General features: G+C 41.4%; 7 protein-coding genes across 7 annotated transcripts in view; 5 read left to right on the top strand and 2 right to left on the bottom strand.

The window, feature by feature from the left end:
• The window catches only part of LOC116222765 (fibronectin-like), a 14,983-nt gene extending 12,353 nt beyond the window's left edge, over positions 1–2,630 (top strand). Inside the window, exons 3-7 of the mRNA XM_031577328.2 lie at positions 630–809; positions 984–1,023; positions 1,289–1,552; positions 1,782–2,036; positions 2,344–2,630. Of these exons, the coding sequence (XP_031433188.2) occupies positions 630–809; positions 984–1,023; positions 1,289–1,552; positions 1,782–2,036; positions 2,344–2,630 (1,026 nt within the window). The remainder of the gene's footprint in view (positions 1–629; positions 810–983; positions 1,024–1,288; positions 1,553–1,781; positions 2,037–2,343) is intronic.
• Positions 2,631–12,939: 10,309 nt separating this feature from the next.
• LOC116222762 (structural maintenance of chromosomes protein 1B-like) lies at positions 12,940–19,786 on the bottom strand. The gene is made up of 5 exons (XM_042703271.1): positions 19,721–19,786; positions 14,549–14,704; positions 13,922–13,987; positions 13,397–13,507; positions 12,940–13,127 (listed from the first exon to the last, which is right to left on the bottom strand). Exons 1-5 carry the CDS (start codon positions 19,784–19,786, stop codon positions 13,032–13,034), a joined length of 495 nt encoding a protein of 164 aa, XP_042559205.1. The 3' UTR covers positions 12,940–13,031.
• A 35,949-nt stretch (positions 19,787–55,735) lies between these two features.
• LOC116222761 (GTPase IMAP family member 5-like) lies at positions 55,736–57,269 on the top strand. Its single transcript, XM_042703270.1, has 3 exons — positions 55,736–56,219; positions 56,326–57,083; positions 57,249–57,269. Exons 1-3 carry the CDS (start codon positions 55,916–55,918, stop codon positions 57,267–57,269), a joined length of 1,083 nt encoding a protein of 360 aa, XP_042559204.1. The 5' UTR covers positions 55,736–55,915.
• Positions 57,270–59,107: 1,838 nt separating this feature from the next.
• Positions 59,108–117,366, bottom strand: LOC116222760. The gene is made up of 10 exons (XM_042703269.1): positions 116,915–117,366; positions 116,635–116,708; positions 113,887–113,915; positions 113,312–113,488; positions 94,992–95,148; positions 93,873–94,027; positions 93,351–93,502; positions 62,789–62,858; positions 62,258–62,368; positions 59,108–59,999 (listed from the first exon to the last, which is right to left on the bottom strand). The coding sequence occupies exons 1-10, from the start codon at positions 117,364–117,366 to the stop codon at positions 59,904–59,906; spliced, it is 1,473 nt and encodes a 490-aa protein (XP_042559203.1). The 3' UTR covers positions 59,108–59,903.
• On the top strand, positions 71,898–90,702 carry LOC105891057 (fibronectin-like). The gene is made up of 14 exons (XM_031581234.2): positions 71,898–72,263; positions 74,562–74,806; positions 75,015–75,104; positions 75,224–75,313; positions 75,746–76,043; positions 76,482–76,521; positions 76,777–77,040; positions 77,268–77,522; positions 78,071–78,340; positions 79,132–79,395; positions 79,631–79,885; positions 80,478–80,747; positions 88,131–88,415; positions 88,522–90,702. The coding sequence occupies exons 2-14, from the start codon at positions 74,589–74,591 to the stop codon at positions 89,439–89,441; spliced, it is 3,519 nt and encodes a 1,172-aa protein (XP_031437094.1). The 5' UTR covers positions 71,898–72,263; positions 74,562–74,588; the 3' UTR covers positions 89,442–90,702.
• A 12,638-nt stretch (positions 117,367–130,004) lies between the features above and the next one.
• Positions 130,005–142,722, top strand: LOC116218769 (fibronectin-like). The gene is made up of 9 exons (XM_031561519.2): positions 130,005–132,411; positions 139,050–139,318; positions 139,561–139,650; positions 139,766–139,855; positions 140,407–140,704; positions 140,814–140,853; positions 141,117–141,380; positions 141,592–141,846; positions 142,442–142,722. The coding sequence occupies exons 2-9, from the start codon at positions 139,077–139,079 to the stop codon at positions 142,720–142,722; spliced, it is 1,560 nt and encodes a 519-aa protein (XP_031417379.1). The 5' UTR covers positions 130,005–132,411; positions 139,050–139,076.
• Positions 142,723–144,158: 1,436 nt separating this feature from the next.
• Positions 144,159–144,179, top strand: part of LOC116218764 (fibronectin-like) — a 2,852-nt gene continuing 2,831 nt past the window's right edge. The window contains exon 1 of the mRNA XM_031561512.1: positions 144,159–144,165. Within this exon, the coding sequence (XP_031417372.1) occupies positions 144,159–144,165 (7 nt within the window). The remainder of the gene's footprint in view (positions 144,166–144,179) is intronic.

Raw genomic sequence — 144,179 nt, 5'->3', positions numbered from 1 at the left:
CACATACCATTCATTCTAATTAATGTAATCTTCATCTTGTCACAAGGGTTGATTTGGACAAACCAGACTCTCTGAGTAGTAGGTCTTCATCATGTAAGCTCTCAGATGATTCCACTCCTGTTGACGAGGCTTCTAGGTATGTGTGGAAAAACATCTAAATGTGAATAATGAATGGTTTCCCTTTCCTATCTAAATTCACCAAACAAAGGCTGACGTTGTGTTTTCTGACAATAATAGTATGATGGTTCAGATGAAATGCAATTTCTGTCATTAAAAACCTTGTAAATGTTTTGTCCGTTATCAGTGTGATTTTATCGGTAACCCATGGCGATATCCATGTCCCATTTCAGTGTGACCGTGTGACGTTGATCATACTTTTTTTTCTTCTTCTTGAGAACATTTTTCATACCCATGTCTAGACCGCATCCGAGAAGCCTATTAACCACAGGGCTGCAGACATTTTACAAAGTCAATGTGTTTAATTACGCTCAGGAAATTACGTTATAGCTTTTGTATGTGATCTTTGGTACTTACATGTGGTTAGGTAAATATATGCTTTAATATATTCTATCTCTTACAGTCAACACATAACTGAACCCACGGGTGTTCCCTGTGATGTTTGCCCAAAGGGGGCTTACAAGTCCTGCTTGACCTGCGCTGCCTCCTTCTGTGAGGTCCATGTGAAGCAGCACTACACAGCTCCAGCACTGCAGAGACACACGCTGGTGGACGCCACTGAAGATCTGGAGCAGAGGCTGTGCCAACGACACAACAGAGATCGGGAGATATATTGCAAGACTGACCAGACTGCAATATGTTTATCATGCTTGATAACCGAACACAATGGACATGACATAATATCCCAGGCAGAACATCAGGTAGATACTGCTGCCATAAATATATATATATGCATGACATCACTACAAATATTAAATGAAAGGAAATGTTCAATGTAACATTCTTATGCTCTTTCTTATACTCAGCGTCTGCAAATAAATAAACCAGAGATGGAAAATAAGACAGGTAAACAAAGTTGCATTTACTAAGTACACTTTACACATCTATTGTAATTTATGATCAAGAATGACTGAAATGATTTAAAAGCACTTTAAAATGTCGCTGGTCATTACACTGATTTTAATTAATTCAATTAAAGGATAATTATAGTTTATGTGTGACATGTATTGTGATTTCCTGTGGCTCAACATGTAGAACAGGGTAATAACAACATTAATGAGTTTAAATCCGATAAAAGGTTCCTGACCATTGCACTGATCTTCATTCCCAGCTGTTCCTCCTCCTGGGCCCATTGAGTTCACCTCAGTGAAGCCAGACTCCGTGTGTCTGAGCTGGGGACCTCCTGAGGGGCTGGCTGGACCCCACAGATTCAGGGTCACATGGTCGGGTGAAGGCAGCCAGGAGCACCTTCAAGTGCAAGACCTGAAACTAGATGTTCAGGGACTCACTCCAGGAGAGGAGTACCTGTTTACTGTGGCCACCCTCAGTGATGATGGCAGACTGAGTTCATGTGTGTCTGCAACTGTCTGCACAGGTTTGGTTCTGGAACTTTATTCATACAGTAGATACTGTATAGAGATAGCTGTCAGAGTAGGATAAGGAGTCATTGAAATTAAATTAATATGTGATGCAAAACCTGGTGTCTGATTAAAGTTATTGTGATAACTCCAAAGAACTAATAACCCTACCAGCTGTTTTGGAACATTGTTTAAATCTAAAGATACCTCAGTTAAATACTGAAATATTTTATTTTCTATGTCTAGATATTCCTCCACCCGGGTGTCTTACTGTGGCTGTGGATCTCACATCAGTGTCCGTGACGTGGAGCAAACCGGAGGGAGTTGTTCAGGCCTCTTACCTACTGACCCTCTACAGAGATGGAGAATGTCTAAACACCGTTTCCATCAGATCTCTTCAACACCGTTATGAGTTTGAAATGAAGGCAGAATACACCATCAGTGTTTCCACAGTACTAAAAGGAGGCCAAAGCAAGCCCATCTCTAAAACCATCACAACAAGTATGGCACTCTTGGCTTGGAGTTTCTCCATTCCTGAACATCTGATTGTTTTAGTTCAGATACTTATCCATTTTCAATGATCAAAAGTACAGTCAGAGATGAGAGCAAGATATTATGCACCTCCATTCAATCCAAACAAGCCTGTGCTGTTCGCCCCAGAAGCATATGCATGCATACACACATGTACACATAAAAGTCATCTTTCCTGAAAACAATGGCTCAATATCAGACACCTGAGACATATTTCAGAATGTGTTGTGAGATTAAATTGTGTTCATCACTCATGCATGTTGTGTTGTCATCACAGGTTATCCAGTCCCAGAGAAGTTGACTGTGAGCTCCGTGACTCCAACATCTGCTAATCTTAGCTGGAGCCTTCATCAGGGGATGGAGCAGTTTCCACACAGCTTCCCGATCTCCTACCACAGTGAAGAGACTGAACTACAGACCACCTCTACAGAGTCATGCAGCACAACTCTTACAGGCCTGACGCCAGGCACTAAATATACTGTCACTGTCTGCTGTGAGCTCAGAGATGGGGGGAGGAGTCAGGCTGCTACACTCGTCATCAAAACAGGTGAGAAATTAGACTAAATGATCTATGTGAAATAACTACAAGTTATATGATTTCCCACTTTTTCCTTGTATTTATTTAAAAAGCATGACATTCTTATCGTCGACATGTATCTTTCCCTTGCTTCTGGCTGCTTTCATTACCCGTACCTTGTCGGCGTAGTTCAGAAACTTCATTACCACCAACGGTGCCATGTTAGAAAAGGGAAATGGTTAGTGGTGCATGCAAGACCCTGTGTGTCTGTTAAGCAATCCTAACGATAACCCTTAGATGGTGTGGCGAAGCCAACTACCAACTAACCATGAAAATATATGAACAGTTACGTTCGGTAAACAAAACAGATGAAACACATGAACAATGACATATGTAAACAGTCTTATGCTTAGCCAGGTTGTGAGTAAGCTACGATAGCTAAATGCCCAGTTAATGTCGAATTTACCAGTCCTTTGGAAAAAGGGGTCGTGCTGGCGAATTCGATGTTGATGAGGCAGAGAAGAGATGAAGATGTCCCTACATGGAGAAAGTTGTCCTTGCTGTGATGTCTTTGTTTCAGTGCAGTTTAGCTCGGAGGATTTAATCGCTCGGAACGTTGCAGGTCTCAGCGGATTATGTTGTCGTGCTTCGTTCCCGTTGCAGAGTTAGCTAGTAGGTCTATTGTTAGCTGCTTTCGCTAAACTTACTTTGTCTCAATTAGCAGTTTGTTGACTAATGAGAAATCTTAGGCGTTTGTTGGCCATAAGACAGAAGTGAAAGTGTTCTCTTTGTTGCGAGAGAACAAAGAGAGAAGGTCTTCACCGGTTGACAGTGGAAGGAGAGAAATGCTGCAGGCGATGCCTGAGTTGAGAGGAAAGGTGTGTTCCTGGGGATGCCAGCGGAGAGAGAGATCAAAAAGACGCAACTGGTGGTCTCGTAGTACAGTTCAGAGGGCGTGCTTTAGAATGGCATCCGGTTACAGTTACAGTCATGGCTGACTGTTGACGTAGGTTCCTGATTAAACCATATGCACGTTACTGATTAAAGTCAAACACAATGGACGAATTCCAGGTGTACCTACAACAGAATGTGTTCTGAGATTAAATTGTATTCATCACTAATGCATGTTTTGTTGTCATGACAGGTTATCCAGTCCCAGAGAAGTTGACTGTGAGCTCCGTGACTCCAACATCTGCTAATCTTAGCTGGAGCCTTCATCAGGGGACGAAGCGGTTTCCACACAGCTTCCTGATCTCCTACCACAGTGAAGAGACTGAACTACAGACCACCTCTACAGAGTCATGCAGCACAACTCTTACAGGCCTGACGCCAGACACTAATTATACTGTCACTGTCTGCTGTGAGCTCAGAGATGGGGGAAGTAGTCAGGCTGCTACACTCCTCATCCAAACAGGTGAGAAATGAGACAAAAATGATCTATGTGAAATAAATACTAGTTATCATAATACTATGATTATTTCCTACTTCTTTCCTTGTATTTATTCTATAAAAAATAGGCATTAAAGGTTGTCCCTGGTTCAGTAAATTCAGTTGTCCCTGGTTGAGTAAATGTGTGTAAATGGCAAAAGTTGAATAGTGCTCAATTGAAGACCTTTTGGGTAGGGATGCACCGATACCAGTATCGGTATCGGTGCCGATACTTCGTTAAAATACTCGTACTCGTTGTTGAATTGCCGATACCAAGCACCGATACCACTCATCAGTATTTCACTGCATCAAACTGGCGGGCTATGCTGACACAAAATGTGATTTATTGTCCTACCTGTCCTACCATTCTCTGCCAGACTAGTAAGTAGCTTATTTGCCGTCTTGTGTTGCATTTGCTTGATGTTTGACTGTGTTAGGAAAGTTTGTCATAGTGTCAAAGTATTTCAGTATACAGGTTTCGCTAAATTTAGCTGCTAGCATCTCGTTAGCGATTAGCAATTCCGTTGTGCTGCCTTAACGGCGATTTGGGCTCATTTTAAGATAAATGACGACGACAGGAGTAAGGCACAGTGTAAGATCTGCACTGCTACGGTGTCGAGGGGCGGAAAGGAAAGTACTCTGTTTAACACAAGCAATTTGATTAAACATCTGAAGACGCACCATAGTGCTAAGTACACAGAGTTCACTGATGCTAGTGGCGCAAGACCGAAGCAAACAATCTTAACTGACGTCTTGCAAAAGAAAAACCGCGCACGCACACACAGAGAGAGAGAGGTAGAGAGAAAGACTGTGCCACATAGGTTAAGTGATTGTTTGTGTACTTGAGCAGGAGATTCTTCTGATCAGGGGCGTCGTAAGGCCTATTTTAGGGGGGCTGAAGCCCCCCTAAAATGTTCTTCAGACCCCCCCAAATCATTTGGCATTATTGGCTTAAAAAATAAATAAATAATTAATTAAACTATTGTTTCTGACACGGACAAGTTATTTATAACTCTAACATGCTACTTCGGTGCGTGCGTTCTGGTTTGTATGTTTACTCCCCCTTCAAATTATAATCCAATAGCCTTTCATCATACTTTACGATATAAACCCCGGGCACTAGTACCGTCTCTCGTCAACGACAGCCAGTATTATAGACAAGGAGTTCAAAGTAAATGATGCACGGAGTGAAATTGTAAGTACAAGAAGTTACAGAATGTGGCTATCTGTAGTTGTTAACGAGTGTTACCTGCTTTAGGTTTACCTGATATGAGGCAAATGAAAGCGAATATTGTAGTGGGCTATGTTAAAACTAAGCTAGCTTGCTACTTTGTTAGAAACTGTCACCAGTTAGCAAGAGTGTGAACGAGTGAATTCGAAATACAAGAAATAACTATCGACATCTCTGTATTCTTTGCATTGATATATCTCTCTAGTATTTCAAAACAATATTATCAGTCCCTATAGAATGTTTTTTATTTATAATCAGTTAATGCTAGTGAAAACTAAGTGTCATAGTGTCCCTCATAATGCTATTGTACCAGTATATCATCCAATTCATTGACCAGATGGATATAAGAACATTCTTTAGGAGAGGTGGCAGCTCCGCCCAGTCAGATGAGAGAGAGAAGCAGGAGATTGACAGGGCTGAAAGAGCCGGTGTGATGGAGGTTAGTGGTCTACAGGTCTAGAAGGAAATGAGTGGAGTTTTTTTATTTTCTTCTACTGTGGTATTGTTGTCAGGCCTAGGCTACTCCAAGGGTTAGCCTAAACTAGATTATTACATGATATTTTTATGCCAAGTCATAAAATTGGCTTCTGGATTTCGATCAGTTAATGTTTCATTGTTTGAACTTATCTTAAAGGGTCATGCAGAAGGAGAGGCTGAGGCAGAGAGTCAGAGAGAGGAAGAGACAGACCAAGCAGCTGCAGCAACTAATGATTTAGGTGAAAAAGACACAGGGCCCAGACAGGTTAAGCTGAAGAGCTACCCACAGGACAGCTTTGGTGCTCAGAACAGGTCATTTCACCACAGCTGGTATATTTGTGTTGTCAAATTTCACTATGACCCTGTCATTCTGTCTCTTGTGTTATCATATACTGAATGCAAGCAAAACTACAGAGCAAAATCACACTCTTTCTGATTAAACCAATCTATGAACGGTCTGAAACAATGGATATCCGCGGCCCCAAATGGGCCTTAAAAAAAAAAAATTGCCGCGCGCAAACATGCCACTCCCCTTGGGGCTAAGCCCCCCCTTTCTTTGAATCCTAGAAACGCCCCTGCTTCTGATCCTTTTGTAACTGAAATGTGCTCTTGTGCTAATCCAGTAATAGTTCTGTTCACTTTTTGTTAAGCAGACTGTGTTGTTAACTATGCAGCAAATTGAATTGCCTTTATCTGATTATATTTGCATTTTGTCTAATGTGATGATATTGTCTGTTTGAAGGCTTTTTTTGTGTGTTAAAACCAGAAAGCTCTGTTTATTTTTGGCTTGGGATAGCCTTCTGTTAATTTTGTACTATAGGCTTGACATAATCTGCAGAGGATAAAATAAAATCTGCCTCCAAATTAATTGCACTTTCATGGAGACCAAATCTAAGAAGTATCGGTATCGGTACTCGGTATCGGCAAGTACACAAATAAAAATACTCGTACTCGTATCGGTTTGTAAAAAAGTGGTATCGTGCATCCCTACTTTTGGGTACTGACAGTGAAATTGATGAAACGCCAAATCCTTGATGAAACGCCAAATTTGTTTCCTTGGTACATGTTAGCTTGTAGGAAGTAAGAGACTTGGGAAGACGGCTTTTCGAAAGAATCAGTATATTCACTTGCGTAGCCCGGTAAACTTGGATGTTACAATCACATAAGATTACTCTTCAACATTCTTACAGAAATACCTAGTTTATACTATAGGGTAGAATTAACATATCAACACATTTCAGTTATCCACATGTATCTGTCTGGAGATAAGCTTTGGCCCTTTGGTAGGAGGGGGATTAATGAAGTGTTTGGGGTCTCTGATGTGGGTGAACTTGAAGTCTTTCCATGGGGGGGGGGGTCTGGGACTCTAGTTCAGGATGAGGTCTATCTAGTTTATGCTAGATAAAGGTGTGAATGCTAGGCAGAGGGGTCTAGTTGACCATGGACTATCTAAATGCTAATATGCCTGGCTCCAACCATCTGGTCATGGCTGTTAGATAAAGACTAGGAATCAAGTGTAAATGCCCTGGCTCCAGACCCCTGGTGATTACTTAAACTAAGAGTGGGGGTCTATTTGACATGGCCTGGTACAACGCTTAAATAGTTATACTTTCAATATCATGTAAACCATATGGACATGGTTTAAATGTATTTTCTGTAGCTCAACCGGTACCGGTACTACCCAGAGACATTATAAGAGGAGATGGATAACTTGTAACTGGAAGCCCCACCCTGTATTACAAAGAGCAAATCACATTGTCAGAAAAGGATAACTGGCGTTTCGCCTCACCTGAATGTTCTGTTTACATCCACCGTTACCATAGCAATATCTGCCCTGTGAGATTTGGGGTATGCTCAGTGAGCAAATCAACCCAAACAAGTATTTCTAAAACCTTGAACTTGAGTGGTTGAAGAAAAAATGTTAATGCCATTTGTGTCAGATTTAAACGCAGTGATGTACTCTAAATGTCTGTTTCACCATCCTATGTGGAGTTTTGGATCTCCCCCCATTAATTTAGATAGGAGCCTGGTCTCTCCCATTAATTTAAATAGGAGCCTGATCTCTCCCATTAATTTAGATGGGAGCCTGATCTCTCCCATTCATTTAGATAGGAGCCTGATCTCTCCCATTAATTTAAATAGGAGCCTGATCTCTCCCATTAATTTAGATGGGAGCCTGATCTTGTTTGTCCTAAATAGCTGCCTGGCGGCATTGCCAAGATGGCTGCCAAGTGGTGAAACTTGCCTCTTTGTAATAGGACTTTGTAATAGAAACACCAAGGTCATGGGTTGAATTCCCAGAAACTCTAATCTGATATACCCAATATCAAATCTCTGCTGTAAGACATTTTGGCAAGTAGCATATGAATGAATCCAAATGTCAATTTTTTTTTTGTCGTTCCTGCATTACAGGTATTTCTGTGCCTGAGGGGTTGTCTGTGGATGAGCTGAATGAAGAATCTGATGTCTGGAGTGCAGATCTCCGCTGGAGCCCAGGGCCTGGGACTGACCAGACTCCACACAGCTTTGAGATCTCCTACCACAGTGAAGGGAACGAGCCAAAGACCATCAGTACAGAGTCCTTCAGCACAACTCTTCCAGGCTTGCACTCAGACACGTGGTACACTGTCAGTATCTGTACTGTGCTTCAAGGCGGAAAGAAGAGCGAGTCTGTATCCACCACTTTCCACACAAGTGAGTTTGTTTAACGTACAAAGGCAATAATATAATACACTCTTGAATTTAACTAAACTTTCAGTGGCCATCTCAGTGACGCATACTCTTCTGTTCTCTTGTCAGGTGAAAGGAGGATTGTGCTGCTTGGGAAATCGGGTGATGGTAAAAGCAGTACTGGAAACACCATCCTGGGGGATGAGGTTTTCAAAGTGAGTGCGTCTCAGTACTCGGAAACAAGACGGTGTGAAACACACAGTAGGATAATCAACGGGAGAAAATACACAGTCATTGACACACCTGGATTCTTTGACAATATCTGTTCAGAGGAGGAGTTGACACCTCAGCTAGTAAAATGCATCTTTGACAGTTCCCCAGGTCCGCATGCTTTTCTCATCGTAATGGAAGTAGGTAAGTTCACAGACCTCGAGGAACAAGTTGTAAAGAAGATTAAAGAATTATTTGCAGAGGAAACCTATAAGCATGCAGTGGTTGTTTTCACACATGGTAGAAAGCTGAAGGGTCAGACTATTGAACAGTTTGTAGGGGAAAGCAGGAACAATCAGGGTACTGTGCGTAGAAAAGCTACACTAAAGGACCTTGCAGACAAATGTAATGGCCGCTATCATGTCATAGATAATGAGAACTGGAATCAGGAAGAGGGGGACGACAGCAACAGAATTCAGTTAGCAAAGCTGTTTGACACCATAGAAGAGATGGTGGAAAAGAATGAAGGCTGTTACATTAATGACATTTCGTTGTTAGTAGAGCAAGCCATACAACGAGAAATCAATAACATGAGGGAGCATGAGAGGGGCCTAACTGACAGGGACATCAGAGCAAAAGCCAAGAGCAGAGTTAAAAAAAGATTTTTGTTAAATACATTTGTGGCTTTATATTCAGTGCTGCTCTATGCAGCTTTCAGTTTCAAAATGCTTCCAGAGGGATTCGTCAAGTACATTAGCCAAGCAGCAGCTAGGGCGAGAAATCCTACTGAAGCTGCAAGTGAAGCGTGTCAACGGTTGCGTCTCTTATTGCTGAAGTAGTCTGAAGCGTGTCGACGGTTGCTGGAGTAGTCAACATTCAACATTCTTATTCAAACTAGTGTTGGTACATCTGGAATTTGTCCATTGTGTTTTAATTAGGAACTTGCATATGGTTTAATCCGGAACCTACGTAAACAGTCTGCCTCTCCTCTAATCAATCTGTAACTGTAGCCTGATGTCACCTTAACTATGCCCCCTTGACCAAGTGGACAACCAGTCATGTACGCATGGTCTCTCTCTCTCTCTTTTTGCCCGCCGCATTGATGGGAAAACATGTCTCTTTGGTCCCTGTACTCTAACACAGCACATCTCTCTTCATTCTGAAGAGCAGGCCCTTTCCCTCTCACCTGCAGATGCAACAAACTTTGTCTCACGGCAATAACTGCCTAAGATTCCTCGGTAGCCAGGAACGCACTGCTAACTGAGAGTAAGCTAATTACAAAGACGACCCGGATGAGGGGAACCTAACTGACAGGGACATCAGAGCAAAAGCCAAGAAAATAGTTGCACAAAGAGTAATGTTACATAAATGTGTGGCTACATTTTCAGTTCTGCTCTATGCATTTTTCAGTTTAAAAAGGGTTCCAGTAGGATTCCGCGGTTGCATTGACCGAGCAGCAGCTAAGGCGGGAAATTCTATTGCAGATGTAAAATAAGTGTTTTGACTGTTGCAGCTCTTATCGCGGGAGTAGTCTGAAGCGTGTCGACTGTTGCGTTTCTTATTTCTGGAGTAGTCTGAAGTGTTTGGACTGTTGCGTCTCGTATTTCTGGAGTAGTCTGAAGCGTGTGGACTGTTGCATCTCTTATTGCTGGAGTAGTCTGAAGCGTGTCGACTGTTGCGTTTCTTATTGTTAAAGTAGTCAACATTCAACATTCTTATTCAAACTAGTGTTGGTACTAGTGCTGTCAAACGATTAAAATATTTAATCGCGATTAATCGCATTTATGTCATAGTTAACTCAAAATGAATCGCGATTAATCGCAATTTTTTATCTATTCTAAATGTCCCTTCGTTTATGTATTTTTTCCATCATTTTATTTTAATGCCCTTATCAACATGGAAAAGTGGATTGGCTTGCTTTATGCAAATGTTTTATTTTATTGAAAACCAACATTGCCAAACAGGGCGGTACAAAATAAAATTATAAAGTGCACATTTCAGGTAAACAAGGCCTATAGTGCAGTTAAACCATGGCTTAATATTTTCTTTTTTCCAAGTTTGCTGGGAACATAGCAGTCAGGCCTCTTATTTCAGAAACAATGAACTGTAACAGTTAGGTTACCAATAAAAGGTAAGCCTACTACTTCTTTGCTTTCAGCCAGCTCAGCTGCCTGTTGACATTTTCAGACAACAGTGAAGCTCGCTTCTTTTGCACAACACAACTTTTAAAAGTAAACTTTCCATTCAGAAGCTTTTTATCATCCATTTCGCCGTATCGCGCTCACCATTCACTCAAACCGTAACGTTAGCCTACTACACAGTTTGCGAGGCCAAAAAGAATGTTAATCTATAAAAAAAAAGCAATAAATAAATAAATCGCGTTAATCTCGCGATAAAAAAATTAACGGCGTTAAAATGGGTTTGCGTTAAAAACGCGTTAAACTGACAGCACTAGTTGGTACATCTGGAATTCGTCCATTGTGTTTGTGTGTATGGTTTAATCCGGAACCTACGTAAACAGTCTGCCTTTCTTCTAATCAATCTGTAACTGAAGCCTGATGTCACCTTAACTATGCCTCCTTGACCAAGTGGACAACCAGTCATGTACCCAGACTGTTTTACCTTTGCCATCTGTACATGTATTTGATTTGTTTTGTTCACCGAACATGACTGTTGAGATATATATATATATATATATATATGTATATATCAGGGTTATCTGGTAGTTGGCTTCGCCACGCCATACAAGAGTTATAGTGAGTTATGCTTCCCAGAGACATAGGGTCTTGCATGCATCATTAACTATTTCCCTCCTCTAACTTGACACCATAATCATACAGATAACACATACATTGGCCTCAACATAGCCACACACGCGAAGGGAACACTTAAACGCCACGCTTCACATGGACTCGTTCTTTGTTCATATCACATGTATATTCACGAACGGGCACACACATGCAGCGGAACTACGGTGACTGAACAAAGGAACACACACACATTCTCTCTGGTGTGCAACTGACGGCGGGTCACTGAGTCTGTGTTCTCTGTGTACCAGTGATTCACCTCTGGGGTTACCTTTTGGTCTCGCCTGTGAGTTTATGGACATTCTTGGTTTTCATTTGCCTTGTTAGCTGCTTGAACAGTTTTTTGACTTGTTTTGTGTTTAGAATTCTCTGTAATTAGCTGCCCTGTTTTTGCCCATGAGATACCTTCTGTTTTTGTCTGGATCTTCTGAGCTTTTGGATGTATTCTCGATTATTAAAGGACATCTTTTTCACACTAATATCTGCCCTTGGGTCCTCCATTGTTATACACAGTGTATTAGCATTCCAGCAGCCCAGGTTCATCCCTGACTCCATCCTGACAATAACACGATTAAAGTCTCGCCCTAAGTTTAGGAGATGGGAATTGAGGTCTGGTAACGTACAGATCAGCTTTTGTACAAAATCTGCATCATCAGGGTGTATAGGGGTGGCAGAATAATGATTAACATTACAAATGTTAATTCTTGCCAATCGAACTGAACTCTGCATAATTGCTTAGTCGTACTAATAAACGCCTTAATACTGACATCAGTCCCAGTGTTATTGGACCTTAGTGCAGCCTTTGACACGGTTGATCATAAACCTTACTACACTGACTGGAACATTGGGTTGGGTTTTCAGGTACAGTAGTCTAGTGGCTCAGATCATACTTACAAGACGGGAGCTTCTTTGTTGCCATGGGAAACTATACCTCAACACCAACGTCCCTGACCTGTGCTGTCCTCCACACCAAGGTCACTTGGAAAACCCTCATTGGGAGGGAACACTTGTGCTTGATCCATGATGACCACGTAGACATTGAACAGTGAAACAACATGTCTGTAACGCCAATGACTGACAAGTTTGCAAAGCCACAATCATTTATTGATAACTGATTTTTACAGTTGACCATAAAAACTATATATAACAAATAAAATAGATAACATTGCAACATTACCACGAATAAACATCATCGTCAAAATATGACAAAGTCCAGATTTTGGGGAATTTAAAAACAACTTGAAGAGCTAGTTGAAAATCTGTAAAAATACAGAATACAGAATACATCTGTCAGTCAAGAAGTAATTTAGTAAAAGCTGGATAAAAAGCGTTTAGAAAAAATCCAGCGCAAACAGACAAACTCGGTCAACATAAACTCAACAAACCAACAAAGCTTCAAACCATAACATCTGTCTTCTCTGACGTCTGTCTCCTCTTTAACATCTGTCTTCTCTGACGTCTGTCTCCTCTTTAACATCTGTCTCCTCTTTAACGTCTGTCTCCTCTTTAACATCTGTCTTCTCTCATATCTCTCACATCTGTCTGAGATTCACCCCATCTCCTCTTCATCTCCTGCCATCTCCTTGTGTGTCTGCATGTCTTCATCTCCTTGTGTGTCTGCATGTCTACATCTCCTTGTCTCTCTGTGAGAGGGTGTCCTCAGTCAGGGGGTAGGGGGTGAGGTCTATGGAGAGCACACGACTGGAGATGGTGTCTCCAGACTGGGGTGGCAGAGGAAGAACAAACGTCAAGCAGAGAAGGACAGAGAGAAAAATACATATTGAAGTCGGAACTGGGTGTTTGCGTGTGGGTACAGTAGCCGTCTATGAGTTTGTCTCATGAGCATATGTACAGTATGTGTATTGCAATGAGTGTATATTTCTGAGTGTTTGCAGGTATGTCCTTGAGTGTGTGTGTGTGTGTGTGTGTGTGTGTGTGTGTGTGTGTGTGTGTGTGTGTGTGTGTGTGTGTGTGTGTGTGTGTGTCTTACCTCAGAGTACACACCCAGCAGTACGTCTGCTCTGGAGTAGAACTCCTCTTTGAGCGAGATGACGATCACCTGGAAGTTCTCCCTGCACTGCTCCCTTATGAACCCTGTCACCTACACACCACCAGGGGGCGATGCAACACAGTCCACACACTTCAATATCAAACAGTCTCACATAGCCTGACGTACAGTGCAACACAGTTCTCTTTACGGAGCCCAGTGCCTGACGACCCCCCCCCCCCAAACCACTAGCCTCTTGAAGGGATAGTGAAGATCTTTGGGAAACAGAGAAGAGGTGGGTCTTGGGAGGGAAAGCCCACAGACATATAGACATGGCCTTATTAGATTTATTTTTCTCCAAGTACACTTCTATTCCACAACATCAACTCCTGAATGTGGACTCAAGTGTGAATGAATGAAAAATATCAACTAATGAATGAATGAATGGATGAATGAATGAATGAATGAATGAATGAATGAATGAATGAATGGATGGTTGGATGGATGAATGAAAGGGCCGGGCCTTGCCTTGCCGATGTTGGTGTTGTCAAGAGCGGCGTCCACCTCGTCCAGCACGAAGAATGGAGCGGGACGGAAACTGGCAGAGAAGAGAGAAGGTGAAGAGTCAGGCCTTAGTCATACACCTCACCTTTGACCTCAGACAGCCCAATATGCAGGCCTTAGTCATACACCTGACCTTTGACCTCAGACAGCCCAATATGCAGGCCTTGGTCATACTCATCACTCACTTTAAAAAACTCTGATATTATGTGTTCATTCCCATTATGAGGTTGAATCCATGGAGTACAGAGACTGCTTACTGTCAAACATGTGTCTTTCCAAATTTTGTATCAGACATTTCTTGCTTATAAACTAAAAAAATCTATGTTAAACATTCAGGTGTTAAATCTATGTTAAACATTCAACTCAATTTTAGGCCCATATATAACCAGGGCTTCTACCTCCATCTTAAACCCTAAATCCACCTGTCAATGGCGAGGCATCAGGTGTGAATCCTATACTCACCTGTGTACCCTAAATTTACCTGTAAACCCTAAACTCACCTGTGAACCCTAAACTCACCTGTGAACCCTAAACTCACCTGTGAACCCTAAACTTACCTGTGAACCCTAAACTCACCTGTGAACCCTAAACTCTCCTGTGAATGGCAAAGACGAGAGCGAGGGCGGCGATGGCCTTCTCCCCCCCGGACAGGTTGTCCATGGCCATGAAGTGTTTGCCTGGGGCCACACAGTTGTAGCTGATGTCGTCCAGGTAAGGCTCGTCAGGGTTCTCTGCACTGAGGATAGCCTGACGGGAGAGGAGTAGACACACGCACACATGCACACATGCACACACACAGACGAACCACACACACATACAAAATACATATATATATATATAAGACCACACACACACACACATACACGTGGACATGCACAGACACACACACCCTCACATACACACACAAACGTGGACACACACACACACACACACACACACACACACCCTCACATACGTGTGTGTGTACAGTTAAGACATTTTGTATCCTAATTATGTAACACCGTTGCATGTATTCGGTTACTCCCCAAGCCTGTGCATTTAAATGATGCACGCACACTGAAAGAGAGGCAAAAGCAGGGCATTTGACCTGGGTCCTGTTTTAAGAATTATTCTGAGCTAAGGCTGTCACAAGACTGACATGCCACCTGGACTCAACTTGCATGAGGACTATGACAGAAATTGAGGCTACTGATTTATAAATTCTCCCTGACTTCTCAGACAGCCTTCCTGAACAAGTAAACCATGAGAAGAGGGCTACACCTATGCAGTATGGAACCGTGTTTTACACTACAAGCGTAGAACTGGCTCCTCAAACAATTACACAGTGCTCTTAGCCAGTCCTGTCTTGTAGAACTGGCATAGACCATTCTGAGTGAATATGTCAGACAGCCTACATGGAGCGGTATTTTAGCATTATAATGATGAGGCAGGCTTTTCTTTGGCGTTTTTGCCGTTTATTGAAGACACGCATCAAATGAATATTGTCTCACGTAGACTACAACAGTACTTTTCACTTCCATTTATAAGCTTCTTATGAGAGGCTTCTTGGCCACTAAACCTTAGTGGAAAGTCTGGACACTATACATTAGGAACCTAGTGGAAAATCTGGACACATATACATTAGGAACCTAGTGGAAAATCTGGACACATATACATCAGGAACCTAGTGGAAAATCTGGACACATATACATTAGGAACCTAGTGGAAAATCTGGACACATATACATTAGTAACATATACATTAGGGACTTAGTGAGAACTCTGAACACATAGATTAGGGATCTATAGTAATTTAAACATTAGTAGGTGAGCACTGAAGCCTTCTTAAACCGTGATCATGAACTCTGATTGTTGATAAACAGCCTTGTTGATAATGTATTCGAAATTATGCAAATTGCAAGTGTTATTGTGTAAAACATGTCATGTGAAGTTGACGAGAACTGGGGTGATTGTTTTTTCTGTCCTTGAGAATATGGTGTGCTGGAACAGTGCTACTCCCTGTTCTTCTTATCTCTGTAACTATGTTAAACTGCCTGTGAGAGAATTCATCCGATTCTCACAGACTGCTTGCTGTTCACTCTCTGTGTTTCTGATCCTTCTGCAGAAGAAGAATAAACTTTATACTTTATACTCATATTATAAGACTGATCTCATTAGACTGGTTATTATCAGATTTCCATCACAATAAACAGCCTTGGTGATAAACAGCCTTGTTGATAAATAGCCTACTGAAACCAGTGCAGGTGTTTTGCCTCTTTTAGCATCACCAGCACACACAAGTGATGTGGCCTCTTTCTCTGTGTTAGTCATTTGGGTTGGGTTAGATAATAACATGTATGAATGTGTTTTCAATATTTATTGTTTCTAGTTCTATCTCTGGATTAGCACAATTCTTAAGTGACTCTGTATGCACCCATGTGTGATTATGCTGACAAAAGGGTTGAGAAGGGGTGTAATGACATGGAGAAGAGGGGTAATGATCTGGAGAAGAGGGGTACAGGTACCCTCACCTAACAAGGCAAGGGAACACAGCTGCACACATCATCATCTTTTTCATGTCTGGTTCATTCATCAATGAAGTCATAATTGATACTTCAGTTCTCCGTATTCTTATGGTACTTTTTATGCAGTGCTATTGCATGCCTTAAAGGCCTTATAATTGGTTCGCTTTCAAGGGTTGGGGCACAAAGTGTTACAAATCAGTGAGGGGAAGCCCTTTGTTTCGATTACAGCATTTAACCAACAGGGGGCATCTGTGTACACTATAACTGATGGGACTTTAGTCCCGCGTTCGACACAACTAGGAACACGTTGTTTCCTAGTTCCAACTTGGAGATGCGCACCAGAACGCAATGGAGTATTGGAGTCGACGGGAAGTTTGTAGGTTTTAGCGTTACCATTTTTTTTTCATCTCATCGGGATTTATTTTTGTATATTGACAGCCTTGTCTATACATGACTATACATGATCCCTTATAATGCTGTTTATGAGTCATGGTGACATCATTTGGCTGAAATGATATGCCTATACATTCAGAATTGAGCAATTTTAAGGAAAAAAACGAACTGAGTTGAATGTGCAGTGAAATCGAAAGTAAGAAAAATCCGAAAATCTGCGTCGCCATTTCTACACCTGAAATCACAACACCTGGTTGAGAAGTAAGTAGCGCTACAATTGGTTTGAAAAAAGGTAAGAGTTTTATGGTGTGTTTTACATTAGGTTGGTTGAATGAAACCTTACTGTGTCACAGCAGGATGGAAGCTACCCCCAAATAGACTATATGGTAATTGACCTACCGCGATATGCTTTTTAAATCTGCAGGTTACCCTTCATTTTAGAGAACACCAGGCCGGCTCGCAAACTTTACTCGGGCATCAACGAACACGCATTTTCCATCGCAGCCATGTCGGGTAATCGAATGTGGACTAAATTAATATTATATTGAGTAAAAAAATATCTCTTATTAGAGACACTGGACACTTGACCGGCCGGTTTTTACTTGGCCGTTATGGCGACCATATTGGCAGTGTGAGAGCGAATACGTTAAATGGTAGCGCAAAACTCGGGGGCCGAATGCGGTTCGATACGGCCGCCTGGCTCTGCCTAACTCTGGTGTTGAGTCTAGGTCCAGGTCCGGACAGAGTGTGGTGTGCTGCATGTTTATGAATCGGACCGCTTCCGTCGCAAACAATAAAACACTCTTTGCCACCCACTCTGCCCGATACCACAAACCCGAATGAGCAGGTGCTGCTTTCCTGCGGTTTGATCTGAAAACCTGCTCCCTACAAGTTAACTTTATAGGTTTACTGCCATTTCTGACTTCAAACAAAGTTCTTGATGATTGAGTTGCTACTACAGGCATTAATGTACGTATATAGGCTACATGATCAAATATTTTGGAAAATTATTTATATGTGTAGGCCTACAATTTGTCTGTTCTTTATTCTAGTCAGTTAACTACAAAAATCACCTGCGTTAGGCTAAGCCTTATTTAATATATTTTTTTACTAGAGATAATTTGTTCAGGTTACCTGCTGTGGTTATCAGTAAATATTCGGTTGGCTGCGGCACGCTGTCATTTTACAATAATTATAAAATAAACACAACGTGGAGCTGTCAATCAATAACTCATTTAATAGAATTACCGGTATGTGAATTCGGCCTTATTGAGCCACACATAGTTCCAGTATGGATAGTTCCATACTATTTTTCATCCGAATTCTGCAAGCTGGCCTGCTAGTTTGTCGAGATTTAAAAATTAAGCTTGTTGTTTTCCGTTCAGCTCTACCAGTTGAGTGACAGAAACACGTAGCCTATCTCATTTTATCATTTAAATGTATTCTTCTGTACTCGCTTTACAGTAGGCTATACTACTATGCACCCAAGAAAGCAAAACATGAAGGGTCAAGCCAGTTATAAGACAAACATATCTTTGAACATTTAATAGATCATTAAAAAGTTATGCGGATCAGCTGCCATCATCGAAAACTTAACAGTTTATTTCTGACTTTCACTGTGATTGAAGGAATTAGAGATACTTTTTTCTATCCTAACTATAGGCCTACATCCTACATAGCCAGTACTGCCTCGCTAGTTTCCCGCTGTCTAAAAATGGAGCTAGTTGTTTTCCATTCAGCTTGTGTGTAACCACTAGGAGACGAGTAGCATTCCAAGCCTCAGCGTGGGCGTTTGGCAGTCAGGTGTCTTGGCTGATCATCTCACCTTGACGCATAGCGTTAACATTTTGTTTTCATTTCGTCGGGATTTATTTTTGTATATTGACCGGCGGACTATACGTGATCCCTTATAATGCTGTTTATGAGTCATGGTAACATCATTTGGCTGAAATTATAGGCCTATACAGTCAGAATTGGGACATTTTAAGTAGGAAAAAAACCGAACTCAGTTGAATGCGGCATAAAACTACCGAAATCCGGAAATCTAAGAACTTCGTTGCCATTTCGACACCTGAAGTCACAATACTTGGTTGGGAGGTAAAAGTAGCCTATAATTGCTGTGAAAAAAAAGAAAAGAAAAAAAGAGCGAGGTAAGAGTTTTGCGGTGTGTTGTAGCCTACATTGGTTAAATTGGTTGGTTAAATTAAATCTTACTGTGTCAGTCTATATTGTCGATGTGAGAGAGAGAGCAGGTAGGCTACAGCAAATGGTAGCACAAAACCCGCGGGCCGAATGTGGTTTAAGTAGGGAAAAAACGAACTCAGAGTTGAATAAGCCTACGCCATAAGACTGCAGTGAAATCGAAAGTAAGAAAAATCCAGAAATCTATGAACTGCGTCGCCACTTCAACACCTGAAATCACAACACCTGGTTGAGAGGTAAGAGTACAATTGTTGTGTGAAAAGAAAAAAAGAGGGTTTTGCGGTGTATTTTACATTAGGTTGCTTAAATGAAATCATACTGTGTGAAAACTACCCCAAATAGGGTAATTGATCTGCCTTGATATGTTTTTTTTTTAATCTGCAGGTAGGATTAACCTTTATTTCAGAGAACACCAGGCCTTCTCGCAAACGTTACCTTGGCCTCAACGAACACGCATTTTCATTTGCAGTTGTGTAGGGTCATCGAATGTGGACTAATATTATATTGAGTAGAAAAATCTCTCTTATTAGACACTTGACGTTAGACTGGGCTGTTTTTACTTGGCCGTTATGGCGACCATATTGGCAGTGCGAGAAAGAGCAGGCACGGTAAATGGTAGCGCAAAAACCAGCGGGCCGAATGCGGTTCGATTACGGCCGCCTCACTCTGCCTAACTCTGGTGTTGAATCCAGGTCCAGGTCCCGGTCCGGACCGAGTGTGGTGTGCTGCATGTTTATGAATCGGACCGCTTCCGTCGCGGACAATAAAACACTCTTTGCCACCTACTCTGCTCGATACCACAAACCCGAGTGAGCAGGTGCTGCTTACCTTCGGTTTGATCTGAAAACCTGCTCCCTACATGTTAACTCTATAGGTTAACTGTCATTTCTGACTTCAAACAAAGTCCTTGATGATTGAGTTGCTACAGGCATCACTGTGCTTTTGAAAAATGATTACTAGTTATGTAAAACTGCAAATAACAATGCCCTCTAATGATAAGACACAACCAAGACACATTTGGCATATATGTTATATATTTTTCATATATAATAAAAACAGGTTCACTGGTTTTATAATTTATATAATAGGGTTATTTATATAATAAGTCACCAGTAGATATGTAAAAGTACGTATTTACATGATACAATATTTTGGAAAATAATTTCTATATTTACAATTTGGCTTTATTCTAGTGTCAGTTAAATAGACCTACAAAAATCACCACTGTTAGACTAAGCCTTTTTTTATATATATATTTTTTACTGAAGGTCATTTATTCAGGTTATGTGTTATGATAAATCTTCCGTTGGCTGCGGTACATTAGTGTCAATCTGGGCAGAGTAAACACTTATCGGTTCTACTGCATTCCTAGCATTCGGAGAACGAACAATGGAACAGTCTAGCGAGTCTGCAGGTCGGCGTCATTGAAAAGGTCCCGCCTTCAAATTCCATGCTTTTTTTAATGCTCACACACCTTGATATTAACTCGGCGCTCTGTCTTTCTCACTTTAATCCCACAACTAACATGTTTTTTTATAGTTCCAACTCTGAGAAGTGCACCAGAACACACAATATATAGATTAGGCCTATACATATTGTTATAATTGTTTTAGGCCAAGTGTGCAGTCTTTTACAGACACATTTCAGTTCAACAGCTATTCAATTACACCCCGTTCTCCTGAAACAACATGTTGATGGCTGGAGCAGTCCGAGGCACTTCCTTTGGTTTTCCCTTTACAGAACCAGGACTAATACTGGAGTTATTTTTGTGAGTGCACATAGCTAGTCATTTGTTCAGGTTACGTGCTGTGGTTATCAGTAAATCTTTGGTTGGCTGCGGCACATATGGGTTGATGTCAATCTGGGCAGAGTAAACACGCACGGCATCAGGGCTACTACATTCCTACCATTTGGAGAACACTGTAGATAACAATCCGGCGAGTGTGCGGGTCTGCCTCATTGAAAAGGTCCCGCCTTCAAATTCTACGCTTTTTTTCATGCTCACAAACATTGATATTAACTCGGCGCTCTGTTTTTCTCTTGGTTCAGTTTAGTCCAGTGAGCTTTGCGGGCATGACATCAATTAAAACTATAATTTATAGATGACAGGACTTTAATCCCGTGTTCGAGGCAACTAGGAACACGTTTTTTCCTAGTTCCAACTCTGAGAAGTGCACCGTTTGGCACAATATATAGATTAGGCCTATACATATCGTTAGAATTGTATTAGGCCGTGTCCAGTCTTTTACAGACACATTTCAGCTCAACAGCTAATCAGTTACACCCCGTTCTCCTGAATCAACATGTTGATGGCTGGAGTAGTTCATTACTCAGTCCGAGCCACTTCCTTTGGTTTTCTCTTTACAGAACAAAGACTAACACTGGAGGGGTTTTTGTGAGTACACATAGCCTACACAATAGACAGCAGCAGGATTGGGAAGAGTATTGCATTGTCATCAAGGACTGCATCTTTAATGTCAAGTTTAATGTAGGTCATAGATAGGCTTTATAACCTTGATAAGGGTATAGCAACACTAGCATTTTAGCTTTCCACACAGCCATTCCAAACAAAGTCATAATTGTATAATGCCACGTAACAGTCTACATCTACATAATAATTATTGTTAAAAAGGGCTGTCTCACCAGTTGCCTCCAGCTGTGCACCCCCGCTGTGCAGGCCACTCACGGGACCTGGGGTCCAGGCAGAGGTCAGCCTATCAGTTGATCCCAGGAGTCCGTGGGGCTCGTGCACAGTGGAATTTCACTGACCAGATGGTTAACCCCATGCTGGGTTTCTCAGAGCTAGCCTGGACTTGTTCTCACTCCCCCCCTCTGGCCTATATAAGCTTGGGCCACCACTGGCCAGTTGTGGGTCAAGTAAGCAGAGTTGGAGAGGAGCTTCAAGCAGTTCATCAGGTCAATTCACGATCAGAGACATTCGCGATCATTTGCCGTGCGTCAATGAAAGAGTGAGTGTTTCGTTGTTGTATGTGTAATGTAGCGGGTCTGTTTCATATCAGTGTATATAATATATGTATGTTTATGTAGGGTGGTAATTATACTGTCTTGTCATGTTTCACTCTGTTACCGTTAAGCAGGAGTTACCGTTGTTAACGGAGGAGTGGAATGTTCACTGTAACGCTGTGAAAGGGACAGATCCGTATATATATCATAGCCATCATAATCACCGTTTGTATATACTGTTTCATCTTTATCATATTTAATTGTTAATATTTGTATATATTTGTTATATATTATTTCCATAGAAACCACGGTTCATGGTTCTTCAACTCAATCACGGTCAATCAAGAATTCATGTGTAAATACGAGTCCTTTACGCGGATAATCGTATTCACCGTTCATCTTCAATCATTCATGTTCATCCTGCCATTCAAGGCTTGAGTGTGTGCAATAAATACTTCATTACATCTGTCATCATTGGGACATTGACATCATTCTAGTTCTAACCGGACAGACCTGTGGCGATTGTCACCTATTTCAAGTACACCAGCATACAGTCTTTGGGTTTCATTCAATTCACATATCACCCTATTTTATAATTATAATAATACAAACATTTTCAAAACAAAAGGAACATTTCCAAATATGCTCCAACATTAACCTTTACTGTTGCACCACCATTATTGCCTGAGTTTCTGAGCCATTTTTGCATCATTTATTTAGGACTTTTAAATAATTTAAACTTCACATCAAATGCCATTGTAGACAGTGACGGCTGGTGGTTTTTTTTTTTGGGGGGGGGGGGGGGGGCACAGTTGGGCGGCGCGGTTTACATAGCACTCCACAATGAGAAAATAACACACGAGAGGTTTTGAGTAGAATATATTAAAAAACAAAGATTTATGTCATGAAAACACAGTGCTCAACACTGTCCATTAACAACTGTCTACAAACTGTAACATTGGGCATGAGCGGTTTAGAGCAGAATGGTTTAAGAAACATTGGGTTGGGTTCCAGAGGTTTAAACATTGGGTAGTAGAGGTTTAGAGTAGACTAGATTCAGAAACATTGGATACTAGAGGTTTAGAGCAGAATAAATTCAGAAACATTGTGTACAAGAAGTTTAAAACAGAGTAGATTAAAAAAACACAGGGTGTTGAGGTTTAGAGCAGAATAGATTGAGAAAGACTGGATGATACTAGAGGTTTAGAGCAGAATAGATTCAGAAACACTGGATGATACTAGAGGTTTAGAGCAGAATAGATTCAGAAACACTACATGTTTTCGAATGTCAATTCGGTACCCTTCATCCAGCTGCTCTGCAATACTCAGTCTTCCAAAGAGGTTTAGCTTCAGGCTGTTATTTAGATGACCAAGGCCAGATTCAAGTTTCTTAAATTTTTCAGTTAAGTGCTTTAGATCCCTCATCCCCATTAGTCCAGAGTGTTTCAGTCCCAGGACTTTGGAACAACAGACAGGGGAAACAAAAAAACGCATTACTAACTGAACAACCAGCTAACCAACTCCGCTTAGCATAGCCTACAGGTTTGACGAGAAGCTCCGGGTGCTATCAGTGGTCTGCTGCTGAATGTTTAAATCCGAACGGTCGAGTCCCAAGTCTTTCACTCTCTTCTTGTCAACACACATAAAGATACAACCGAGTTTTCAGTCAGCGATGTCACCATATTCACAAAATCAATGTTTCTGCTAGCTATGCTGCTCTCGTAGATGCTTGTTGCGGTAAGGGAATGATAAAGGTCTTTGTGGAATGGAACTTTTAATCCGCCAATGAAAAGCTGTCCCTGCTGAAATGACAGCGAAAAGTTAGCTAGCTTCCATAGACTTTGCTGTGATGAACAAATCTTTTTTCGAGTCATTCGTTAATTTGGGGGGGGGGGGGGGGGGGTGGTAAGAGAAATTCCTGCATTAAAATAATGTATCATGACAGTCTGGATGATTTGAAGTGGTCATTTATTATCACACTAGCATTCAATTATCACGGCAAACTATTACGCTGAACTCTAAGTAAAGTACAAAAAAGTTAAAATAACGAAACCTGTAATTATTACTTGTGAAGGAATATCATTCACGTCTTACTAAACCTAGCCACGCGAAAGTGAACGAGGTAAACAAATCCTTTCTGTTTCCTCTGCAGGTCACGTGAAAAATTATCCTAATATCCTATTCCGAAGACCCAGTCAAAATGAACGAATCATTTCTGTTTTCTCTAGCTACCAGTGCTGAGCCTATGCAGGTCACGTGGAAAATGAACGATGAACGAGATCTGATCTGTATCCGGCAGATGAACGAGTCGTTCACCTCCCGACCGTGTCTTCAGGTCAATGAACGATCGGGAGGTGAACGATTCGTTCACCTCCCGACCGTGTCTTCGGGTCAATGTTTCGTTCTTCTGCCAACCGAGTCTTCGGATCAATGATTCGTTCATCTGCCGGATACGGATCTTTGGATAATTTTTCACGTGACCTGCATAGGCTCAGTACTGGTAGCTAGAGGAAACAGAAATGATTCGTTCATTTTCCGACTCGGTCTTCGGATACGGATCTTTGGATCATTTCCCACGTGACCTGCATTCAACGAATCATTTCTGTTTCCTTGGCTGAGCCTATGCAAGTCCCGATGCGTGGCCACGAGAAAATGAACAAATCTTTTTTTGAGAGGACTCGTTACTCTCGTCCTTATAAGGATTCGTTCAAAATGAACGAATCGTTCACGAACGACACATCACTACCGGCGCTCCTTGACCTGAAAGGGGGCCTTTTCTCAGTAATGACGAATGGCAATATATTATGTACGGACACATTTTAGTGGTTGATGATGACAGGGGCTTACGGTCTCCCACACACATTTAACGCGTAAACACGGTTAATTTCTTATTTTAATTATTTGGTATATAATGTCTTTTGACATGTCTTAAAATATTTTCATCTCAAAATTGTAAGGGGGGCGGCGCACTAGCGGCCACTATTCACGCACCGCCACTGATTGTAGGCCAAGTCTTTTTTTGACAGCAGCTTTTAAATCATTTACATTATGGACATTATCTTTCAATCAAGATTATCTTTTTTTGACAGCAGCTCTGGTATCCCTTCATCATCCTAAGAGCCCACATCTGTATGGGTTGATGGGGACTGAGAGAAACATAAACCTTGTTTTTCAAAGGCACAGTGTGTAGATTTTATTGGCATTTAGTCGTGAGGCTGCTGAATGGCAACCAGCTGAATACCCTTTCATTTACAAGTGTGTGCGAATACCTACGGTGGCCATAAAAATGTCTCCAGCCATTGTTTTGGTTTGTCCATTCTGGGCTACTGTAGACACATGGTGGTGCAACTTGGCCGACTCCGAGGAAGAGCACCAACTCCCTATGTAGATACAAAGGGCTCATTCTAACTAACAAAAACAGGATTCACAGTTACAGATAGTTATGCACCAATGAAAACATAATTATGAATACTATACTGTATTCCATTTCTACTAATAAATGCCATTTAAAACTACGCACCTTTAATGCCTTCTTAATGGCGCTATTTACGTAACTAAAATATAATAACTATTGACTACTATACTGTATGTGCTGTATTATGGGTTTCTGAGGCAGGCCACTTATCTAATGTATTTCATTGCTACGCTGTTATTTTATCCAAATGCCTTTTGATCGTAGCATACAGTGGCTAATGTAATGCAATGACTTTTACGGGACATACTTTTTTTTCACCCCAGAACTCTTGGTCTTGCCATGCCTCCAACATGAGTTACCCTAACCTGACGGACGTTGGTCACAGTATGGAGATGGAGGGAGAGGATCCCAACATAAGACCCCTGAGAGATTTCAAGAGTGGGGAAACCCAACCTGAAGAGAGTGATCGGGAGGTCCCCTCTACAGACCATCCTCTTGGTGAAGGTGTTGGTCCTGGTGGTCAAAGGTGAGTGTAACAGAAACCAAGAGAAATGCAAAGGATTCCGAAAGTGTCTGCTTTGTACATCACTATAGTAACCTAGCATTTTCAAAATGTACATATATATAGTCTAATGATGTGATTATGTATGTATAATGATACAGCCTCATTATTTTGGTACATTATCATTCATATTGACAGACTTTCACCAGTACCCAGTGTATGTTCCATGAAGAGTGACCAGTCAAAGGAGCATCCACCTGATTTTACAGGAGAAAGTAAACACAATAGGTATTCATATTACATCTCGTATAACAACTTGCTTATGTATTTAACAATTTGATCTTTTATAATCGTCTTCACATACCATTTATTCATTCTAATTAATTTATTCTCGTCACTAGGGTTGATTTGGACAGACCAGACTGTAAGCTGTCAGATGATTCCACTTCTGTTGACGAGGCTTCTAGGTATGTGTGGAGAAACATCTGGATGTGAATAATGAATGGTCTTCCCTATGACTATGTAGAAATACACAGCAGGATGTCTACTGTTCAGGTGTAGACATTTCAGAGCTCATTTCTCTGGGACTTATTTATCTTGTATTCATTAAAAAACAACCCTGAATATCAAGTCTGTAGACTGCAGTAGACATTTACCGCGCTTTCCCAACTGTTCATTAACCACACGACAGGATTTTATGTCATTGTATAAAACAAACCCATGTATTGACCGCACCCGTGTTTTAACCACATTGCGACATGGCCTCACAAAACTAAATGCTGATCATTTGGGCAAGAGCAAGGTAAAAGGGAATGAGAACTCAACTAATATCTCACAGTTTAAATTTGATCTCTTTATAGACCTATCTAAACCCCAATTTACCAAACAAAGGCTGACGTCGTGCTTTCTGACATTCAAATAGTATGATGGTTCACATGAAATGTGAATATAAAAACTTTGTAAATGTTTTCTCCGTTATGAATGTGATTTTATGGGTAACCCATGGCGATGTCTATATCCCATTTAAGTGTGACAGTGTGAACTCTAGGTAACCTTTGTCTTAAAGATATGTCTTGATCTTACTTTTTTTTCTTTTTGAGAAAGAAAATGCCTACCCCTGTATAGGTCATATCCGAGACGCCAATTCATTAAAATTAACTGGCTGTAGAAAGGTTACAAAAGAAAAAAAATCAATGAATACGACGCGGTTAATTACTCAAGAAATTATGGCATAGCACATAAAGGCTTTTGTATGTGATTTTTGGTACTTAAATGTGGTTAGAATATATTAATGCATATATTTATCTATCTCTTACAGTCAACACACAACTGAACCCACGAGTGTTCTCTGTGATGTTTGCCCAAAGAGGGCTTACAAGTCCTGCTTGACCTGCGCTGCCTCCTTCTGTGAGGTCCATGTGAGGCAGCACTACACAGATCCAGCACTGCAGAGACACACGCTGGTGGAGGCCACTGAAGACCTGGAGCAGCGGCTGTGCCAACGACACAACAGAGATCGGAAGCAGAGGCTGTGCCAACGACACAACAGAGATCGGGAGCTATATTGCAGGACTGACCAGACTGCAATATGTTTATCATGCTGGACAACGGAACACACTGGACATGACATAATACCCCAGGAAGAACATCAGGTAGATACTGCTGCCATATAAATATATATGCATGACATATATATATTTAATCAGTACAAATATTAAATGAAAGGAAATGTTAAATGTTATCTATATAATGTTATGTTTAACATTATCTTATGCTCTTTCTTTTACTCAGCGTCTGCAAAATAATACATCAGAGATGGAAAATAAGTCAGGTACACAAAGTTACATTTACTAAGTACACTTTACACATCTATCGTAAATTATGATCAAGAATTACTGAAATGATTGCATTTCTGCAGCAATTTAAAATGTCACTGGTCATTACACTGATTTGAAAATAATTTAATTCGAGGATAATTATGGTTTATGTGTTACATGTATTGTGATTTCCTGTGGCTCAACATGTAGAACAGGGTAATAACAACATCATCATCATGAGTTGGAATCCTGTAAAAGGTTCCTGACCATTACACTGATCTTCATTCCCAGCTGTTCCTCCTCCTGGGCCCATTGAGTTCACCTCAGTGAAGCCAGACTCCGTGTGTCTGAGCTGGGGACCTCCTGAGGGGCTGGCTGGACCCCACAGATTCAGGGTCACATGGTCGAGTGAAGGCAGCCTGGAGCATCTCCAAGTGAAAGGCCTGAAACTACATGTTCAGGGACTCATTCCAGGAGAGGAGTACCTGTTTAGTGTGGCCACCCTCAGTGATGATGGCAGACAGAGTTCATGTGTCTCTGCAACTGTCCACACAGGTTTGGTTCTGGGACTTTGTTCATACAGTAGATACTGATAGAGAGAGCTGTCAGAGTAGGATAAGGAGTTCTTGAAATTAAATGAATATGTGATGCAAAACCCGGTGTCTGATTAAAGTTATTGTGATTTAACACTCCACAGAACTAATAACCCTATATGCTGTTTTGGAACATTGTTTTAATCTAAAGATACCTCAGTTAAATACTAAAATATTTTCTTTTCTATGTCTAGATATTCCTCCACCTGGGTGTCTCACTGTGGCTGTGGATCTCACATCAGTGTCAGTGACGTGGAGCAAACCAGAGGGAGTTGATCAGGCCTCCTACCTACTGACCCTCCACAGAGATGGAGGATGTCTAAACACCGTTCCCACCAGATCCCTTCAACACCGTTATGAGTTGGAAATGGAGAGAGAATACACCATCAGTGTTTCCACAGTACTAAAAGGAGGCCAAAGCAAGCCCATCTCTAAACCCATCAGAACAAGTATGGGACGCTTGGCTTGGAGTTTCTCCATTCCTGAACATCTGATTTGTTTAGTTCAAATACCTATCTATTTTCAATGATCAAAAGTATAGTAAGAGATGAGAACAAGCTATTATTACACCTCCATAGAATCCAAACAAGCCTGTGCTTTTCCTTAAGTTTCACCCCAGAAGCATGTGCATGTATGCATGCATACGAGTTCGCATAAAAGTCATCTTTCCTGAAAACAGTGGCTCAATATCATACACCAGAGACATATAACAGAATGTGTTCTTGTTAGGTCAATATTCACCCTTGTTACCTCGGGACTCTGGAGTTTCATATAAGTATATTCATTAGACAAACAACAACAATTGCAATCGGGCTCACTCCCAGCACAAGGCTGAAAGTGAAGCCCTGATAAACACATCGCACAAGGTTTATATAGACAGAAGTTTAGCGTTTAGCAGGGATAACCACGTGGTGGATCTCTGACGTCCGAAGCTAGGATGGAAGTTTTGCACAAGGTCGGAAGAAGCTTATCACCTCTGGTCTAAACGTGCTCTTGTACAAATGCAGACTAAGTGGCACCTAATAATCTAAAAGTTACACACACGCAGAAACACAGAAAAGCCAGGTTCCTGCTTATATAAGTACATGATTCATATAAGGCAATTAATAATACAAGGCACTTGATAATTATATTCTTAAGTCATTTACAGTGTTTGGACATTATCTCCATCAGTTCTGAGATGAAATTGTGTTCATCACTAATGCATGTTTTGTTGTCCTCACAGGTTATCCAGTCCCAGAGAAGTTGACTGTGAGCTCTGTGACTCCAACATCTGCTAATCTTAGCTGGAGCCTTCATCAGGGGATGGAGCAGTTTCCACACAGCTTCCTGATCTCCTACCACAGTGAAGAGACTGAACTACATACCACCTCTACAGGGTCACGCAGCACCACTCTTAGAGGCCTGACGCCAGACACTAAATATACTGTCACTGTCTGCTGTGAGCTCAGAGATGGGGGAAGGAGTCAGGCTGCTACACTCGTCATCCAAACAGGTGAGAAATGAGAATTGAGACAAACAGTATGTGAAATAAATATTAGTTATATGATTGTTTCACACTTATTTCCATGTATTGATTCCATAAAAAATGAGGCAGTGTAAATCAGGTTAAATTAAGTTAAATTCAGTCCCTGGTTGAGTAAATGTTTGTAAATGGCGAAAGTTGAATAGTGCTCAAAAGAAGACCTTTGGGTTACTGACAGTGCAATTGTTGAATGTTATTTCACTTCCACTCTAAGTCATTATACATTCTAGTGATGCTCCGATTGATTGGCCGATATTGGAAAAAATTGCTTGATCGATCAAAAAAGCCGATCACGTGACGTAAATTAATTAATTAATTCCACCTGCATGCGCGGCAAACGGACACTCAACAGCAGAGCGGAGCTTGGCAGTGGCAAGCAACATGAGTTCTCCCATCTGGAAGTTTTAGTCAGTTTAATTTCTACAAATGGTGCATATAAAATAGGGGGATATTTAGCTGATTGAATCCCAAAAGGATCTGTATGAAGGTTATGAAATAGCTGCCAATCGCCACAGACTGTCCGGTAAGAACAGATAATGTCAAAGTTCCAATGATGAAGTAAGAACGGTATCTATAGGCTATTTATTTTCCACACACACGCAAGACATGAATTGGTAGGATGAATATGGATGACCGTGGTTTCTACAGAAATGATAAATAACAAGACATACAGATATGAACAATTATATATACAACAAATATTTACACACATGAAGAATATTACGGCTATAACATGAAGGTGGATCTGTCCCTTTAACTCCGTGCTGCGTTACGGTGAACATTACATTTACCCATTATCAAGGGTAACCATTTGAAATAGCGGAATAACTAAATGATGTAAACAATAATAATAATGAAACAGTGAATGATTAAAACCCCACATGACTTAATATCTATACTATATACTGTTGACATGAAACAGACTAACCGCTGGTTGATAGCGGCAGCCTTTTGAATAGTGCGAACTCTGCTAGATTATAGATAAAAGATTACCATTCCCCTGCCATTCTGTGATCGGCAGAGATCGGCAATAGGCCGATCATGATTTTGGTGATCGGTAATCGCCCCCAAAAATGCTGATCGGAGCATCTCTAATACACTCTATAACATCATGTAAACCATATGTAGATGGTTTAAACATATTTCTTGTAGATCAACTGGTCAGGTAATACCCAGAGACATTATAAGAGAAGATTGAACACTGAGGAGTCTCTAACACTGGCAGATTTGGAACTGGAAGCCCCGCCCTGTATTACAAAGAGCCAATCACATTGTCAGAAAAGTATAACTGCCGTTTCACCTCACCTGAATGTTCTGTTTACTACACCGTTACCATAGCAATACCTGCTCTGTACAGGTGTACACACACACAGCACAGGTGTACACACACACAGGCACAAACACACAGCCCACGTGTACACACACACACTATATAATAGTGGATCAGGAGGAAACGGAGGTCCACACTCAAAGACATGGGCAGCTACTTATTGACCCACTCCACATTCAAGTGACCAGGGGCGAACTGGGGGGGAAAAGTGGCCCGGGAGTTACTGTCAGACCTGCCCACTCTGTACAAGGCGCGCTGCCCACTCAACGCATCGCACGTATCGACCAGTCAGTGGCCTTCTTGGAAAAATACCCATCCATTATTTTGGATGATTAAAAAGAAATTCAATTTTTTTTTTATAACATTTGGATCCACCAATTTGCCTGGATGGACACATGGAATAAAATGATACTGGCTATTGTAACACTCCAAGGCAGGTATAGTTTGCTAGATGAATATGCTTAACTCTGGGCTAGTATCAGATGGTTATACGTATAACTACATAGCCTTAAGGAATGAATGTCCACACAATAAAGAAACTAGAAATCAGAGGGCAGAATTAGTATGAACTATATTGTAGAAATGAACAGAATAGAACATATGATGGGGTGTGAACATCAGTAGTATCAGTAGTGTTGCATGCTGGCTGTGTGATTGTGTGTGTGTGTAAGGGTGTTGAAGGTGCATAACAAAACAATAAGTTAAGTAACAGAACCTAAACTAACTCTGCCGGCCCGGGTGCATTATAGTCACATGGTAATTGTTATGTATTCGTGGTTTCCACTTTAGAGTACCTGGTTAATGCGAAGGATAAACGGACACGTCTTTATAGCTTGAACTGTAATAGTTTACTGAAGCATCAATTGAATGGGTGAGCTACATACAAGTCATTGGTACAGCGCCGACTAGTGGTGCAGGTACAACATAGTCAAGACATCACAGTAATAAAAAATAATATCAGTATACTCATGTGTTATTATTACCTCACTATCTAATCTAGATAACATATTAACATTGTTTATAATGTTAGTGTTGTGTGTAACACGGTGATTTTAGCATAACAAGCTAGCTGGTTAACTTATTTGGCATAAATTATCAGACATTATAAGATTGCCCTCTTTACAACTACCACCATGGATAGCTTGCTCATCGATTGTAAACAAGTGACTACGGCAAACGTCACGGCTTAAATTAGATAATCTCGATGATGACAACAACGGTCTCAATTTCGGACATTTATCTACCTAACGTTAGCTAGGCTAGCTTGTAGGGAACGTTACCTCATCTGTGAAATGCAAGCTTACATTGGCCAGGTCAAAGCCACAATTTACCTTTGTATCACTGTCACCAGTCGGTGGTTTCCCAAATAAATCAGAGATTTTTAAATATTTTGATGCACCTTCCTGCAGACATCCTTTTCTCTCTGAGCTTTTCAGCTCCACCTGGATAACATGCTCTCACTTTTAAAAACGACTTTGTCTGCAAGCGAGTGACGCAAGTGTTGAGTAGTGCGTTCAATTTAAGAATCCTCATCCTCAATCCGCATAGCTGAGAGTGTAAAAACCTTATTTTCAGGGGTTCATGAATCAGGTGGAGATCTTTTCTTACGTTGGTCTTCCGAAGTCCATAAAAATACATTTCAGAAGACACTTCAGATTTTTTTCGAAAAATTGCCACCATGAGTGTGAATACAGACCGCGAGCAGTAGTATACATTTCAGTCAGTAATTTCCAAAGACTAAAGATATGAGAGTAAATGATACGTGTTCTGTTAAGCATATAGTATTGTCTCTGCCGGCGCTGTGAGAGGGAGGGGGCCGGATGGTGATAGAAGTGGACCGGTGTTTTGGACCACCCAAACCCCGTTGGCCCACCGGGGATTCCCCCGGTATCCCCGATGGCCAGTCCGCCCCTGCAAGTGACTGTCTGTGTCCTTTGACTGCGGATCATAGGCGGAGATCCCGGGGGGGACGGGGGGACGACACAAGCGGTGCTAATTATAGATGTAAAACAATGTGTTTGAAAGTGTTGAAAAGTCATGTTCCCCCTATTCCTCAAAGTGGTTTGGTTCACATGCTGTTTCCAACGGGCGGGTCTACCGGCAGCTCAGTGTTTCAGTTAATCAGCCCAGTAGCCTACACGGTCAGATTGTGAGACTGTTTCCTCCTCTGTCCCCTGTCGCTGCCGCTATGATACACGATATGTAAAGAGATTTACCTCATTCTCGAACGCAGTAAGAACATGTAAAGAAGAAGTTTTTTCTAAACTCCATTTACGAAGTTCCAATCGATATGCACAAGTATACATACGTTTAATAATGGATTGGCATGACAACGTGAACGTTTGCCGATAATTAACACCGTTACGATAGCTAGCTAGACAGTCTAGGACACTGTCCTGTCAGGGGCAGGTTAATGCTAGTTAATAAACGTAGGTCTACATATCAGTGCCTCTCCAGATTAGTTATATTAACTGAAGGTAAATTAATGTCATCTTTTCCTGCGGTCCATGAACTATGCTGGTATTGTAACATGGGGAGACAGTGGTACAGGAGGTAGAGAAGTTGTATGGTAATCAAAGGGTTGCTAGTTCTATTCCCTGTCGAACCATCATTGAGCTGTTTTATAACTTATTTTGAGCAAGTTTTCTTGAACTTTGGACATTATTTGTCTGTGAATAGATATTTAATGCTGTTTAGAGAATTCTAAAATGACTTCGAATTTCTGTTTGTAAATGTGATAAGAGAATTCGGTATTTAGCAGTTTATGCTAGCTCTGGTGAAAGCAATTTTTTCATGTCCCCCCCCCCCCGGAATTACTCTCTGAAATTTTACCATGTATTGTCCCCCCCCCCTACAATTAAATGGGATCTCCGCCCCTGCTGCGGATCCCAACAAAATGATCCAAGTGCAAAGTAAAAAGTAATCTGTTACGACCCGGCTCTTGAGCCGCAACATAAATTGGAGACAGACCACAGAGTTGTACGAAAATGAAGTATTTATTTCCTATATACCAAAAATATGAGATAAAATGGTGACTGCAAAACACCAGCACCAAACGCATGGTGTTCACCAGCCTCCAAAGCATGGTGGGAATGCAAGCCTCCTCTGAGGGCAAACAGCATGGCTTTTATCCACACCTCCTCAGGTGTGGACAATCAAGCTAATTACGCCCATTCACCACCCAAAGACTGTTGCACTGCCACTGCAAAGCCAGTAGGGGTGTAGAGGGGCGTAACACCTCCCCCCTTAAAAGGGTTCCTCTAGGACATGGGTCGGCAACAGGCGGCCCGCAGGCAAATTGTGGCTCGCCAGTAATTTTTTTGGGTCCGTCAAATTATTTAGATCGTAGCCGAGTTTTTTTTAAAGAGACAGTTTTTATAGTAGGCTACAACATTATCTAATAAAAATAACCCGCTAATGGTTAGATTAACATTTTACTTTTATTTTGAAACCGGAAACTGGATTTCCCGTCATTGACTTTTCTGAAGTATTTCATCGCTACACCTCACTACTGACAGATCGCCTGAGGAGAAACAGTGTGTTTTACAGTTATGGCTAGTAATCCTAAACGCCCGGGTCTTCTCACTGGATGAGACAGTATTTATGTGCACCAACGATGACGAGCCACCACGTTTGGATGACAGTGACGACCATGTTGATGTCAAATTTCAAAAACTAGTAATATTATCTAGCATCCTCCTGTTTGTTCTGGCAAGGCAACCCTCTCGTAACGTCTTCGTATGGCTGTCACAGAGAAGTGTCGGTAGGTTTATAACTAGCATCTCTGAATTGACATCGCTAGATCAATGAAATTTAAATAGATTGTAAACCCATGACACATTTATTGTAGGACGTTCAATAAAGCTAATTTTAACGTTACCTCACTCATAGAAATAACAACTCACTTTGTTACTACAAAGCAAGCACCAGTGTCAGTCAGTAAGAGCTGTGTTTGTGCACCAATAATGACAACGTGGATAATCGGCTGTGTTTTCTGTTTGTGAAAGTCAGAAAAAACGTCTTTTAAAATGTGTATCGTCATCTCGTTTTGTAAGACTAGTTTGCCAGCTAACCTGCTAGCTAGCTACCTTGTCTGAGGTAATATTAGTCTGAGGAGTTAGTCGATAGCGAACTATTGAGTGCACCAGCCTCCACTCCTTAATTTGACGAGACATAGCTAGATCATTGACATTGTACCCTTTGCAAACGGCAACAACTTTGTTGCAGATGAGACACATGGGCTTTCCATTAGTGAAACCGGGTAAGATAAATTGTCTCTCCATTTCTCTTAATAGGCTCTGTTGTCATTGTCAAAAGGTCTGAAGAGGAAAGTTGACAAAGACATTGTATGCTAATTTCTCTCTGCACGCTATTTTTCCAAACAATAAACATTGTAACATTTTAAGGAGGTGCGTCAACCAACTATTTCGAAATAAAAGTAGTCTAAGATGGACTCTAAGTAGTAGCCTAGGTCTAATTAGGAGGCTCAATGTTGAAAAAACTTCATCATTGCTATTATTCACAATAGGCAAGGCTATATTGACAGAGGGGGATAAGAGAGAGTTCGTTCAAATAATTATCATTAGTTATTTGTAGTAGACCTATCCATTCTCCATGTAGGCCTAGTTGTTGCGAGTGCACGAATGGGACACCTATCGCAGCGTCTTAATATGCAGTAACCCAGACTCTGGCCCGCCACCTAGTGGCGAGGAAAAATACAAGTTACTTGCCGACCCCTGCTCTAGGAGCCTTAAAACAAAAGGTAAAGCCCCTATACTGCGTCCTCCAGTCTTCAGCCCTCCACACCTAGGACAAAGGAGAAAGAGGGAGAGAGGCAGAGACACAACTCATGCCTCAGATTCCATTGATTGCATCTCCTGCAACAGGCAACCCTGAGCCACTACAGTAGTGATGGGAAGTTTGGATCATTTTACTGACTCGAATCTTTGAATCTCGTTCAGTAAGACGAACAAATCTTTTTTCGAGTCATTCGTTCATTTCAACGGGGGGGGGGGGGGTTGCTCAACATTTTATAGCCAAGTCCCTGGCCTAAATACATCTACTGCAAACATTTACATTTAGTGATTTAGCAGACGCTTTTATCCAAAGCGACTTACATATGTGCGACTTACAATGTATACACATTTTACATTTTTACACTGATGGCACACTGCACATCAGGAGCAATTAGGGGTTCAGTGTCTTGCTCAAGGACGCTTCGACAGGGAATCTAACTAGCAACCTTCTGATTACTAAACGACTTCTCTACCTACTGTACCACTGTCGCCGTAACACGTATTCATATTCTCATGTTAGTGCATATAAACCAGCAGATACTAATTTAAAAGACATTCCTGCATTAAAATAATATATCATGAACGTTTGGATGAAATGGTCATTTATTATCACACTAGCATTTATTTATCATGGCAAACAAGTACGCTGCACTGAACTGTAAGTAAAGTACAAAAAAGTTCAAATAACGAAACCTGTAATTATTACTTGTGAACAAATATCATTCACGTCTTACTAAATCTAGTCACGCGAAAGTGAACCAGGTTAACAAATCCTTTCCGTTTCCTCTTCTGAGCCTATGCAGGTTACGCGGAAAATTATCCAAAGATCCGTATCCGAAGACCCAGTCAAAATGAACTAATAATTTCTGTTTTCTCTAGCTACCAGTGCTGAGCCTATGCAGGTCACGTGAAAAATTATCCAAAGATCCGTATCCAAAGACCCAGTCAAAATGAACAAATCATTTCTGTTTTCTCTAGCTACCAGTGCTGAGCCTATGCAGGTCACGTGAAAAAGGATCCAAAGACTCGTATCCGGCAGATGAACGAATCGTTCACCTCCCGACCGTGTCTTTGGATCAATGTTTCGTTCTTCTGACAACCGAGTCTTTGGATCAATGATTCGTTCATCTGCCGGATACGGGTCTTTGGATCCTTTTCCACGTGACCTGCATAGGCTCAGTACTGGTAGCTAGAGGAAACAGAAATGATTCGTTCATTTCCCGACTCGGTCTTTGTACGAGTCTTTTGGATCCTTTTTCACGTGACCTGCATTCAACGAATCATTTCTGTTTCCTTGGCTAAGCCTATGCAAGTCCCGATGCGCGGCCACGAGAAAATGAACAAATCTTTTTTTGAGAGGACTCGTTACTCTCGAGTCCTTGTAAGGATTTGAATCGTTCACGAACGACACATCACTACACTACAGTCACATAGACTTTTAAAAATTAACATCTTGCTTGGCCAAAACTCTCTCTAACCAAGCACACAACCATACCCACGGAACTAAATGCTCTCACCAAGTAGTTCTAAGTGGACTTTGCCCAACAACCATACATGGATTTCTTTACACATGAACATGCGCAAGAGGTTCAGACACAAAAATACTGCACTTGAACACACAAAACGTCTTGGTTACTTACGTAACCTCGGTTCCCTTAGCAGGGATCAGATATAACACATGGGACATGACGTAGTCATGGGACCAATCAAAGCACTTATTCACTCACGCGGGAAGGCTGAGATGCGTCCAATCACCGTCCTGAGCCCGCCTCCTCAGGAGTGCTTAAGTACTGGTGACGGACAAGCATCTCCCTCTTGGGAAATTGAGCGTAGAAACACAAACCCCCAAGAATAAAAACACTGTAAACGCCACGCTTGTTATATCTGGTCCCTGCTAAGGGAACCGAGGTTACGTAAGTAACCGAGACGTTCCCTATCGCAGTGGAACTGTGATATAACACATGGGACCGTATCCCATCACGCGTGAATTACAGTGCCAGCCAAACATACACCAACTCAACGTTCTTTTGCCCTCCTAAGAGGTTTATACGGCAGCTGGTGGTGAACATCACAGGGCATTTACTTTTCACATAGGCTACGGGGATCACCGATCACCTGCCTGCGGACTTGCCCATAGATCGGTTAATTTGCATCTAACATATAGAAGCTGATGAACACATACATCATTCATCTAACCTCAGGCTCTGGGGACTTAAGCCCAATTTATACTTATGTCGCCGACACTTTTGAAATGGTCGGCGACATAAATTACATCATGGTCGACACTTTTAACCGTCGCTTGGAAGTGTGGGCTACATGGAGAAATTTCTACTGGCGCTGATGTCGTCACAGTGGCGTAATGTAGTTACAACGGGCCCCGGTGCAGGCTATTATGACGGGCCCTTGTCAGTGGCGTAAGGTAGATATGATGGGTCCTATAGTGCAAGCTAGCTACTAGTCATGAGGCATGAGGCGCGCACACACACCATTGGCGAATATATATCAACAATGTGATGGATTTCACGGTCTAATTAGTTACTTCGGCTATTGTATTGGGAAAGTAGACAGGTCAACGAGAAATATTTTAAGTAACACAAAACACACGCAGCATTTAGTATGCGCAGCGGAGAGGAGACGCTCACCGGGCCTTTACGCATATAACTTTTCCTAGACAATATTTGTTAACTTAGCCTACTCTGGTTTTGAACATAGGGTACCACTCGTGCGAAGGAAATCACCGGCTGATTGTCGCAGGTCTCAAACGCGATTACAATCAAGGGTTCCGCACGCTGCCGTAATAGTGGACAGCAGTTCAGTTCTTGGTCCACAACTTTGTTTGAATTGTTTGACGTAGGCCTATTATTATTATTAACAACCTAGGCTATTTAGAATGATGCAAGTTTTTTGCTCTGAAAGTTGGCTATCATAAAACGTTTTTTTTTATCATCGCGATGTAAATGCCACGTGTGTATAATAATATTCTGAATTAAAGTTCATGGTTGTGCATTTATAGGTTTATAATTGTGTAATCAATTAATTGGGATGTGCATGTGGGCTATAGTGATTCACGTTGTTGTGCTCACAATTTCGGAACAGCAGGCTGTGTATGTTAGATAAGCATATACTTTTATTACAGATCGCTTCCTCCACAAATAATACCTACCATGATGGAGATAAGTTTGCCTGTTGAAGCGCATGTATACTATTAGACACTCTTTAATCACGCTAGTGTGATTAGCTAGATAGACGGCACGCGCCGTTGATTTTCAAAAAGTCAACAATGTAATGGCAGAAAAATGCCGTTGGTGCCACTCCATTTATGACGTAGGCGGCGACTGTTCGCCTGAAGTATAAACACAACAGCCTGAGCAACACTTTATTTTTTCTGTCACCGACCATTTCAAAAGTGTCGCGACATAAGTATAAACCAAGCCTTAGAGATCGCCTGCCTGTAGAACACCTTGTAAAAAACTAGGTTCAGCCACATCTAACATATGTTTGATGAAAGTGTGGTGAGAACTCCAGCTTGCAGCTTTACAAATTTCTTCCACTGAGACCCCTTTCAATAAGGCCCAGGAAGAAGAGACCCCCCGAGTAGAGTGCGCATGCAGCTTCTCTAGGGGTTCTAAGGACAAACTTGTATAAGACAATACGATAGCCTCCACTATCCAACGGGAGAGGCTCGGTTTCAACAGAGGTCTGCCCCTCGCTCGCCCCTCGCCAAAGCACACGAACAGCTGATCCGATTGTCTGAAAGCCCCAGTGCGCTCCACATAACACCGGAGAGCGCGCACCGGGCAAAGCTTGTTCAAACGCTCCTCCTCCGCTGACGCGAAAGGGGGAGGTGAAAATATTGCCAACTCAATCACCTGGTTGGGGTCACCTGAATGGGGTTGCCACCACCTTAGGTGTGTAAGCAGCATTCGGTCGCATAACCACTTTGTCCCCAGCGATCGAGAACTGAAGGCACGATGGGCTGACGGACAGGGCTTGCATGTCGCCCACGCGTTTTGCTGACACCAGTGCCAGTAACAGCGCGGTTTTCAATGAAACAAATTTTATGTCCACTGTCTCAGAACGGAGGCCCTGTGAGAGCACGTAACACTACCAGCAGATCCCATGAGGGTATGAGGTGCCTGTCAGGTACCCTGAGTCGCCTCACACCAGCCACAAAGAGTGACGCTAGAGGATGGTTGCCTGGGGTTTTACCATTGATACCTGCATGGCAGGCTGAGATGGCCGCCAGGTATACTTTGAGGATGGAAGCAGCCTTCCCCTTATCAAACAACTGCTGTAGGAATTCTAATATGACGCTCAGCGCCCAGTTGATGGGGTCGCACTGATGCGAGACAAACCATCGTTCAAAACTGCGCCACTTCAGCGTATAAAGAGATCGGGTCGACACTGCCCGAGCACTTTGTATCGTAGCCACTACTGAGTCTGACAGCCCTGAAGCTAGGAGCCTGCTTCTTTCAGGTGCCAGGCTCTGAGCTGCCACAGCTCCGGTCGGGAATGCCAGATCGTGCCGCGTGCCTGTGATAGGAGGTCTCTCCGAAGAGGCAGCTCCCAAGACGGTTGCACCGACATTCTGTTCAGATCTGCAAACCATGGCCGATTGGGCCAGTGGGGTGCCACTAATAGTTATTCCCTGCCCTCATCCATTATTCTGCTCAGCACCTGCTGGAGGAGAGGGACCAGGGGAAAAGCATACAGACGCATGTCTGGCCACTGGTGGCCTAACGCGTCCACATCCAACGAGAACCAGAGCGGGCAGCAGGTGTTCTGTCTGTTGGCAAACAGGTCTACCTGAGCTCTGTGAAAGCGTAGCCAAATCTGATCGACCACCTGAGGGTGGAGGCACCAGTCTGCGGCCAGGGGGTTGCCCCTCGACAACAGGTCCGCCCCCCAGTTGAGGTGGCCTAGAATATGGACTGCTCTGAGGGAACGGATGTGAACCGCTGCCCACAGGAGCAGGCGGGTTGCTAGGTGATGCAGTGGTTGAGACCGCACCCCCCCTTGGTGGTTTATGTACGCCAGGGCTGATGTGTTGTCTGTTCTGACTAGAAAGTGCTGCAGCGCCAGAAAAAAGGTTTTCAGTTCTAATACATTTATATGTGACTGCAGACCAGCGGCCATTCACAGATCGAGCCCCACCCCATTGTGGAAGCGTCTGTGGTTATGACTAAGTGGCGTGTTACTATGCCCATGGGGGCCGCCGCTGAGAAGAACTGCGGCGTCCTCCAGATTGCCAGGGCCTTCCTGCATCTGGAGTTCACATTCACTCTTTGGTGACTGTTCCTGGTGGAACTGAGTTTCAAAGAGAGATACCACATTTGAAAAGGCCGCATGCGCAGCATCCCTAGTGGCAGAGCTATTGCAGCAGATGCCATCATGCCCAGCAGTCTTTGGCAGAGAAGAGAAGAGACTTTTCTTTTCAGCTTGAACTGACTTACGCACAATCTGATGGCTTCTATTCTTTCTTGAGACAGACCGACCTTCATTGAGGTGGAGTTTAGTGTCATGCCCAGAAAATGCGCGGTTTGGCTCAAAACGCTTTTTTCTCTGTTCACCACAAAGCCTAGGCGATGTAAGTGTGACACCACCAGGTGACACTCTTGCATTGCCGCCTCCCTTACACGGGCATGTTACGACAGACCTGAAGAACCAAAGGTCTCGTAACATAAAATTGCCAGACTCTCAGTTGCGGGTAAATATAACTTGTTTGTTTTTGTAAATAACGGTGGTTGCCGTCAAAAGAGAAGAGAAAACAAAAATAACCTCCAAGAAGCCTCACAATAAATAAATAGTCGCTGCAGCTTACCTCACTCGCGAATAAAGAAAAAAGAATGTGAGTCTTCCGGGCAACTTCCTTGCCTGCACTATCTACCACTAAGCTAGAAAAGTGCAGGAAGCATAACCAAACAACCACCAGTGAACAACTAAGAGAAGGACAAACGAACAAGCGCGTAGGACGCGTAAGGGTCTTCAAAAAGGTAAAGTCTTGTGTTTTAGTCCAAGTGTTGCGATAGCCAGGGAACGCTCAAACAGGTCGGGATCCTGGGGAAAACATCGTACCATCCTGTTCTTGATAGCAAGCGCCGCCATCTTGGGGAAGGCCGGCTTAATAAAGGGAGAAGTCCCGCCCAGCAATCAGTAAGGTCCGAGACCACGCCCACTCCACCTGGTAGAGACAGGAAAAACGGCAGACACAGGAAAAAACCTCTACTATGCACATAACACCATAACAGGTCACAAAGTAACCAGGTAATTGAAAATTCTCAGACCTCGCTGCCATAACGGGCGATGGCTGCCTCTACGCACTTTGTGAAAACCCTCTGTGCCAGAGCTAGGCCGAAAGGGAGCGCTCAGAACTGGTACGCCTTTCCCCCGAATGCAAACCGCAGATATTTTTGATGTCTGGGGTGGATCGGAACATGGAAATAAGCGTCCTTTAAATCTATCGTTATAAACCAGTCTCCTGGCCTTATGAACTGAACTAGCAGGCGGGGAGTCAGCATTCTGAACTTCATTGTCATGAGCGCTCTGTTCAGTATACGTAGATCTAGGATTGGCCGATAGCTTCCGCCTTTTTTCGGGACTTGGAAGTATCGGCTGTAAAACCTATGAGGGGCCGTCGAGGACATAACTATTGAGACACTCTCACACTCACTACTGAGACACTCTCACACATACTAATGAAACACTCTTACATTCACTACTTAAACGCTCTCACACTCACTACTGAAACACTCACACATACATACATACTCTGTAAACCTATGCACGCTCATATATAAAACCTTATACATACTCGTCTGAAACACTTACACATACATATGAGAAACACACACAGACATATGAAATGCTTACATGCATACGTATTTGAAACACTCATGCATGCACATATGAAAATGCATATATATATATATATATATATATATATTGTTGAACACTTATACATTCATAACTGAATCTCTTGCATACGATTACAAAGATAGAAAAAGTTTAGATACATGTGCAAGTGTTTCACAAATATTTGTATAAATGTTTCAAATGTGTATGTATACGTTTTTCAGTTAAGGTGAGAAGGATATTACCCCTCTAGGGGGGTCCGGGGCAGTGTTAATTTCGTTGACGAAAACTATGACGAAAAATATTCGTTAACGACCTTTTTCCCGTGACTAAAACGAGACTAAGACGTGACGAAAACGGATCTTTAAAAATAAAAACTATGACTAAATCTATTTTAACTCTCGTTGACGAGACGAGACGAGACGAAAATGTTGGTGGTTGACTAAGTCACAATTGTTATTTTTTTCTAAACTTGTATGCACATCATTGGTTGAATGTTGCCCGGTCCTGTATCTATCCCTCCTCCACTCCCTGAGATGCCCAGACAGACATGCAAGTGACGCCCTAACAAACGTCATGATGGCTGAAGTTCAGGCACTCGGTAGGCTACTGGAAGAAAAATAAGAATAGATATCTGGACAGTCTTTAATTATAACTTGACAGAAAATAAAACACAATGCACCGCAATAACCGGCGAGAAACCTTGTGGCTTCAAAATAGGTGGGAATAACACAACAAGAGGCACCTGAAAGCGCACAATACAACCCTGCAATTTATGCCAAGGTAAATTAGCTAGTAACTGTCAATGATAATTAGCTAATGTTAACTAGTTATTAGAATATATTAGCCAACGTTAAGTTAATTTCAAAGGGGCAGTTGAGTGTATAGGTTGTGTCAGCTTGGATAACTAGCTAGTCATTTTCGATTGAAAACTCCCGTTTGGCTTGGCAAATGAGTTCCAAAACGTTTAGCTAGCTAACGTTAGCTAACTATGAGGTAGCATAGCTAAGTTATACTAGCTATCGATAACTAGCTAGTAAACGCATTGCATTTGTGAAATAGCGATTTTTTTCTAACAATCATATTCTACTCAACTGTAAGGAATATTATTTTGCATAATGATCAGCTAGATATCCCGATGTGTTATTTGCGAAGATATACTATTTTTGTAAACTTCTTTTTCTGCACTGGCAGCCATCTTTCTTCAAAATGTTTGGAGTCAGTCGGTTACCAAGGTGTTCGCAAGGCATCCTGGGAAATGTAATCTTTCCCTTCATTGCAGAATGGACTATAGGACAGGCCACACATGACATTAATCAAGAAAAAATAAATGAATATGTGATTTGTTTACATATCCTTGTCTATTTATGCGATTGTTATTATCATTGGCACTACTTTCAACTCTCAAACTATCCGTCTAGCTAAATATGTTGGTTATCAGATTGCACAGCAATTCATATGGAGGATATGTGGTTGATTTAACTAAGGCCAGGTAGGCATAGGAGTTGTATTGTGTTATCACATCATTTGAATCTTCAAAATCTAGACTTGATATTCTCTTATATTTTAATAATAATACTGTTAATTAAGTATTGCCTTAAAATTATTATTTACATTGAATTCATTGGAATTCAGCTGTAGGCATATACTAGGAGATCTGTATCTTAGAGACTGATTGCATCCACAGTTTAAGTACTGCAAGCTTGACTATTATGCAGTTGTAGACACTACACAAGGGGTCCCCGGGCCTGAGAAGGGAAGGAAAGGAGTTTAATGTGGCTATAAGATGGACTTTTAAATGTGACTAAAACTAGACTAAAATGTAATGAGACTTCGTCGACTAAAACTAGACTAAAATGTTCTGAGTTTTCGTCGACGAAAACTAGACTGAAACTAAGGAGGATAAAAATGACTAAAAGTGACTAAAACTAATATGCATTTTCATCTAAAGACTAAGACTAAGACTAAATCGAAAATAGCTGCCAAAATTAACACTGGTCCGGGGGCATGCTCCCCCGTAAGAAAAAAATTAATATTCCATATTTTAAAGCATCAATCTGATGCATTTTGAGAGGCTTTTTTTGCCAACCTGGGGAGAGCTGGAGAAACTTAACTTCAGGCTTGAGTCCAAAATTATTATGGCGTCCTTACTAAGTATTTTGCACTGATGTCACTGGGTCTAACATACAGTATAAGAGGCACAATGTGGTAAGGGCACCACAAATGGCTTAATGCATAGCCCCCACAAGAGATGGTGGACATGCTGTAACTTAACTTGTCTACTCTTCCATCTTGATTGACAGCCAATACAATGTTATGTAATTCAGATTTTAATTAGGGCTGTCAATAGATACAAAACAATTAACTAATTAATCTCACATTTTGAAATTCATTAATCTAAATGAATCGCGATTAAAAGTTTGTTTGACTTCTAAAGACTAAATCTTATAAATTAATGAGTAATCACTTTCAGACAGCGTGTATTTTAGACACTGTTGTTTAATTGTATTTTTTTTAACACAAAACTACACGCAGAACTGTGTTTTCAAAGAGGCTTAGGCCTATAACTCATACCTATAAAGTGCCAGCCAGGTACAGACTGTGTGTCGCGCAGGGTAGATGTTAAAATGGAAGTAGCCTAGCAGCTGCCAACATAATACGGGCTCTATCATTGCCTAAAGTGGTCAGTTTGCCACTTATCTCCCATCTGTTTGAGACGTCGATGAATTCCTCTGCACAGTCCTCCGCTGTATGTCGCGAATGTTTTTTTTTTTTTACTTCCAATGCAAAAGATCTCAATTTCCATACATTGTCAATAAAATGAACTGTGACACCCAGGTAATTGTCATTTCTGACTGACGTCCAGTTGTCACCAGTAAGGGCGACGCTGGCAGCTTGTTCGAGGAGCTGAATTTTTCGTGCTCTCTCGCCGTCATACAAGAATTGTCCCCTGAAGCAATTCGAATCACCTCAGACAGCCCACCGTCCTCAACTATGTTGATGGGCCGACAGTCACCAGCAACCTAAACTGCGTAAGCGTTGGTAACCTTTTCACGGACTGGTCTAGTTATTTTCCTAGTGAAGTCGTGGAGTGTGGGTTGGCGACCATCTAACCTGGGACTGCTTTCTGTCGGGTGCTTTGCATTAAGGTGATAACTTAAAGACGAGCTGCTTCTGTGATAGCTAAATTCAGCTTGACAAATGCTACATACAATGCTTTAGTTTTGTCGGATGTTCCGTCATTTTCACTCTTAAACAGAAACTTTCCGCCCAACAATCCCTCCGCTCTCTCCATCTTCAACTACCGTCTCGGTCTCTCCTATTCCTGACTGCAGGCACGCAGCGGTTCGTGTCATGCACATCGGAAGTAAACAAAGTTGCGTTAACTGCCTTAAAATATTTTATCGCATTAATCTCGGCCACAATAATCTCATAGATTAACGCGTTAACTTTGACAGCCCTAATTTTAATACATTTTATTGGCAAAGATAACAATTTAAATTACAGTTCGTAAAACTCTCAGAACCAGATCATGTTTTCTTCTTTGCCTGAACCACCAGTGTTTTCATGGCCCGCTTTCGCTGTTTTGCCACGTCTCAGCCTCGCCCTTTTCTCTTCTTCAGCAGGCGTGCTTTCAGCTTCTGATGGTGGTCTGCACTGGTGATGCAAGGCAACTTCGCGTTAATATTTCCATGCACTAGCGCTTCCTTCTGGCACGCGCACCTGTTCGCAATTCACTGAATCTCGTGCTCCCTTCTGGCACGCGCACCTGTTCGCAGTTCACTGAATATTAATACCCCCCCCCCCCCCGCCCCCAAAAACCAAATTCTCATAGAATCTACACGATTCACGTAGGTCACCTATTTTGGTTTCAAAACGGCGAATTTCGCCGTGCAGGGATTTTCATGCCTGATGAATGTTGCATGAGAGCAGCGGGCAATTTTCCCTGGTGGTGGGGGAGGATCCACCTCTCCCCCTCTTCTCTTGTGGCTGGAGGCTGGCCATGTCCCCCCCCACGCCTAGCGGCATGCTGGCGTGGGGCGCGTTCTGAGCCTGGCGTGGAGCAGGCAGCTGCGACTGGGGTTGCGCCGGGGGGCGGAAGGGGTGTCTCTGCCAGCCCCGACGCGCCTGGACATTGGGGGTGCTGGGGAGCGTAACCCGCTGCGCTTCACCCCGGTCGTGGGGGTCGTCTGGCCGGAGGATTCACTTTGAATGAGGTGACGTCATCCTTTGCCGAACTGAACAGAGCCACAATTAAGTTCAGCAAAGGATGACGACACCCTATTCAAAGTGAATGGGGATCCGTCGCCCTTAACGGATCAACGCATTCCGACGCTACCGTGTGAATGGGCCGTAAGTGCTTCGATTGGTCCCATGACTACATCATGTCCCATGTGTTATAGTGCCACTGCGATAGGGAACCAGTAACAAGTGACTCACCCATAATGGAGCACAACAGCCACAAACCGGATTATACACAGTTACTACTACCACAGTAGCAACACACAATCCCAACAAAACGTGCAGTGTTGTCACCACAACAAAAGGTCACTCACACAGTGGTCCCATACCACAACAAGTTACTGGAATTATCACTGAACACACAACTCACCTCATGAACTTTCACATCTAGGTAATCTAAAAGCACGAAGTGGGCAAGTCCACAAATACACACACACACAGCTGCAACTCTCAACACATCACAGGGTTGCTCACCAAAGATATATTTCCTAACTGCAATGAACACAAATACAATCAGAAGCCAATAGTTTCTTAAGCATGCAGGGGGGTATTCGTCGTAGCTCGCTAAGCGGTTTAGCGAGCTATTTTTCAGGCTAAGATAAAAAACGCCCCTCTTTTTGGTTCGTGGAAGCAACTTTTGATAAATCACCATAGTTACATATCGATTAGTACTAACCTGCTCCAGGGCAGGCTAACTTAAGTGTAGCTGGATAAACTTGCCACACCCCCGGAAAAAGGAGGGATCCCATTGACCAAGGACTGATATTAGAGTTAGATTAGCGGAGGGAGAGAGTTCTTTGCGATCGCCAAGATCCATTATTCTTGTATGAGCGCTACCGATTCAGCCGACAAGGAATCATTCATTTACAAGACCTTCTCGAGTCATTTATTGCAAACACCACAGTCGAACATTAACTGTCTTGCGCTTTTTTGCGAGTGGTACATTTTTGTAGTGTCGGTGATGCGGAGAACAAAGCACTCATAAATGAGAGAATTATATGAGTGTTATTAGTACACCATAGCATATAATTATTGTAGAAAATGATTAAGGTGGACTCATGATAAGAATAGAGAGAAATACAGACAATTTATTTTCACTGCTTCAATTTATTGCATTTGTTATTAATACATTTAGTCATTTAACAGACGCTTTTATTCAAAGCGACTTCCAAGGAAATGTAAAACTACATCGAGGAAGGAGGTGAAGGGATTCGAACTAGCAACCTTGCAGATTCAAACCGGTAGAGGAAACCTCTGTACCAGTTGACACTTGCCGTCGGGTATTCATACATAGATATCACCCTATAAACATCCCAACACACCTTGGTCTCACAGCGGTGGTGGTGTTGAATTTTGCCATGATTATGGTCTTGTATTCTTCATAAGCGTTCATGTTCATCTCCTAGAGCCCTTTTCTTAGAGTTTAGAACCATTATACCGTTAGAAAATCATGGTTTTGGTGATCGACCTTTCCTGCCTTTTGAAGTAGGACGTGCACGTGCAAATGCCATGATAACTTTAGCCTGGTTGAAATTAACCACATGATTTGGATGCGGATCAGCCGTTAACGAACCGATATTTGCTGTTCTCAATCAGCTCGCTAATCTTAACGGGCTAAAAGGCCAATTGATTAACTTAGCTTCAACCCTACGACGAACGGGCCCCAGGTCACATAAATATACCATTGAACAAAGCCAAACTCAAGAGTGTCACTGGTTTTAAAGTATTGAGCAACTCTCCATCTATAACTAAGAAAAACTAAACTATACCTCTCTAGCCTTCAGTGGTGTACCGAGCTCGAAGCGACTTTGAATGCTAAACTCGTGAGTAGACAGCAGACCACAGATAAAGCCCACTGCCTAACTCCGAAGCGTACCCCCACCCAGGATAACCACCCAAAACAATAAACAAAAACAACAAAGCAAAATAACTAGTGCTGTCAGTTTAACGCGTTAATAACGGCGTTAACGAAAACCCATTTTAACGCCGTAAATTTTTTTATCGCGAGATTAACGCAAATTTTTTTTTATTATTATTTATTTTATTTTTTTAGATTAACGTTCTTTTTGGCCTCGCAAACTGTGTAGTAGGCTAACGTTACGGTTTGAGTGAATGGTGAGCGCCATACGGCGAAATGGATGATAAAAAGCTTCTGAATGGAAAGTTTACTTTTAAAAGTTGTATTGTACAAAAGAAGCGAGCTTCACTGTTGTCTGAAAATGTCAACAGGCAGCTGGCTGAAAGCAAAGAAGTAGTAGGCTTACCTTTTATTGGTAACCTAACTGTTACGGTTCATTGTTTCTGAAATAAGAGGCCTGACTGCTATGTTCCCAGCAAACAAAACAAAAATACAATATTAAGCCATGGTTTAACTGCACTATAGGCTGAGTCCTTGAAATGTGCACTTTATACATTTATTTTGTACCGCCCTGTTTGGCAATGTTGGTTTTTCAATAAAATAAAACATTTGCATAAAGCAAGCCAATCCACTTTTCCATGTTGATAAGGGCATTAAAATAAAAATAAAATGAAAAAATAAATAAATGAATGGACATTTAGAATAGATACAATTTTTTGATTAATCGCGATTAATTTTGAGTTAACTATGACATCAATGCGATTAATCGCGATTAAATATTTTAATTGTTTGACAGCACTAAAAATAACAAACAAGTTCTTCGATGGAAGGGCAGCACAGCCACCCAGCTGTGGCATTCTAACTAGGAGAGTTTGCTCAACACAGTGCCTATTAACTTACCTTAAATCCTCAAATAAAGACCGGGATTCAATTAGAACCCGGGCTTCAGATAGTAGCCGGGGGCGTGGTCAGTGGCGGCGCTAGAGATTTTTTTTCTGCAGGTGCTGTAGGGGTGCTCGGCGTTTTACCGAGGGTGCTATGAAATTAGGATGATGGCATATGTGTCACATGGTTCTCTACTACAACACCTCCCCACCATATCGTCATATCTGTTTACATGATGTTTGCTCTCTGAAGCGTCTTTGTGGTCCATGAAAATCGCCATACAAATCGATCGTATTATTATTATTATCATTAGGCTGCTTCCTCTGCGACGGTCACTGACAAAATGCATGCAGCATTGATTCCGCAATCCCAAATACTTTACTTACTTCAGTGGGGGTTAAAGTTGGCGCCAGATGACCACCAGGTCACCACTACCATGTCTGACAAATTAAACTAAACATAAATAGTTCAATACATTCTAAACTAAAGAGGGGAAATTAGAATAGCAGATAGAATGAACTAAAACAGTCAAAGAGTCAGAAATGCTTTCAAAAAGTATATATTATTTCATGCCACAATCAATAAATACATAGAAGCTTATGTATACCTGGCTAGCACAGACAGGCTGCTCGTCCTAGGCTAGAATCTGATTTTTAAAGGTGGATCCAGAAAAATGCCAAAAAGAGACCGCATTCATTAATGTTACACAGCTAACAAGACCGTTCCACCTTAAATCTTAAACGGTGTAAAGATGCAGGCCCCTTTTAAAAGTGAATGAAACAAAACGGTAGGCACTAAAAACCACAATAATCAGAGCTAGATCATTGTATCATTGTACAATAAAACTCTTAAAGAACAGGAAAAAATGCAAACAAAACTATGCTGGAAAAGCCATAAGCAAAACCTCTATCCGGGCAAGCCAGCAGACCAGGTGTAGCATGGCTAGCACCCTCAGTAGAGGTGTAGGGTTGATCTCTTTGACCACGACGTTCCTCTTCTTCTAAATCAGATTCAGATACCCCTTGCATTTCTTCTTCTTCTTCAACGTCACATGATTCTTCTACACGTGGAATTTTGGGTATCAAAAACCGATCCATTACTGTGAATTTGTTGATACTACAACAATGACTTTGACAGTGCACTAGCTCTCTTTCTCCTTCAATCGTCAGGAAACGTCAACGTTCATGCATGCGACGTGTCTGTGTCGTACTACGTGAACAATCTGTTCATTTCAATCTGTTATTATTTTCTTTTGTGATTGAAATATTATTATCACACAATAAATTAAATTAAGAATGCAGAATTAAATTAAATAACAATAATAAATAATATGGGGGTGCTATGTGCTATGGTGCTATGGCTAATCCAGGGGGAGCTATAGCACCCCCTAGCCCCCCCCTGGCGCCGCCCCTGGGCGTGGTCGATACGGACAAATAAAGGCCGGGCCCCGAATACAAGCCGGGGGTAAAAAAAAGGTACCGGTAGCCTATTTTACTGTAGCCTACCAGCATCAGTCCATCAGCACAAAGCAGACATCACAATTTAATTGAATGCATTTCATAAATACATGTTCTCCTCATGTTTAATGTTGTTGGCTAATTTCATGGCTGTTTGCAATAAAAAAGAAATGTTTCAGCCTACAAGGCAAATTTGTTATTATAGAGTTACTTGCTTAAACGATAGAAGACATTCCTCCAAAATACCTCTTTTAAATGATTTTGTTGCCGTTTCATGATTTCCGCAAAAAAAAAAATTTCTTCAGGCTAATAGAACTTTAACGTTCCAGGTGTTGCGTAGCTACCCATTACTTGCTGACTTCAAGTTACAATGACTTTCCGCTACGTTAAATGACCGAACTTCTTGCGGAATGATATGAAAGGTGTGAATTAGTAGCACAAAACCCAGCACTAAACGCATGGTGTTCACCAGCCTCCAAAGCATGGTGGGAATACAAGCCTCCTCTGAGGGCAAACAGCATGGCTTTTATCCACACCTCGTCAGGTTTATTAAATTGTGTTAATCACTAATGCATGTTTTGTTGTCATCACAGGTTATCCAGTCCCAGAGAAGTTGACTGTGAGCTCCGTGACTCCAACATCTGCTAATCTTAGCTGGAGCCTTCATCGGGGGATGGAGCAGTTTCCACACAGCTTCCTGATCTCCTACCACAGTAAAGAGACTGAACTACATACCACCTCTACAGGGTCACGCAGCACCACTCTTAGAGGCCTGACGCCAGACACTAAATATAATGTCACTGTCTGCTGTGAGCTCAGAGATGGGGGAAGGAGTCAGGCTGCTACACTCGTCATCCAAACAGGTGAGAAATGAGAATTGAGACAAACAGTATGTGAAATAAATATTAGTTATATGATTGTTTCACACTTATTTCTATGTATTGATTCCATAAAAAAATTAGGCAGTGTAAATCAGGTTAAATTCAGTTGTCCCTGGTTGAGTAAATGTTTGTTAATGGCGAAAGTTGAATAGTGCTCAAAAGAAGACCTTTTGGTTACTGACAGTGAAATTGTTGAATGTTATTTCACTTCCACTCTAAGTCAATATACATTCTAGTGATGCTCCGATTGATCGGCCGATATTGGAAAAAATTGCTTGATCGATCAAAAAAGCCGATCACGTGACGTAAATTAATTAATTAATTCCACCTGCATGCGCGGCAAACGGACACTCAACAGCAGAGCGGAGCTTGGCAGTGGCAAGCAACATGAGTTCTCCCATCTGGAAGTTTTAGTCAGTTTAATTTCTACAAATGGTGCATATAAAATAGGGGGATATTTAGCTGATTGAATCCCAAAAGGATCTGTATGATATATCCGGGTAAGCCAGCAGACCAGGTGTAGCATGGCTAGCACCCTCAGTAGAGGTGTAGGGTTGATCTCTTTGACCACGACGTTCCTCTTCTTCTAAATCAGATTCAGATACCCCTTGCATTTCTTCTTCTTCTTCAACGTCACATGATTCTTCTACACGTGGAATTTTGGGTATCAAAAACCGATCCATTACTGTGAATTTGTTGATACTACAACAATGACTTTGACAGTGCACTAGCTCTCTTTCTCCTTCAATCGTCAGAAAACGTCAACGTTCATGCATGCGACGTGTCTGTGTCGTGCTACGTGAACAATCTGTTCATTTCAATCTGTTATTATTTTCTTTTGTGATTGAAATATTATTATCACACAATAAATTAAATTAAGAATGCAGAATTAAATTAAATAACAATAATAAATAATATGGGGGTGCTATGTGCTATGGTGCTATGGCTAATCCAGGGGGAGCTATAGCACCCCCTAGCCCCCCCCTGGCGCCGCCCCTGGGCGTGGTCGATACGGACAAATAAAGGCCGGGCCCCGAATACAAGCCGGGGGTAAAAAAAAGGTACCGGTAGCCTATTTTACTGTAGCCTACCAGCATCAGTCCATCAGCACAAAGCAGACATCACAATTTAATTGAATGCATTTCATAAATACATGTTCTCCTCATGTTTAATGTTGTTGGCTAATTTCATGGCTGTTTGCAATAAAAAAGAAATGTTTCAGCCTACAAGGCAAATTTGTTATTATACAGTTACTTGCTTAAACGATAGAAGACATTCCTCCAAAATACCTCTTTTAAATGATTTTGTTGCCGTTTCATGATTTCCGCAAAAAAAAAAATGTCTTCAGGCTAATAGAACTTTAACGTTCCAGGTGTTGCGTAGCTACCCATTACTTGCTGACTTCAAGTTACAATGACTTTCCGCTACGTTAAATGACCGAACTTCTTGCGGAATGATATGAAAGGTGTGAATTAGTAGCACAAAACCCAGCACTAAACGCATGGTGTTCACCAGCCTCCAAAGCATGGTGGGAATACAAGCCTCCTCTGAGGGCAAACAGCATGGCTTTTATCCACACCTCGTCAGGTTTATTAAATTGTGTTAATCACTAATGCATGTTTTGTTGTCATCACAGGTTATCCAGTCCCAGAGAAGTTGACTGTGAGCTCCGTGACTCCAACATCTGCTAATCTTAGCTGGAGCCTTCATCGGGGGATGGAGCAGTTTCCACACAGCTTCCTGATCTCCTACCACAGTAAAGAGACTGAACTACATACCACCTCTACAGGGTCACGCAGCACCACTCTTAGAGGCCTGACGCCAGACACTAAATATACTGTCACTGTCTGCTGTGAGCTCAGAGATGGGGGAAGGAGTCAGGCTGCTACACTCGTCATCCAAACAGGTGAGAAATGAGAATTGAGACAAACAGTATGTGAAATAAATATTAGTTATATGATTGTTTCACACTTATTTCTATGTATTGATTCCATAAAAAAATTAGGCAGTGTAAATCAGGTTAAATTCAGTTGTCCCTGGTTGAGTAAATGTTTGTTAATGGCGAAAGTTGAATAGTGCTCAAAAGAAGACCTTTTGGTTACTGACAGTGAAATTGTTGAATGTTATTTCACTTCCACTCTAAGTCAATATACATTCTAGTGATGCTCCGATTGATCGGCCGATATTGGAAAAAATTGCTTGATCGATCAAAAAAGCCGATCACGTGACGTAAATTAATTAATTAATTCCACCTGCATGCGCGGCAAACGGACACTCAACAGCAGAGCAGAGCTTGGCAGTGGCAAGCAACATGAGTTCTCCCATCTGGAAGTTTTAGTCAGTTTAATTTCTACAAATGGTGCATATAAAATAGGGGGATATTTAGCTGATTGAATCCCAAAAGGATCTGTATGAAGGTTATGAAATAGCTGCCAATCGCCACAGACTGTCCGGTAAGAACAAATAATATCAAAGTTCCAATGATGAAGTAAGAACGGTATCTATCTATTTATTTTCCACACACACACTCGCAAGACATGAATTGGTAGGATGAATATGAAAGACTGATGACCGTGGTTTCTACAGAAATGATAAATAACAAGACATACAGATATGAACAATTATATATACAACAAATATTTACACACATGAAGAATATTACGGCTATAACATGAAGGTGGATCTGTCCCTTTAACTCCGCGGTGCGTTACGGTGAACATTCCATTTACCCGTTATCAAGGGTAACCATTTGAAATAGCGGAATAACTAAATGATGTAAACAATAATAATAATGAAACAGTGAATGATTAAAACCCCACATGACTTAATATCTATACTATATACTGTTGACATGAAACAGACTAACCGCTGGTTGATAGCGGCAGCCTTTTGAACAGTGCGAACTCTGCTAGATTATAGATAAAAGATTACCATTCCCCTGCCATTCTGTGATCGGCAGAGATCGGCAATAGGCCGATCATGATTTTGGTGATCGGTAATCGCCCCCAAAAATGCTGATCGGAGCATCTCTAATACACTCTATAACATCATGTAAACCATATGTAGATGGTTTAAACATATTTCTTGTAGATCAACTGGTCAGGTAATACCCAGAGACATTATAAGAGAAGATTGAACACTGAGGAGTATCTAACACTGGCAGATTTGGACCTGGAAGCCCCGCCCTGTACTACAAAGAGCCAATCACATTGTCAGAAAAGTATAACTGCCATTTCGCCTCACCTGAATGTTTTCTTCCACTGTTACCATAGCAATACCTGCCCTGTGAGATTTGGTGCATGCTCAGTGAGCAAATCAACCCCAAAAAGTTTTCATAAAGCCTTGAACTGAAAGAAAAAAATGTTAATGCCATTTGTGTCAGATTTAAATGCAGTGATGTACTCTTAATGTCTATTTCAACATCCTATGTAGATTTTTGGATCTTTCCCCGTGCATTTAAATAGCCTGATCTCTCCCATTCATTTAAATAGCCTGATCTCTCCCCATTCATTTAAATAGCCTGATCTCTCCCATTCATTTAGATGGGAGCCTGATCTTGTTTGTCCTAAATAGTGGAGTGGTGAAACTTGCCACTTTGTAATAATACTTTGTAATGTCATGGGTTGAATTCCCAGGAACTCTAATCTAATGAAACCTATATCAAATATCTGCTGTAAGACACCTTGGAAAGTAGCATATGAATGAATCGAAATGTGCATTTGTAGTAGTAACAGTTCAATGTAATGTTGTGCATTACAGGTATTTCTGTGCCTGAGGGGTTGTCTGTGGATGCGCTGAATGAAGTATATGATGGAGTCAGATGGAGTGCAGATCTGAGCTGGAGCCCAGGGCATGGGACTGACCAGATTCCACACAGCTTTGAGATCTCCTACCACAGTGAAGGGAACAAGCCAAAGACCATCAGTACAGAGTCCTGCAGCACAACTCTTCCAGGCTTAAACTCAGACACGTGGTACACTGTCAGTATGTGTACTGTGCTTCGAGGTCGAAGGAAGAGCAAGTCTGTATCCACCACTTTCCACACAAGTGAGTTTGTTTAACGTACAAAGGCAATAATATAATGCCCTCTTTAAATTTAACTAAACTTTCAGTGGCGGTGTCAGTGACGCATACTCTTCTGTTCTTTTGTCAGGTGAAAGGAGGATTGTGCTGCTTGGGAAATCGGGTGATGGTAAAAGCAGTGCTGGAAACACCATCCTGGGGGGAAAGGATTTCGAAGTGAGTGCGTCTCAGTACTCAAAAACAAAAGAAAATGGAACACAGAGTAGGATCATCAACGGGAGAAAATACACAGTCATTGACACACCTGGATTATTTGACAATACCGGTCCAGAGGAGGGGTTGACAGCTGGAATAGTCAAATGCATCTTTGACAGTTCCCCAGGCCCACATGCGTTTCTCATCGTGATGAGGGTAGGGAGGTTCACAGACCTCGAGGAACAAGTTGTCACGAAGATTAAAGAATTATTTTCAGACGACACCTTTAAACATGCAGTGGTTCTTTTCACACATGGTACGGACCTGGGGGGTCAGACTATTGAACAGTTTGTAGAGGAAAGCAAAAGCAATCAGGGTACTAAGCAGAGGAAAGCTACACTGAAGGAACTTGCAGACAAATGTAATGGTCGCTATCATGTCATAGATAATGTGCACTGGAATCAGGAAGAGGGGGACGGCAAAAACAGAATTCAGTTAGCAAAGCTGTTTGACACCATAGAAAAGATGCAGGAGAATGAAGGCTGTTACACTAATGACTTTTCGTTGTTAGTAGAGCAAGCCATCCAACGAGAAATGGAAAAGATCAGGGAATGGAGGAGGGAGCATGGGGAGACCATACATGAGAGGGACATCAGAGCAAAAGCCAAGAGCATAGTTAAACACAGAGTTTTGGTAAATACATTTGTGGCTACATTTTCAGTGTGGCTCTATGCAGCTTTCAGTTTAAAAAAGGTTCCAAAGGGATTCTCTAGTTACATTGGCCGAGCAGCAGCTATGGCGAGAAATCCTCCTGAAGCTGTGAGAGAAGCTTATCGACTGTTGCGTCTCTTGTTGCAGGAGAAGTTTGACGCACGTTGACTGTTGAGTTTCCTATTGCTGGAGTAGTTTACATTCTTATTCAAACTAGTGTTGGTACATCTGGAATTCATCCATCGTGTTTTAATCAGGAACTTGCATATGGTTTAATCCAGAACCTACGTACATAGTCAACCAAGTGGACAACCACCCATGGTCTCTCTCTCTTTTTGCCTCCCACATTGACGGGAACACATGTCTCTTTCGTCCCTGTACTCTAACGGAGCACATCTCTCTTCATTCTGCCCATTCTGAAGAGCAGGCCCTTTCCCTCTCACCTGCAGATGCAAAAAAACTTTGTCTCACGGCAATGACTGCCAAAGATTCCTCAGTAGCCAGGAACGCACCGCTAACTGAGAGTAAGCAAATTTCATCTACAAACTTTCTTCAGCTTGGCATCGGATCCGCCCTGCGCAACCCTTTTCCCTAAGGACTGGTAACTCCAATATAACTGGGCATTTACAGCTACCCTAGCATAATCACAACCTGGCTAAGCATAAGACTGTTTTACCTTTGACATTTGTACATGTATTTGACTTGTTTTGTTCTCTGAACATGACTGTTGGGATATATATATTCAGGGTTACGGAGCGTCAGACGATGTTTTAATAATTAGTCGGAATATGGATGTTTATTAATTGATTGACGATGTGTGCAATGGTTAAGGTCGGCGAAATAAAATGCCGGCGCAGAACAGGTCTCGTGAGCAATGAGTCGGAGGGGAACAACTTCCCACCCCTTGACGAGGAAGTTAAAGTGTTTAGATTGGAGAGCGACAACGTGTGAAGTTTACTCACGGTTTTGGAGAGTTACTTGTGCAGTTGGAGCTGAATTGTTTAGGGAAATTTATTTGGTGAGAATTATTGTTTTTCGTTTTCTTTTTCTCCAAGCTGGCGTGTTTGCCTGCTGCAACAGGACATTTAACCTTTGCCATCCCGGCCATCCCGGCTACAATATCACATGTATGTTCACGATGTGCACACACATGCACATGGAACTACGGTGACTGAACAAAGGAACACACACACATTCTCTCTGGTGTGCAACCGACGGCGGGTCACTGAGTCTGTGTGTTCTGTGTACCAGTGATTCACCACTCTGGAGTTACCCTTTTGGTCTCGCCTGTGAGTTTATGGACATTCTTGGTTTTCATTTTCCTTTCCTTTCCTTTTTTTGACTTGTTTTGTGTTTAGGATTCTCTGTAATTATCTGCCCTGTTTTTTTTCCCCATGAGATACCTTCTGTTTTTGTCTGAATCTTCTGAGCTTTTGGATGTATTCTTGATTATTAAAGGACATTTTTTTCACACTAATATCTGCACTTGGGTCCTCCATTGTTCAGTGTCATACACAGTGTATTAGCATTCCAGCAGCCCAGGTTCATCCCTGACTCCAGCCTGACAATAACATAATTAAAGTCTCACCCTTAGATCAGGAGATGGGAATGGAGGTCTGGTAACTTAGATAAGCTTTTGTACAAAATCTGCATCAGGGTGTGTAGGGATGGCAGAATAATGATAAACATTTCAAATGTTAATTCTTGCCAATCGAAATGAACTCTGCATAATTGCTTAGTCGTATTAATAAACGCCTTAATACCGATATCAGTCCCAGTGTTATTGGACCTTAGTGCAGCCTTCGACACGGTTGATCAGAACATCATAACCCTTACTACACTGACTGGAACATTGGGTTGGGTTTTCAGGTACAGTAGTCTAGTGGCTCAGATCATACTTACAAGACAGGAGCTTCTTTGTTGCCATGGGAAACTATAACTCAACACCACTGTCCTTGAACTGTGCTGTCCTCCACACCAAGGTCACTTTTAAAACCCTCATTGGGAGGGAACACTTGTGCTTGATCCATGATGACCACGTAGACATTGAACAGTGAAACAACATGTCTGTAACGCCAACGACTGACAAGTTCACAAAGCCATAATAATTTATTGATAACTGCTTTTTACAGTTGACCATAAAAACTATATATAACAAATAAAATAGATAACGTTGCAACATTACCACGTATTAACATCATCGTCAAAACATGACAAAGTCAAGACAGTTAAGAAGTAATCTAATAAAAGTTTCGACAGACACACTCGGTCAACAAAAACTCCTCAACAAACCAACAAAGCTTCAAACCCTAACGTCTGTCTCCTCTTTAACATCTGTCTCCTCTCAAATATCTCCCCATCTCCTTGTGTCTCTCTGTAAAACTGCATGTCTACACGTATAAACAACATCATCGTCAAAACATGACTGAAAGTGCAGATTTGGGGGAATTTAAAAACAACTTGAAGAGCCATTTGAAAATTTGTCAAAAATACAGAATACAGAATAAATCTGTCAGTCAAGAAGTAATTTAGTAAAAGCTGGATAAAAAAGCGTTTTGATAAAATTTTGCGCAAACGGACAAACTCGGTCAACATAAAATCCTTAACAAACCAACAAAGCTTCAAACAAAACTCCTCTGACGTCTGTTTCCTCTTTAACATCTGTCTCCTCTCAAATATCTCTCACATCTGTCTGAGATCCACCACATCTCCACCCCATCTCCTCCCCATCCCCTTGTGTGTCTGCATGTCTTCATCTCCTTGTGTGTCTGCATGTCTACATCTCCTTGTGTGTTTGCATGTCTACATCTCCTTGTCTCTCTGTGAGAGGGTGTCCTCAGTCAGGGGGTAGGGGGTGAGGTCTATGGAGAGCACACGACTGGAGATGGTGTCTCCAGACTGGGGTGGCAGAGGAAGAACAAACGTCAAGCAGAGAAGGACAGAGAGAAAAAATACATATTAAAGTCTGAACTGGGTGTTTGCGTGTGGGTACAGTAGCCGTCTATGAGTTTGTCTCATGAGCTTATGTACAGTATGTGTATTGCAATGAGTGTATATTTCTGAGTGTTTGCAGGTATGTCCTTGAGTGTGTGTGTGTGTGTGTGTGTGTGTGTGTGTGTGTGTGTGTGTGTGTGTGTGTGTGTGTGTGTGTGTGTGTGTGTGTGTGAGTGTTCATGAGAGAGATGCACATTTCTGAGTGTTTGCATGTATCAGGCATGAAAACGGGTCAGGGGTGAAAAAGGTGAGAAGGATATTACCCCTCTAGGGGGGTCCGGGGGCATGCTCCCCCGTAAGAACATTTTTAATATTCCATATTTTAAAGCATCAATCTGATGCATTTAGAGATGCTTTTTTTGCCAACCTGGGGAGAGCTGGAGAAACTTAACTTCAGCCATGAGTCCAAAATTATTATGGCCTCCTTACTAAGTTTTATGCACTGATGTCACTGGGTCTAACATACAGTATAAGAGGCACAATGTGGTAAGGGCACCACAAATGGGCTAATGCATAGCCCCCACAAGAGATGGTGGACATGCTGTAACTTGTCTACTCTTCCATCATGATTGACAGCCAGTACAATGTTATGTAATTCAGATTTTAATTTGGGCTGTCAATAGATACAAAAAAATTAACTAATTAATCTCACATTTTGAAATGCATTAATCTAAATGAATCGTGATTAAAAGTTTGTTTGACTTCTAAAGACTAAATCTTATAAATTAACGAGTAATCACTTTCAGACAGCGTGTATTTTAGACACTGTTGTTTAATTGTATTTTTTTTTTTAACACAAAACTAAATGTTAAAACAATAGTATACGCAGAACTGTGTTTTCAAAGAGGCTCAGGCCTATAACTCATACCAATAAAGTGCCAGCCAGGTACAGACTGTGTGCCGCGCCGGGTAGATGTTAAAATGGAAGTAGCCTAGCAGCTGGCAGCATAATACGGGCACTATCAGTGCCTAAAGTGGTCAGTTTGCCACTTATCTCCCATCTGTTTGAGACGTCGATGAATTCCTCTGCACAGTCCTCCGATGTTTTTAATTTTTTACTTCCAATGCAAAATATCTCAATTTCCATACATTGTCAATAAAATGAGCTGTGACACCCAGGTAATTGTCATTTCTGACTGACGTCCAGTTGTCACCAGTAAGGGCGACGCTGGCAGCTTGTTCGAGGAGCTGAATTTTTCGTGCTCTCTCGCCGTCATACAAGGAATGTATGCGACGGTAAATCGTAAGAATTGTCCCCTGAAGCAATTCGAATCACCTCAGACAGCCCACCGTCCTCAAGTATGTTGATGGGCCGACAGTCACCAGCAACCTAAACTGCTTAAGCGTTGGTAACCTTTTTACGGACTGGTCTAGTTATTTTAGTGAAGTCGTGGAGTGTGGGTTGGCGACCATCTAGCCTGGGACTTTCTGTCGGGTGCTTTGCATTAAGGTGATAGCTAAATTCAGCTTGACAAATGCTACATACAACTTTAGTTTTGTCGGTTGTTCCGTCATTTTTACTCTTAAACAGAAACTTTCCGCCCAACAATCCCTCTGCTCTCTCCATCTTCAACTACCGTCTCGGTCTCTCCTATTCCTGACTGCAGGCACGCAGCGGTTTCGTGTCATGTGTCAATGCACATCGGAAGTAAACAAAGTTGCGTTAACTGCCTTAAAATATTTTAAAGATAACAATTTACATTACAGTTCGTAATACTCTCAGAACCAGATCATTTTTTCTTCTTTGCCTGAACCACCAGTGTCTTCATGGCCCGCTTTCGCTGTTTTGCCACGTCTCAGCCTCGCCCCTTTCTCTTCTTCAGCAGGCGTGCTTTTAGCTTCTGATGGTAGTCTGCACTGGTGATGCAAGGCAACTTCGCGTTAATATTTCAATGCACTCGCGCTCCCTTCCGGCACGCGCACCTGTTCGCAATTCACTGAATCTCGCGCTCCCTTCTGGCACGTGCACCTGTTCTCAGTTCACTGAATATGAATACCTACACCCCCCCCCCACCCCCAAAAAACATTTCTCATCGAATCTACACGATTCACGTAGGTCACCTATTTTGGTTTCAAAACGGCGAATTTCGCCGAAAGGTGAGGGATTTTCATGCCTGATGTATGTCCGTGTGTGTGTGTGTGTGTGTGTGTGTGTGTCTTACCTCAGAGTACACACCCAGCAGTACGTCTGCTCTGGAGTAGAACTCCTCCTTGAGCGAGATGACGATCACCTGGAAGTTCTCCCTGCACTGCTCCCTTATGAACCCTGTCACCTACACACCACCAGGGGGCGATGCAGCACAGTCCACACACTTCAATATCAAACAGTCTCGCATAGCCTGACGTACAGTGCAACACAGTCCACACACTTGAATATCATAATCTCACATAGCCTACAGTGCAACACAGTTTGCTTTACGGAGCCCAGTGCCTGACCCCCCCCCCCCCCCCCAAACCACTAGCCTCTAGAAGGGATAGTGAAGATCTTTGGGAAACAGAGAAGAGGTGGGTCTTGGGAGGGAAAGCCCACAGACATATAGACATGGCCTTATTAGATTTATTTTTTCCAAGTACACTTCTATTCCACAACATCAACTCCTGACTGTGGACTCAAATGTGAATGAATGAAAAATATCAACTAATGAATGAATGGATGAATGAATGAATGAATGAATGAATGGGCCGGGCCTTGCCTTGCCGATGTTGGTGTTGTCAAGAGCGGCATCCACCTCGTCCAGCACGAAGAAAGGAGCGGGACGGAAACTGGCAGAGAAGAGAGAAGGTGAAGAGTCAGGCTCATAGACCTCACCTTTGACCTCAGACGGCCCAATATGGAGGCCTTAGTCATACACCCGACCTTTGACCTCAGACAGCCCAATATGCAGGCCTTGGTCATACACCTGACCTTTGACCTCAGACAGCCCAATATGCAGGTTTTGTCATATACCTCACCTTTGACCTCAGACAGCCCAATATGCAGGCATTAGTCATACTCCTGACCTTTAACCTCAGACAGCCCAATATGCAGGCCTTAGCCATACACCTGACTCACTTTAAAAAACTCTGATATTATGCGTTCATTCACATTTTGAGGTTGAATCCATGGAGTACAGAGACTGCTTACTGTCAAACATGTGTCTTTCCAAATTTTTGATCAGGCATTTCTTGCTTATAAACTAAACAAATCTATGTTAAACATTCAGGTGTTAAATCTGTTAAACACATCAATTTTAGGTCCATATAACCAGGGCTTCTACCTCCATCTTAAACCCTAAACCCACCTGTCAATGAGGTCAGGTGTGAACCCTTAACCCACCTATGAACCCTAAACCCACCTGTTAACCCTAAACCCACCTGTTAACCCTAAACTCACCTGTGAATCCTAAACCCACCTGTGAACCCTCAACCCACCTGTGAACAGTGTTGGGGAGTAACGGAATACATGTACCGGCGTTACGTATTTAGAATACAAATTATGAGTAACTGTATTCCGTTACAGTTACAATTTAAATAGATGGTATTCAGAATACAGTTACATTGTTGAAATCAATGGATTACATGACGGTACTTCTCTGTTTCACAAGTTTATTCACTCTCTAAATAAATTAAGGCAACTTGATGCATTTGCCAGAAGCCCCAACATGAAAATTTATGAAAATTAGCTATTTGCGTGTTCAGTAGCTGCTAATGGAGTCGGGAAAGGAGCAGGTGCCAGAGCTGGCACAACAGAGCCAGGGCAGGAATGCTTTTCTATCCTGGAAATTCTAACAGCATTTCACATTAAAGAAAGAGAAGGGAGAACGTAATATAACTGTGCAGTGCAACCTCTGCTTGCCAGCAACCAACCTCCTTTCAGCGTCCAAAGACTCCCCCTCCAACCTGAAGAAGCATCTTAAAGTACGTTCATTTTTTTAATTAGCCAAGGGTAGTCATCTGCTGTAGTTTTACTGGTCACCTTGCTTTTTTATAGTTGTATCAGCCAGATGTGCGATTTTACATTCTCCTATGTGCTGATTTAATAGCCCCGTGGAAAGCCGTGGAAAGACTCTGATTAGACCTGTTTGACATGCTAGCTAACGTTAGCTATTAATGAGCTTGTGGTCGCTTAAACTGCGGTTAGATTTTTGTAGTATGCAGCTCGGGACTACAAACACAAAAATGTATCACATTCAGCCAGTTGGAACAGAAGAACACACCAGAATAGGCCTGTTTAGTAAGCAGGATTTGATGGCCGCATTCCTACACTTATAAAATGCAATTCAATGTGGAAGTAATCCAAGTATTCAGAATACGTTACTCAGATTAGTTAATGTAACGGAATACGTTACAGATTCAATTTTTGGGCATGTATTCTGTATTCTGTAACGGAATACGTTTTGAAAGTGTCCTTCCCAACACTGTCTGTGAACACTTAACCCACCTGTGAATGGCAAAGACGAGAGCGGCGATGGCCTTCTCCCCCCCGGACAGGTTGTCCATGGCCATGAAGCGCTTGCCTGGGGCCACACAGTTGTAGCTGATGTCGTCCAGGTAAGGCTCGTCAGGGTTCTCTGCACTGAGGATAGCCTGACGGGAGAGGAGTAGACACACACACATGCACACACACACACACATGGACATACACATGCACAGACACACACACCCTCACATATACACACATACACAAACATGGACATACACACACACACGCACCTACCCCCACAAACACACACACACACACCCTTTTGCATCCTAATTATGTAACAAGGTTCCATGTATTCCGTTACTCCCCAAGCCTGTGCATTTTAATGATGCACGCCACTGAAAGAGAGGCAAAAGCAGGACATTTGAATTGGGTCCTGTTTTAAGAATTATTCACAAGACTGACATACATACATAAGGACTCAACATACATGAGGACGAAGACAGAAATTGAGGGTAGCCTACTGATTATTAAATTCTCCCTGACTTCTCAGACAGCCTTCCTGAACAAGTAAACCATGAGAAGAGGTCTACACCTATGCATTATGGAAACGTGTTTTACACTACAAGCATAGAACTGGACCTTGTTGGCATGATCTTGTTTCGTCTTGAAGGGATTTATTTTACGATAATGACCGCCGGACTACACATTATCCCGCTTATTATACCTACGGTAACTTGCCAAACCAATTGAAGACATTCCTCCAAAAGACCTATTTTTAATGATTTTGTAGCTGTTTCGTGATTGCTGCTAAGAAAAATAGTTCTTCACACAAATCCTCAGAATGTCTTATAACGGAACAATTGATGTCAGCACGTAATATGTTGCTACATATACAGATTATGCACCGGTGTGAAGACTCAAAATGTAGCCTACTCTTGCCTCTCAACCAGTTGTTGTGCTGTCGTGTTTCTAAATGGCGGCTAAAGGCCGTTACAATACTGTTTATGAGTCATGGGGATAGTATTAGGCTGAAATGATATGCCTATACAGAGTTGAATACGACAAGATGGCAGTGAAATCGAAAGTAAGACAAATCCGGAACTCTTACCCGGCATTTTAACACATGAAAGCACATCAACTGGTTAAGAGGCAAGAGTCCAATTTGTGTGAAAAAAGAAAAGAAAAAAAGAGAGAGGTAAGAGTTTTGCGGTGTGTTTTACATTAGGTTGGTTAAATGAAATCTGACTTTGTCACATAAGGATGGAAACTAGCTACCCCAAATAGGCTATAGGGTAATTGACCTACCACGATATACTTTTTAAATCTGCAGGTAGGATTAACCCTTTTTTCACTTTACTTGGGCCTTGGGCTAGACCTATATTTTTTTTTTACTGAAGGTCATTTATTCAGGTTATGTTCTGTGTTGATCTATGCTACGGCATAAATCCCTATGAGAGAATGAATGGGCTTTAGGAAAATCGACAAGATAACACCTATGGCAGGTAGATCACTGCATCCCCCGAAATACCTCTTTTTAATGATTGTGTTGCCGTTTAGTGATCTCTGCTAAGAAAAAATAGTTCTTCACACAAATCCTCAGAATGTTGCATAAAGTTCAATTGATTTGAATGGGTCAACCCCAACTTTGCGTGGGCTGCGTGTCGGGGTCTTGTTCGTTCCGTCTTAAACGGCATTCCGCCAAATACCTCTTTTTAATGATTGTAAAAAGTAAGTAAGTAGTCCGTTCACTGAATGTAAAGGAACATTTGACGTCACCACGTAGGTTGCTTGATATGCACCTGAATCTTTAAAGTTATATTGGCGTGAAGAAATATTTTTTTCTTATAGAGGAAGTTACGAAAAGGCAATGGCAATATTGGCCGGCATATACATTATCCCTTACAAAACTGTTTATGAGTCATGGTGATATTATTAGGCTGAAATGATATGCCTATACAGAATTGAATACGACAAGATGGCAGTGAAATCAAAAGTAAGAACAATCCGGAAATCTAAGACTTTAGTAGCCATTTCAACACATTAAAGCACATCAACTGGTTGAGAGGCAAGAGTACAAATTGTGTAAAAAAAGAGAGAGGTAAGAGTTTTGCGGTGTGTTTTACATTATGTTGGTTAAATGAAATCTTACTGCGTCACAGCAGGATGGAAACTACCCCAAATAGGATAATTCACCTACCGCGATATGCTTTCAAATCTGCAGGTAGGATTAGCCTTTTTTCAGAGAACGCCAGGCCGGCTCACAAACTTTACTTGGGCCTTGGGCCGGACCTATTCATGTTTTTACTGAAGGTCATTTATTCAGTTCATGTGCTGTGTTGATCTATGCTACTGCATAAATCTCTGTGAGACAATGAATGGGCTTTTGGAAAATTGACAAGATAAAACCTATGGCATGTAGATCACTGCATCCCCCAAAATACCTCTTTTTAATGATTGTGTTGCCGTTTAGTGATCTCTGCTAAGAAAAAATAGTTCTTCACACAAATCCTCAGAATGTTGCATAAAGTTCAATTGATTTGAATGGGTCACCCCAACATAGGGTGACCAGATTTCCCGGACCTAAAACCGGGACACTTTGACCGTAATGCTCGTGCACGCTTTTTATCCTGAACATGGGCCAGCCCAGGTCAGACATAGACATAGATTTTGCCAACAGCACACGTAGGCCTACTGTTCACAACATAATGGGGTATCTCAGTTAATATTCATGCATTTTCTATGTAGCCTACATATCTAAGAAATAATATTAAAAGACATTGAGTGAGTTAGTTTTGTGTGGGACCAACTTTATTTTTCAGAATTAAAGCATTATTTTGGAAAATGTACCCACTGAACTTGTGAAAAAGTTTGTGAAAAGGTATTTTTCATTGCATGGCAATAAACAAACTATTTTGAACTGCTGCCACAGGCTTGAACTAAAGTTATGGTGACACTTTACAGTAAGGGTACATGAATTATGAATTATTATTGTGATTTACTTCATTCCTTTATATCTTATGAATCATCAGGAATTGACATGAGTTTATAGCCTCTCATTCATGACCTCATGCATGAACAACACATCAACTAAAGCATTAGGTGGGTACATTATTATGCACAAGTTGTGTTCAAATCAGAATTTGCGCAGTGATGACTACATTGTTTTGCATAAAAATAAATAATCATGATCATACTTATTAAATCATAATTCATAATGATGTGCCATATCTAATGCTTTAGTTGTGTTGTTCATTTATAAGGTCACGAATGACATACTATGAACACGTCAGTTCCTGATGATTCATGGGATATTAAGGAATGCAGTAATACATAAATCATTAATGACATAATGCATAATAATACATACACTACATCAATGAATTCATGCGTGAATTCATGATAATTGTATCCTGTACCCTTAGCGTAAAGTGTTACCAGTGTTATTCCAACAACACACACACACACACACACACACACACCCAGGGCCGGCGATTGCTATAGGCGAACTAGGCGACTGCCTAGGGCGACAAATGGGTTGGGGGCGCCCTCTAGTGTCGCCCTTGGACCTACTTCCCATTAATCATAGTTAGAATAACAAGCAAACAAAAACATGTTTATTAATCATGATCATCCGAGGGCGCCCCTTCAGCCATACGTTTACTTCAACCTGATTTTTAGATTTAAATGATGGTTATTGTCGATAGAGGGGGGGGGGTTGCGTTAAGTTACGTTACGTTAGTTATGTGAGAGCTCCTGGACACTACCAGGGTGGGGTGAGCCGTGAGCGTGTCAGCTACGTGACATTTGCAAAAATGAAGTGGTCAAAACCATCTGGAGCACAGGGACGAAAACAAAGAAAGGAAGAAGAGAAAAAGAAAGCCAAGTATAGAGGTAAGTCTTCTCATCTCAGCCATTAAGGTGTCAAACGAAATACATGTAGTATTGTGCATCACCTAATATTGGACGTTTCATTGCTGTCACTTAGGCTAGCTATAGCTAGCTAGCGACTGTTACTTTGCTAATTTGCTACGTAGGCTATTACTAGCAAACGTAACTTCACTGATAACCTACATGGATGTAAATGTCAAAAGACCAGTATCTGGATAACGTATGCTAGTTATGAAAAGTACAGTTGCTGTCTACATTCATTATAGATGGCATAAGTTCTGTTTAGTGAATTCACAACTAGCAGGTGCATACACACACAGTAACCATTTTGGGGATAGTGGTGGTGTTCACCCTTCTGTACAGTTCCTCCCCAGGAATATACTAAAATTTTTGTTTATTTTTGTTTTTATTTGGCCAGATGCACTCAGGCAATTTTTGCAGAGGCCGCTGTAGAAAGGACGCCTGATTCGCCACCCTCCGAACTTTGTAAGTAGCCTACACAATTAGTACCACTGTTGCTGTTTTTGTTATTGTTATTATCATTAGCAATTATTACTTTTAATACTACTAATTGTAATCAGTAGCCTAGTATTATTTAGCCTTGTGGCAGTAATTGTAATATATCTACTACAAGTTACATGGTCAGATAAAATGTATTTGTACAATGCAACTATGTGGTAGGATGATAGAAATTACCAAATGCAACTGTGTAAAGAACAGCATGGATGAACTCTGTGTTTAAATACAGCTGCAGGAGAAGGGACATCCAGTAGTACTCAAGGGGCCAGTAACACACAGGCCAGGAACACACAGCCTGCATCAGGTGAGTCTATTTAATAGTATTTATTCAAGCCACATCCATACTTTAAAGTACAATAGAAACATTTTAGCATGTATTAAATACAATAGCTTGTTTTCTTAAAGAAGTTCAACCACATTCATGATCATTTCACTTATTATATTAAACACCGCTTGTCTGGCTATACAATATGCTTGAATACAGGTGAAGGTGAAGGGACATCCAGGACCACATCAAGCACTCAGGGCACCAGTGAAACTACACTGCCGCCTGCAGACACCTCACCCTCCACAATTCCTGCTATCCAGGGAGAACCTATAGATCCTGCTGACTGGCCAGCCCTCTGTGATCCGGTAAGGACAGAGTTAGTTTGCAGAGGACCATACCAGACCAGTCCAGACTTTACATTTCCAAAAAGAGATGATGGGAGAAGCTGCCACCACAACCACTTCTACAGGAAATTAGTAAATGGGGAGAAAATCAAGAGAAGCTGGCTTGTATATTCAAGGAAAAACAATACTCTGTATTGCTTCTGCTGCAAGCTCTTTTCACAGAAAAATGACCACCTCATTAGGAGTGGCCTAAATGACTGGAAGAATTGTAGTGAGGTATTTGAGATATTTTGTAGTGGTACGTACAGTATCCATAAAAGTCCTTTTGTTTGTAGAGGGTATAGTTAGGGTATAGAGGGTCATAATTTGCTTAAATGTCCTTACAGGTGCTTAAGAGTGTTTTGCACAGTTTATGGAGTTAACTTAATCCTAACTTTGAGTGTGTAATAAATTATTTAAAATAATAAAAAAGAAAATGTTCTGAAACTATTCTGGTGTTTGTTGTCCATGCAACATTTATTGTTGAACTGCAATGTAGAATAGTAGAATTATAAGTGGGTGAAAAAACTAGTAAAGTGATGTTAAGTATTGTGTGTGGGGGGGGGCGGGGGGGGCGCAAAACTCAATCTCGCCTAGGGCAACCAAAGGGCTAGAGCCGGCCCTGCACACACCCTATTGGAAACATTCATTCCGTATATTTGTTACAGGAGTGAATTTGATGAAGTTTCATTTAATTGGCTGAAAGCCTGCTGTGAAATTGCGCACAGGTATCAGCAAAATTGTCTTCGGCATTGTCGTAGTGTAGACTAGCTATTGATATAGCCTGACCGTTAAAACGAGACCAATAAGAAGAGGCTTTGCAACAATGTTTACAAATGTACATTGTAACGCTGGCTGCACAGATTATGCAGACGCAGACCGCTACGATTGATTGACACACACACACACATTGTTCAAATCATACGCTGGGCGCTTTATTAGTCTTTCTACATGGGTTTAGTTAATGATCGGGCTATAATAAGACCACATAAGCTATGTAATCGCTGACAACCGGGACAATTTCATAGTGGTTGGTGTAAACCGGGACATTTTAGCGTCCCGACAGGTTTTTGTCGGGACTCGGGACACGCAACTCAAAATCGGGACTGTCCCGGTAAAACCGGGACGTCTGGTCACCCTACCCCAACATGGCGCGCGCGTCGGGGTCTTGTTCGTTTTCGTCTGGATTTATTTTTTGATAATGACCGCCAGACTACACATCATCACTCACTGCTGCAAGAAATATATGACCGTTGCCATTGCCAACGGGTTTTGTGCTTCTAATTAACATCTTTCATATCATTCCGTAAATTGTCCGTTCACTGAATGTAACGGAACAATTTAAGCCAGAACGTAATAGGTTGCTACATATGCACCTGAAACTGTAAAGTTCTATTTGCGTGAAGAAATATTTTTTCTTAGTGGAAGTCACGAAACGGCGATGGCAATATTGGCCGGCAGATATACATTTTCCTTATAATACTGTTTATGAGTCATGGTGATATAATTTGGCTGAAATTATATGCCTATACAGAGTTGAATACGACAAGATGGCAGTGATATCGAAAGTAAGAAAAATCCGGAAATCTAAGACTTTAGCCGGCATTTTGACACATGAAAGCACAACACATGGTTGAGAAGCAAGAGTCCAATTTGTGTGAAAAAAGAAAAGAAAAAGAGAGGGGTAAGAGTTTTGCGGTGTGTTTTACATTAGGTTGGTTAAATCAAATCTTAATGCGTCACAGCAGGATGGAAACTACCCCAAATAGGGTAAATGACCTACCTTGATATGCTTTTAAATCTGCAGGTAGGATTAGCCTTTTTTTCAGAGAACGCCAGGCCGGCTCACAAACTTTACTTGGGCCTTGGGCCGGACCTATTCATGTTTTTACTGAAGGTCATTTATTCAGTTCATGTTCTGTGGTGATCTATGCTACTGCATAAATCTCTGTGAGACAATTAATGGGCTTTTGGAAAATCGACAAGATAAAACCTATGGCAGGTAGATCACTGCACCCCCAAAAATACCTCTTTTTAATGATTGTGTTGCCGTTTAGTGAGCTCTGCTAAGAAGAAATAGTTCTTCACACAAATCCTCAGAATGTATCAAAAAATTCAATTGATTTGAATGGGTCACCCCAACTTTGCGCGCGCGTCGGGGTCTTGTTCGTTCCGTCTGGATTTATTTTTTGATAATGACCGCCGGACTACACATCATCACTTATATATTGACTGCTGCAAATATATAGCTATATATGACCGTTGCCATTGCCAACGGGTTTTGTGCTTCTAATTAACATCTTTCATATCTTCCGTAAGTAGTCCGTTCACTGAATGTAACGGAACAATTTAAGCCAGCACGTAATAGGTTGCTACATATGCACCTGAAACTGTAAAGTTCTATTTGCGTGAAGAAATATTTTTTCTTAGTGGAAGTCACGAAACGGCGATGGCAATATTGGCCGGCAGATATACATTTTCCTTACAATACTGTTTATGAGTCATGGTGATATAATTTGGCTGAAATGATATGCCTATACAGAGTTGAATACGACAAGATGGCAGTGATATCGAAAGTAAGAAAAATCCGGAAATCTAAAATCTAAATCTAAGACTTTAGCCGGCATTTTGACACATGAAAGCACAACACATGGTTGAGAAGCAAGAGTCCAATTTGTGTGAAAAAAGAAAAGAAAAAGAGAGAGGTAAGAGTTTTGCGGTGTGTTTTACATTAGGTTGGTTAAATCAAATCTTAATGCGTCACAGCAGGATGGAAACTACCCCAAATCTGCAGGTAGCATTAACCTTTTTTTCAGAGAACGCCAGGCCTGCACGCAAACTTTACTTGGGACTTGGGCCGGACCTATTCATGTTTTTTACTGAAGGTCATTTATTCAGGTTATGTGCGGTGGTGATCTATGCTCTACTTCGGACAACTTTAATCTGGCCAGATTAAAGTTGTCCGATCCAGATTCTGAACACACAGTTATCGGACTCGGCCGTAGTGTTCTTGCTAGCTGGGTTTGGCCTAATAAGAATGTTCTAGTCCAAAATGTATTGGTCTTATGGTACTGATTTGATGGAGTGCTATTGCGTGTGTAACGGCGGTCAGGCAAAGGACTGTTCGACACTGCGGTGCTTACTCTTTTACTCTTGAATGACAGACAAATAGCTACAGAAATGTGACCAGAAAAGGGTCGATGCACCTAGGATCCGTAGACAAGCATACCCCTTCTGTCTTTTTTTCTTTACAATGAGAACAGAAATGCAGAGAGGAATACAGCTCTCCTTTAACATCTTCCACACTGTACAAAATACAACAATCTGGACAGGAATCTGAGAAAAGTAATCTTCTTCTTCTCTTGAACAACCATTTTCAATAGAAGTAAATCACAACAACACCAAGTAGTGCACAAATAAACACAATAACAATGCACATATAACCTACACATTTCAATTTTTGAGCAACATACCTGAATGACAGAGAGATAGCCTACAAAAATGTCACCAAAAAAGGGTCGATGCACGCAGGATCTGCACAGGTAAAACAATACGGCAGCACTGTTAGCTAGCTTGCCAGTGGAACGTGGGGAATGGAATGTGTAGTATGTAGAATGTGTGCAGAGAACGATTAAGCCAATTAGCGTTCCGAAACAGATAAGATGAACATCTACAATCTTCCTGTTGGTACACATCAGTAGGCTACACATCAGCACTGTATATTAAGATATTCATAATGAAAGTAAAAATAATCAGGACATTCAATAGCTGTCAAACTAGACGATACATTTGATGCATGAAAACTACCTAGCGAACTTTATAGCTAATCAGTGTGTCTATAAATAGAAACTCTATTTGGTGGTTTGGGGTGAAACATATAAATTACCTTTCTGGCCATTGATAAGACTGTTTTTTGGTACAATCACAATACATACTAAAATACAAAGAACATGGAATACGTCGAAGTTTTCATTATACATTACATGTTCTAATGATAAAGTTTATGAATTGTTATGGGCATTTTGCACAGTAAAGCTATCCGTAGACAATCATACCGCTTCTGTCTGGGTATGGCAACACTACATGAACACAACCCGCAGACCTGCAGTACACCACATCTTCACTGACTAAACCTGCTCAATTATGGCGAAACTCACACATGATGCTCCAACATTAACCTTTAAAGGTAAATCGGTTGCACCACCGTTATGGCCTGTCTGAGTTTTAATTTAGCAGTTTTGTATAATTTATTGAGGACTTTTTTTTAAGGTGAAAAATGACAATATTATCTTTCAATCAAGATTATTATCTTTTTTTGACAGCGGTTCCCTATGGTATCTGAGAGAAACATGGAGATTTTAGCCTACATGCAGAAAAATAAATTATGTAAAACGTGTCTTTTAAATGCACAGTGTGTAGATTTAAGTGGCCTCTAGTGATTAGGTTGCTAAATTGCAACCAGCTGAATATCCTTTGCTTTACAAGCGTGTGCGAGTACCTACTGTGACCATCAAATGCCATATCTTGAGCCATTGTTTCAGTTTGTCTATTATGTAGAAACATGGTGGTGCAACATTGCATAGCTACTTTGTTGAAGAGCACCCGCTCCCTATGTAGATACAAAGGGCTTATTCTAAACTAATGAAAACATGATTCATAGTTACAGATAATTATGCACTAATGAAAACATAATTATGAATACTAATTTATATTGATTTCTACTAATAGATGCCATTAAAAACTACACACCTTTAATGTCTACTTAATGGTGCTATTTACGTAACTAAAATTGAATTGAATAATTATTTACTACTATATGTGCTGTAATAATGTGATTATGTGTTTCTGAGGCAGGCAACTTATCTAATGTATTTCATTGCTACGCTGTTATTTTCTTCATCTGATCACTTAATCCAAATGCCTTTTGATTGTAGCATACAGTGGCTAACGTAATGCAATGACTTTTATGTGACATGTGTTTACATAGTTGTTTTTGACCGCAGAACTCTTGGTCTTGCCATGCCTCCCACATGAGTTACCCTAACCTGACGGACGTTGGTCACAGTATGGCAGGGAGTCCTCTTCATTGTGAGGGTCAAGATGCCGTGTTTGCAGCCAAAGAGAGAAACGTAAGGGAGATGGAGGGAGAGGATCCTGACATAACAACCCAGAGAGATTTATCTAGTGATCGGAAGGTCCCTTCTACAGGCGATCCTCTAGGTGCAGGTGTGGGTCCTGGTGGTGGAAGGTGAGTGTAACAGAAACTGTGTTCACCAGAGTAATGCAAAGGATTCCTCAAGTGTCTTCTTTGTACATCACTATAGTAACCTAGCATTCTCAGAATGTACATCACTATAGTAACCTAGCATTCTCAGAATGTAAATCAATATAGTCTAATGATGTGTGTATAATGATACAGCCTCATTCTCTTTTTACAACATCATTCACATTGACAGACTTTCACCAGTACCCAGTGTATGTTCCATGAAGAGTGACTGGTCAATGAATGATCCACCTGATTTTACAGGAGAAAGTAAACACACTAGGTATTCATATTACATCTCATATAACAACTTGCTTTAGTATTTAACAAATGGATCTTTTACAATCTTCATCACATACCATTCATTAATTCTATTTAATTTAATCTTCATCTTGTCACAAGGGCTGATTTGGACAGAACAGACTCTCTGAGCAGTAGGTTTTCGTCATGTAAGCTGTCAGATAATTCCACTCCTGTTGACGAGGCTTCTAGGTATGTGTGGAAAAACATCTAAATGTGAATAATGATTAATTGCTCCCCTGTGTTTTCTGACATTCAAATAGTATGATGGTTCGGATGAAATGCAATTTCTGTCTATAGAAACCTTGTAAATGTTTTCTCCGTCAGTGTGATTTTATGGGTAACCCATGGCGATGTTCATGTCCCATTTTAGTTTCACTTTGTGAACTGTAGGTAACCTTTGCCTTGATCGTACTTCTTTTTTCTTTTTGAGAAAAAAAATGTCATACCCATGTGTAGAACACTCCGAAAAGCCGCAGGGCTGCAGAAAGGTTTCAAAAGCAATGCATAAGCCGCTGTTAATTACTCGGGAAATTATGGTATAACAGATAAAGGCTTTTGTATGTGATTCTTGGTGCTTAAATGTGGTTAGATAAATGTATGCATTAATATATTCTCTTACAGTCAACACACAACAGAACCCACGGGTGTTCTCTGTGATGTTTGCTCAAAGAGGGCTTTCAAGTCCTGCTTGACCTGCACTGCCTCCTTCTGTGAGGTCCACGTGAAGCAGCACTACACAGCTCCAGCACTGAGGAGACACACGCTGGTGGACGCCACTGAAGACCTGGAGCAGAGGCTGTGCCAACGACACAACAGAGATCTGGAGATATATTGCAGGACCGACCAGACTGCAATATGTCTATCATGCTGGACATGGGAACACAATGGACATGACATAATATCCCAGGAAGAACATCAGGTAGATACTGCTGCCATAGAAGCATAGATACAGTTTTATGCAAAAGTTTGGGCAACCCTCGGATGTTGCATGTTCATTTGCTCCGTCTTTATAAGAAAACATAGCAATATGGCATTCAATTTTGACAGTCAGTGGTACAGGAGGTAGAGAAGTCGTTTAGTAATCAGAAGGTTGCTAGTTCGATTCCCTGTCGAAGCGTCCTTGAGCAAGACACTGAACCCCTAATTGCTCCTGATGTGCAGTGTGCCATCAGTGTAAATGTAAAATGTGTATACATCCTTGTAAGTCGCTTTGGATAAAAGCGTCTGCTAAATGACTAAATGTAAATGTTATCAGGGGTGCCCAAAGTTTTCAGTAGAGATGTAAAATGAAAGGAAATGTTCAATGTTATCTCGATAATGTTATGTTTAACATTATCTTATGCTTTCTTATACTCAGCGTCTGCAAAAGAATAAATCAGAGATGGAAAACAAGACAGGTAAACAAAGTTGCATTTACTAAGTACACTTTACACATCTATTGTAATTTATGATCAGGAATTACTGAAGTCATTGCATTTCTGCAGCAATTTAAAATGTTACTGGTCATTACAATAATTTGAATTAATTTAATTAAAGGATAATTATGGTTTATGTGTTACATATATTGTGATTTCCTGTGGCTCAACATGTAGAACATTAGAGTTGAAATCCTATAAAAGGTTCCTGACCATTGCACTGATCTTCATTCCCAGCTGTTCCTCCTCCTGGGCCCATTGAGTTCACCTCAGTGAAGCCAGACTCCGTGTGTCTGAGCTGGGGACCTCCTGAGGGGCTGGCTGGACCCCACAGATTCAGGGTCACATGGTCGGGTGAAGGCAGCCAGGAGCATCTCCAAGTGCAAGACCTGAAACTAGATGTTCAGGGACTCACTCCAGGAGAGGAGTACCTGTTTACTGTGGCCACCCTCAGTGATGATGGCAGACAGAGTTCATGTGTGTCTGCAACTGTCAACACAGGTTTGGTTCTTTATTCATACAGTAGATACTGTATAGATAGCAGTCAGAGTAGGATAAGGAGTCGTTGAAATGAAATTAATATGTGATGCAAAACCCAGCAGTGTCTGATTAAAGTTATTGTGATTTAACACTCCAAAGAACTAATAAACCTACCAGCTGTTTTGGAACATTGTTTTAATCTAAAGATACCTCGGTTAAATAATGGAATATTGTTTTTATATGTGTAGATATTCCTCCACCCGGGTGTCTTACTGTGGCTGTGGATCTCACATCAGTGTTCGTGACGTGGAGCAAACCAGAGGGAGTTGTTCAGGCCTCTTACATACTGACCCTCGACAGAGATGGAGGATGTCTAAACACCGTTTCCATCAGATCTCTTCAACACCGGTTTGAGTTGGAAATGGAGGCAGAATACACCATCAGTGTTTCCACAGTACTAAAAGGAGGCCAAAGCAAGCCCATCTCTAAAACCATAAGAACAAGTATGGGACTCTTGGTAGAGTTTTTCCATTCATGAACATCTGATTTGTTTAGTTCAAATACTTATCTACTTTCAATGATCAAAAGTACAGTCAGAGATGAGAGCAAGATATTATGCACATCAATATAATCCAAACAAGCCTGTGCTTTTCCTTAAGTTTCACCCCAGAAGCATGTGCATGCATACACACACATGTACCCACACACAGCACACGTGTACACACACACACACACACAAACACAAACACACAGAAACATATAGGATAGGCAGACAGAACATTATCCTCCATGACTGGTATATAATAGTGGATCATGAGGAAACGGAGGTCCACACTCAAAGACATGGGCAGCTACTTATTGACCCACTCCACATTCAAGTGACTGTCTGTGTCCTTTGACTGCGGATCCCAACAAAGTGATCCAAGTGCAAAGTAAAAAGTCATCTTTCCTGAAAACAGTGGCTCAATATCAGACACCAGAGACATATTACAGAATGTGTTCTGAGATTAAATTGTGTTCATCACTAATACATGTTTTGTTGTCATCACAGTTTTTCCAGTCCCAGAGAAGTTGACTGTGAGCTCCATGACTCCAACATCTGCTGATCTTAGCTGGAGCCTTCATCAGGGGATGGAGCAGTTTCCACACAGCTTCCTGATCTCCTACCACAGTGAAGAGACTGAACCACAGACCACCTCTACAGAGTCATGCAGCACAACTCTTACAGGCCTGACGCCAGACACTCATTATACTGTCACTGTCTGCTGTGAGCTCAGAGATGGGGGAAGGAGTCAGGCTGCTACACTCCTCATCCAAACAGGTGAGAAATTAGACTAAAATGATGTATGTGATATTCTTATACTCAGCGTCTGCAAAAGAATAAACCAGTGATAGACAGTAACACAGTGTTGTGAATTATTATTCATTGAAGGTTTGTTTATAACAAGTAGATTAATTAATTATTTGAAGTTAAGGGTAAACGAACATGATTTATGTCGTTGGTTTAAGAAAAGGTTAATAGAAATGTTTAAATGCTCTATTTACAGTAAATATAGGAGAATCTGTTACTTTATCTGTTATTGATGGTAATTTGATATTAATCTGAAGGTGTTTTAATTTGAAAGGAGATACCTTTATTCTGAAGTGCAAGAAGTGATGTGTGAATGTTCTCGTCAGTTTTTAGTAATGATTCAATGAAGTGAAGTCGCCAGTCGCTAGAACCTGCCTTGTCTAACTAATTGTTTAATTAGAAATTCGTCTTTGTAATATTAATTTATAGTGGAGAATAAAATATTCCGTTTAAAAGAGAACCGTTTGACCATCATTGGAAGCTTCCATTACACAACACACAGGTACACAAAGTTGTATTTACTAAGTACACTTTGCACATCTATTGTAATTTATGATCAATGATGACTGAAATGATTGCATTTCTGCAGTAATTTAAAATGTTACTGGTCATTACACTGATTTGAATTCAAGGATAATTATGGTTTATGTGTTATATGTATTGTGATTTCCTGTGGCTCAACATGTAGAACAGGGTAATAACATCAATGAGTTGAAATCCTATAAAAGGTTCCTGACCATTGCACTGATCTTCATTCTCAGCTGTTCCTCCTCCTGGGCCCATTGAGATCCCCTCAGTGAAGCCAGACTCCGTGTGTTTGAGCTGGGGACCTCCTGAGGGGCTGGCTGGACCCCACAGATTCAGGGTCACATGGTCGGGGGAAGGCAGCCAGGAGCATCTTGAAGTGCAAGACCTGAAACTAGATGTTCAGGAGCTCACTCCAGGAGAGGAGTACCTGTTTACTGTGGCCACCCTCAGTGATGATGGCAGACTGAGTTCATGTGTATCTGCAACTGTCTGCACAGGTTTGGTTCTGGGACTTTATTCATACAGTAGATACTGTATAGAGATAGCTGTCAGAGTAGGATAAGGAGTTCTTGAAATTACATGAATATGTGATGCAAAACCCAGCAGTGTCTGATTAAAGTTATTGTGATTTAACACACCAAAAGAACTAATAACCTTCCAGCTGTTTTGGAACATTGTTTTAATCTAAAGATACCTCAGTTAAATACTGAATTATTGTTTTTCTATGTGTAGATATTCCTCCACCCGGGTGTCTCACTGTGGCTGTGGATCTCACATCAGTGTCCGTGACGTGGAGCAAACCAGAGGGAGTTATTAAGCCCTCTTACCTACTGACCCTCGGCAGAGATGGAGGATGTCTAAACACCGTTCCCACCAGATCTCTTCAACATCGTTATAAGTTGCCAATGGAGGGAGAATACACCATCAGTGTTTCCACAGTACTAAAAGGAGTCAAAAGCAAGCCCATCTCTAAAACCATCAGAAAAAGTATGGGACTCTTGATAGAGTGATTTTTTGTATTTCAAATACCTATCTATTTTCAATGATCAAAAGTACAGTCAGAGATGAGAGCAAGATATTATGCACCTCCATAGAATCCAAACAAGCCTGTGCTTTTCTTTAAGTTTCACCCCAGAAGCATATGCATGCACACACACATGTACACACACACAGCACACGTGTACACACACACACACACACACAGCACAGGTGTACACAAACACAGGCCCACACAGACAGCACAGGTGTACACACTCAACACACTTGTAAACACACACAGAAACATATAGGATTGACAGACAGCACATTATCCTCCATGTCTGGTCTATAATAGTGGATCAGGAGGAAATGGAGGTCCACACTCAAAGACATGGGCAGCTACTTATTGACCCACTCCACATTCAAGTGACTGCCTGTGTCCTTTGACTGCGGATCCCAACAAACTGATCCAAGTTTAAAGTAAAAAGTCATCTTTTCTGAAAACAGTGGCTCAATATCACAAACATCAGAGACATATTACAGAATGTGTTTTGAGATAAAATGTTGTTAATCACTAATGCATGTTTTGTTGTCATCACAGGTTATCCAGTCCCAGAGAAGTTGACTGTGAGCTCTGTGACTCCAACATCTGCTAATCTTAGCTGGAGCCTTCATCAGGGGATGGAGCAGTTTCCACACAGCTTCCTGATCTCCTACCACAGTGAAGAGACTGAACCACAGACCACCTCTACACAGTCATGCAGCACAACTCTTACAGGCCTGACGCCAGACACTCATTATACTGTCACTGTCTGCTGTGAGCTCAGAGATGGGGGAAGGAGTCAGGCTGCTACACGCATCATCCACACAGGTGAGAAATGAGACTATGGGACTAAATGAGTAATGAGACAAAAACGATCTATCGGTATGTTAAATACATACTATTATTTCCCACTTCTTTCCTTGTATTTATTCCATACAAAATTAGCCACTATAAATAAGGTTGAATTCAATTGTCCCTGGTTGAGTAAATGTTTGTAAATGGTGAAAGTTTAATGAAAAGTGTTCAATTGAAGGCCTTTGGGTTACTGACATTGAAATTGTTGAATGTTATTTCACTTCCACTCCAAGTCATTATACATTTAGTATCATCATGTAATCCATATGTAGATGGTTTAAATGTATTTCCTGTAGCTCAACCGGTAAGGTAATACCCAGAGACATTATAAGAGGAGATGGATCACTGAGGGGGAAATTAATGGGGGAATCTGTAACGCTAAACAAAATAAGCTCCGCCCTGTGTTACAAAGAGCCAATCACATTGTCAGAAAAGTATAAGTGCCGTTTTGTCTTACCTGAAAGTTCTGTTTACTTCCACCGTTACCATAGCAATACCTGCCCTGCACACATGTACACACACACACACACACACACACACACACAGGCACACACACAGCCCACGTGTAAAAACACACACACAGCCCACGTGTACACACACACAGGCGCACACACACAGAGGCACACACAGAAACATATAGGATAGGCAGACAGCACATTATCCTCCATGACTGGTATATAATAGTGGATCATGAGGAAACGGAGGTCCACACTCAAAGACATGGGCAGCTACTTATTGACCCACTCCACATTCAAGTGACTGCCTGTGTCCTTTGACTGCGGATCCCAACAAAGTAATCCAAGTGCAAAGTAAAAAGTCATCTTTTATGAAAATAGTGGCTCAATATCAGACACCAGAGACGTATTACAGAATGTGTTCTGAGATTAAATTGTGTTAATTACTAATGCATGTTTTGTTGTCATCACAGGTGAGAAATGAGACTTAATAAAAATGGAGACAAAAATGATCTATGTGAAATAAATACTAGTTATAGGATTGTTTCCCACTTCTTTCCTTGTATTTATTCCATATAAAATTAGGCACTGTAAATAAGGTTAAACTCAATTGTCCCTGGTTAAGTCAATGTTTGTAAATGGTGAACGTTTAATGAATAGTGCTCAATTGAAGACCTTTTGGGTAGTGAAATTGTTGAATGTTATTTTACTTCCACACTGAAAGAATATGCTGTTCTTGGCGAATCCTTGATGAAGTTGTTTCCTTGGTTCAAGTTAGCTTGTAGAAAGTAAGAGACTTGGGAAGGCGGCTTAGTGAAAGAATCAGTTTATTCCCTCGCGTAGCCCAGTAAACTCAGATGTTACAATCATGGGTCACGAGATTACTCTTCAACATTATTTCAGAAATCCGTAGTTTATATAGGATAGAGTTAACATATCAACACAATGGCATAATTCAATTATCCACAGGTATCTGTCTGGAGGGAAGCTTCCTGGGCCCTTTGGTAGGAGGGGGGTTTAAATTAAGTGTTTGTCTCTGATGTGGATGAACATAATGTCTTTCCATAGGGGGTGTGGGGGGGGAGTCTGGGGCTTTAGTTCAAGATGAGGTTCATCTAGTTTATGTTAGATAAAGGTGGTAATGCCAGGTGTAGTTAACCAAAGACTATCTAAATGCTAATATGCCTGGCTCTAACCATCTGGGCCCTATTCGTCGTACCTAGTTTAGCGAGTTACCGAGATAATTTTCAGGATGAGATAATATAAGTCCCTCTTTTCGGTTCGTGGAAGCAACTTTGGATAAATCACCATAGCAACACATCAATAAACTTGAACCTGCTCCAGCGCAGGCTAATTTAAGTGAAGCTGGATAAGCTTGCCACACCCCCGGAAAAAGGAAAGACCCCATTGACCAAGGAGCGATATTAGTTAGATTCACGCTTCATAAGAATAGAGTTCTTTGTGATCGCCAAGATCCATTATTCCATCATGATGAGTTCTTGTATGAGCGCTACCGATTCAGCCGACAAGGAATAATTTATTTACAAGACCTTCTCGAGCGATTTATTGCAAACACCACATGCAACAGCCGAGCATTGACTGTCTCGCGTTTTTATGCGAGTGGTACATTTTTGTAGTGTCAGCGATACGAAGAACAAAGCACTCATAATTATATGACAGTGCTTTCAATAATCATGAGTCCACCTTATTGTAGAAAATGATTAAGGTGGACTCACGATAAGAATAGAGAGAAATACACACAATTTCTTTTCACTGCTTCAATTTATTGAATTTCTTATTAATACATTTACATTAAGTCATTTAGCACACGCTTTTTTTTAAAGCGACTTACAAGGGAATGTAAAACTTCACATTGTAAGGAGGGGAATCAAACTAGCAACCTTGCGGTTACTAAGCGACTGCTCTACCCACCGAACCACTCACACTTGTCGTAAACTATACATACATAGATATCGCCCCATACACAGCTTCTTGTCTTGCTCTCGTAGCGGTGGCGGTGTTGTATTTTGCCATGATTATTGTCATGTATGTTTTAACTAGATGCAATCATCCACATGCACACACAGAGAGTGACACGAAACCTTGTAGCTTGTTCTACAACTTAGCTAGTCTGGTTTATTAGGAACGTGAATTTATACAGGACAGAGGAATTCCATGGTGACTAAAAAGGCCCCTGAGCACTTGAATGGTCTTGCTGGCTATAGTGCTGTCCATGATATGCACCTCAGGCCACTTGGAATGGGCGTCCACAGTGATCAGGTACATATGTCCTTCAAAAGGACCTGCAAAGTCCACATGTATCCTTTCCCAAGGACTGGAGGGCCACATCCAAGGGTGTAGAGGTGCTAGCCCAGGTGCTTTTTGTACGCTCTGACACGGGGGGCAGGATTTAGCGTGAAGCTCAATTTGAGAGTCGATGCCGGGCCACCACACATAACTGCGCGCCAAGCTCTTCATCCTCACTACACCTGGATGTGCTGTGTGGAGCTCTTTCAGAAACCGGGGCGCAGTTTAGGTGGCACAATCACTCTCATACCCCACATGAGGCATCCCTGTTGTATGGTGAGATCATGCCGGCGCAACAGATAGGGCGACAGCTCTTCGCCTGCGTCCTTTGCAGCTGGAAAACGACCATTTGAGCCAATTTCTTGGACACGAGACAAGGTGGGGTCAGACAGGGTGTCACGTTTGATCTCGGTGTTACTGACTAGTAGTGTGTCCAACTGAGATGTGTAGATGTGTCTCTATGTGTGTGGGAGAGTGGTGAGCGTGAAAGTCCATCTGCATTTGCATGAAGTGCACCATTCCGGTATTGGATGGTATAATCATGCGCTGATAGGAGCAGTGCCCAGCGCTGCATTCGGGCTTCAGCCATTGATGGCGTACTTTTCACTGGACTCAGGATGGAGGTCAGCGGGCGATGGTCAGTGAGTAGGGTAAACTTGTTACCATAGAGGTACTGATGGAACTTGCGAACTCCAAAGACTATCGCTAGCGCTTCCCTCTCTATCTGAGCATAGTTTTGTTCTGCCTTGCTGAGTATTCGTGAAACATAAGCTATAGGTCGTTCCTCTCCATCAGGCATAGCGTGCGAGAGCACAGCTCCGACCCCATAGGGTGAAGCATTGCACGCAAGGCGAAGGGGCAGCTCAGGATTGTAGTGCGTCAATACTCCCTGTGATACTAGGAGTGCTTTTGCTTTCTGGAAAGCTGACTCACAGTCTACTGTCCACTGCCATTGCTTCCCTTTGTTAAGCAGTTCATTTAGTGGTTTTAGGACAGTGGCTAGATCAGGAATGAAGCGTCCATAATAGTTCAGCATCCCTAGAAAAGAACGTAGCTGGTTGACATCACATGGTGCTGGTGCTTCCACAATAGCACGTAACAGCTAAGTGTCTCTTTAACACCGTCTTTAAGTTGTCTTTCTCTCTTTGCTCAATCGCATGCACAGTCTTTAAGTCTTTCCAGTTCAGTTTAATAACCCTCAGCCACTCTCTACCAAACAGTGGAGGTGCATCAACTTTCACTACGTACAAGGGCATATCAGCACACTGCTTATTTAATTTTACTTGTACTTTGATGACCCCTTCTGGTGCCAATGGCTCTCCAGTGTATGTCTTTAGCATAATCTCAGTGGGTTGCAGAGGCAATTGACTAAACTTGCTTCTATACTGACTCAAAGAAATTAAAGACACAGCAGCCCCAGTATCCAATTCCATTTCCATTTTCTTTCCATTTACTCTAGGCAGCACAGAGATTCTGGAATACCTCCCTTTTTCAGACAAGGAATACAGTCCCAACTCACAGTCAGTGTCAGATTTAGTCTCATCACTTTCACTAACATTTCTAGCATCCACATGATGAATTCTCTTCTTTCTATCTTTAACACTGCGCTTAATTGTATTACCTTTCTGTTTCCATTCTCTGGCTTGGCTGCTTCTGGCTTTACCCTTACACATGCGCTTGGTATGGCCTTTCTTCCCACACTGGTAACAGTCACAATCTTTGTACCAGCAGTCTTCATCCCTATGGTTCATTTTCCCGCAGCGGCGGCATTGGTCACCTTTTTGGGAAATCATTGCATGCACTTTAAGTGAACCACTTAATTGCTGTACGTCGCGCGTGGCTGTCTCTGCCGACACAGCATAATCCACTGCTTTGTGAAAAGTGAGATCCTTCTAAGTCAAAAGACGCTTCTGCACTGTTTCACTCTTTAGTCCACAGACAAATCTGTCCCGTAGTGCGTCTTCTAGATAAGCACCGAATTCACAATACTCAGAAAGTCTTTTCAGTACTGCAACATACTGTGCAACGGTTTCCTCTTCCGCCTGATTTCGCTTGTGGAAACGGAATCTTTCCGCTATCATTAGCGGTTTTGGAGCGAAATGGCCTTGGAACACGTCCACAACACGTCCATAATCCATCTCCCCAGGCTTGTCAGGAGCCACCAAACTGCGTAGTAATCCATACGTTTTAGGTCCCATCACCCATCACCGGCACTTTTCTTCACTGTTCTGATCTCATTAGCCAGAATGTAATGTTCAAAACGTTCAATATACGTTGCCCATTGCTCACCGGTATCATCAAAGGGATCCATATTTCCAATTATTCCAGCCATGATGCGTCCGCTTTCAATGGATTGCACTTCAATGATAGAGTCTTCGGAAGAAGATTGGCTCATCACCTCTTAACAGCTACACGCTAGCTCACTAGCTAGCTTCTAACATGGTTGTTCTTTTGTTCCGTCTTCAGAACATCCCATCCTCGTCGCCAATTTATGTCATGTTCCCTGTATGTTTTAACTAGATGCAATCATCCACATGCACACACAGAGAGCGACACGAAACCTTGTAGCTTGTTCTACAATTTAGCTAGTCTGGTTTATTAGGAACGTGAATTTATACAGGACAGAGGTGCCACCTGGTGGTCACCATAAACAAAGCACATTCTGTTTCGTACATAACAATTATGGTCTTGTATTTTTCATAAGCGCTCATGATCATCTCCTGCTCGCCAGCGGAGGAAAAAAAGAGGCTCTTTCTTTGAGTTTAGTAGCCATTGTACCGTCAGTGATCGACGCTTTAGTGATTTAGTGATCGACACTTCCCCCTTTTGACGTAAGACGGGCACGCGCAATTGCAATGATACGTTTTGTCTGGTTCTAATAAACGACATTGTTTGAGGGCGGATCAGCCTTGGACGAACCGAGATAGCCTGTCCTCAATCATTGTGGTAATTTAAACTGGCTAATGGGACAATTGTTCGACTTAACTCAACCACGTACAACGAATACCCCCCTGGTCATGGCTGTTAGACAAAGATCAGGAATGAAGTCTAAAAGTCCAGACCCCTGGTGTTATTCAAACTGAGAGTGGGGGTCTATTTCATATGGCTTGGTATGTGAAATACACCAATATCTTACAATTCTAAAGTCATTATACATTCAGGGCCTCATTTACTAACAGGATTGTGCCCATTTCAGGCGTAATTTCTGCGGGTAAAGACATAAAACCATATTTCCAAAGGCGCCGCACTTGAGTAAAAGCGCAGATTACCGCTGCTGGGAGGGTATAAGGGAAAGTGGGTGTTCGTCGCAAAGAGATGGGAGGAGATGCGAAAGTGCACCTAATTATGTATTAGTAATGAAACAAGAGGTGTTTTAGCATGACATATCAGCTGCTAAATGAAAACTATGTGTGTGCGAGAAATAAAAAAAAATCAGAAATGTTTTTTTTTTTTTTAATGTTTATATTTGATATATCATTTAATATAGGCATATACAAAATTGTCCCACCAGTTAGCTGTTCGGCCACGTCTTACCCAGAATCGCTGCTCATTGTATGGTTTAAACCTTATTTTCACCCATCGTTCAAGCACACCGAGTACAGTGCTCGCCTTCTGCGTAGGAGTAACGAGTATCTATTCAGGAAAAGTACTTGTACTCGAAGTACACTAACTAAACTCAGTAAATTGTACAGACAGAGCAGCATATTCATTTCACCTTCCATGTTTATTTTGAAGTTATAGCCTCTCGAGCGCAAGCAACCCCCTGTGCCATGGCAACCGAATGTCTGAAAACCTCAGTTTCCCCTGGCAATGCTACAACTCCAGGCAAAAGAGTTATCCAAAGAACAGGCAGATGTCGGTAATACTGAAGATCAATGAACATACAATGAACGCTAGAAACACGGAACATGGAGAAACACAATGAAAACGCAATGATGTGAACCCAACGAGAAACAAGAATACACAGACTATATACACAATAGATAACGAGGGACAGGTGAAAACAATCAAGGCGGGGCAGACCATCAAGGGCAGGGACGTGAGGAGTCAGAGACGAGGAGAAAAAGGTAAACAAACACAAAACCGAAGAACACATGACAACACCAGGAGAACAAACTAAGAAAAAGGACGGAGCTTAACACCCTGTGAGATTTGGTGCATGCTCAGTGAGCAAATCAACCCAAAAAACGTTTTCTAAAGCCTTGAACTTGAGTGGTGAAGAAAAAGTGTTAATGCCATTGTGTCAGATTTAAACGCAGTGATGTACTTAATCCTATGTAGAGTTTTGGATCTCTCTCCTTCATTTAAATAGGAGCCTGATCTCTCCCGTTCATTTAGAGGAGCCTGATCTGGTTTGTCCAAAATAGCTGCCTGGTGGCATTGCCAAGATGGCTGCCAAGTGGTGAAACTTGCCTCTTTGTAATAAGACTTTGTAATAGAAACACCAAGGTCATGGGTTGAATTCCCAGGGACTCTCATCTGATAAAACCAATGTCAAATATCTGCTGTAAGACACTTTGGCAAGTAGCATATGAACGTATCCAAATGTAAAAAAAAGAATCGTAGTGACAGCCCAATGTAATGTGCATTGCAGGTATTTCTGTGCCTGAGGGGTTGTCTGTGGATGAGCTGAATGAAGAATCTTATGTCCAATGGAGTGCGGATCTGAGCTGGAGCCAAGGGCACGGGACTGACCAGATTCCACACAGCTTTGAGATCTCCTACCACAGTGAAGGGAATGAGCCAAAGATCATCAGGACAGAGTCCTGCAGCACAACTCTTCCAGGCTTGCACTCAGACACTCAGTACACTGTCAGTATCTGTACTGTGGTTCGAGGTCGAAGAAAGAGCAAGTCTGTATCCACCACTTTCCACACATGTGAGTTTGTTTTACGTACAAAAGTAATAATATAATGCCCTCTTGAAATGTAATTACATTTTCAGTGGCCATCTCAGTGACGCATACTCTTCTGTTCTCTTGTCAGGTGAAAGGAGGATTGTGCTGCTTGGGAAATCGGGTGATGGTAAAAGCAGTACTGGAAACACCATCCTGGGGGATGAGGTTTTCAAAGTGAGTGGGTCTCAGGACTCGGAAACAAGACGGTGTGAAACACTCAGTAGGATCATCAACGGGAGAAAATACACAGTCATTGACACACCTGGATTCTTTGACAACAACGATTCAGAGGAGAGGTTGATACCTCAGATAGTAAAATGCATCTTTGACAGTTCCCCAGGTCAGCATGCTTTTGTCATCGTGATGAGAGTAGGGAGGTTCACAGACCTTGAGGAACAAGTTGTAAAGAAGATTACAGAATTATTCGTAGAGGACACCTTTAAACATGCAGTGATTGTTTTCACACATGGTAGAGACCTGAAGGGTCAGACTATTGAACAGTTTGTAGAGAAAAGCAGAAGCAATCAGGGTACTGAGCAGGGAAAAGCTACACTGAAGGACCTTGTAGACAAATGTAATGGTCGCTATCATGTCATAGATAATGAGCACTGGAATCAGGAAGAGGGGGACGGCAGCAACAGAATTCAGTTAGCAAAGCTGTTTGACACCATAGAAGAGATGGTGAAGAAGAATGAAGGCTGTTACACTAATGACATTTCGTTGTTAGTGGTGCAAGCCATACAACGAGAAATGGAAAGTCTGAGGGAGCATGAGAGGGGCCTAACTGACAGGGACATTAGAGCAAAAGCCAAGAGCAGAGTTGAACAAAGAGTTTTGGTAAATACATTTGTGGCTAAATATTCAGTGCTGCTCTTTGCAGCTTTCAGTTTAAAAAAGGTTCCAGCAGGATTCTCCAGTTACATTGGCCAAGCAGCAGCTAGGGCGAGATATCCTACTGAAGCTGCAAGTGAAGCGTGTCAACGGTTGCGTCTCTTATTGCTGAAGTAGTCTGAAGCGTGTCGACGGTTGCTGGAGTAGTCAACATTTAACATTCTTATTCAAATTAGTGTTGGTACATCTGGAATTCGTCCATTGTGTTTGTGTGTATGGTTTAATCCGGAACCTACGTAAACAGTCTGCCTCTCCTCTAATCAATCTGTAACTGAAGCCTGATGTCACCTTAACTATGCCCCCTTGACCAGGTGGACAACCAGTCATGTACCCATGGTCTCTCTCTCTCTCTCTCTCTCTTTGCCTCCCACATTGACGGGCAAACATGTCTCTTTCATCCCTGTACTCTAACGGAGCACATCTCTCTTCATTCAGAAGAGCAGGCCCTTTCCCTCTCACCTGCAGATACAACAAACTTTGTCTCATGGCAATAACTGCCTAAGATTCCTCGGTAGCCAGGAACGCACTGCTAACTGAGAGTAAGCTAATCACAAAGACGACCCGGATGAGGGGAACCTAACTGACAGGGACATCAGAGCAAAAGCCAAGAAAATAGTTGCACAAAGAGTAATGTTACATAAATGTGTGGCTACATTTTCAGTTCTGCTCTATGCATTTTTCAGTTTAAAAAGGGTTCCAGTAGGATTCCGCGGTTGCATTGATCGAGCAGCAGCTAAGACGGGAAATTCTATTGCAGATGTAAAAGAAGTATTTTGACTGTTGCAGCTCTTATCGCGGGAGTAGTCTGAAGCGTGTGGACTGTTGCGTCTCGTATTTCTGGAGTAGTCTGAAGCGTGTGGACTGTTGCGTCCCTTATTGCTGGAGTAGTCTGAAGCATGTTGACTGTTGCGTTTCTTATTGTTAAAGTAGTCAACATTTAACATTCTTATTCAAACTAGTGTTGGTACATCTGGAATTCGTCCATTGTGTTTGTGTGTATGGTTTAATCCAGAACTTACCACATGTATGTTCACAAACGTGCACACACGTGCACGCGGAACTACGGTGACTGAACAAAGGAACACATGCACATTCTCTCTGGTGTGCAACCGACGGCGGGTCACTGAGTCTGTGTTCTGTGTACCAGTGATTCACCGCTGGAGTTACCCTTTGGTCTTGCCTGTGAGTTTATGGACATTCTTGGTTTTCATTTTCCTTGTTAGCTGCTTGAACAGTTTTTTTTACTTGTTTTGTGTTTAGAATTCTCTGGAATTATCTGCCCTGTCTTTTCCCTATGAGATACCTTTTGTTTTTTGTCTGGATCTTCTGAGCTTTTGGATGTATTCTTGATTATTAAAGGACATTTTCTTCACACTAATATCTGCACTTGGGTTCTCCATTGTTCAGTGTCATCCACAGTGTATTAGCATTCCAGCAGCCCAGGTTCATCCCTGACTCCATCCTGTCAATTACACAATTAAAGTCTCGCCCTAAGATCAGGAGATGGGAATTGAGGTCTGTTAACTTACAGATACGCTTTTGTACAAAATCTGCATCCTCAGGGTGTATAGGGGTGGCAGAATAATGGTCAACATTACAAATGTTAATTCTTGCCAATCGAACTGTGCATAATTGCTTAATCGTACTAATAAACACCTTAATACCGATATCAGTCCCAGTGTTATTGGACCTTACGGTGCAAACCCATGACACCGTTACGAGCGACGCGATATTCTAAATCCATGCATTTCAACGGGAGCCAATCCATTGTGACGCGACCGATAAAAGTTGGAAAAGGTTGAATCCTATGCAAATGAGGAGCGATTTTTCCCGGCAGCGGCCAATCAGATTGTTTGGTGTCTTTTCTGACCGTTTGAAAATGCTATTTCCACACGCTACAACACGCCCACTCAAAGCGATGGAAGCGTATCGCGTCACTGTCATGGGTTTGCACCGTTAGTGCAGCCTTTGACACGGTTGATCATAAACCTTACTACACTGACTGGAACATTGGGTTGGGTTTTCAGGTACAGTAGTCTAGTGGCTCAGATCATACTTACAAGACGGGAGCTTCTTTGTTGCCATGGGAAACTATACCTCAACACCAACATCCCTGACCTGTGGTGTCCTCCACACCAAGGTAACTTGGAAAACCCTCATTGGGAGGGAACACTTGTGCTTGATCCATGATGACCACGTAGACATTGAACAGTGAAACAACATGTCTGTAACGCCAATGACTGACAAGTTTGCAAAGCCACAATCATTTATTGATAACTGATTTTTACAGTTGACCAAAAAAACTATATATAACAAATAAAATAGATAACGTTGCAACATTACCACGTATTAACATCATCGTCAAAACATGACAAAGTCAAGACAGTTAAGAAGTAATCTAATAAAAGCTGAAAAAAAAAAAACGTTTCGACAGACACACTCGGTCAACATAAACTCCTCAACAAACCAACAAAGTTTCAAACCCTAACGTCTGTCTCCTCTCAAATATCTGTCTCCTCTCAAATATCTCCCCCATCTCCTTGTGCCTGTAAAACTGCATGTACACATATAAACAACATCATGTCACCAAACATGACTTGAAAGTGCAGATTTTGGGGACTTTAAAAACAACTTGAAGAGCCATTTGAAAATTTGTAAAAATACAGAATACAGAATAAATCTGTCAGTCAAGAAGTAATTTAGTAAAAGCTGGATAAAAAGCATTTTGATAAAATCCAGCGCAAACAGACAAACTCGGTCAACATAAACTCCTCAACAAACCAACAAAGCTTCAAACCCTAACGTCTGTCTCCTCTTTAACGTCTTTCTCCTCTCAAATATCTCTCACATCTGTCTGAGATCCAACCCATCTCCTCTTCATCTCCTTGTGTGTCTGCATGTCTTCATTTCCTTGTGTGTTTGCATGTCTACATCTCCTTGTCTCTCTGTGAGAGGGTGTCCTCAGTCAGGGGGTAGGGGGTGAGGTCTATGGAGAGCACACGACTGGAGATGGTGTCCCCAGACTGGAGTGGCAGAGGAACAACAAACGTCAAGCAGAGAAGGACAGAGAGAGAAACAAATACAGATTAAAGTCGGAACTGGGTGTTTGCATGTGGGTACAGTAGCCGTCTATGAGTTTGTCACATGAGCATATGTACAGTATGTGTATTGCAATGAGTGTATATTTCTGAGTGTTTGCATGTATGTCCTTGAGTGTGAGTGTGTGTGTGTGTGTGTGTGTGTGTGTGTGTGTGTGTGTCTTACCTCAGAGTACACACCCAGCAGTACGTCTGCTCTGGAGTAGAACTCCTCCTTGAGCGAGATGACGATCACCTGGAAGTTCTCCCTGCACTGCTCCCTTACGAACCCTGTCACCTACACACCACCAGGGGGCGATGCAACACAGTCCACACACTTCAATATCAAACAGTCTCACATAGCCTGACGTACAGTGCAACACAGTCCACACACTTGAATATCAAACCGTCTCACATAGCCTGACGTACAGTGCAACACAGTTCTCTTTACAGAGCCCAGTGCCTGAAGACCCCCCCCCCCCCCAAACCACTAGCCTCTTGAATGGATAGTGAAGATCTTTGGGAAACAGAGAAGAGGTGGGTCTTGGGAGGGAAAGCCCACAGACATACAGACATGGCCTTATTAGATTTATTTTCTCCAAGTACACTTCTATTCCACAACATCAACTCCTGACTGTGGACTCAAGTGTGAATGAATGAAAAATATCAACTAATGAATGAATGGATGAATGAATGAATGAATGAATGGGCCGGGCCTTGCCTTGCCGATGTTGGTGTTGTCAAGAGCGGCATCCACCTCGTCCAGCACGAAGAAAGGAGCAGGACGGAAACTGGCAGAGAAGAGAGAAGGTGAAGAGTCAGGCCATAAACTCACTTGTAAACCCTAAACTCACTTGTAAACCCTAAACTCACCTGTAAACCCTAAACCCACCTGTGAACTCTAAACTCACCTGTCAACCCTTAACTCACCTGTGAACTCTAAACCCACCTGTGAATGGCAAAGACGAGAGCGAGGGCGGCGATGGCCTTCTCCCCCCCGGACAGGTTGTCCATGGCCATGAAGCGCTTGCCTGGGGCCACACAGTTGTAGCTGATGCCGTCCAGGTAAGGCTCGTCAGGGTTCTCTGCACTGAGGATAGCCTGACGGGAAAGGAGGAGACACACACACACAAAACAAAACATAAGCAGAGACAGACAAACATACAGAAAACACACACATACAAAGTACACATTCACATAAATCATTCGCATCCACTTCTATGTCTATGTGTTTGGTCTGTGTGTCTGAGTATGCATGCATGCATATTTTTGTTCTGTGTGTGTGTGTGTGTGTGTGTGCGTGTGTGTGTGAGTGTGTGTGTGCGTGCGTGTGTGTGTGTGTGCGTGTCTGTGTGTGAGTGTGTGTGCGTGTGCGTGTGTGTCTGTGTGTGAGTGTGTGTGTGTGTGTGTGTGTGCGTGCGTGTCTGTGTGTGAGTGTGTGTGTGTGTGTGTGTGTGTGTGTGACACTGACCTGAGCGCTGGTGTTCCTGCACATCTGTTTATAGATCTGGTCGATGGCCACACACACATGCTCGAAGCACTGGCTGAAGAGACGAAAGCGGTTGGCTTTGACCTGCTCAAACTCATGATTACGCCGACGAGCCATGTTGGTGCTCTCCTCAAAAGCTGCAGCACAAACACACACACACACACACACACACACACACACACACACACACAGACACACACACAGAGACACACACACACACATACACACACACACACACACAAACACACAAAATCATTGTTTATTATTTATCTTTCATTAAACTAGTGAAGGTCAACAAAGGATGACTCTGAAACCTCTGCAAAAGCAGAAAGACAACTTTGTGCACACTGTGTGTGTGTGTGTGTGTATGTCTCTGTGTGTGTGTGCACGTGTATGTGTGTATCAAAGACTGTCTATCACAGTCTTGAGGCTGTCCTTGATTTCCGTGATCTTCTCCAGGGCTTTGAGGTTGGGACATTCATAAAAAATCATGTGTGTGATTACTGTGTGTGTGTGTGTGTGTGTGTGTGTGATTACTGTGTGTGTGTGTGTGTGTGTGTGATTACTGTGTGTGTGTGTGTGTGTGATTACTGTGTGTGGGTGAGTGTGTATTTACTGTGTGTGTGTGTAATTACTGTGTGTGTGTGTGTGTGTGTGTGTGGGTGTGATTACTGTGTGTGTGTGTGTGAGTGTGTGATTACTGGGTGTGTGTGTGTGTGTGTGTGTGTGTGATTACTGTATGTGTGTGAGTGTGTGATTACTGTGTGTGTGTGAGTGTGTGTGTGTGTGTGTGTGTGTATGCGTGTGTGATTACTGTGTGTTTGTGTGTGTGTGTGTGTGAGTGTGTGTGTGTGATTCCTGTGTGTGTGTGTGTGATTACTGTGTGTGTGTGTGTGTGTCTGTGTGTGTGTGAGTGTGTGTGTGTGATTCCTGTGTGTGTGTGTGTGATTACTGTGTGTGTGTGTGTGTGTGTGTGTGTGTGTGTGTGTGTGTGATTACTGTGCGTGTGTGTGTGTGTGTGTGTGTGTGTGTGTGTGTGTGTGTGTGTGTGTGTGTGTGTGTGTGTGTGTGTGTGTGTGTGTGTGTGTGAGAGAGACATACCGTCCACCACAGTCTTGAAGCTGTCTCTGATCTCCCTCATCTTCTCCAGGGCTTTGAGGTTAGGCGGCTCTGAGCGCTGGATGACTCCCTCCAGAGAGGACAGCTTCTCCCTCAGGCCCTGCAGCTCCTTCTCCACCTCCCCCTCCTCACCCAGGGCCTGTCACCACAGAGAGCAAACCACTTAAACCTGTCATTTGACAGCTATTATAAAACAAACACAACATGGAGCTTTCAATCAGTAACTAATTTCATAGAATGATGTGAATTAGCAGGCCTTATTGAGCCACACATACAGTAGTTCCAGTATGGATAGTTCCATACTATTTTCCATTCGAATTCTGCAAGTTGGCCAGCAAGTTTGCTGATGTTTAAAAATGTTTTCCATTCAGCTCTACCGATTGAGTGACAGAAACAGAAAAAAAGTTAATTGTTTTATCATTTAAATTGTATTCTTCTATACTCGCTTTACAGTATACTACAATGCTTAGATCACCCAAGGAAGCAAAAAGTAAAGGGTCAAGCCAGTCATAAAACAAACATATCTTTGAACATTTAATAGGCAATTTGATAGTTATCGAAAACTAACAGTTAATTTCTGACTTACACTGTGATTGAAGGAATAAGAGATACTTTTAATGACCTAACTCTACATCCTACTTCGCTAATTTGCCGATGTCTAAAAGTGGAGGTAGTTGTTTTCCATTCAGCTTGTGTGTAACCAATAGGAGACAAGTAGCCCAGCATTCCAAGCCTCAGGGTGGGTGTTGGGCTGTCAGGTGTCTTGGCTGATCATCTCACCTTGACGCATAGCGTTACCATTTATTTTTTTCATTTCGTTGGGATTTATTTTTGTATATTGACCGGCGGACTATACATGATCCCTTTATAATGCTGCTCATGAGTCATGGTGACATCATTTGGCTGAAATGATATGCCTATATATTCAGAATTTGGGAATATTAAGTAGGGAAAAAACGAACTCAGAGTTGACTGCGGAAATCTGGGAACTTTGGTGCCATTTCCAAACCTGAAATCACAACACTTGGTTGAGAGGTAAGAGTACAATTGCTGTGAAAAAAGAAAAAACGATAGAGGTAAGAGTTTTGCGATATTTAACAATCGTTAAATTGGTTGGTTAAATTAAATCATACTGTTTTACAGCAGGATGGAAACTACGCAAAATAAATTGGCGGTGTGTGAGAGAGCAGGTAGGCTACGGTAAATGGTAGCACAAAAACCCGCGGGCCGAATGCGGTTCGATTACGGCCGCCTGACTCGGCCGAACTCTGGTGTAGAATCCAGGTCCAGGTCCGGGCCGAGTGTGGTGTGTGCTGCATGTTTATGAATCGGACCGCTTCCGTCGCAGACAATAAAACACTCGTTGCCACTCTGCCCGATAGCCTACCATAAACCCGAGTGAGCAGGTGCTGCTTACCGTCGGTTTGATCTGAAAATCTACTCCCTACTAGGTTTACTGCCATTTATGACTTAAAACAAAGTCCTTAATGATTGAGTTGCTAATACAGGCATTACTGTGCTTTAAAAAAATGATTATTAGTTGTGTAAAACTGCAAATAACATTGCCTTCAAATGATTAGACATAACCAAGACACATTTGTCATATGTTATGTTTCATATATAATACAAAAACGAGTTCACTAGTTTTATTATTTATGTAATAAAAAAAAGCTCAAGTAGATATGTAAATGTAGCCTACGTAATTACATGATCAAATATTTTAGAAAATGATTTCTATATTTACAATTTGGCTGTTCTTTATTCTAGTGTCAGTTGAATAGAACTACAAAAATCAACAGGGTTAGGCTAAGCCTTTTTTTTATATATATATTTTTTACTGAAGGTAATTTGTTCAGGTTATGTGCTGTGGTTATCAGTAAATCTTCGGTTGGCCACGGCACATATGGGTTGATGTCAATCTGGGCACAGTATCGGTTATACTGCATTCCTAGCATTCGGAGAACAATGTAGATAACAGTCTAGCACGTCTGCGTCATTGAAAAGGTCCCGCCTTCAAATTCAACGATTTTTTTAATGCTCAAACACATTGATATTAACTCAGCGCTCTGTTTTTCTCTTGGTTCAGTTTAGTCCAGTGAGTTTTGCAGGCATGACATCAATAAAAACTATAACTTATAAATGACAGGACTTTAATCCCGTGTTCGAGGCAACTAGGAACACGTTTTTTCATAGTTCCAACTCTGAGAAGTGCACCGGAACGCACAATATATAGATTAGGCCTATTAATATCGTTACACCCCGTTCTCCTGAAACATGTTGATGGCCAACGTGATCTCCAAAACCTGTTCGTACATATGTATACGAAAATCTTGAAGATACAAATTCGTAACAATTCTTACTAAATCAAGTGAAATTTTGGTATGGCATTATTAACCATGCCCATAATACAACGTGAGTCAACGTCTGTCTCCTCCATATTCCGCCATATTGGATTTTTTTATCTCCCATTCAGTTCCATTGTACCAAAATGTTTGTAATAACTTGTGTTCTGCGTCATGAAATGCAGTTTTTCTGTTATATTCTTACAATTTAACATTGATTTCTCGTTAAAAATGCAATCATAACAAATTTATTTTACATCGTTTGACTTCACGAAGTGTGTTTCTTCTGTCTCAGTCATATTGGAGTTTTTGAGTTCCCCATCCACTTGCATTGTATCAAAATGTAGGTAAAAACCTGTGTTCTGCTTCCTGAAATACAGTTTTTCTGTTATATTCTTACAATTTAACATTGATTTCTCGTTAAAAATGCAATCATAACACATTTATTTTACATCGTTAGACTTCACAAAGTATGTTTAATCACCATTCACTTTGAATGGGGTGACGTCATCCGTTTTGTTGTACCAAAATATGTGTAATTAATTGTGTTCTGCTTCATGAAATACTGTTTTTCTGTTATATTCTTACAATTTAACATTGATTTCTCGGTAAAAATGCAATCATAACACGTTTATTTGACATCGTTAGACTTCACGAAGCATGTTTAAGATCAGCATTCACCTCCTCATTCACTTTGAATGGGGTGACGTCATCATTGACCTTCGACCTTTTTCTGCTTAGATTTTTTTTTTAAACTTACCGAGAAGTAGACACTGCACACTGTAAACCTCGTTATTGTAACTGAATAATATGTCTGAGGGGATTTGCGAGGTGTATGGGCCCATAGACATATATATATATATATGTCTATGTATGGGCCAGCTATGTTAGCTGCGTGATTGGTTGTTGACCTGTCAATCTCACTATAAACGTTTCCGAAATATGTGTAATTAATTTACTGAGGTAACTAGGGTGAATTTTCACCTATCAGTTACAGTTTTTTTTTCGAGAGGTTAGATTTGATATTGATATTGGCTTGATATTGACTTGTGATATTGATATATGCACATAAAAGCATCATCATTTTAACCTCTTCTTCATATGAATGATTCCTTCACTGACCAAGGCTGTTAAACCACTGACTACAATTCAATAAATGTATATAGTGCAAGAACAATACAATTGTCTCCTTAGAGGTGGTAATAGGGGAGGGGAAACAATCAGGAACACGGCAGAAAAAATGGTCAGACCAGGTGAGATCATTGCTGATATTCACCCCCAGGAACCTGAAGCAGCTGAACTTTTCCACTTCAGATCCGTTGATGTGTAGGGGGGTGCGTGCTCCACCTCCTGCCGCCTCCTAAAGTCCACAATCATCTCCTTAGTTTTGCTGATGTTAAGAGTGAGGTTACTATCCTGACACCATGTTGTCAGGGTATCAACCTCCCCTCTGTAGGCTGACTCGTCCCTCTCAGTGATGAGGCCCACAATGGTTGTGTCATTAGCAAACTTAACGATGAGATTGGAACGGTGCGTTGCCGCACGTCATGTGTGAACATCATGTGTGAACAAGGAGAACAGGAGGGGGCTGAGCACACAGCCCTGGGGGGTGCCTGTGTTGGTGATCACTGTGGCTGAAGTACGGTCACCGATTCTCACCACCTGTGGCCTCCCCGTCAGGAAGTCGAAGATCCACTTGCACAGGGAGATGTTAAGTCCCAGGTCCACGAGCTTGGAGACGAGTCTGGAGGGGATGATGGTGCTGAATGCTGAACTGTAGTCAATAAACAGCATCCTCACATACGTATTCCCTTTGTCCAGGTGGGAGAGTGCGGTGTGTACGGTGGGGAAGATGGCATAGTCTGAAGACCTGTTGGACCGGTATGCAAACTGCATAGGGTCCAGGGTGGGGGGCAGTGAGGAGCAAATGAATTACTTGACTAGCCGCTCAAAGCGCTTCATGATGACAGAGGTCAGTGCTACCGAGCGATAGTCACTCATGCAGGTGACCTTAGTGTTTGTTGTGGCGAGACTGAGTCCCACACCTTTTCTTTCAATCAGAAGACAGGAGACTGGATGTAGAAATCTGGAGGTTTATTATTGTAATCAATAAGCTACAATAAGGAGATGGTCCATGGATTAGCTCGATCTCATTGTGTGAACGTTTTGCATGCCATTTTAAGGCCTGTACATCGTGGGGTGTGTTCTATCTGGCTGTTTGCCCAAACCAATCAGAATTAACTATTCCCTCTCCTCTAACTCCCCTGAGTACTCCTGTGTGTGTGTGTGTGTGTGTGTGTGTGTCTGGATCCCCTGAGACTCCCTGACATCCTCTGAGACCCCCTGAGACCCCCTCCTTACCGGGGGTTTCCTGAAATGTGTGTCGTGACTTTATTGCTGACTTGCTAACATCAGTGAATCATGTCTAAATTACTGCTTCCCTCCTAGTCTGCCCTTACTAAAGTGAGACTTTCATACTGATGAGTTGATCCATGTTCATCTTAACATAAAAAATATCCCACATGTTCTTAGGCACAGGGACGGTGCAGTTCCTCTTGAAGCAGGTGGGAAGTACAGAGGCTGAGGGAGAGGTTAAAGATGTCAGTGAGGACCCCTGCTAGCTGGTCAGCACAACCCCTGAGGGCCCTACCTGAAATGGCATCAGGGCCTTGTGAGGGTTGGTCTTTTTGAAGCAATGCCGGCAATGCTCGGCTACAGCTAATGTAGGCACACCACTGGCTAGGCCATCAGGTAACTCCACTGCAGGGGGGGTCACTTCTCAAAGCCTTGACAACACAGCACACTCAGGGTCACAGGCATTACCCCACAAGGCCCAGTAACATAGACCTTTATACTGTAAGTCTTTGCTACTTCCTGTTCTCACCCCCTGCCCCCACAACAGCTAAAAGGACTAACAGGACTAGGGTGGAGTCCAGCTCTGAGTCCAGCTCTGAGCCCAGACGCATGTGGAGTGTACTAAGAGCCATCACAGACTACAAAGGGAGGGGTTGCAGTGAGACCCAGTCCTCTGTCCTACTACCTGACGAGCTGAAAGCCTTCTACACTCGCTTTGAGAAGTGACCCCCCCTGCAGTGGAGTTTGCATACCGGTCCAACAGCTCTTCAGACTATGCCATCTCCCCCACCGTACACACCGCACTCTCCCACCTGGACAAAGGGAATACGTATGTGAGGATGCTGTTTATTGACTACAGTTCAGCATTCAGCACCATCATCCCCTCCAGACTCGTCTCCAAGCTCGTGGACCTGGGACTTAACATCTCCCTGTGCAAGTGGATCTTCGACTTCCTGACGGGGAGGCCACAGGTGGTGAGAATCGGTGACCGTACCTCAGCCACAGTGATCACCAACACAGGCACCCCCCAGGGCTGTGTGCTCAGCCCCCTCCTGTTCTCCTTGTTCACACATGATGTTCACACATGACGTGCGGCAACGCACCGTTCCAATCTCATCGTTAAGTTTGCTAATGACACAACCATTGTGGGCCTCATCACTGAGAGGGACGAGTCAGCCTACAGAGGGGAGGTTGATACCCTGACAACATGGTGTCAGGATAGTAACCTCACTCTTAACATCAGCAAGACTAAGGAGATGATTGTGGACTTTAGGAGGCGGCAGGAGGTGGAGCATGCACCCCCCTACACATCAACGGATCTGAAGTGGAAAAGTTCAGCTGCTTCAGGTTCCTGGGGGTGAATATCAGCAATGATCTCACCTGGTCTGACCATTTTTTCTGCCGTGTTCCTGATTGTTTCCCCTCCCCTATTACCACCTCTAAGGAGACAATTGTATTGTTCTTGCACTATATAAATTTATTGAATTGTAGTCAGTGGTTTAACAGCCTTGGTCAGTGAAGGAATCATTCATATGAAGAAGAGGTTAAAATGATGATGCTTTTATGTGCATATATCAATATCACAAGTCAATATCAAGCCAATATCAATATCAAATCTAACCTCTCGAAAAAAAAACTGTAACCCTATCGAAAAAGGACATAGTAGTGCACATGACCACGTAACATGCTTCTTGTGTATTATTATTCCTCATAGTCATAATAATAAAATTAGCAGATTTTGTTCAATTTTTTCTCAATGATGGTCAAATAATAGTAGTTAAAAATGCACTATTTCGCTAGTTTAGATTTATTTTCAGTATTTCCCATGAATGAAAAACAGTGAGCGTCTAGCAGCGATTATCATAGACATGCATGTATGTTTATACAGTATCCATGGCGATTATAGCTTACTATCGAGATTCTAAGTAACATCGAGACAAAACTTTTTCTGCTACTTCACGTAGACCATAAACCTCTGAATATAAAAATGACTCAGTGAAATCGGGTGAGAAATGTAAACGCTAGTGTTTTTTATTCAGAAAAACACACAGCTCCTCCTCCTTCTCCTTGTTACAGGCCCAGTCTTTACCTGTACAAAATGGCGTAAAAACGCGTGTACGTCGCTAGCAAGTCAATGGGGCGTCTGTCTATGGTGGTTACGGAAACGTTTAAAGTGAGATTGACAGGTCAACAACCAATCACGCAGCTAACATAGCTGGCCCATACATAGACATATATATATATGTCTATGGGCCCATACACCTCGCAAATCCCCTCAGACATATTATTCAGTTACAATAACGAGGTTTACAGTGTGCAGTGTCTACTTCTCGGTAAGTTTAAAAAAAAATCTAAGCAGAAAAAGGTCGAAGGTCACTGATGACGTCACCCCATTCAAAGTGAATGAGGAGGTGAATGCTGATCTTAAACATGCTTCGTGAAGTCTAACGATGTCAAATAAACGTGTTATGATTGCATTTTTACCGAGAAATCAATGTTAAATTGTAAGAATATAACAGAAAAACAGTATTTCATGAAGCAGAACACAATTAATTACACATATTTCGGAAACGTTTATAGTGAGATTGACAGGTCAACAACCAATCACGCAGCTAACATAGCTGGCCCATACATAGACATATATATATATATGTCTATGGGCCCATACACCTCGCAAATCCCCTCAGACATATTATTCAGTTACAATAACGAGGTTTACAGTGTGCAGTGTCTACTTCTCGGTAAGTTTAAAAAAAAATCTAAGCAGAAAAAGGTCGAAGGTCACTGATGACGTCACCCCATTCAAAGTGAATGAGGAGGTGAATGCTGATCTTAAACATGCTTCGTGAAGTCTAACGATGTCAAATAAACGTGTTATGATTGCATTTTTACCGAGAAATCAATGTTAAATTGTAAGAATATAACAGAAAAACAGTATTTCATGAAGCAGAACACAATTAATTACGCATATTTCGGAAACGTTTATAGTGAGATTGACAGGTCAACAACCAATCACGCAGCTAACATAGCTGGCCCATACATAGACATATATATATATATATTTACATTTAGTCATTTAGCAGACGCTTTTGTCCAAAGCGACGTACAAGGGAGAGAATATTCAAGCTACGAGCAATAGAACCTGGTGTAACAATAAATAAATACTACTTTACATTAGAAATATAACAAAATTAAATAAAAAGAAAGAAAGAGTGCAGAAGTGTAACTGCTGTAATTGCAAGTTAGGCACTAGTCGAAGTATATATAGTATACAGTATATATATGTCTATGGGCCCATACACCTCGCAAATCCCCTCAGACATATTATTCAGTTACAATAACGAGGTTTACAGTGTGCAGTGTCTACTTCTCGGTAAGTTTAAAAAAAAATCTAAGCAGAAAAAGGTCGAAGGTCACTGATGACGTCACCCCATTCAAAGTGAATGAGGAGGTGAATGCTGATCTTAAACATGCTTCGTGAAGTCTAACGATGTCAAATAAACGTGTTATGATTGCATTTTTACCGAGAAATCAATGTTAAATTGTAAGAATATAACAGAAAAACAGTATTTCATGAAGCAGAACACAATTAATTACACATATTTCGGAAACGTTTATAGTGAGATTGACAGGTCAACAACCAATCACGCAGCTAACATAGCTGGCCCATACATAGACATATATATATATATGTCTATGGGCCCATACACCTCGCAAATCCCCTCAGACATATTATTCAGTTACAATAACGAGGTTTACAGTGTGCAGTGTCTACTTCTCGGTAAGTTTAAAAAAAAATCTAAGCAGAAAAAGGTCGAAGGTCACTGATGACGTCACCCCATTCAAAGTGAATGAGGAGGTGAATGCTGATCTTAAACATGCTTCGTGAAGTCTAACGATGTCAAATAAACGTGTTATGATTGCATTTTTACCGAGAAATCAATGTTAAATTGTAAGAATATAACAGAAAAACAGTATTTCATGAAGCAGAACACAATTAATTACGCATATTTCGGAAACGTTTATAGTGAGATTGACAGGTCAACAACCAATCACGCAGCTAACATAGCTGGCCCATACATAGACATATATATATATATATTTACATTTAGTCATTTAGCAGACGCTTTTGTCCAAAGCGACGTACAAGGGAGAGAATATTCAAGCTACGAGCAATAGAACCTGGTGTAACAATAAATAAATACTACTTTACATTAGAAATATAACAAAATTAAATAAAAAGAAAGAAAGAGTGCAGAAGTGTAACTGCTGTAATTGCAAGTTAGGCACTAGTCGAAGTATATATAGTATACAGTATATATATGTCTATGGGCCCATACACCTCGCAAATCCCCTCAGACATATTATTCAGTTACAATAACGAGGTTTACAGTGTGCAGTGTCTACTTCTCGGTAAGTTTAAAAAAAAATCTAAGCAGAAAAAGGTCGAAGGTCACTGATGACGTCACCCCATTCAAAGTGAATGAGGAGGTGAATGCTGATCTTAAACATGCTTCGTGAAGTCTAACGATGTCAAATAAACGTGTTATGATTGCATTTTTACCGAGAAATCAATGTTAAATTGTAAGAATATAACAGAAAAACAGTATTTCATGAAGCAGAACACAATTAATTACACATATTTCGGAAACGTTTATAGTGAGATTGACAGGTCAACAACCAATCACGCAGCTAACATAGCTGGCCCATACATAGACATATATATATATATGTCTATGGGCCCATACACCTCGCAAATCCCCTCAGACATATTATTCAGTTACAATAACGAGGTTTACAGTGTGCAGTGTCTACTTCTCGGTAAGTTTAAAAAAAAATCTAAGCAGAAAAAGGTCGAAGGTCACTGATGACGTCACCCCATTCAAAGTGAATGAGGAGGTGAATGCTGATCTTAAACATGCTTCGTGAAGTCTAACGATGTCAAATAAACGTGTTATGATTGCATTTTTACCGAGAAATCAATGTTAAATTGTAAGAATATAACAGAAAAACAGTATTTCATGAAGCAGAACACAATTAATTACGCATATTTCGGAAACGTTTATAGTGAGATTGACAGGTCAACAACCAATCACGCAGCTAACATAGCTGGCCCATACATAGACATATATATATATATATTTACATTTAGTCATTTAGCAGACGCTTTTGTCCAAAGCGACGTACAAGGGAGAGAATATTCAAGCTACGAGCAATAGAACCTGGTGTAACAATAAATAAATACTACTTTACATTAGAAATATAACAAAATTAAATAAAAAGAAAGAAAGAGTGCAGAAGTGTAACTGCTGTAATTGCAAGTTAGGCACTAGTCGAAGTATATATAGTATACAGTATATATATGTCTATGGGCCCATACACCTCGCAAATCCCCTCAGACATATTATTCAGTTACAATAACGAGGTTTACAGTGTGCAGTGTCTACTTCTCGGTAAGTTTAAAAAAAAATCTAAGCAGAAAAAGGTCGAAGGTCACTGATGACGTCACCCCATTCAAAGTGAATGAGGAGGTGAATGCTGATCTTAAACATGCTTCGTGAAGTCTAACGATGTCAAATAAACGTGTTATGATTGCATTTTTACCGAGAAATCAATGTTAAATTGTAAGAATATAACAGAAAAACAGTATTTCATGAAGCAGAACACAATTAATTACACATATTTTGGTACAACAAAACGGATGACGTCACCCCATTCAAAGTGAATGGTGATTAAACATACTTCGTGAAGTCTAACGATGTAAAATAAATGTGTTATGATTGCATTTTTAACGAGAAATCAATGTTAAATTGTAAGAATATAACAGAAAAACTGTATTTCAGGAAGCAGAACACAGGTTTTTACCTACATTTTGATACAATGCAAGTGGATGGGGAACTCAAAAACTCCAATATGACTGAGACAGAAGAAACACACTTCGTGAAGTCAAACGATGTAAAATAAACGTGTTATGATTGCATTTTTAACGAGAAATCAATGTTAAATTGTAAGAATATAACAGAAAAACTGCATTTCATGACGCAGAACACAAGTTATTACAAACATTTTGGTACAATGGAACTGAATGGGAGATAAAAAAATTCAATATGGCGGAATATGGAGGAGACAGACGTTGACTCACGTTGTATTATGGGCGTGGTTAATAATGCCATACCAAAATTTCACTTGATTTAGTAAGAATTGTTACGAATTTGTATCTTCAAGATTTTCGTATACATATGTACGACGGCTGATTGAGACCAGGCTGTGATGGCTGGCAGGGACGTGCACAGGAGGGGGCTAAGGTTGCTCGGGCAACTGCCTGTTTGCCCTCCTCGACTGAAATGGCCCCTCCGAAGGAAATATATATATTTTTAAAATAGTATTATGGCTGCAGAACTTCATGTATGCCCAGCTAAAATAATCGCGGAATAAGCCTCCAGGGGACGGGGGCGTGGCGGCGTCGACAACAATTAATGTGTTGTCCCTTTTTTCCAGGTGCACGTCCCTGATGGCTGGAGTAGTTAATTGCTCAGTCCGAGCCACTTCCTTTGGTTTTCCCTTTACAGAGCCAGGACTAACTGGAGGGTTTTTGTGAGTGCACATAGCCTACACAATAGACAGCAGCAGGATTGGAACGAGGAAAGGTGTATTGCATTGTCATCAAGGATAGCATCTGCCAAGTTTAATGTAGGTCTTCTATAGGCTTTGTGACCTTGGTAAGAGTATGGAACACTAGCTTTCCACTGAGCCATTCCAAACAGTCACGTTTTGATAATGGCACATAACAGTCAGTCTACATCTAGCCTACCTAATAATTATAATAATAATACAAACATTTTAAAAACAAAAGGTGATGCTCCAACATTAATCTTTACCGTTGCTTGCACCACCATTATTGCCTGTCCTTGAATTTAAATTTTCTGGGAACGACAACACCAAATGAATATAACCTGCAGTACACCACATCTCCAAAGGTGGCTCTAAAACACCAACACTAACTAAATTGCCCAATTATGGCAAAAACTGTAAAACTGATTTTTCGAGTCCATTACACCGGCAAACTCCATGGAAGACCACCCACTCCTTATGTAAATACAAAGGGCTCATTCTAAACTAACGAAAACAGGATTCCTAGTTACAGGTAGTTATGCACTAATGAAAACATAATTATGAATACTATAGGTGGATGTTCATGTCGCCAAGGATGAGTATTGGGCACTCATGCTCAGGGATTAATGACAGCAGGGTGTCCAACTCATGAACGAAATCACCTAGTTGTCCTGGTGGACGGTAGATAACAATCACATAAGTTTTACAGTTTTTCTCGATTGCTTACAAACATTTAGCGAATCATGGGTCAACTTAATCTAATGCTCACATCTTCTTTGCACAGCAAGAGTCTTCTCTGGCGAATGGGTTAACTATTTCTCATTGCTTTCACACAAATTTCTTTGAGTTTTAACACACTTTTCAAAACAGTTAACACACTTCTCAGAGAAAGACACAAAACCTTATTGAATAACAATGTCAACACATTGCAGACACTTAGTAGCAGCCTACTGAAACTGCTCTCTATATTCTAAATATCGTCAGCACCTGTGTGAACTCTCTGTGCACAACTAATCAAGTAGTTCTCAACCTCCTAAAAGAGGTCAATAGATTGATTTTGATACCAAGCATGGATCGAGGAGGCCGCCACCAAAAATAGTGCAATAGGCTGTAAGTACTGTAAATATACAGTAATCAGAATTCTACTGTATATGTTGTAAATTACTTTAGTGAAACTACAGTACTACATTGTATTGTGGCAACACACTTTACAAAAGTATAGAAATGGTTGTTGCCAAGAGTGCAAATACAATACAGTTTTTCTCGATTGCTTTCACACATTTAGCGAATCATGGGTCAACTTAATCTAATGCTCACATCTTCTTTGCACAGCAAGAGTCTTCTCTGGCGAATGGGTTAACTATTTCTCATTGCTTTCACACAAATTTCTTTGAGTTTTAACACACTTTTCAAAACAGTTAACACACTTCTCAGAGAAAGACACGAAACCTAATTGAATAACCATGTCAACACATTGCAAACACCTAGTAGCAGCCAACTGAAACTGCTCTCTATATTCTAAATATCGTCAGCACCTGTGTGAACTCTCTGTGCACAACTAATCAAGTAGTTCTCAACCTATAAAAGAGGTCAAAAGATTGAAGTTGATACCAAGCATGGATCGAGGAGGCCACCACCAACAACCTCAGCAAGGACAAGGACGAGGACAAGGAAGAGGCCGTGGTAGGGTAGAGGGGCCCCTGTCAGGGGACGTGGCGTTCGTGTAAGATGCTCTAATGAAATTACAGTAGGGCAACAGTCATTGATCACGTAGTCAATCATGACCTCTCCATGAGAGAGGCTGGCCAAAGGGTTCAGCCATACCTGAGCCGTCATACTGTGGCATCAATTGTTTGTACGTTCGGCAATGACAATGACACTTTGCTGGCCTTTGCAGTCAATTTACTGTACTGTGTTTCACTGTATTTGCACTCTTGGCAACAACCATTTCTATACTTTTGTAAAGTGTGTTGCCACAATACAATGTAGTACTATAGTTTCACTAAAGTAATTTACAACATATACGGTAGAAGTCTGATTACTGTATATTTACAGCCTATTGCACTATTTTTACAGAATCAACACACTGGCCCACACTGGTGGCAGGGAGAGAATGTTCACTGCAGAACAGATTTGACCTTTTTACTGTAAATTGAAACCTGTCATTTTGTCTTCTTACAGTATATACATGTAATGTGGAAAAATGACTGCAATAAATATTTTTGTGTCAGAATCTTTGCCATTTTGTACAGAGTAGAACAAATGTAAATCAATGGTGTTGACAGGTCCTTGTTTAGAATATATTTTACATGTATAGTATTTAGCAATACAAAAACAGAACAACAATATCTTTCTGTATACAAATTTTCAGATTTCAAATACTTTCTGACAGTATATTCCCTAAGTAAGAGTGCTCAGTACAAAACCCAAATTGTAGTATGTTGTCAGTGGTAAAATAGTCAATACTGTGAGGGTGTTGCACAAAAGTTGAAGTGATGGTTTCAGAGGTTGATATTGATAGCTGTAGTTTGAGTTTTGTTATCCATTGTTAAATAAATGAGAAAACATACATTTTCAATTGAGCACAAATTGTAGGTTTTGATGGAAATGTTTGGTTTTGATGGGTGTGTGATAAGTTTCGAGAAGGTGGTGTCATTCTGCAAACATCATAAAGTGTTTTGGTCGTTTCAGCTTATGTTAAGGGCTGTGTGTGAGCTGTTTTGAAAATGTAAACAGTGAATGGAAAAATGTGCCAAAGCATTTGAGAAAAACTGTAAAACACAGTACAGTAAATTGACTGTAAAGGCCAGCAAATTGTCAACAATTGATGTGACAGTATGACGGCTCAGGTTTGGCTGAACCCTTTGGCCAGCCTCTCTCATGGAGAGGTCATGATTGACTACGTGATCAATGACTGTGGCCCTAATTTCATTAGAGCATCTTACATGAATGCCACACAAGGGCCCCTCTATTTCTACTTTGGCCTCTTTCTTGTCCTCGTCCTAGTCCTTGCTGAGGTACACACTGGCCCACACTGGTGGCAGGGGGAGACTGTTCACTGCAGAACAGATTTGACCTTTTTACTGTATCTTGAAACCTGTCATTTTGACTTCTTACAGTATCCAATCTAATGTGGAAAAATGACTGCAATAAATATTTTTGTGTCAGAATCTTTGCCATTTTGTACACAGTAGAACAAATGTAAAATCAATGGTGTTGACAGGCCCTTGTTTAGAATATCTTTTACAGTATTTAGCAATACAAAAACAGAACTACAATATTTTATGTATACAAATGATCAGATTTCAAATACTTTCTGACAGTATATTGTCGAGAGTGCTCAGTACAAAACCCAAATTGTAGTATGTTGTCAGTGGTAAAATAGTCAATGCTGTTAGGGTGTTGCACAAAAGTTGAAGTGATGGATTCAGAGGTTGATATTGATAGCTGTAGTTTGAATTTTGTTATCCATTGTTAAATAAATGAGAACATACATTTTCAATTGAGCACTAATTGTAGGTTTTGATGGAAATGTTTGGTTTTGATGGGTGTGTGATACGTTTTGAGAAGGTGGTGTCATTCTGCAAACATCAAATAGTGTTTTGGTTGTTTCATCTTCTGTTAAGGGCTGTGTGTGAGCTGTTTTGAAAAAGTAAACAGTGATTGGAAAAATGTGCCAAAGCAATCGAGAAAAAATGTAACAGGAGCTGTTACCATAATTGCATGATATTCAAAGGAGGCGTACCTGTTTGAGGGCAGCAGTGGAGTGAATTTCCAGTTGTCTGAAATCAGCAGCCCCGTCCCACCTCCACGATCAGATGGCCAGGAAGTATGGGAGAAGGCGTAGTTGTTGGAGAGTGCTGCCGGGGTAGCATTGTTTTCAGGTTTGATCCATGTCTCCGTGAGAGCTAAGAGCCCTAGGGAGAGGTGGTTGGCATAACCTGAGATGAAATCAGCTTTGTTGACTGCAGACTGACAGTTCCACAGGCCAACAGAGAAAGAGGTTACAGCAGATGAGGTTTGTTGAAGTGAGCGGAGGTTACCCAGGTTACCCAGGAATGCATCTACTTAGAACAGCTACTCAGGGGTGTAGACACATACCAATACGCACAAACAAAGGTGTATGAAGACAACCAAGGTGCCATAGCACTAGCCAAAAATCCAGTCAATAGACAACAGTGCAAGCACATTGACATTAAGTATCATTTCATTAGGGAAAATGTGAACAATGGAAAGTTTATTTTGGAATATTGTCCTACTGAGCAAATGATTGCTGATGTCCTGACAAAGCCAGCTACTAAGCTAAAGTTGAAACGATTTGCACAAAACATGTTTGGTACTTACAGTTTTTCTCAATTGCTAACACACATTTTTTGAAAGCATGCCTCGTTTCCTCAAAACTCTAAACACAAATCCCAAAACCACTCACACAAAATGCAAAACCCTTTATACATCCTGCAAAAGGCAACTTTGCTTTCAAAACAGTGTTATGTCACCTCAAAAGGGTACTTTGTTTTCTAATGACAAACACAGCCCATTATATGAGTAGACATTCTAAGCATCGATTGAACACTGATGTGCTCAATGGAAAACACTACTATGAAATGGGAAAACACCAGTATGAAGGCCTTATCAGGAACATTATGTTACTATACGCTTACTCCTGTAGTAAAATATAACTGTATAATGTTTTTACGCAAATATAAAACAACACACAAATATACAGTAACAACTAAAATATTTCTTTATTTTTTCCAAAAGTGCTGTAGCCTATACATCACAGCAAACACAAATGAATGTGTAAATTATTTGCACAGAACAAACAATAGGATATAGGCCAGTACAGTCAACAAAAAAAGAAAGAAAAATGTAAAATAAAAAAGGACAAAAAACTACTGCATCCTGTTCTAGCTCAAGACAATATTGACAATGTGCTATCAGAAATAGACCTACACAGTGTTGTGAATGTTGTTGCATTTTGTGTGAGTGGTTTAGGGATTTGTGTTTAGAGTTTTGAGAAAACGAGGCATGCTTCATGTGTGTAAGCAATCGAGAAAAACTGTAACATTGGATTGGATTGCAATACAGTACAGTAAATGTGTCAGTGCTGATAGGACGCAATCAGTTGTGGAAATGTATATGACTTGCACATAGTCATAGCATAACTGTTTGACTGTCGGAGTTTCTGACAAAAGGCACCCTGTACACCTGCTTTATTCTCAAGGTGTTCCGCCTTAGAACACAGTCCACTGTGGCTAGGCTCACTGTATTGTTGTTTAGGAATTAGTCTTGGTCATCAATGGTTGCACTTTGTATTTGTTTACGTAATTTTACAGATACAGTACAATGGAAAATACAAGAATACTATGCTCCTGATAAGGCATTCAAACTAGTGTTTTCCTGTCATAGTAGTGTTTCTTACCTATTCCCTCTTCTGAATGTCCAGAGAATGGATGCAACTGAGAAGCGGCTTATATTTGGTTGAACCCTCTGGCCAGCCTCCTGCATGGTCAAACCATGGTTGACCACAGGGTTGACCACAGTGGCCCGAATCTCATCAGAGATAATGGCTCTCCTTCTTGCTCTTTCTCTTCATCCTCTTCCTCCTCCTCCTCTTACTCTCACTCCTCTGCCTTTCTGATCACCTCTCACTTCAATGTTGCCATCAATTGTTCTCCAAACCAGGAGCTAACCTGTGGCCATCATATTGCTAAAGCTTTGATTTCAAATTGCACAACAGCCTTGGAAATGGAAGTTTTGCCAATTGAATAGCAGTGTGTTCTGTCTGAACACAAGGAGGTTTTGGCATTGATGAAGTGTGCAAAGTAGAGAGGATGGTGTTTAGTGTTTTGAAGAAAGTGTGGTTAACAATTGAAATTTGTGTCTAAAGCAGATAATTGTGTGTTGTGAGTTGAAGAAAGTGCGGTTAACAATTGAAATCTGTGTCTAAAGCACATAATTGTGCTTATAGTTTAGCAGAATTGGTTTAGGGAGTTGGCACATGAGTTACAGGTTGTGGTCATTGTGCCATAAGTTCCAGTTTTTGAATGTAATCAATCGAGAAAAACTGTAAGAGTGCAAGGAGTATTTTGTTTCTTTAAGATAACGAGGATATCACATTCTGTTACTTTTGTTTTCATGTAACCTAATGAGATAAGAGCGAGTGGGGGTGTTAAACTATCATTATGGATGACGCTCTTATCAATGTATTACGGTAATAGCATTGGCTGTTATATTTGAGGTGTTACGGTTTCTCATACCTGCGTGTATGACATGTATGTCGTTAGTTCAGTTGAATGCTGTACAGAGACGGATGAAGATAGCCGGTGCACATGTTAATGAATAAATACTTATAAAACAGACGCTCCGCTTATACTTTCACGCCAAGTTATGACTGCGCAAAGTCAGATAACTTAACAAAAAATGTAAAACAAAGTTTTAACACTTGATTTTATCTTCTGAAAGTGTATTAAAGAACCACTGAAAGCCACAAAAGCACCGGACTAAATGCCACTACATGTACTTTGTTTTAATCTTACTATTTAAAGATTCAATGGAAACGTTAAGTACAAAGTGGGCCTATACTGGCCACTATTGCCTAGGCCAATAGCCTATTGAGGCAGTATTGTTTCTGCACCTTAGTGTTCTTAAGGGTCAATAAAGAAATGATCATACTGTAAAGCCTATGTCTGTGGACACATTTCGCAACCGCTGAAGTGTCCTCTTTTTCATAAACTCAAATCCGGTCACCGTACGTATAATAAACCGTGATATATACCGTAACCGTGATATAAAATTACAAATACCGTGATAGAAGATTTTGGCCATATCGCCCACCCCTACACTCGTTTATTAACCACGTTGCGACATGGTGTCACAAAACTAAATGCTGGTTCATTACACTCAGGTATAGCATGGTATAGCAGATTATGTGATTTTTGGTACCTAAATGTGGTTAGAATATATTAATGCATATATTTATCTATCTCTTACAGTCAACACAAAACAGAACCCACAGGTGTTCTCTGTGCTGTTTGCCCAAAGAGGGCTTCCAAGTCCTGCTTGACTTGCACTGCCTCCTTCTGTGAGGTCCATGTGAGGCAGCACTACACAGCTCCAGCACTGCAGAGACACATGCTGGTGGAGGCCACTGAAGACCTGGAGCAGCGGCTGTGCCAAAGACACAAGAGAGATCAGGAGCAGAGGCTGTGCCAACGACACAACAGAGATCGGGAGCAGGGGCTGTGCCAACGATACAACAGAGATCGGGAGCAAAGGCTTTGCCAACGACATAACAGAGATCGGGAGCAGAGGCTGTGCCAACGACACAACAGAGATCTGGAGATATATTGCAGGACTGACCAGATTTCAATATGTTTATCATGCTTGATAACCGGACACAATGGACATGACATAATACCCAAATACTCAAATCAGGAAGAATCAATCAGAAATGGAAAATAAGACAGGTAATTTGCATTTTCTAAGTACACTTTATACATCTATTATTTCTGCAATAATTGAAAATGTTACTGGTATTAATTCATTTATCTGGGTTTATGTGTTACCTGGATTGCGATGTCCGGTGTGATGTCCTCTACACAATGTAGAACAGGGTAACATCGATATCATGAGTATAAAAGTATATAAAAGGTTCCTGACCATTGCACTGATCTTCATTCCCAGCTGTTCCTCCTCCTGGGCCCATTGAGTTCACCTCAGTGAAGCCAGACTCCGTGTGCCTGAGCTGGGGACCTCCTGTGGGACTGGCTGGACCCCACAGATTCGTGGTGTTATTGAATCGTGAAGGCAGACCGGAGTACCTCCAAGTGCAAGACCTGAATCTACATGTTCAGGGACTGATTCCAGGAGCGCAACACCGCTTTAATGTGGCCACCCTCAGTGATGATGGCGGACTGAGTTCATGTGTGTCTGCAACAGTCTGCACAGGTTTGGTTCTGGGACTTTATTCATACAGTAGATACTGTATAGAGAGAGCTGTCAGAGTAGGATAAGGAGTTCTTGTAAATAAATGAATATGTGATGTAAAACCCAGCAGTGTCTGATTAAAGTTATTGTGATTTAACACTCCAAAGAACTAATAACCCTACCAGCTGTTTTGGAACATTGTTTTAATCTAAAGACACCTCAGTTAAAAACCTATATTTTGGTTTTTCTATGTCTAGATACGGAATATCTGGCGGGATCTTCGTAGAATGTACAGCATTTCCAACAGACTTCGACATCTGACAGAAGTCAGACCTTTATTTTCGCCGCTCAAACACGCTTGTGTTCAGAGAGGAACTGTTTAAACTTTTCAATGAGTGTCTAATGCTATATACACGCTTGAAAAGGCAAACTTATCTCCGTCATGGTTGGAATTATTTGTGGGGAAAAATAGTAGTCATCTTTAACAAAATGATATGCTTATCCTACATACACTATCTAAACTATTAAAAACTATGCATTTAAATGAGTAGGTTCTTAATTTCTTCGGTATTTTTGTCATATTCAGATTTGCAATGATGATTGCAGGGTAACATGCATGTTGTTGTCCAATGTCAAGTGTCTATTTGATCATGTGACAATACTAACTACTTACTAACCGAGAGTGAGGTCATGCCGGGAAATATCAGACTGAGGCTGTAACGTATCGACTGAACGATCGCTGCTTCTAAATTTCCTTTGGCTTTTTTTTTCCGCAAATTTTTAAGATGATGTCAGAGGAGGGCAATAAGAATACTTAATAGACCGGCAGACCAGCGAGGAGGTCAATACCAGCTGGCATGACTACCCATTAGCCAATCAGAATGCTCGTACTGTCGTTGCCATATAATAAAATACGATATAGCTAGTTTTAAAGGTATACAAATTCGATATACAAATTCGAAGGTCAAGACAAGCAAGTGAATTGAGCACAGCACGCCTGCTGCAAGCGTAGCAATGCGTTCTCAGCATAAAAGTGGCAGTAGGAAAAGGCAAGAGAGAAAAGAACAGGAGGAGAAGGTGGAAAAGCTGCCTAAATTAGATTATTTTGGCTTTTTAACAAACAGTCGCCAGCCCAAGAAGTCCGCCATGGACGACCCCCTGCTAGCAGCAGTGCAGCCCTCAGTGGTGTGTCAGCATTCTATTATTATCTTTCTAACAATTTATACGGTAAGAAATGTTCCCGCTGAGAGATAAGCAAGACTTCGTTCATTGTGTACCCACCCGTCACTTCTGAAATACGTAAGGATGATTAATTAAACACTATTTATATCGATAACAAACGTCTTTGTTTAGTGAGTTTTTTTAGACGCGGGGGCTGAAGAAGGGAACGCTACGATAGTGATTAGCATTCACTAGGGCCCATCATAAAAGCCTGCACCTGGGCCCGTCGTAACTACCTTACGCCACTGGTACCCAGTCACGTGCGGTGATGTTAGTAAGAGGGTAGGCACTGAGTTATGAAAGCCAGATTACCTAATTTATTGTTTAGGCTAATAGGCTACGTCAAAACAGTACGCACAAGCGCGGCACACATGCACGGTTGATATCAAGAAATTTCCAATCAGGATGACATATGACATGACGTATCGTAGTATCTCTCTCTCGCACATGCACGCACGCACACACACCAATGTCCAGCATCAGAATGCAACCATCTTTATCCTTAATTATTGCACAGCGGCCAATTATGTTTGTCAGTCAGCAACAATGAGAACACACACTGCTCAATTGAATATGAAGGCAAATGGCTCGCAGTCGGCATTCATTCAACCACACTTATCAATCCAAAATTAAACCCAAAATAGTTTCTGACTCACCAATCGGTAGATTATTTGTAGATAAAATCCGTCCGCCGCTCTTTCCTCGTGAAGACGTCGATCACAGCTTTGTAAAAGTCCTCCTTACGGGCCTTCAGTTTGCACAGTCTCTGGCTCTCAATTGACAGAATGGCAAGGGCTGAGTGACGTGCTTGCCCAGTCCGGTTCCGACTGTATGTTTTTATCCGTTTCAGGGTGGAAAATGTGCGCTCCACCGAAGCTGTAGTGGCTGTGTAGGACCCATTTCTGTATTTATTTTATACGTTATTTTAATGCTTGCATTTATTTCTATTTTCTGAGAATTTGTGCCCTCTACAGGTCAAAAGGCCAATAAATAGGAGAGTGACCTGTTGGAGGTGCGGCTGACTAGGAGAACACAGCTTCTGATTATTTTGCTGGAGGATAGGCCTCACTGCTCTTTGTGCTCTGAAACCTTGATTTATTTATTTATTTACTAACCACAAGTTGTACCATCCATTTTGTTAATAAACCAACCACTTGGAACTGTACCTGGACCGCTTTTGATTTCATTTATTTTCACACCACAAGCGTCAAAGAACCCCCAGTCAGCGCCACCAATGTGACTTAACAAAGGGACACTCAGGATAAATGGTCACTATAGGCTGGTATTGTCAAGACCAGTTGTAGCAACTTTGTTGCTTCAGGAACGGTTGCTTCCAAGTCGTATTGTTTTAAAAAGTCAAGAAGCTGTGTCGGTGATTTTCCCCTTAGTTCTTGTGAGCCATACAACCCCACAAGATCACTTTTTAGCCTGACGAAGTCAAAGTACCTTGCATACTTTGACAGCTTCTCCAGTTTGCTGTCTTCAAACTGGCGCAACATCTCTTCAAACTTGTTGCAATCTACCAGTCCAATGAAATCGAGATCGGAAAAGTTATCCACAAACCTGGTCTTCATCTGAACATTGACATTGTCCAGAATGCAGTAGTAGATGCGAGCTCGTTCTGTTTTTTTTGACAGCCCATCTTGTGTCTCGTGGTGAACGAGTTCCATCTCATCACATCTTTCCTCAAAGTGTGCATGAAAACGGTCAAAATCCTGTCGCTTGCTGTCCAACACTTTCATTGTGTCTTTGATGCGATTACAGCAGAATCCGATATCCATGGTTTTGGACTGAAGGATGCTAAAGAGAGCATCGGTGTCATTGAAGATCCCTTCAAAAGCCATCAGTAGGAAACAGGTTGACCGTTTTGAAAGCCACAACTCAAACCCAGCAGCCATTGCCAATGTTTCTCCGTCCCAGTTGTCGGGATTGTCGCCGATTACGTTAAACATGACACGTAGATCTGGAAGGTGAAATAAAATCCTTTGGACCAGCCTTGAATTGGAGCTCCACCTGGTTGCTGCTGCTCTGGGGATGCGGCGTTTGACAGTCTCATCCAGGAGATGGGTGCGTTTAGATGATTTGCTAAAAAAAGCAGAAAGTCCCTCAGCTGTCTTGAAAAAGGTTCTGGGATGCATTTCGTGGATTGGGCTAGAACCAAATTCAGCTTGTGTGCATAGCAATGCGTGAATATAGCTTCGGGCACCTTCTCTTTAACCTTTGCCTGCACCCCATTTAGCTCTGATGCCATGACAGAGGCTCCATCATATGTCTGTGCAACCAGTTTATCGCAGCAGTTGTATTTCTCTAATGAGCCCAATACATACTGCGAAATAGCTGCTGCTCTCCGGTCGTTGCTAACATCATCAAAGCCAAGAAAGGCTTCTTTTACTTTACCTCCACATACATAACGTACAACAACAGATATTTGGGCTTTATTTGTCACATCAGTCGACTCGTCCACCTCCACAGCAACAAAGGGGGCCGCATTTATGTCACTCCTAATGTCAGCGAGGAGCACGTCTGCCACTGAGTCGATCAGATAATTTTGTATTCTGTTAGATGTTCCAGAAAATACAGTAGATGTACGTAGATGTCTACCCAACCTCTCGTCTTTCTCAGCTAGCACATCGAGCAACTCAATGTAATTGCCCCTATTGCTAGAGCTAGCGCTCTCATCATTGCCACGAAAAGCAAGCTCTTGCTTTGCAAGGAAGCAGGTCGCATTTATCAGATCCTTCAATACCTCTCGGTTTTCCTTAACCTTTTCGTTGTGGGAGGTTATGTTCAGTCTCCTTTGCTCGTCAAGTGCAAGGTCAATCCGTGATTTACCGAAGGTTTTCAGCATAATTTGACACTGGATGTGAGCTGATGACTTTTCATGCTTGGTTAAAGCTGTGGGCAGGTTGTTCAAATCGCAGTATCCCGCTGAAGTCCAAACTGTCTGACTCGTTGAAAAAAGCAGGCAGGGATGGCAGTACAGCCGCTGACTGTTAGCACAGCCACATAGCCAATCTTTTTTGTCATACCAGTCCGTTTGAAACGATCGTACAATTTTTGGTCCCTTTTGCTGCAGTAGTTCAGGCAAGGTTGGCATAGGCCTCCCTCTTGCTAGCAACTCATTTTTTCCATTAAAATCGAGCTTGGAAACATTTCTTAGTTCTACGATATGGGGAGATACTGCTGCCGTCATTTTGACTTTGAATTTCGCGGGGATTACGCTTAGCTGGTGTAATGACGTCAGCTGCGCAAATGTCCAGTGATATCTCGATTTTAATTGGTCCATGTTTGATACGTAACGTAGATGATTACTGGCATAACATATTTACGTGCAAAGGCACAGCAGAGTTGTGCTTTTCGACGTACATGTTAAAGAATACATGATCGAAGTGCGCATGCGCAACATGAGTTTTTCGTTGTCGTCCGCAATGAATGGACAGTAAAAGCACTGCTTATTCTACTATTTTGTTGTATTTGATTATGCGTAACTGCTACATTTGTCATCGTAACGTCTAAACAATTGGAATAACACACATATTGCATATATAAATCACAAGAATAATCAGTAAAAATACAAATACAAGTTTATTAAATACAATTATTTAATAAACATTTTTACGTTTGAATTTTGGCAGGGTAGGCAGTGCCTACCTTGCCTACCCTGACTGCACGTCACTGCTGGTACCACGGTACTAAAAGGAGTCCAAAGCAAGCCCATCTCTGAAACCATCTGAACGGCATTTAAAAAAAGTTATAGGATTGTTATTATTAGGATTGTTTCCCACTTCTTTCCTTGTATTTATTCCATACAAAATTAGGCACTCTAAGGTTAAATTAAATTGTCCCTGGTTGAGTAAATGTTTGTAAATGGTGAAAGTTTAAATAATAGTGCTCAATTGAAGACCTTTGGGTTACTGACAGTGGAATTGTTGAATGTTATTTCACTTCCACTCTAAGTCATTATACATTCAATATCATCATGTAAACCATATGTAGATGGTTTAAATGTATTTCCTGTAGCTGAACCGGTAAGGTAATACCCAGAGACATTATAAGAGGAGATGAATCACTTCAAGTGGAATTTATACTCGCTTTTTACGTAGAAAACGTAAGCACCTAAGATACATAAGCGCAGTTGCAAGCCCCTTTGCGCATTAACATAAGTGCGTCCGCCAAAATTTGTGACTATCCAACAAAAGCTTTGCCGGCCCCACGCAACCCGCAAAGACTGTGATTGGTCTGCTAACTGCATCCTTTCAGGAGTCTCACATTTCCGGGTTTCATAGCATAGTATCGCCATTTTTAAAGGCCAAGGCAAGACTAGAATGTTTTTGAATCATGAATAGCCTGCAGACCGTCTCACAAGCCTCTTCTTGTTGATTATGAACAAACATAACAGAAGAGGTCCGAAGATATGAGCATCTTTACAAACCCTCTTTAAACACTTATAAGGACGCTCAAATGACCGCAAATTCATGGCGAGAATACTATCCCATTCTCACAGGAGAAATCACCTGAACAGCAATCTGAGCATATTTGTCAAACGCGATAAAAGATAGGCTACTGGTCTGATTTATTCCTATTCCATACTGAATATTCTGTTTAGATCAAATGTTTGTTTTGACATACCGTGATATTTCAGATGATAGTTAGGTGATAGGCTATACTGTGTTGACATTTAAAAAACGTTGACTGCGATTGTTTGGAGAGAACGCGCTAATTCACCGAACAAATACTTTCATATTCATTTTCCACCACTTGTCATCCATTCATATTGATGTAAATCAATAAATTGCACCCGTGAGGCAAGCGATAGAATGGAGCCTGGTCTGCTCATATACAAAAGTTAACATTAACGTGAAGTGGAGTTAACTTGCGGCCAACACCATTGTATTACAAGCACTGACAACATTCACTCATGATGAGAAGGTACACCTGGCGATTCTCTCGCCTTCTATCTTTCATCTTTGAATAATGTAACTTATAAACACGTCGTTTTAAAGAGCTGTGGCCGTCATTAAAATATGTATCAATAAACGAACTTCTGCATCATGTGATCTGTCTTTTTTCGCCACTGGTACTGAATTACCAACCTTTGTATTTCGTGTAACACATGTATTCATAACATCAAGCCTTTCGCCCACTACACTTTCATGCTCCGCTAAGTTATTTTCCTAAAGTCCGACGACAGTTATGAGGTAGGCTATGCCACTGTGTTGACATTAAAAAAAAAAAGTTTACTGCGTCTGTTTGGAGAGAACGAGCTAATTCACAGAACAAATACTTTCATATTCATTTTTCGCCACTTGTTAGTCATGTCATCCATTCATATTGATGTGAATCAATCAATACTAATACAACTTTAACTGTGATGTGTTTTTGTTTCATTTAACAACAGGCTAATTAATTAAATACAATACTTAATACACTAACAATACAATATTTATTAGTTTGAGTGTTGTTGTTTAGTGCAATGGGGGTGTATGATCGTTATTGTCTATAAAGGAAGGCATTTCAACAGAAAAATCTCCCGTTCATCGTGTCCATTCGCGCCCCAGGTAAAAATAAATAAACTAACGACTTCCACACACAAAGACGTCATGGGGTAGGCAAAAAAAAACGTTACTCCACCTACTGTTCTGGCGTTGAATCGCTTTGCAACACGCACAACCCTTGGGGAACCTAAAGGAACTATAAACCAAAACGAGTCCCTCGATGCAACTGCGCGGCCGCGGCCATCATTTTTCATCTATTCTTGTTTTAAATGATCCAAATGTAAAGCACTTTGAGCTGCATTCTGTGTATGAAAGGTGCAATACAAATATCGATTATTATTATTATTATTATTATTATATTCAGGGTTATCTTGAGTTATTGTGAGTTATGCTTCCCAGAAACATGTGGTCTTACATGCATCACTAATCCCACGGGGACACAGGTTCAAATCCAACCCGCGGTCATTTCCCGATCCCACTCCCACCTCTTCTCTCCATCTGTTCATATCACATCATCAAAGCAAAGTCGTTTATTGTTGTCACAACACACAACAACACACACCTGCAATGGGGGAGACACAGGACACACACACATGCCGAAGAGGTCGCCGGTGAAATTTGTCCTCTGCCATCCAAACCCATCTGTCCTTCCTCAAGGGCAGCCAGGAGCAGTGGGCAGCCTTTATGGCGCAGGGACCAAACCAAGTGCTCATGTCCAGCACAGTCAGGAGAGCAATCTGTTCTTCAGATGTTTTTATGTTGGGGTTCTTTGTGAACACGGAGAACATGCAAACTCCACACAGTAAGGCCCAGGAGCACCGAAGGCCCTGGGGAGAAACCTGCCCCCGGTACCAACAGCACCCCATGCAGGAATCTGTGAAAGAAATATGCTATATAATTATTATCATGATGTGTTTGTAGTTTGATATTGGTCTCAGAGGTTCCTTTGTTCTGATGAGAGGAATTCTATCTGTGAGAACAGAGATGTTAAACTCAGACCTGTCATTTGATGTTTAGGGTAGGACTGAATTAGGAGACCATGTGTTTATGTGAACTCATTCTGGACTGTTGTGTTAAAGTCTGGGTTTGGGGGTCTTAGGTAAGCACTGACAAGGCTATCGACCAAGGCTATCGACCATTGACAGTTCTCTCTACAGTCAGAGCTCGCGCAAGAAGGTAGAACGTAAGGGAAATACCCTTTCCAAACCTTGTAAGGGCGTAATAACTAGTTTGTGAAAGACCCAGATACACACAGATATCCGACAAGGCAAAATCCCGGACGTTTTTGGAATCCCTGCTGGACGCATTTTTTAGGTCTCGAAAGAGGACCTGTCCGGGTAAGAGAGCACGTCTGGTCACCCTATTTTAGTAGATGCCAAAAGTCATCGACCGTCTCAGACTAGCATGCAAATCAGTGTCTCACACGCCAAGGATTTCACACGTTAGTCTAAGTCAATCACACGCAAGGTAAGCCTTAGAAGTTTGCAACCTTGGAAACCTAACTTCGCTAGCTTGTAATGAATTACACGTTCCAATGTAAATGATGAATATGTAGCGTTTTGGTGTTGTCAATAATATTGTATTCGATCACACAATGTATAGGCTGAAAACGCGAACGGTATTTCATCTAAACTAAATGTTGTCATTCATTTGGTTGTGTTAGCATTCATCTCCGATATCACAATGAATAAAACTATGCAGTCATATTTATGTAAAATCTTTGAATATTCTTACCTTATCGGTTGACATAATTTGTTGGTTTCTGACTTCGTCTGGTCATCAATACAAGTGTATGCGAGGCTGCATCTATCGTAACTGGGTATTTACGACACTGAAGTAAACGTTAAATACCTCCAAACCTTAAGGGGGAGCTCCAAGGGAAAAACTCCTTAATGCTGCTTTAAGAATGGAAACGCTTAGATAGGTTAGGATTTTGTTCACTGCTGCTGGTGGGGGAGTTTTGTGACTGATATCTGTTGTATTTGGATATTGGATTATATTCATAGTGTCTCTGTGACTGAAGCCTTACAGCAAATGAAGGTTGTTATGTGATGCTTTATTACAAGACAAAGTGGTTAATGTTCCGTGGTGAAACCTGGTTGTTTGGTTTGCGTCTGGTACATGGTGGTAAATGATGTTGAAAAGTCTGTTCTCTATTGTAGCAATTTGTATACTTTTTGTATTTTTATGATGTGTATTTCTACATGTTTCTAAGTTCTCATGTCTAGTCTTGTATGTACTTCTGTCTCACTGTGAACTGTTGTTTGGAACCATCAAGATGATGATGCTTTAGTTTAATGATGTTTAGACTAGTATTGTTTTCATGATAAACAGGAGGGAAATGTGAAAGAAATATGCTATATAATTATTATCATGATGTGTTTGTAGTTTGATATTAGTCTCAGAGGTTCCTTTGTTCTGATGAGAGGAATTCTATCTGTGAGAACAGAGATGTTAAACTCAGACCTGTCATTTGATGTTTAGGGTAGGACTGAATTAGGAGACCATGTATTTATGTGAACTCATTCTGGACTGTTAAAGTCTGGGTTTGGGGGTCTTAGGTAAACATTCTTATCTCTTGGAACCAGAGTACGGGATGGTACAAGGGGGGAGTGTTTTCCTGCATGTTCTGTGATATTGTCTCTGCATAAAGTCTGTTACATGGTACCAGGGAAGTTAGTGATGGTTTGAACAGCGTTCTGAAACCACTGCGCTCCTATTGTGTGAGTGTATGTTGATGAGCGGTCGAGAGCCATTCACTCCTCTTTGCCAGAGTAAAAGTCAATTATTTATTATATTCTTGGTTGTGTGACCCTTAATTCTGAGGTTAATTACAGTCCTAAAAAGGGTGAAATAAATCCCTAACAGAATCGAACCCAAGACCTTGCTGTGAGGCAGCAGTGCAAGCACCTGAGCCACCGTGGATGCGTGTGGAACTACGGTGACTGAACAAAGGGACAAACACACATTCTCTCTGGTGTGCAACCGACGGCGGGTCACTGAGTCTGTGTGTTCTGTGTACCAGTGATTCACCTCTGGAGTTACCTTTTGGTCTTGCCTGGGAGTTTATGGACATTCTTGGTTTTAATTTTCCTTGTTAGCTGCTTGAACTATTTTTTGACTTGTTTTGTGTTTGGGATTCTCTGTAATTATCTGCCCGTTCTTTTTCCATGAGATACCTTCTGTTTTTGTCTGGATCTTCTGAGCTTTTGGATATAGTCTTGATTATTTAAGGACATTTTTTTCAGACTAATATCTGCACTTGGGTCCTCCATTGTTCAGTGTCATACAGAGTGTATTAGCATTCCAGCAGCCCAGGTTCATCCCTGACTCCATCCTGACAATAACACAATGATAGTCTCGCCCTAAGATCAGGAGATGGGAATTGAGGTGTGGTAACTTACAGATAAGCTTTTGTATAAAATCGGCATCAGGGTGTATAGGTCGTCCAACGTCCTTGACCTGTGGTGTCCTCCACACCAAGGTCACTTGGAAAACCCTCATTGGGAGGGAACACTTCTGCTTGATCCATGATGACCACGTAGACATTGAACAGTGAAACAACATGTCTGTAACGCCAACGACTGACAAGTTCACAAAGCCACAATCATTTATTGATAACTGATTTTTACAGTTGACCATAAAAACTATATATATATATATATATATAACAAATACAATAGATAATGTTGCACATTACCACGTATAAACATCATCGTCAAAACATGACAAAGTCCAGATTGTGGGGAGTTTAAAAGCAACTTGAAGATCTCCTTGTGTCTCTGCATGTCTACATCTCTTCCCCAACTCCTCCCCATCTCCTCTTCATCTCCTCCTCATCTCCTTGTCTCTGCATGTCTACAACTCCTCCCCAACTCCTCCCCATCTCCTCTTCATCTCCTCCTCATCTCCTTGTCTCTGCATGTCTACAACTCCTCCCCAACTCCTCCCCATCTCCTCCTCATCTCCTCCTCATCTCCTCCCATCTCCTTGTGTGTCTGCATGTCTTCATCTCCTTGTGTCTCTGTGTAAAACTCTGCATGTCTACATCTCCTTGTCTCTCTGTGAGAGGGTGTCCTCAGTCATGGGGTATGGGGTGAGGTCTATGGAGAGCACACGACTGGAGATGGTGTCCCCAGACTTGGGTGGCAGAGGAAGAACAAACGTCAAGGGTGTTTGCGTGTGGGTACAGTAGCCGTCTATGAGTTTGTCTCATGAGCATATGTACAGTATGTGTATTGCAATGAGTGTATATTTCTGAGTGTCTGCATGTATGTCCTTGTGTGTGTGTGTGTGTGTGTGTGTGTGTGGGTGTGTGTGTGTGTCTTACCTCAGAGTACACACCCAGCAGTACGTCTGCTCTGGAGTAGAACTCCTCCTTGAGCGAGATGACGATCACCTGGAAGTTCTCCCTGCACTGCTCCCTTATGAACCCTGTCACCTACACACCACCAGGGGGCGATGCAACACAGTCAACACACTTAATATTTACATTTACATTTAGTCATTTAGCAGACGCTTTTGTCCAAAGCGACGTACAAGGGAGAGAACAGTCAAGCTAAGAGCAATAAAAAAGCATGGTGTAACAATAAATACTACTTTACATGAGAATTAGAAAAACAACAACCTAGAAAAGAGGAAAAAGAAGTGCAGGAATGTAACTGCTGAAGTGCAAGTTAAGTGCTAGTCAGGTGCCAGTTAGGAGGGGAGGTGCTCTCTGAAGAGTTGGGTCTTCAAAAGCTTCTTGAAGGTAGAGAGGGACGCCCCTGCTCTGGTAGTACTAGGCAGTTCGTTCCACCAACGTGGAACTACAAATGAAAATAGTCTGGATTGCCGTGCTTGCACGGACGGCAGTGCCAAACGACGCTCACTAGACGAGCGCAGCGTCCTGGGTGTAACATTTGCCCTTACAAGAGCATTTAGGTAGGTGGGAGCAGAACCAGTAAGCACTCTGTAGGCAAGCATAAGTGACTTGAACTTAATGCGAGCAGCTACTGGCAGCCAGTGGAGCTCGATGAGGAGCGGGGTGACGTGTGCCCTTTTCGGTTGGTTGAACACCAGACGCGCCGCCGCGTTCTGGATCATCTGTAGTAGTTTCACCACGCAAGCCGGCAGGCCCGTTAGGAGGGCGTTGCAGTAGTCAAGGCGGGAGCTCACCAAGGTTTGCACCAGCAGCTGGGTGGCATACTGGGTTAGGTACGGCCTGATTTTGCGGATGTTGTATAGCGCAAAGCGGCACGACCTGGAGACAGAGGCGATGTGGGCCGTGAAGGTCAGTTGGTCATCAATAATGACCCCGAGGTTTCTTGCTGTCTCACATAGCCTGACGTACAGTGCAACACAGTTCAGACAGTCATATCCCACTCTCTTACATGGACAACCACGGTGAAATTTATACTAGATGTGATTTGGAGTGACTACAACATAACATGGACACGGTTTCAAGTCGGCAGACTCAGAATGTTAAAATATTTATCTGGAGTCAACCTTAGAGGTCAGGGATAAATATGAACTAACTGCTGATGGCAACATGTTGATTGGAACATGAATGGCATCTAAAATCTCTAAACTTTCAATTAAAATAAAACTGTATTATATAGCGCCAAAACGATCAAATTGTCCCAGGGCGCTTCACGGAGCCCAGTGCCTGAACCCCCCCAAAAGCCTCTAGAAGGGATAGTGAAGATCTTTGGGAACGGAGAAGAGGTGGGTCTTGGGAGGGAAAGCCCACAGACATACAGACATGGCCTTATTAGATTGATTCTCCAAGTACACTTGTAGTCCACAGCATCAACTCCTGACTATGGACTCAAGTGTGAATGAATGAAAAATACCAACTAATGAATGAATGAATGAATGAATGAATGAATGAATGAATGAATAGATGGATGGATGAATGGGCCGGGCCTTGCCTTGCCGATGTTGGAGCGGTGTCCACCTCGTCCAGCATGAAGAAAGGAGCGGGACGGAAACTGGCAGAGATCAGAGATGGTGAAGAGTCAGGCCTTAGTCATACACCTCACCGTTGACCTCAGACAGCCCAATGTGCAGGCCTTAGTCATACACCTCACCTTTGACCTCAGACAGCCCAATGTGCAGGCCTTGAAATTGAGACTATACTGACTGATAAGTTCTCCCTGACTTCTCAGATAGACTTCCTGAACAAGTAAACCATGAGAAGAGGTCTACACCTATGCAGTATGGAGCCGTGTTTTACACTACAAGCGTAGAACTGGCACCTCAATCAATTACACTGTGCTCTCAGCCAGTCCTGTGCCTTGCATGTAAGCATTTCAGTACCTGTCATACATGTAGAACTGGCATAGACCATTCTGAGTGAATACGTCAGACAGCCTACATAGAGTGGTATTTTAGTGTTGTAAAGATAAGGCAGGCTTTTCTTTGGCATTTTTCCCGTTTATTGAAGACACGCAGCAAATGTATATCCAGGAACTGCTGACGAATGGGCAGGATGGCTGGGATCTTGTACACAAACACAACACACCCTCACGTACTCATGGATGCGCAAAGTATAACATTGCCCTTAGTGGGTAAACACTACAGCATATACCTGCGTATCAAGTAGACTACAGCAGTACTTTTCACGTCCATTTATAAGCTTCTTATGAGAGGCTTCTTGGCCACTAAACTTTAGTGAAAACTCTGGACACTATACATTAGGAACCTAGTGGAAAATCTGGACACATATACATTAGGGACATATACATTAGAGACTTAGTGAGAACTCTGGACACATATACATTCCAGACTTAGTGAGAACTCTGGACACATATACATTAGAGACTTAGTGAGAACTCTGGACACCTATACGCTTCCGTCGCAGACAATAGAACACTCTTTGGCACCCACTCTGCCCGATACCACAAACCCGAGTGAGCAGGTGCTGCTTACCTTCGGTTCGGTGTGAAAACCTGCTCCCTACAAGTTAACTATATAGGTTTACTGCTATTTCCGACTTCAAACAAAGTCCTTGATGATCGAGTTGCTACTTCAGGCATTACTGTGCTTTTGAAAAATGATTAATTGTAATGTAAAACTGCATATAACAGTGCCTCCTAATGATTAGACACAACCAAGACACATTTGTCATATATGTTATATATTTTTCAAATATAATACAAAAAACAAGTTCACTGGTTTAATTATGTATGTAATAAAAAAATTGTTCAACAGTCACTAGTAGATATATAAATATACTGTACATATTTACGATAAAATATTTTGGAAAATCATTTCTATAATTATAATTATAATTTTGCTATTCTTTATTCCAGTGTCAGTTAAATAGAACTACAAGATTCAACACAGTTAAACTAAGCCTTTTTTTTACTGAAGTTAATTCAGGTTATGTGCTCTGGTGATCGGTTGGTCTGTCAAGTTGCAAGCCGCACTCGGCCAGAGTAGTTGACCGAGTAATAGTTGACAGATGCAGAGTCTTTTCCTAAGACTGTTTATTGCTGTGCTATTCTGATAACTGATAGGACTTTGATCCCGCGTACAAGATAACGGAATCCGGAAATCTAAGAAGTTCGTCACATGAAATCGCAAGACATGGTTGAGAGGTAAGAGTACAATTGGTGTGAAAAAAGGAAAGAAAACAACAGAGAAGTAAGAGTTTTTGCGGTGTGTTTTACATTAGGTTGGTTAATTAAATCTGACTGTGTCAGAGCAGGATGGAAACGACCCCAAAAAGCCTATAGGATAATTCACCTACCGCGATATGCTTTTCAAATCTACAGGTAGGATTAACCTTTTTTTCAGCGAACGACAGGCCTCCTCGCAAGCTTTACCTGGTCCTCAACGAACACGCATTTACCATTGCAGTCGTGTCGGGTAATCAAATGTGGACTAAATGAATATTATATTGAGTACAAAAAAATCTCTCTCATTATAGACACTGGACACGTGTAAAACTGTCTGTTTTTACTTGGCCGTTATGGCGACCATATTGGCAGTGAGAGAGAGAGCAGCTACGGTAAATGGTGTTGAATGTCCAGGCCCGGCCCGAGTTTGGTGTAGCCTACTGCTTGTTTATGAATCGGACCGCTTCCGTCGCAGACAATAGAACACTCTTTGGCCCGCATTCAGCCCGATACCACAAACCCGAGTGAGCAGGTGCTGCTTACCTTTGGTTTGGTCTGAAAACTGTTTTATATAAGTGTACTGCCATTTCTGACTTCAAACAAAGTCCTTGACGATTAAGTTGCTACTTCAGGCATTACTGTGCTTTTGAAAAATGATTATTTGTAATGTAAAACTGCAAATAACAGTGCCTCCTAATGATTAGTTACAACCAAGACACATTTGTCATGTATATTTCATATATAATTTAAAAAAAAACTAGTTAACTGGTTTAATTATTCTATGTAATAAAACAGTAGTTCAACAGTCACTAGGCTAGATATGTAAATATACATATTTACGTGATAAAATATTTTGGAAAATCATTTCTATATTCATAATTTTGCTATTCTTTATTCCAGTGTGAGTTAAATTGAACTACAAAATTCAACACTGTTAGACTAAGCCAATTTTTTTACTGAAGGTAATTTAGTTTATGTGCTGTGGTGATCGTTTGGGTTAATGTCAATCTGGGGCGAGTAAACACGCACAGCATCAGTGCCACTGCATTTTGCAAGCCGCACTCGGCCAGAGTAGTTGACCGAGTAACAGTTGACCGATGCAGTCTTATCCTAAGCGCCGCACAGTTCTAGGACTCGGCCACAGTGTTCTTGCCAGCTAGGTTAAGTCTAGTAATATCGTTAGTATTTTTGTTGTGCCCGAAATAACACTTTAAATCTTAAACTTGTGAACAAGAGTCAGGAGCCTGGATGTGTCTGATTGATTAATGCTGTGCTATTCTGATAACTGATAGGACTTTGATCCTGCGTACAAGATAACGGAATCCGGAAATCTAAGTTCGTCACATGAAATCGCAAGACCTGGTTGAGAGGTACGAGTAGGCTATTGGTGTGAAAAAAGGAAAGAAAATAAGAGAGAAGTAAGAGTTTTGCGGTGTGTTTTACATTAAGTTGGTTAAATAAAATCTTACTGTTTCACAGCAGGATGGAAACGACCCCAAATAGCCTATAGGGTAATGGACCTACCGCGATATGCTTTCAAATATGCAGGATTAACCTTTTTTTCAGCGAACGCCAGGCCTCCCCGCAAGCTTTACCTGGGCCTCAACGAACACGCATTTACCATTGCAGTCGTGTCGGGTAATCAGATGTGGACTAAATTAATATTATATTGAGTAGCCTACAAAAACATCTCTCTCATTATAGACACTGGACACTTGACGTTAGACTGGTCTGTTTTAATTTGGCCGTTATGGCGACCATATTGGCGGTGAGAGAGAGAGCAGCTATGGTAAATGGTGTTGAATCTAGGTCCAGGCCCGTCCCGAGTTTGGTGTTCTCCTTGTGTATGAATCGGACCGCTTCCGTCGCAAACAATAGAACACTCTTTGGCCCGCATTCAGCACGATACCACAAACCCGAGTGAGCAGGTGCTGCTTACCTTTGGTTTGGTCTGAAAACTGTTTTATATAAGTTTACTGCCATTTCTGACTTCAAACAAAGTCCTTGACGATTGAGTTGCTACTTAAGGCATTACTGTGCTTTTGAAAAATGATTATTTGTAATGTAAAACTGCAAATAACAGTGCCTCCTAATGATTACACAACCAAGACACATTTGTCATATATGTTATATATTTTTCAGAGTAGTTGACCGAGTAACAGTTGAAGGATGCATAGTCTTATCCTAAGGCGCTGCACAGTTCTAGGACTCGGCCACAGTGTTCTTGCCAGCTGGGTTAGGTCTAGTAACATCGATAGTATTTTTGTTTTGCCCGAAATAACACTTTAAATCTTAAACTTATGAACAACAGTCAGGAGCCTGGATGTGTCTGACTGTTTATTGCTGTGCTATTCTGATAACTGATAGGACTTTGACCCCGCGTACAAGATAACGGAATCCGGAAATCTAAGAAGTTCGTCACATGAAATCGCAAGACATGGTTGAGAGGTAAGAGTACAATTGGTGTGAAAGAAAGGAAAGAAAACAACAGAGAAGTAAGAGTTTTTGCGGTGTGTTTTACATTAGGTTGGTTAAATTAAATCTGACTGTGTCAGAGCAGGATGGAAACGACCCCAAAAAGCCTATAGGATAATTCACCTACCGCGATATGCTTTTCAAATCTACAGGTAGGATTAACCTTTTTTTCAGCGAACGACAGGCCTCCTCGCAAGCTTTACCTGGTCCTCAACGAACACGCATTTACCATTGCAGTCGTGTCGGGTAATCAAATGTGGACTAAATTAATATTATATTGAGTACAAAAAAATCTCTCTCATTATAGACACTGGACACGTGTAAAACTGTCTGTTTTTACTTGGCTGTTATGGCGACCATATTGGCAGTGAGAGAGAGAGCAGCTACGGTAAATGGTGTTGAATGTAGGTCCAGGCCCGGCCCGAGTTTGGTGTAGCCTACTGCTTGTTTATGAATCGGACCGCTTCCGTCGCAGACAATAGAACACTCTTTGGCCCGCATTCAGCCCGATACCACAAACCCGAGTGAGCAGGCGCTGCTTACCTTTGGTTTGGTCTGAAAACTGTTTAACTATATAGGTTTACTGCCATTTCTGACTTCAAACAAAGTCCTTGACGATTAAGTTGCTACTTCAGGCATTACTGTGCTTTTGAAAAATGATTATTTGTAATGTAAAACTGCAAATAACAGTGCCTCTTAATGATTAGTTACAACCAAGACACATTTGTCATGTATATTTCATATATAATTAAAAAAAAAAAACTAGTTAACTGGTTTAATTATTCTAAAACAATAGTTCAACAGTCACTAGGCTAGATATGTAAATATACATATTTACGTGATCAAATATTTTGGAAAATCATTTCTATATTAATAATTTTGCTATTCTTTATTCCAGTGTGAGTTAAATAGAACTACAAAATTCAACACTGTTAGGCTAAGCCTAATTTTTTACTGAAGGTAATTTAGTTTATGTGCTGTGGTGATCGTTTGGGTTAATGTCAATCTGGGGCGAGTAAACACGCACAGCATCAGTGCTGCATTTTGCAAGCCGCACTCGGCCAGAGTAGTTGACCGAGTAACAGTTGACCGATGCAGAGTCTTATCCTATAAGCGCCGCACAGTTCTAGGACTCGGCCACAGTGTTCTTGCCAGCTGGGTTAGGCCTAGTAATATTGTTAGTATTTTTGTTGTGCCCGAAATAACACTTTAAATCTTAAACTTGTGAACAAGAGTCAGGAGCCTGGATGTGTCTGATTGATTAATGCTGTGCTATTCTGATAACTGATAGGACTTTGTTCCTGCGTACAAGATAACGGAATCCGGAAATCTAAGTTCGTCACATGAAATCGCAAGACCTGGTTGAGAGGTAAGAGTATTGGTGTGAAAAAAGGAAAGAAAATAAGAGAGAAGTAAGAGTTTTGCGGTGTGTTTTACATTAAGTTGTTTAAATAAAATCTTACTGTTTCACAGCAGGATGGAAACGACCCCAAATAGCCTATAGGGTAATGGACCTACCGCGATATGCTTTCAAATATGCAGGATTAACCTTTTTTTCAGCGAACGCCAGGCCTCCCCGCAAGCTTTACCTGGGCCTCAACGAACACGCATTTACCATTGCAGTCGTGTCGGGTAATCGAATGTGGACTAAATTAATATTATATTGAGAACAAAAATCTCTCTTATTATAGACACTAGACACTTGACGTTAGACTGGTCTGTTTTAATTTGCCCGTTATGGCGACCATATTGGCGGTGAGAGAGAGAGCAGCTACTGTAAATGGTGTTGAATCTAGGTCCAGGCCCGTCCCGAGTTTGGTGTTCTCCTTGTTTATGAATCGGACCGCTTCCGTCGCAAACAATAGAACACTCTTTGGCCCGCATTCAGCCCGGAACCACAAACCCGAGTGAGCAGGTGCTGCTTACCTTTGGTTTGGTCTGGTCTGAAAACTGTTTAACTAGCTATATAGCTACTGTAGGTTTACTGCCATTTCTGACTTCAAACAAAGTCTTTGACGATTGAGTTGCTACTTTAGACAATAGGCTACTGTGCTTTTGAAAAATGATTAATTGTAATGTAAAACTGCAAATAACAGTGCCTCCTAATGATTAGACACAACCAAGACACATTTGTCATGTATGTTATATATTTTTCAGAGTAGTTGACCAAGTTACAGTTGACCGATGCAGAGTCTTATCCTTAGGCGCTGCACAGTTCTAGGACTCGGCCACAGTGTTCTTGCCAGCTGGGTTAGGTCTAGTAACATCGTTAGAATTTTTGTTGTGCCCGAAATAACACTTTAAATCTTAAACTTATGAACAACAGTCAGGAGCCTGGATGTGTCTGATTGTTTATTGCTGTGCTATTCTGATAACTGATAGGACTTTGATCCCGTGTACAAGATAAGGTAAGAGTAGGCTACAATTGGTGTGAAAAAAGAAAATAAAATGAGAGAGAAGTAGGAGTTTTGCGGTGTGTTTTACATTAGGTTGGTTAAATTAAATCTTACTGTCACAGTAGGATGGAAACTACCCCAGATAGCCTATAGGGTAATTCACCTACCGCAATATGCTTTCAAATATGCAGGAATAACCTTTTTTCCAGCGAACGCCAGGCCTCCTCGCAAGCTTTACCTGGGCCTCAACGAACACGCATTTACCATTGCAGTCGTGTCGGGTAATCGAATGTGGATTAAATGAATATTATATTGAGTACAAAACAATCTCTCATTATAGACACTGGACACTTGACGTTAGACTGGTCTGTTTTTACTTGGCCGTTATGGCGACCATATTGGCGGTGAGAGAGAGAGCAGGTACGGTCAATGGTGTTGAATGTAGGTCCAGGCTAAATAATACAATATTTTGGAAAATCATTTCTATATTTATAATTAGGCTATTCTTTATTCCAATGTGAGGTAAATATAACTAAAAAATGCAACACTGTTAGGCTACGCCTATTTTTTTAGTGAAGGTAATTCAGGTTATGTGCTGTGGCGATCGGTTGGGTTAATGTCAATCTGGGGCGAGTAAACACGCACAGCATCAGTGCTGCATTTTGCCGACGCCCTGGTCTGACAAGTTGCAAGCCGCACTCGGCCAGAGTAGCCTAGTTGACCGAGTAACAGTTTAAGGATGCAGAATCTTATCCTAGGCGCCGCACAGTTCTAGGACTCGGCCACAGTGTTCTTGCCAGCTTGGTTAGGTCTAGTGACATCGATAGTAGTTTTGTTGTGCCCGAAAAAACGCTTTAAATCTTAAACTTATGAACAAGAGTCAGGAGGCTGGATGTGTAGATCTGATGTTTATTGCTGGCTTCCCGTCCAGCAATGGAGGTGGTTCATGAAGCATCGGTGTTGTTTGTGTGTTCTGAACTAGGAACAAGTTTTTTCGTAGTTCCAACTCGGATAAGTGCATCGGAACGCACAATATATAGATTAGGCCTGATCATATCGATATAATTTTATTAGGCCAAGTATCCAGTCTTTTACAGACACATTTCAGCTCAACAGCTAATCAATGACACCCCGTTCTCCTGAAACAACATGTTGATGGCTGGAGTATAATTTAATTTAATATTAATAATATTAATAATTTAATTTAGTAGTTCATTGCTCAGTGCGGGCCACTTCCTTTGGTTTTCCCTTTACAGAGCCAGGACTAACACTGGAGGGTGTTTTGTGAGTGCACATAGCCTACACAAAAGACAGCAGCAGGATTGGAAAGAGGAAAGGTGTATTGCATTGTCATCGAGGACTGCATCTTTAATGCCAAGTTTAATGTAGGTCATCTAGGCTTTGTAACCTTGATATAGCAACACTAGCATTTAAGCTTTCCACAGAGCCATTCCAAACAGTCGTAATTTGAGAATGCCACGTAACAGTCTACATCTACATAATACAAATACAAATAAGAAGAAAAATAACATTTCCAGATATGCTCGAACATTAACCTCTACCGCTTTACCTGCACCACCATTATTGCCTGTCCTTGAGTTTTAACGTTTTTCTATAATTTATTGAAGACTTTTTTTAAGCTGAAAAAGTTTAAATCATTTAAACTTCATATCAAATTACGTTATCTTTCAATCAAGATTATCTTTTTTTGACAGCAGTTCCCTCTGGTATCCCTTCATTATCCTAAGAGCTCAAATCTGTTTGGGTTGATGGGGACTGATATAAAACATTGAGGATTCAGCCTACCTACAGAAAACTAAATGATGTAAACTGCAGTAAACTGTCTTTTAATGACACAGTGTGTAGATTTGAGTGGCATCTAGTGGTGAGGTTTCTAAATTGCAACCAGCTGAATACACTTCCCTTTACAAGCGTGCGAGTACCTACGGTGGCCATCAAATGCCATATCTTGAGCTGTTGTTTCGGTTTGTCCATTTTGGGCTACTGTATAAACATGCTGGTGCAACATGATGGACTTTGTGGAACAGCACCCACTCACTATGTAGATACGAAGGGCTCGTTCTAAACTAATGAAAACACAATTTATATTTACACACTCTAAAAACAAATGCGTTGGCTCAACATAAAAAATTAACGCAACAGTTTGCATCAATCTTTTTTGAGTTATGACAACTTCTAGTGAAATTATGTTCAACCAATGAACTAAATTGAGTTAGGGGAATTAGCTTTTCCTCTACAACCAAAAGTATTTTTAACTACCACTAACTTAATAATGGGTAGCATAAACAAAAGTTTTTAAGTTGATTACTCATAAAAATGAAGTTGTTCCAACTAGTTTTTCCACATTATTTTAAATGATTTTTTAAGTTTGATGTACTTAATTACCATAATTATGAACACAAGTTTTTAAGTTGACAACCGTTTAAAAAATTAAGTTGCTCAAAATTAATTCATTCAACAACAAAATTGTTAGGAAATTAACTTTTTTTATTTTGAGTTGCAGTTGTGTGTATTTACAAGTTACAAGTTACAAGTCTTGTATTGCCAGAGGCACAGAATGAGACTGGGTCAGACTGGGCACTGAAATTCTTAGGACAAGGCACCGCACAACAACCTACCATAACATAACATAACAGAACATAGTATAACACAGTACAAGTACTCTGAACATAATTTACACGTGTTAAACATATAATAACCTTTACATATAATGATAACATGTAATAACCTTACAATACAGTATGCTAGACCTATAATAACCTATACATATAATACTAACATATAATACACATATAATAATCTATGCTAACCTATAATAATCTATGCTAACCTAGTAAACCTATACTAACCTACAGACAAATCCAGTGTGGGAGTTACAGGTAGTGCAATATTTCTGATACAATATTAGTGCTAGTGCAAACAGTAAGTTGAAAGTGACAGTGTATGTAAGTGTAGTGCAAACAGTAAATTGAAAGTGACAGTGTATGTAAAGTGAAGAGTGCGAAAGTGGCGATAGAGTATCAATGTCCATTTAGCAGCCTGGTGGCCCTTGGGAAGAAACTGTTCTCCAGTCTCTGGGTACGAGACCGGATGCTGCGGTACCGCCTGCCAGAAGGCACCGGGGTAAAAAGTCTGAAGGCTGGATGGTAGAAGTCTTTTAGGATCCTGCCAGCTTTCCTGCGGCATCGTGAGTGGTAGGTGTCCTGCAGGGCTGGGAGCTCCCTGCCGATGATGAACTCAGCAGACCTTACCACACTGAGTATTTGAACTCAATATTTAAATCTGGAAAAAACAACACAAATTTAAATTGCCCCACAAATTATAAATAAACAAATTGGCCATATTGCAAACAGAAATCCCCAGAAATCCTAAATGTATCTCGAACAACTGAATGAAGTTCTGCAACTGTTCCAGGGATTCCAGATGGTAATGTCAGTTTCTGGACATCATGGTCTGAAAGTATCACTCGGAGATGGGCTGGTTGCGACATTAATCAATCTGTAATACACAAAATGTTTGAAATGTTTCAGTAAGTACCATAACTAGTCAGTACAAATACAATATAGTGTTTCCCCCAGAGTTGTACAGGCTTCGCACAGTGCCAGGCAAGTTTTAGAAACAACAAAGCCAATTTTTTTTCAATGAGGTTTGGTAGATCTCTCACATCATCTCGACCATCAGTAATAGACAGTTCACCATCCTGAATATCCACATCACTGTAATCATCTGTATTTGAAGAACTTGCATACCTCTTTAGCAGGTCTTCTTTAAAGTCTTGCAGTGAGTTAGGAGTATGCATTCGGCTTCTGTGGGAGGCAAATGTTCCATAAATGTTAGTGCTGAAATTGCAGATGAAAGTCTCATGTTTTTTCAAATGTCGACCAAGGTGTTAATAATGTTGACCAAACAATTAGTTTCATGTTGATAAATGCTGTAATTTTTTTTGCTATAGCTTGCCAAAAATTGCACACAATGGGTTTTCATCCATTTTCAAGCTTTAATATCTTCCAGACCATTCATCACAAAGGGACAGTTTTTTAATACAATATACAGAGCATACATAAGAACGTGTATAATATCAAGTCTCTAGCTTTAACACTGAGCTTTCCACAGGCCTTCAAAGATGCTGCAACAGAGCGTAGAGTAAAATTTTCGAGCAAATTAAAGCACCCCGAATACTATGATATACCAAGCCACACCCTTGGAAGTCCACATTCTTCAAGTAATGGTATCAGATTTTAAGCCTAGAAAGTTTGAAGGAGCTGGCTTAAATAATTTTCTAGTTATAGCAATTTGAAAATGGATCTTCAGAAAACACTGCTAAAAAAGCGTCTGAAAATGCACATGACATAGTTGCTAAAACATCTTTTTGTGACAAAACTATTGGGAGTAGAGAGCTAATATTTGGGACTATACCTATTAAGAAGTGTATGCACAACCTTGAATTTTTTCAGCCAAATCTGAGACGGTCGAGTGGGAGCCATTGTCACACTTGACATGGAATGACTCAAAAGATTTTTTATGTGTCCGTGAATGAGTTAGATTACACAATGTAATTGACGGTTACACGAATAAGCACAAATGTAATCATGCTTCTCCTCCCCACGGCACATATGAAAAGCCCTCTCTATCTGAGCATCAAATGAAACTATCATTCTTATCCACTGCTATGCTAAACTAAAGGGTAGGATGGCCAAATTACACTGCTAAATATCACTAGCGTTAGCTTCGTGTATTAGTACAACATATTCCATCAACTGTATTAGCAAGTGTAGCCTAACCTCCAAGTCCACTATTGGTCATATCACATATGCCCAAATTCATTGCTTAGTTTAGTAGAATGTATTTGTAAATGAAATGATACTCACCCTGAAAATGTCCTTTGTATCATATTTGTTCAGCCTACAGGTCCTCTTACACAGTCTTAACTGTCTGAATTTGTCCAGGAATGTTAAGTGGGTAGGGGAGACTTGAAATCCTGAACTCAAGGTGGAGAAAAATTAAGTTATCAAGCCAATTTCATTAAGTTACTACAACTTAAATTTGGTTTTAAATCAATGAATGCAGAAATTTGAGTTTAAATTACAAACAATATTAAGTTGATGTAATTACCAACATTATTATGTCAGCACAACTCATTAAAATAATGTTTGCAACTTAAAAGGTTTATCTAAATCAATAAATTAGAATTTTTATTTTGCAACCATGCATTTAATTAAGTGGTGGTAACAGGTCCCCTGAATTACTTTTTAGAGTGCAGGTAGTTATGCACAAATGAAAACATAATTATTATTATATTCCATTTCTACTAATAGATGCCATTAAAAACTACACACCTATAATGTCTTCTTAATAGTGCTATTTACGTAACTAAAATGTAATTAAATAATTATTGACTATTATATGTAATGTAATAATGTGTTTATGGGTTTCTGAGGCAGGCAACTTATCTAATGTATTTCATTGCTACGCTGTTATTTTCTTTGGCTGATCACTTAATCCAAATGCCTTTTGATTGTAGCATACAGTGGCTGACGTAATGCAATGACTTTTATGTGACGTGTGTTTACATAGTTGTTTTTCACCGCAGAACTCTTGGTCTTGCCATGACTCCAACATGAGTTACCCTAACCTGACGGACGTTGGTCACAGTATGGCAGAAAGTCCTCTTCATTTTGAGGGTCAAGATGCATTCTTTGCAGCCAAAGAGAGAAACGTAAGGGAGATGGAGGGAGAGGATCCCAACATAAGACCCCTGAGAGATTTTAAGAGTGGGGAAACCCAATCTGGAGAGAGTGATCTGAAGGCCCCCTCTACAGACGATCCTCTAGGTGAAGGTGTGGGTCCTGGTGTTCGAAGGTGAGTGTAACAGAAACCGTGTTCACCAGAGAAATGCAAAGGACTCCTAAAGTGTCTTCTTTGTACATCACTATAGTAACCTAACATTCTCAGAATGTACATCACTATAGTAACCTAGCATTCTCATAATGTATATCACTATAGTAACTTAGTATTCTCAGAATATACATCAACATAGTCTAATGATATGTGTATAATGATACAGCCTCATTCTTTTTTTACAACATCATTCACATTGGCAGACTTTCACCAGTACCCAGTGTATGTTCCATGAAGAGTGACCGGTCAATGCATCATCCGCCTGAATTTGGAGGAGAAAGTAAACACACTAGGTATTCATATTGCATCTCATATAACAACTTGCTTGAGTATTTAACAAATGGATCTTTTATAATCTTCATCACATACCATTCATTCTAATTAATGTAATCTTCATCTTGTCACTAGGGTTGATTTGGACAGAACAGACTCTCTGAGTAGTAGGTCTTCATCATGTAAGCCCTCGGATGATTCCACTCCTGTTGACGAGGCTTCTAGGTACAGTATGTGTGGAGAAATATCTAAATGTGAATAATGAATGGTTCCCCTTTCCTATCTAAACCACAATGTACCAAACAAAGGCCACATTCGGGCTCAATGCCCACGGAGGACACGGGTTCAAATCCGGCCTGATGTAATTTCTCCCGTCCACATCTTCTCCCTATTATTTCCTGTCCCACTGAACTATCAATTAAAGGCAAAAAAAAGCCCCCCCCCCCCCCAAAAAAAAACTTGTAAATGTTTTGTCCGTTATCAGTGTAATTTTATCGGTAACCCATGGCGATATCCATGTCCCATCAGTGTGACAGTGACAGTTGATCGTACTTTTTTTTTCTTCTTGAGAATTTATTTTTCATACCCATGTCTAGACCGCATCCGAGAAGCCTATTAACCACAGGGCTGCAGAAATTTTACAAAGTCAATGTATAATATGCGTTTAATTAGGCTCAGGAAATTACATTACAACAGATAAAAGCTTTTGTATGTGATTTTTGGTACTTACATGAGGTTAGATAAATATATGCATTAATATATTTGATCTCTTACAGTCAAGACACAACAGAACCCACGGGTGTTCTCTGTGCTGTTTGCTCAAAGGGGGCGTTCAAGTCCTGCTTGACCTGCACTGCCTCCTTCTGTGAGGTCCACGTGAAGCAGCACTACACAGCTCCAGCACTGCAGAGACACACACTGGTGGAGGCCACTGAAGACCTGGAGCAGAGGCTGTGCCTACGACACAACAGAGATCGGGAGATATATTGCAAGACTGACCAGATTTCAATATGTTTATCATGCTTGATAACCGAACACATTGGACATGACATAATACCCCAGGCAGAACATCAGGTAAATACTGCTGCCATAGACACATAGATAGCACTGCATGACATCAGTACAAATGTTAAATGAAAGGAAATGTTCAATGTAACATTCTTATGCTCTTTCTTATACTCAGCGTCTGCAAAAGAATAAACCAATGATGGAAAATAAGACGGGTAAACAAAGTTGCATTTACACTTTACACATCTATTGTAATTTATGATCAAGAATGACTGAAATGATTAAAAAGCACTTTAAAATGTCGCTGGTCATTACACTGATTTTAATTAATTTAATTAAAGGAGAATTATGGTTTATGTGTTACATGTATTGTGATTTCCTGTGGCTCAACATGTAGAACAGGGTAATAACAACATCAGCATCATGAGTCGAAATCCTATAAAACATTCCTGATCATTGCACTGATCTTCATTCCCAGCTGTTCCTCCTCCTGGGCCCATTGAGTTCACCTCAGTGAAGCCAGACTCCGTGTGTCTGAGCTGGGGACCTCCTGAGGGGCTGGCTGGACCCCACAGATTCAGGGTCACATGGTCGAGTGAAGGCAGCAAGGAGCATCTCCAAGTGCAAGACCTGAAACTACATGTTCAGGGACTCACTCCAGGAGAGGAGTACCTGTTTACTGTGGCCACCCTCAGTGATGATGACAGACAGAGTTCATGTGTGTCTGCAACTGTCTGCACAGGTTTGGTTCTGGGACTTTATTCATACAGTAGATACTGCTACTATTTGTATAAAGATAGCGATAATATGTGATGCAAAACCCAGCGATGTCTGATTAAAGTTATTGTGATTTAACACTCCAAAGAACTAATAACCCTTCCAGCTGTTTTGGAACATCATTTTAATCTAAACATACCTCAGTTAAATACTGATTTTTTTTCTTCTATGTCTAGATATTCCTCCACCCGGGTGTCTTAATGTGGCTGTGGATCTCACATCAGTGTCCGTGACGTGGAGCAAACCAGAGGGAGTTGTTCAGGCCTCCTACCTACTGACCCTCCACAGAGATGGAGAATGTCTAAACACCATTTCCACCAGATCTCTTCAACACCGTTATGAGTTGGAAATGGAGGCAGAATACACCATCAGTGTTTCCACAGTACTAAAAGGAGTCCAAAGCAAGCCCATCTCTAAAACCATCAGAACAAGTATGGGACTCTTGGCTTGGAGTTTCTCCATTCCTGAACATCTGATTTGTTTAGTTCAAATACCTATTTATTTTCAATGATCAATAGTATAGTCAGAGATGAGAGCAAGATATTATGCACCTCCATAGAATCCAAACAAGCCTGTGCTTTTCACCCCAGAAGCATATGCATGCATACACACGTGTACACACACACACACACACACAGGCATGCACACGTATACACACACACAGCACATGTGTACACACACACAGGCACACACACATAGCACACGTGTACACACACACAGGCACACTCAGAAACATACAGGATAGGCAGACAGCACGTTATCCTCCATGACTGGTATATAATAGTGGATCAGGAGGAAACGGAGGTCCACACTCAAAGACATGGGCAGCTACTTATTGACCCACTCCACATTCAAGTGACTGCCTGTGTACTTTGACTGCGGATCCCAACAAAGTGGTCCAAGTGCAAAGTAAAGAGTCATCTTTTCTGAATACAGTGGCTCAGTATCACACCAGAGACATATTACAGAATGTGTTCTGAGATTAAATTGTGTTAATCAATAATGCATGTTTTGTTGTCATCACAGGTTATCCAGTCCCAGAGAAGTTGACTGTGAGCTCCGTGACTCCAACATCTGCTGATCTTAGCTGGATCCTTCATCAGGGGATGGAGCAGTTTCCACACAGCTTCCTGATCTCCTACCACAGTGAAGAGACTGAACTACAGACCACCTCTACACAGTCATGCAGCACAACTCTTACAGGCCTGACGCCAGACACTCATTATACTGTCACTGTCTGCTGTGAGCTCAGAGATGGGGGAAGGAGTCAGGCTGCTACACTCCTCATCAAAACAGGTGAGAATTGAGATTAAATGATCTATGTGATATTCTTATACTCAGCGTCTCTAAAAGAATAAATCAGAGGTGTAAAGTAAGACAGGTACACACATTTGCATTTACTAAGAACACTTTACACATATATTGTAATTTATTATCAATAAGGACTGAAATGATTGCATTGCTGCAGCAATTTAAAATGTTGCTGGTCATTTAACTGAATTTAATTAATTTAATTCAAGGACAATTATGGTTTATGTGTTACATGTATTGTGATGTCCTGTGGCTCAACATGTAAAACAGGGTAATAACAACATCAGCATCATGAGTCGAAATCCTATAAAACATTCCTGATCATTGCACTGATCTTCATTCCCAGCTGTTCCTCCTCCTGGACGCATTGAGTTCACCTCAGTGAAGCCAGACTCCGTGTGTCTGAGCTGGGGACCTCCTGAGGGGCTGGCTGGACCCCACAGATTCAGGGTCACATGGTCGGGTGAAGGCAGCCCGGGGCACCATCAAGTGCAAGACCTGAAACTACATGTTCAGGGACTCACTCCAGGAGAGGAGTACCTGTTTACTGTGGCCACCCTCAGTGATGATGACAGACAGAGTTCATGTGTGTCTGCAACTGTCTGCACAGGTTTGGTTCTGGGACTTTATTCATACAGTAGATACTGTATAGAGATAGCTGTCTGAGTAGGATAAGGAGTTCTTGAAATTAAATGAATGTGATGCAAACCCAGCGGTGTCTGATTAAAGTTATTGTGATTTAACACTCCAAAGAACTAATAACCTTCCAGCTGTTTTGGAACATTGTTTTAATCTAAAGATACCTCAGTTAAATACTGAAATATTTAATTTTCTATGTCTAGATATTCCTCCACCCGGGTGTCTTAATGTGGCTGTGGATCTCACATCAGTGTCCGTGACGTGGAGCAAACCAGAGGGAGTTGATCAGGCCTCCTACCTACTGACCCTCCACAGAGATGGAGAATGTCTAAACACCATTTCCACCAGATCTCTTGAACATCGTTATGAGTTGGAAATGGAGGCAGAATACACCATCAGTGTTTCCACAGTACTAAAAGGAGGCCAAAGCAAACCCATCTCTAAAACCATCAGAACAAGTATGGGACTCTTGGCTTGGAGTTTCTCCATTCCTGAACATCTGATTTGTTTAGTTCAAATACCTATTTATTTTCAATGATCAATAGTATAGTCAGAGATGAGAGCAAGATATTATGCACCTCCATAGAATCCAAACAAGCCTGTGCTTTTCACCCCAGAAGCATATGCATGCATACACACGTGTACACACACACACACACACACAGGCATGCACACGTATACACACACACAGCACATGTGTACACACACACAGGCACACACACATAGCACACGTGTACACACACACAGGCACACTCAGAAACATATAGGATAGGCAGACAGCACGTTATCCTCCATGACTGGTATATAATAGTGG

The sequence above is a fragment of the Clupea harengus genome, chromosome 2, assembly GCF_900700415.2.
Source record: "Clupea harengus chromosome 2, Ch_v2.0.2, whole genome shotgun sequence".
Lineage (NCBI taxonomy): Eukaryota > Metazoa > Chordata > Actinopteri > Clupeiformes > Clupeidae > Clupea > Clupea harengus.
The sequence above is the reverse complement of the archived record's forward strand: the minus strand, read 5'-3'. Positions and strand labels throughout refer to the sequence as shown.

Bases quoted from the DNA above. Each gene is read 5' to 3' on its own strand.
- LOC116222762 (XM_042703271.1), bottom strand. From the start codon at position 19,786: ATGCAGCACACCACACTCGGTCCGGACCGGGACCTGGACCTGGATTCA. The intron at 14,705-19,720 runs GTGAGGCGGCCG...CTCTCCCGTCAG, and splicing joins CAACACCAGAGTTAGGCAGA to GCTATCCTCAGTGCAGAGAA. The intron at 13,128-13,396 runs GTAAGACACACA...CTGCCACCCCAG, and splicing joins TGCTGGGTGTGTACTCTGAG to TCTGGAGACACCATCTCCAG.
- LOC116222761 (XM_042703270.1), top strand. From the start codon at position 55,916: ATGTTGTGCATTACAGGTATTTCTGTGCCTGAGGGGTTGTCTGTGGAT. The intron at 56,220-56,325 runs GTGAGTTTGTTT...TTCTTTTGTCAG, and splicing joins ATCCACCACTTTCCACACAA to GTGAAAGGAGGATTGTGCTG. The intron at 57,084-57,248 runs GTAAATACATTT...CTCTTGTTGCAG, and splicing joins TAGTTAAACACAGAGTTTTG to GAGAAGTTTGACGCACGTTG.
- LOC105891057 (XM_031581234.2), top strand. From the start codon at position 74,589: ATGAGTTACCCTAACCTGACGGACGTTGGTCACAGTATGGCAGGGAGT. The intron at 75,314-75,745 runs GTATGTGTGGAA...ATTCTCTTACAG, and splicing joins CCTGTTGACGAGGCTTCTAG to TCAACACACAACAGAACCCA. The intron at 79,396-79,630 runs GTTTGGTTCTGG...TTCTATGTGTAG, and splicing joins ATCTGCAACTGTCTGCACAG to ATATTCCTCCACCCGGGTGT.
- LOC116222760 (XM_042703269.1), bottom strand. From the start codon at position 117,366: ATGGCTGCTGGGTTTGAGTTGTGGCTTTCAAAACGGTCAACCTGTTTC. The intron at 95,149-113,311 runs GTAAGAGATAGA...CTGTGGTGACAG, and splicing joins GGTTCTGTTTTGTGTTGACT to GCCCTGGGTGAGGAGGGGGA. The intron at 94,028-94,991 runs GTATGTCTCTCT...TTTGTGCTGCAG, and splicing joins CTTCAAGACTGTGGTGGACG to CTTTTGAGGAGAGCACCAAC.
- LOC116218769 (XM_031561519.2), top strand. From the start codon at position 139,077: ATGAGTTACCCTAACCTGACGGACGTTGGTCACAGTATGGCAGAAAGT. The intron at 139,319-139,560 runs GTGAGTGTAACA...TCACATTGGCAG, and splicing joins GTGGGTCCTGGTGTTCGAAG to ACTTTCACCAGTACCCAGTG. The intron at 140,705-140,813 runs GTAAATACTGCT...TCTTATACTCAG, and splicing joins TACCCCAGGCAGAACATCAG to CGTCTGCAAAAGAATAAACC.